Genomic DNA, 130,250 nt, shown 5'->3' on the forward strand with positions numbered 1-130,250 from the left:
AACTTTTGTGGCAAATTTGTCACAAAAGCAAACCGTTTAGAGATGCACTTCACAAGAGAAATATTCTTCCCTTTGATGTATGTCCACTTTGTGATACTTGCGTTGAAATAAGTAACTATCTTTTTCTTCAATGCCCATCTTTAAAGGAAGTTTGGGATTTAAATCTCATCAAGACTTGGTCCATCACTCAACAGAACTTCTTTGATACTATTCAGTATTTAAGAAAATACCTATAAATGCTTTGTAAATTTATGTTCACTATTTGGTCTCTTTGGAAGGAAATAAATGATTGCACTTTCAATAACGCATAATTCAATCCACACCGAGTGTTTTTTAAGGCTTTTATAGAACTGCTAATATTTTGTGTCCTGTCAACTGACCTACAGTTGTCAGTTGATAGCAATTGTGTTTGAAATGTTTGTTACAAGAAATGTTTGTTACAGATGTCATATTTCGAAATACAATTAGTTGTTATTTTTATGTGATTTGGGAGATCCTGTACATTAGTTCAAAAAAAAGAATTTTGTTACTTATTGCTCCTTGGAATTTAATACTGCATCAGATTGAGAAAAAAAAATGATTGCTCGTGTATATAGTTTTCTTCTATTATCATTGTCTTCTTAACGCTACTCTAAATCTCGAGCATTTAACCTGACCTTCTACGAGGGGCTCTATTGCTTTTGTGATTTGTATTGCTCGAATTCATATGTTAACCAAAGTTTGAAGAAATGACAGTTAGAGCATCTCCAATGGTTGCAGCTAGGGACTAACTTGACAACTAGCTCCCAAATATTGCCAATTAATTAATTGACAAGTGGGTCAAATGAGACCAATTTAAATAACAAGCTAGTTGCTAGCCATTGGAGCACAAATTAGCTAGACAATGAAATAGCTTGAAATCTTATTTGACATAACAAGCTAATTGTCAAATTATCTTACTATTGAAGATGCTCGTATAACAGTGTCAATTCAGTGACGGAATTATAGAGGGTCTCGGTGGGTCATGTGACCCAACAAAAATTTGAAAATAAAAAAAAATCCGTCCAACATGTGTGAAAGACTGAAAGCTTATTCATGAAAGGGTATGTGTGTGGAGAGGTAGAGGAAAATATCGATCATGTTCTCAGAAAGTGTCCAGTTGCCATACTAGTTTGGAGGCAATTTCCAGCATTGAACGATTATGAGCTATTTCATGAGCCAATAGCGAAATGGATTGGAAACAACATGCTTCCTGATGGTACAAGAGATGAAAATTGGCCCATTGTGTTTGTCACCACTCTTTGGTGGCTGTGGAAATGGCGGAATCGTCGAGCATTCGACGTGGAAGTGGAAATCCCGGTTTGGTTTCATTATGGCTCGGGTAAGTACAGTTACAAAAGCTATGGAGCAACAGGACACTATGGAAGGGACTAAGCATCCAAAACAGAACATATGGGTGAAGTGGGAATTCCCGAGTGAAGGATGGACTAAACTGAATACCATGAAATGGTGCGTAGAAAAGAATGGAAGGTGGTTGTCCAACACTGCTATAGAGAGGCGAATAGAGTAGCGGACTGGTTAGCAAACTATGGGGTTGACATCACCCCTAATCTGGTCTTAATGGAGGCGGCCCCGAAAGGTCTTTAACACATTTTATTGGAGGATTTGAGCGGGATAGCTTTGCTGAGAAAGGTGCCTGCCATAGCAGCCTAACCTTAGTCATCATAGCTGAATAAGTAGTCTAGCACTAGACTTGGGATGTAGCGAGTAGCGAGTAGTTATCGTGTGCTATTTTGTTCTTCTTTTGATTTCTTTCGTCCTTTTCTTTTAATTTAATGGAGTAATTCCTCTTTGACACCAAAAAATAAAAATAAAAATAAAAATGAAAGGGTCATTCACATTCACATAATCCGACCTATTTCGCGAAAAGCTCTTGATCTCCTCCCCATCTTACCACAGCGCCGCCCAGACCTCCGCCATCACCGACAGTCGACAGCCCAGGCCGGCCGGCCCATAGCAGACAGGTCCACTACGGCCCCACCGTCACCGTCACCGTGCCGCGTGCCCACTACGACAAGCTGAAAGGTCTGCCCCTCACCATTCACGAATCAGGAGTTGCTTAATTTCTTCTTGAGTATGAGTAATTGTGAAAGCTGAAATTAATTTCTTGTTCATGATTAATTGTGTGCTTAGTTTAACTGTTTTAATTCATGAGTTGTAATGTTGTATGAGTATGTTTTAATAATTCAATTTCTCTCTTGTTGAGTTATTGTTATTTGTTAACAGTGGATTAGTTCATGAGTGCTTACTAATCTATTCTTTAATTTTCTGTTCATGAGGGGAATCGGAACCAAACGAAAACCCTCACTGTTATTCGCATTTGATTCACTAAATTGTCTTTCAATGATGACATTATGTTACTACCCAACCCCACTAAATTGTCTTTCAATTATGACACTAAATTATCTCCAATTATGAAGGTACTGTAGGCTTGATCAATGTGCTAATTTCTTCTTGTGAGGTTGTTGAAAAATCCAGAGTTACATTGACATAATAATGTGCAATCTTTCCTTTTTTTCTGTTTTTCGAAATCGATTTTAGTGATCATTGACAAAAATGACTTAGCTTTGCAGTTTTAAGTTCAATTCTTGCTAGACGATTGATTGTCTAGCACTCGAATTCGACTGTTATACTGTCGGTTAAATCTGATCAGTTGGTGTAAGACAAATTTCTTATGCTTCTTTTGGCAATAATGTATTGGTAAGTTGAGCTAATTTCTTGAATTTCTTGCTGATATATTTAGTAATTGTGATGGACAGTTAAATGTGTATCCCCTCAGCACTCATTTGGTAAAATGTAACTATAGAAGTCTGTAAAGCATTGTATATTTGCTGGGCAATGAGTAAAAAAAACATAGTGAGTGTAGATCGTTAACAGGAGAATGGGGATTATTAGTAATTAGTTCCTGAGTTAATAGTGGATTGTTCATGAGTTGTTATTTGTTGTGGTTGACTTGTTGTTATTGGTGGATTGTTGTTTTAATTCACGAGTTAATGCATCAGTCGGTGTAACTGAGCAAGTATTGTTTGATTGTTCTTCTAATTTTTTTTTTTTTATCTTAGAGTATGTGTATCTGATTTGTTTTGACTAAGCAATTAATTGGATGGTACAATCAGTCTAAGAAAGTTAATTATATGTTACAATTATTGTGGCGCGTTGTCGATGGTGACCTAGGACCATAAATTCCTGGATACGCCACTGATTGTCATCACTAATTACTGATGTGGTTACTTTGGGGCTTGGGTGTGCAATGGAGTTTTGAAGTGTGAGGAATATAACCGTTTAGGCATATTTTGTTTGTTGGCTTATTATCTTTCCGTGTTACTAAGTTCATGTCTATTAAGTTGCTTAAATTTTAACATTAGCTTTGCTGATTTGTATTCTGAAGTTGCTCTATTGTTCTTGCTGCTGAACTTAGTTACTTTATCATGGGCAATTAGCTTTCAAAGTTTTTCAATCTTGGCTAGGTTTCGTGGTTTTGATTGAATGGTTTTGATATAGAGTTGAGGTCATTATAGTACTTCTGGTTGTTGGCTTGTTGCTAGGCATTGATTGTATCCGGAACATTTTTTTAGTTCTACACTTGGTTTGTTTAATGAACAAGTGAACGTTCTTATGCAGGCCACATCTTTGAGGGTGAGGCCGACTTAATTGATGACATGTTGCACCTTGGTGAAGTGAGAGTCACTTTCTTCATTTTCATTTAAGTAGAAGAATATTTTTGTTGCTTGTGAGGTTACCATCATTACTTATTTTCTAGATTGTTATACGATGGTAGGTTGTTTGCTGTAGTTTTAAAGTGGGGGTTTTAGTTGTATACAGAAAAGAACCGCTTTTTATCTCCTTGCGGAGGTGGTTTTGGTATGTTGTATGCAGCACCATCTTGTTCATATTTGCTTTTCTCAGTTTCTGCCTGGTTGCTTGTTGACGTCTATTGCTTACACGAAGCCTTCCTGATAGTGGTCATTGTGAAGTGTGCATATATCCCGTGTTGAGGTTCATGGAGAAATGTGAAATAGGATTTCCTTCCTGGGTAAGGGTATTTAACCTAGAATCCTCAGTCCCAAGCTTACTTTGTGGACTTTGAGTAGAATATAGTACTCCATATTATTTTAGGTTGCTTTCTGACTGTATGGTCGTGGTAATACTTTCTAAAATTTGTTTTAGTGGTTTAGTTCCTGTACCTTTACAATGTCAAGGATACCTCTCATATTGTCATATGCGCCTCTTGGTATGAGTTGTATGGAGTATGACACAATGGATAACTTTCTACAAACTTTGTTTTGCCTTATGTTTCTTATTGTCTTATGAGCAGATAATATTATGTTAGAAGGATTGCCATCTGTTACGTATAGGATTTTGGCCTATCTTCTCGTTGGTGTCGTGAGAATATATTCCAAGAAGGTATAGTATTTATTCCAGGACTGCCACGAAACTGTCTCGGACGTTAATAGATTCTCAGTTGGAAAAAAGGTTGTTCCCTCTAGAGATATTGTGCGATCTTCTCCTCCCATCACGCTGCCAGAGAGGTATGAACTTGATTCTGTCCAACTTGAGGTTGAGATGGTGCAAGCAAGTGAGTATAACTTGAACAAGATTTTATACCTATGTTCATTTACTCGTTCTTTCTGCAAATTATGATTTGTTTAATCAACTACGCAGGTGCAGTGATGAAGACATTAGTATTAAAGGTACCATTGTTCTCCCAAAGATGTAAGATTTTCAGTTTTCTTTGGTGGTGTTTTAAATTTCTAATTACATTGTTTTTTTATGAAGTTGATACAGGGAAAAATCTACTTCCTCAATCCTCTTTAGACAAGGTCAAGAAGTCAAAATCATTGAACCTAGTGGACTTTATTTTGTTCGTGAAATTCTTCGCAAATTTCTCAATGGAGACCAAAGTTTCTGCTTCGTCTTCCCCTGAATTAAGCCCCAACCACCGAATTAAGCTTAACATCGGCGGCAAAATCTTTGAAACCACCGTTTCAACCCTGCAATCCTCCGCCCTCCTTGCTTCTCTCTCCATATCCACTCCCACTCAACCACCAATCTTCATCGACCGCAACCCAGATATCTTCTCTCCCCTTCTCTCCCTCCTCCGCACTCACCGCCTTCACTCCACCGCCCTCCGCCACTTCTCCCTTCACCAACTCGTCAACGAATCCCAATTCTACGGCCTCCATTCTTGCCCCCTCTCCTCTTTCTCTCCTCCTCCCTTCTCCCCCTTCGACGCATCATTTGTCACCTCTATCTCTCCTCCTTCCTCCGCCATCGTCTCCGACTTCTCTGCCTCTTCCACCACCTCTCTCCTCCTCGCTCATTCCGGGAAAATATCGTACTATGATGCTACCACTCTTTCTCATTCCTCCACCCTCCGTACCCATCTGGATGGTATTTCCGCCATCGCTGCTATTACCCCAAATATCTCAGCCGTTGGATCAAACTCTTCCGCTGGCCTCCATTTCTACACTAGAGCAGATCACGTGGGTTCTCTGTACTGGGTAGATAATTCTGACACTAGGGTCCAGAAATCCCGAGTCACTTCCATCTCTGACTCGGTGGGGAACGGAGGCGAGTCGGTATTTTCCGCTGCGTTTGAGTGTAAACACGGGGAGAACGCCGTCCTTATTGTTGACAAATCAACGCTGAAAGTTGTGGTGGAGATTGGGAGACAGTCGGGTAACTCCGCCAAATCCTCCGCTATTAGGAAGCTGAGGTGGGTTCCGCAGTTGGGGTTGCTGGTGGGAAGCGCCGTTAATTGCGGAGCGTTTGGGTATTCAGGGTACGTTCGGTTATGGGACCCTAGGTCTGGGGAGATGATATGGGAGACAAATGAGCCAGGTGGGATGGTTCGGAATAGCAGGTTGGGGGATACAATGGGGGATATTGATGTTGATCCCGAGGGGCTGTATCTGGCAAAGGTGGGTTCAAAGACTGGAGACTTGGGTGTGGCTGATTTGAGAAAATTAGGGTCAGACCCTTGGGTGTATTTGAAGGATCCAAACCCGGGATTGAGTGCAAATTGGAAGGATGGGGGGAGTGTGGTGGTGCATTGTTTCAAAGGAAATGTGTTTGTTGGGAGAGATGGGGGTTTGGAAGCTTGGTCGAAGATGGAAGAACGAGAAGTTGTGGAGGGAGGAGGGGATGAGATGAAATGGAGTTTGTACAGGAGGAATTATGTAGATAAGGTGGAGGATTCGGAACGGGGGATAATAAGAAAGATTGAAGGAGGTGGGAATAGACTGTTTGTTAGTAGGGAAAATGTGGAAGGCATTGAAGTTTGGGAGACATCTCGATTATCTGGTGTTAAGGCGGTTTAACGCCCAATGAGGTATGCCATTTTGTAGCTACTCATGGTAATCATATATAGGCATGTTCTTCATTTGTTTTTGTTTCTGTGGTCTGATATTCATTCACAATTGTTGTCAATGATATGTATACTGTATACATTTGATGTGAACGATTGAAATTAGTATGAGATTATGGATTTTTATGTGTTTGACCTAATTCGTTAGTCCTTGAGTATTAAATTAGTAATTAATTAGCCTATGACTCTACTTTGGAATATTGTATTTAAAGGGAAATGTGTGGTGGTGCATTGTTTCAAGGGAAATGTGTTTGTTGGGAGAGATGGGGGTTTGGAAGCTTGGTCGAAGATGGAAGAGCGAGAAGTTTTGGAGGGAGGAGGGGATGAGATGAAATGGAGTGTTTACAGGAGGAATTTTGTAGATAAGTTGGAGGATTCAGAATGGGGGATAATAAGAAAGATTGAAGGAGGTGGGAATAGACTGTTTATTAGTAGGGAAAATGTCGAAGGCGTTGAAGTTTGGGAGACATCTCGGTTATCTGGTGTTAAGGCGGTTTAATCGACTTTGCTACACGCCCGCCCAATGAGGTATGCCATTTTTGTAGCTACTCATGGTAATCATATATAGGCATGTTCTGTTTCTGTTTCTGTTTCTGTTTCTGTTTCTGTTTCTGTTTCTGTTTCTGTTTCTGTTTCTGTTTCTGTTTCTGTTTCTGTTTCTGTGGTCTGATATTCATTTACAATTGTTGTCAATGATGCGTATACATTTGATGTGAACGATTGAAATTAGTATAATCATATATACTTATATAGGCATGTTCTTCATTTGTTTCTGTTTCTGTTTCTGTGGTCTGATATTCATTCACAATTGTTGTCAATGATACGTATACATTTGATGTGAACGATTGAAATTAGTATGAGATTAGGGATTTTTATGTGTTTGACCTGATTCGTTAGTCCTTGAGTATTAAATTAGTAATTAGTTAGTCTGTGATTCTACTTTGGAATATTGTATTTTAAGTCTGTTTGCGACATTTTACTAACATTTAATTCTTAGTTAAGATACTGAGATTGGTTATAGATATTTATGAAGTGGCAATTTGCCATGTAGCAAGTTTTACATTCTTGTTTTCTTGGTATAACCATTATTGACGACAAATTTCTGTATGGTCGGCTTTTGTTTCCTTTAAAAAGCAAGAGATCTTCTAAAATTTCCTTAACAATAGTGGGATGACATACACACCCTTGCATCCTTCCTTTGCCGTACCAGCTGGGTGGCTGGTATTGTAAAAGAGAAGTTGAAAGTGTCCCCAAATTACAAGCCCAAAGATATTGTAAATGATATTAAGCAGGAATATGGAATTCAATCGAATTATTTCCAGGCATGGTGTGGAAAAGAAATTGCCAAGGAACAACTGCAAGGTTCTTATAAAGAAGCTGCTATGAATTAACATAGATAACAGACCATAAATCAACGGACTAATAAAGATTTGATTAATAAACTGAAAATACAAGAAGTAACTGATATTCAAGCATTCGAGAGGCTTGATTTCTCTCCCAATGAGCTCTTAAAAGCTCAACCAAATTACTCCACAATATTCAACATGCCTTTCTCTCTCTAATTGTCCCTATATAGAAGTATAGTGTAATTTCCTTAGCAAAACTACCTAGCTTATTCCTCAAGCTACTAATTAAGACAATATCTAAATTACCCTCCCCCATAATATCAGTTCATAGCAGAAGCTTATAAGCAGCTACCACGTTTCTGTGAAAAGATAATGGAGTCAAATCCGGGTAGTTTAGCTACTTTTACAACCAAAGATGATTCAAGTTTTCAACGTCTCTTTGTCTCATTTCATGCCTCGTTATATGGATTTCAGCAAGGTTGTCGGCCTCTACTTTTTCTTGATAGCATAGCGTTGTAGCCTAAATACCAAGGAACACTTCTAGCTGTCAATGCTGCTGATGGGGATGATGGTGTCTTTCCAGTTGCTTTTGCTGTGGTTGATGCTGAAACTGATGATAACTGGCGATTGTTTTTATTGCAGCTGAAGTCAGGGATGCAGACACCTGGTTCAGGTTCAATAACATTTGTAGCAGATAGGCATAAGGGGTTGAAGGGAGTCAATTGCTGAAATATTTGAGGTCTCATTTTATGGTTACTGTTTAAGGTACTTGACTGAGAATCTTATTCGGGACTTAAAAGGGCAGTTTCTCATGAAGTAAGCCGCCTCTTGGTTGAGGATTTCTATGCTGCTGCTTATGCTTATGCTTCTAAGCTTGAAGGTTTTCAGAGATATGTTGACAACATAAAGAGTATTTCCACCGAAGCTTATGACTGGGTCAAAGTGAACCCGAATACTGAGAAAATACTTTCTTTAAGGGTGCAAGATATAATCATCTCTCATCAAACTTTGGTGATATGTTTTATAGCTGGGCATCAGAGGCACATGAGTTGCCCATAACCCAGATGGTTGATGTTATTAGATACTAGAGCTAATTTGCGCACGGAAATTGTAGTCAGCACAGTGGCTAACAAGGCTAACTCCATAAATGGAAGAAAAACTGGAGAAGGAAAACTTGAAAGTCCCTCCCCTTCAGTTGACGTTGATCAATGGGAATGTAAGTTGTGAAGGGTGGCAGTTGACTGGTCTACCTTGCTGCCATGCTGTAGCTGTTATTGGTTGCATGGGAAGAACTCTATGAATATTGTTCCCAATATTTTTCAGTTGAAAGCTATAGGTTGACATACTCTGAGACGGTAAATCCTGTCCCGAGCACTAACGGTCATTTCAGAATGATTCATTTCAGAAGCTTTTTGGTTCACAGGAGGTTGTCAAACGTCGGCTGCAGTGTAGTAGATGCAAGGGCATGGGACACAACAAATCAACATGTAAATAGATTTTAATGGAACAGTAATAATGGTAAGCTTCCTTTTAATACCTCTTAATAATTTGTTCTTTTGGCTGTGGGATGTAATAGACTAAATCAAAATGCCTCTTAATACCTCTTCGCTTCCTTTCCATGAAGTAGATGATGGTCGTCCCGTTGTCGTCCCGTTATCGCTTTTGGGTCAATTGGAAACAACCTCTCTGCAATTGTAGGGGTAAGGTTGTGTACGTCCGACCCCCCCCCCCCCCCCTTACCCCGCTTCTTGCGGGAGCCTCTTTGAGGCAATGGGGTAACGATGAGTAATAATGGTAAGCATATTGAGCTGACAACCAGCCGTGTATATAGAAGCCCATATTCACTAGTAGATTAATGATGCTATCTTTCTAATATGTGTCTGTTGCATTAGTTGTTGTTGTTTAATCATGCCGTATGAAGTTTTGCAGTAGCATACATACATACATTATGGAATTTGGATGATACATTTAACGCTGGATCTGATGTAGGGCTGCCTTGTAGAGTGTTGGATGAACTAGTAATTTCATCTGGCTAATGTGTTGTAGTAGTTTCAATGAGGCTTACTGATCTAGATTCTAATTTTGATTTTTGATTAACCTCTCTAGTATTGGATTTAGGGGGAAATGGCACGAGGTCTAAGGTCTCAGTTTTATTATAGGGTACATGGGTTAAAGTTTAGGGGGCTAAGCCTACAGCTGCTAGTATTGGATAGAAGTGCTATATCCTGCATTTTGATGATGGATATATACAATTTGCTAGAAATTGTTTTTCCTATCCCAGCTAAGGAGTTGGCGAGTTGCTTCTGAGTTCTGACAGAGAACTTGCATCTTCTTTTTGACTCCCTCTAGATTGAGATTGTTACTTTATCTCTGTCATTTTGAGTCAACTTTTGATTTTGAGTTCTTGGATGATATCTTTTCTGTACTGAACAGAGTCTAAGACAACTGAAATAGATATGGTTTCAAGAGATTAGCTTCGAGGGTTTATGTTAATGCAATAAACTAATTTCCCATGCTTATTCAAGGCTTTATCAATCCCGAAAAACAGGGTTAAATAGGAAAAAAATACAAAGGGCTTGTGGCATTTGTTGACTTGTTGTAGCATCTCATGTATTGGCCTTTGTTTCCCTTCAGTTTTTCTTTTGCCCTCCCTTTTCCCCGTCTACAGTCATAACAAGATCAGAGTGAGGCTTTAGTAGACCTGATCAAAATGCGGGTTGGGTTCGGGTTGGGACGAGGACATAGAATCTGCCCATTATGTCGGGCCGGGGACATAGAATTTGCCCGTTATGTCGGGCCGAGGACATAGAATCTGCCCGTTATGTCGGGCCGGGCCAAGCTTCGGGCCAATTTCGGGCCGAGTCAAATTTATAAACTAAAAAAGTTGTTTTATGTTGTCCAAAGCCTGTAAATTTTTAAAAAATTCGGTCCATGTTCGAAAATCGGGCAGAAATATTCTACCCAAAACCCGGATATTTCCGGGCCGGTTCCATGTTGATCAGCTCTGGGCTTTACTATGGTTTGGTGTTTCTTTTTTTATTGGTACTTCTTACGGAGTATTGTTTCCGCAACTTGTTGCTGCCATATTTTTATCCTTTTTCGGTTAATTTCCTGTCTGTAACCAAAATCTTCATGCATGCTTTCAGGGTGGATCCATAATATCGGAATTCAGAAACGAGACTTCACAAATTCAGGGACTTGAGAATGGAACAAACGGCAGGGAGACTCGCTCGTCTTCCAAAGAGAGATGCGGCGGTGGTGAAGAGACAATTATCTCACTTGCAAACATATTTGGGTGGGATCAAATATATGACAGGGTTACCGGATATTGTAATCATCGTTGATCAACAGGAAGAATATACGGCCCTTCGAGAATGTATTACTTTGGGAATTCCAACTATTTGTTTAATTGATACAAATTGTAACCCGGATCTCGCAGATATTTCGATTCCGGCAAATGATGACGCTATAGCTTCAATTCGATTAATTCTTACCAAATTAGTATTTGCAATTTGTGAAGGCCGCTCTAGCTATATAAGAAATCCTTGATTCATAATAAAATCAAAAATTGACTTCCTAAATTCTCTATCGGTTACTAGATTTTGAATCTCAAAAACTAGTTCAAAATAACAGGGGATATTATGTAATTAATCAGTATCCGAAATAGAAAATTTTAATTAAAGTAGACAAGTCGAGAAAGAGCTGATTGAATCAAAATAATTTTTTTAAGTTATATTTCTGTAAGAGGACAATATGAATGTTCTATCATATTCAATCAACCCGCTAAAGGGGTTATATGCTATATCGGGTGTGGAAGTAGGTCAACATTTTTATTGGCAAATAGGAGGTTTCCAAATCCATGGCCAGGTCCTTATAACTTCTTGGGTTGTAATTGCTATCTTATTAGGCATTTTCGATGCCGCTATTGCGACAGCCCTTCGGGCTATATTTTCGGCTACTCCGCTTATTTCATAAAGTATTCGACCTGGTTTGACAACAGCTACCCAATATTCGGGAGATCCTTTCCCCGAACCCATACGGGTTTCCGCGGGTCTTACTGTAACTGGTTTGTCTGGAAATATACGTACCCATATTTTTCCACCGCGACGCGCATTTCGTGTCATTGCTCGCCGCCCTGCTTCTATTTGCCTAGACGTGATCCAAGCAGGTTCAAGTGCCTGAAGAGCATATCTTCCGAAACAAATACGATTCCCTCGATAAGATATTCCCTTCATTCTTCCTCTATGTTGTTTACGGAATCTAGTTCTTTTTGGGTTATAGTTGATGGTTATTTTTTAAATTCCATCTCTACTACAGAATCGGACGTGAGAGTTTCTTCTCATCCGGCTCCTCGCGAATGAAAAAAAGTCCAATTTTATTTTTAGATAGTTATTAATATATTAATATAAATGTAATAATATACTGAATAAAAAAATTCTTTTGGATTCATCTAGTTTACTATATATTTTTATTTTGGTATATACTAAATATTTTTTTTTCTTTTTTATTTATTTTCAATTCATTGATATAAAAAAGAAAAAAATATATATTTTCGCGGGCGAATATTTACTCTTTCAATATCTATTTCAGTTGTATAGTTAGCTTTTCCTTTTTCATAATATATGAATTGGTCTCTGGTTCGTTCCGCCATCCTTCCCAATGAATCATCAGAATTCTTTTTCAATTGAATCTTATATATTCACGGATTCCATCGTTCCCATCGCTTCTTGATTAATGGTTAGGTCTGAATTCTACAATGGAGCTCGTAATGAAATTTGTTCTTGAGACAACCCTCTTAGTCGTTATTGGCTCGAAGCTCTTATTTCTACGAACAAATTATATATCATATAATTATGTGTCAATCTGTATTGATGCTTTATTACATTTATTTTATGAGATTTTTGAAAAACCTTACATATTGGAATCATATATCTTTTCTATTATATTCTTTTTTTCTTTCTCTCACCTTTCCATTTATCCGGATCTTTTTTTATTTTTTGTATTTTAATTTTGTTTGACAATAAATCGAATGAATTGTTTATGCCAAAAAAAATGCAGTTGCTATAATGATAGGACTAAAATTGCATATCTTGACTGCTTCTTTGGATCCAGATAATGTGATGCGATGAGTTGGTTATTAGTTCTATGAGTTATGAGTTTATATTTTGTACTATAGTGTTCGTTCTTTATTATTTAGTCTTAATTTTAACAAAAACCAACGAGTCACACACTAAGCATAACAATTCTATCAAAAGGTCAATCAAATTTTTATTAAACCTTATGGGATTAAAAATTAGAATTGATTGGATGGAAAAAAGAATGAGAAAGGTTGTCATTTTGTGTTTCATCATTAAATCAATACCAAAAAACAAGTTAAGTTAAGTAAAGGTTTTTTATTCCTCGCCCATAAATATCCAAATTTTTATCCCCAATACGCCATAGATAGTTCGAACTGTATAAGAGCAATAATCAATTTTAGCTCGAATCGTTTGTAGGGGAACCCTGCCTTCTCTGATCCATTCGACACGTGCAATTTCTTTTCCGTCGATACGCCCCGCAATTTGTATTTGAATTCCTTTTGTATCCGCTTGTTCTGTTAATTCAATAGCCTTTTTCATTGCTTTTCGAAATGATACCCTACTCTTTAGTTGTCCGGCTATAAATTCTGCAAGAATATTAGGGTCCCCGTAAGGTTTTGCAATTCTTGTAATAGCGATGTTGAGTTTTCGGTTCACGCAATTCAATTCTTTTTGTACATTTATTTTTAGGTCTTCGACCCCTTGTGGTCTATTTTCTATTAATAATTTTGGGAATCCCATATGGATTATCACCTGTATCAGATCGATTCTTTTTTGAATTTCAATACGTGCAATTCCTTCGACACCCGAGGATGTTTTTGTATTTTTTTGTACATAATTTTTTATACAATCCCTTATTTTTTGATCTTCTTGTAGACCTTCTGCATAGTTTTTTGGTTGTGAAAACCAAAGGGAATAATGACTTTGTGTTGTACCAAGTCGGAAACCAAGTGGATTTATTTTTCTTTACAGAAGAAACTTCCCAACATAAACAGCATTTCTCCTCTTCAGCATCAGATTCAATTATGCTAGGTCTACAACAACACGTAATTAAGTAAATTAACTCAATTCTAGGTGCTCATTTCGTTACTTTGCTTCAGAATTTCTTATCAGTGATGGAAATAACTTGTCTGATACTTCATATCTCATCACCAAATTAGTGAATAAAATCTGTATGTTTTCCAGTTTTCGGTTCATGTTCTCTAACCTCATTGTTTAATTCTTTAACAATGGGCTTAATTTTCCTTTGTAATGAACTTGACATTTCTCTCTGAAAATTCAGTACTGAACTACTGCTAGTACATCAGTATCCAAAGTAGAGCTGTCAAAAATTGACCCGACCCGAGAAACCGACCTGAACCGACCTGTATTTTTAAGGACCCGGACCCGACCCAAGACTCGGAATTTTGTTAAAATAGGAAACCCATAACCTGACCGTATCAAACCCGTTAAAACCGACGACCGATTTCGACCCGTTAATGCATAAACCGGACCCGAACCTGACATCCGATCGAAATATAACCGATAACAAAGCTGAGTCAGCTTACCCGACCGAAAAATGACCCGAACCCGATTCAACACCCGATCCGATGTCAACCCGAAACCGATTATAACCCGATGAAACTTGTTATTGACTCAATTCGTGACAAACCATTTCCTTAATTTACGCGACCTCTTGACAACCCGATTTGTCATTGACCTAACTAAATAATAACTTAAATCAAGTTAATATTATTTTTTATAATTACATAATCTAGAACAAGTGAAAAACGTTAAACCAAATTTAACCAAATTTATAAAAGTTAATTATAAGGTTAAAACTTGACTAGACCTGATAGCTATCGTACCCGGTCTTAACCCGTGTCCGATGGTGAACCTGACCTGAATTTTAACCGACGCGATAATTATCCGATCCGAACTTGACCCGACTCGTTAAGACCCGAACCTGTAATTGTACCCGACTAGAAAAAGACCCGACCCGAATCCGAACCGAACCCGACCTATACCGAAATGGAAAAATAACTCGACATGACCCGACAAACTTTCAACCTGACCGAACCCGACCTGCACCCGGTGATAAAATGACCCGGCACGACCCGACCAGATCTTGACCCGTGACCCGAGATGACCAGACCCGGACCCGACTCGAGTAACCGTTTTGACAGCAGGAACTATCACCATAAGATGGTACTTTGACTAGATCCAAAGTACCATCTTATGGTTGTACTGCAGGAACTTTCAGAAGTACTACATCTTTTGTTAAGTACTGCTAATTTAAGAAGGTTGTTTTTTTGTGTTTTAAGTTCCAGCATACACAAACTAGTCATTCTTGTGGTACTTCTGTTACGCCTCGTGTATATATAGAGCTTGGTTATTGCGGTAGGAAATGCAACAATAACTTCGGGTTACTCCACAGTTTCCAAAAATTCGGTTCATATTAGGTCATACAGAGTGGGATCCGATCCTATGTTTTAGTTACCGGTCTTAAAAATAATATTGTTGGTAAGATTATTACTCTGTATTTTTCTATGTGTTGTTCTTTTGATTATTTTGGGAGGGATAGAAGCTGGGGAAGAGGCAGAGCATGAGATGGATCAATCAACAATGTAGATTATTGATGTTGTTGCTCCTCCCATGCACTGTCTCTTCCCTGGCATCTCCTTCATAGTTTCTCTTCTCTTGAATTTTCCTTTCCAAATATAGTAAAAAAAAAAAAGACTACCTCCGTTCTCGAATGTTAGTCATATTTGTAATCTTAACATTGTTCACAATTGAAAACTATCTTCTAATTTCTTTCCCAATGTATGTTTGAAAACATATTCATGTTGGATCTTGCTTTTTTTTGTCCCAATGTGTTGTTTCACAATATTAAATTTTTACGACTTTTCAGCATAGGGTATTTGGAGATATTTACGTTCAAATATTGAGCTAAAACAGGTGGTAAAGTAAATCTAACTGTGGAAGGAGTAGTAACATTGGCGGTTCCGACAATGCATACCCTGGACCTGACGATTGGAAATTCAACTACTTTTGCCGCCTTTTCAGCAGCTTTCAGCGTTAAGTGTAGAATAAGTTCAACTTGTTTAGGTTTTTAGATGATAAAGGAAGAAGAAAGGGGAAAAAAGAGGAGGAAGATGTTTTAGGGTTCTACTTCAAATAAAAGTGGTTTGTGTTTCTTTTTTCTTTTTTTCTTTTTTATTTTTTACCAATAGTTGACCGAAGTTAAAATATAACGAAAAAGTTCATCGTAATAACATTATAAGTGTATTGTTGGCAAGTCAAGTTTTATTTAGTGTATCGTTGGTAGAAGTCAATAGTACAAGTGTACTAATGGGAAATTTCTAATATTTTATTTGACATATTTTAATTTTCTTTTTTCCTCCCGAAGTCCTCCAATTTTGGGAGGAAAAGAAAAACTCGGGAGGAAAAGAAACTGAACCTTTTATAAAGGGAGCTTTATTTACAATTTCTTTCCTTTCCTTCCACTTCTCATATAATTTTTGGAACCAAGCACACGAAACATTATTATTTCTTTCCTTTTTTTTTTCTTCCTTCTAATTCCTCCCAACCAAATGCTCCCTCTGTATTTTATTAGGGGTCAAATTTACCATTTTCGGAAGTATTTTATTTGGAGTCACACTTCCATTTTTAGTTATTTTTCTAACCTACACCGTCTAATTAAATAATATATCTAATTTTACCTTATGACCCACCACCGCATTAAACAATTAATTTTATAAACCCCTCACCCTCCTTCCTCCAAAATCTAATGGTTCCCACTCATTTTATTTGATTGAAATATTTAACACAACCCCATTTGATTTATTATTTTATTCATTTTTTCTTAATGGAAGTGGGGATAACTCAGTTGGTTAGAGCTTCCCTCCCGATTCTAGAATCGATTCTCATCCCCGCCATTATTGCTCATTTACACCAAAAAAAAAATACCGTTTTTTCTTAATACTCGTATCCTGCCATGTATAACTTCTATTTAAATACTGACGGAGTAAACCCTTAATGATACTCATCCAAGTAAATATGATTTGGTGAAACAAAAAAACCCCTTTCTCTACTTCTGTCGGATACCCATAATAAGGATAAATGATAAGAAACCAGGATAAGATGTGATTTCCATTTTACAGAAAACTCAAGCAAACAAGCACACAAGCACACAAACTAGTTTAACTCCAAAAAAAACCAATCAAAATTGTCATCATCAAAGGTATGAATTCTTGATTCTATCAACCCAAATTCTCAATTGATAATTCTCAATTCAAACAATTAAAAACTTTGGTTTATTAAATTTGTGGGATGCTCAATTTCAGGTATTGGTTTATGCAAGTGTTAGATCAGCAAAAATGGTAGTTCTGGCAAGCAGCTGTATAACCATGAGTAGTACGACCACCCTTCTTCTTCATTCTCAGCAGCCGTACAAACCCTTGCTTCTTTTGCCAAGCAGCTGTAGAACCACCGCCACCGCCACCGCCACCGCCGCCGCTTTCCGTTCTCTTTCTCTCTCCTCCTTATCAATTGGTGGTTCTTCCTCCTCTCTCAGAACTCCTGTTTCCGCCGTCGCCATGGACACCAGTCAGCCTAGCCCTTCTTCTGATCAGGTTTGCTTCTGCTACTTTGCAATTCGGGTTTTAGAGGTATATTTCATTGAAGTTTTTGACTTTGGTGTCCATAGTTTTGACATAATTCCACTTTGGTACAGTATTTTCGTTAAGGCTCAGTTTGTTGGGTGTAAAATATTTCCAGTGTAAAATGAATTTCATGGAAAACAATTTACAATGGAAAACACAATTCCAAAACTAGTTTCCCGTTAATTGACGTAATTTGGATTATACACCCGAATGAACATTCTTTGAAAATCTAATGAACATGGAGAATGATTTCAATGTACAGGTACAAGTGAAATATTTGAACGATATGTTCTTTGGATTTGAACTATATGATCATTTGTTATATGTTCTTTGAATATGAACAATATGTTCTTTGTATTTGAACGATATGTTCATTTAAAAATAGGGTGCACAGTGAGCATTGTACAGCCGGTGTAAAAACCATATTTTGGTTATTTGGTTCCATGCCGTGTGAGGAATGTACAAGAGAGATTAGGAAAAGGAAGGAAAACAGTTTTCCCTTCCTTTCCAACAATGAGAGTGTAATTTTACTCTTAGGGAAAATGGTTTTACACTACTTTGCAAATCAAACAATGTAAAATTGAAAATAGAGGGAAATAGTTTTTCACGAAAAAAATTACGCCCTACCCAACGGAGCCTAATACCTCAATGAATTTTGATTAGAGTTGTACAAATAACAAATTTTCAACTTTGGAGTCCGGAGGTTTGACATAATTCCACTTTGTTACCGTGTTTTCACTGATTTCTTACTAAATTGTAAAATTGATTTTTGATAAACTTAGTTTTAATTATGAATGAACAAAATTTGATTTATTGACCCTTAACCATCACAAATTAGTTCGTTTATGGAAAACAAGTTGAAGCCAAGTTGGTTATTTTTTTTGGAAATCGTCTTTTCAAAAACTCTCACGTACTCTTCACGTGGGTACCGAGTAGAAGGAGGTTTTGGTTAGTGTATGAGCGGACATCGCCTAGAGAATTTGTAATAAGTTTTCTTCGTAAATAGGAAAGTGAGGAGTTATTTAGCCGACAAAACATGGGAAGATAATTCCGCTTGGTATAAATTTCGTATTTTCTACTGTTAACCAAACAATCTTCTACCGTCAACTTAACAATTTTGTGTACATTTGAATAGAACTACGAATATAGTCGCTTAAGCGATTATATCACTGTTGCCTTTGGTCAAAAGCTTAGTTGAATAATTTCATCCATCAAAAAGATGCTTTAATAGCCAAATTGTATGAGATAAATGGAGAGGAACTAGCACACCAGGTATTCTAGTAAATCAGCATTTCTTATTGTCGATGTCCCCAAGTCAATCAGCATTTCTTGTTGTCGATGTCTCCGAGTCAATCAGCATTTCTTATTGTCGATGTCCCCGAGTCAATCAGCATTTCTTGTTGTCGATGTCACCAAAACGGCTACACAACTAATACAAAGACTCGTGGAATCAACGTTCTTTGAATGTTACAATTGATATCGTTGTCCGTATTCAGAAAATATTGAAGGCTTCTGATATTAGTCGGATCAACTTTAGGTCTATTTATTCACTTACCACTCAAAAAAGCAGATATAACTTATCTAAGGATGTGAATTTGCTGCTCGTCATTCTTCCTTTAGAATTAGCCCTTGACTTAATCAAATGAAATTTTTGAGCCCTTATGTTTGAAATTGTACATTGTGTTTGAATAGTCTGAAAGAGGTACATGGATAGCTGAATCGAAAGTCTGAATAGATAGATGAGCACATTAGTTTTTTTTTCCCTTTCTGATAAAGACCAAAGGATGAGTCAGTGGGGCAACAGAATGTGTAGTTTGCACACTCTAGCCATTTTGTGATGTCACATTTGGAAACTAAATATGTGACAATTGAAACTAACGTTGTAATTGTAATGCACAAAATTTGCATATCTTTAACTGTAACGAACATATTTTTATTATTGTATTTGAGTTATGTTTCTCAAAGCACTAAAGCAAGTTGAAAAGATAATCTGATCACTCAAAGTATCCTTATTGCTTAAGAACTATAATAAATTGTTGCCTTGATTTTCGTTCATGGTTCAAAATCAGTGCAATATATGATCATACCAACCAGGAGAAAACCCTCCCTCCGTCGCTGCTACAATCAAAACAACTAAATTGCCTCAGAGATACACAGAAGACGACGAGTCAGGTTGACCCCGATGATGATACAACTCCTTGGAGTGTGCATAGCTACAATGTAACGACACTCTTTAGTCATAGATTAGTGAATACATGAGCAATTTGTCGCTAGACTCACTTGTCACGCCTCGTGTATTAGTTACTACTCTTTAAGTGAAGAAGGAAGGTTGAGTTGGAAGAGAACACGAGTGTTTTAGGTTGTGATTTTTTGTATTAAACTCTCAACTTGAATGTACAAATGAGACTTTATGCCTATTTATAGGTCACCATCCCGTAAGTCTAGAATATTCACACCCTATAATATTCTATACAATTCCTACAAGGAAATGTATACAAGTTTCTAGACCGTTCCCACCTTCAAGGGAACTTCCTATACAAGGAGGTACCTAGATCCTTCTAGAACCTTCAAGCTTCATCCATGCTAGAATGCCCAAGAACACCCTAGAAGGCTAGAACATTCTTGAAGCTTCCAGGCCAAACTGCTATTGCATATCGGGCTTTTGTGAGCCTGATCTGGGAAATCCAGCACAACCATCATCTTCAGTGGGTCAAAACTGATGGGACCCCCAAGTAAACCGAGCATTTGGCCCATTATTATGTTAAAGAAATGTGGGTGTTTACTTGAAATTTATGCCTTATTCAAAATAAAGCTCTTTAGGGGGAGAGCTGCTCCTGCACTGCCCATGGGCGCCCCTTAGGCCACCTCATTACCCAGTGATGCCAAGTCACGCATACGCCAATGCAATGGTGACTGGTGAGAGAGACGACCCGTGACAATCTGCTCATATGTTTTGTTCCCACATTGCACGTTCAGCACTTTACGTATATAGTAATATATCAACAAAAACATCTTTTGCTGAAATGACACCCAAAAAAGATGTTCACGAGTCTCCACTTCCATATTGCAGAATAGGCACATTTGACTGCACAGATCTGGCCAGTATGATTTGGGCCATTTGGCAAGTCTGTATTTTCTGTAATCTACGATGAACTGCAAATGTGCAGTTCGAGCAATGCTGTTGCTTAGCATTGCTTGGAAGTTGTCCAAGTTGGAACTGAGAATTTATAAGCTCTGTTGCTTGAGTAGTTGCCAACTCAGCCAACAGTTTGACATTGGTGTAACTGGAATCCAGGGTGAAGCTCCTCTATGATTTTACCTAAACTCTTCCATACCTAGCTTGCTTTTTTGGGTAGAGAACTAGTTATTTGCCTATGCAATGCCCCAAATCATTACATGTAATAGGGAGTAATAATTTTTTTGCAGAATGCAAATGTTGAATATAGTTTCTTGGGGGCATAATAGGTTGATGAGTAATAAAAGTATAATTGATTGATTATGTTATAAGTATGATGGATAAATAATGCTAAACATGTATGCGTTGCTCAAATTTCCTTTACATGATATTGTTGGTTGGTGTGATTAAATAAACACTAAAATTACAAACATAAGTTAGTAATTTCTTTGCTTTTTAAGTGAGAGGTTGTGAGTTTGAGTCTTGATTGACCATTGTTTTTGCGAGGAGGATTGGATGAACATTTGAAATGACACATGTGATGTGACACCATGTAAACGCAAGGGGAAGGCGGTATCACGTGGTGGGATAGCTTATCTTCACCTTGGGCTTTAGGAATAGTATAGATAGATGTTCATTTGTTCCAATGTTTCTGTTCCCTTTATTCTTTGCTTCCTACCCTTTTTACCATTGCAGTTATATACTGTATATCTTGTAGTTTTTTGGTGCACAAATATGGAGATTTGGGTTTTTTTTACAACATGACACGTTTTAATGTTTTATTTTCTAGCACTGCTTAATGATCCTAACCTGCTTTAGCTTGCCTGATCCAATCGCGATTTTCTCTTCATATGCAGGATCAAACAACTAAAAAGTACTATTTTGTGGTCGCAAATGCAAAGTTCATGCTTGACGAAGAAGAGCATTTCAAAGAGCTTATGGAAGAAAGGCTTCGCATGTTTGGAGAGCGTAAAATGGAACAAGACTTTTGGCTTGTTATTGAACCAAAGTTCCTGGATAAATTCCCTAATGTCACCAAGAGATTAAAGAGACCTGCTGTGGCTTTGGTCTCAACAAATGGCCCATGGATCACGTAAGAGGCACTTCACTTATGTTTTTCATTTCCTTCAGAATAGTCAAAATTATAATTTTGGTACTTGTTCTTACTCTTAAGGCCCGTTTGGTAGCCGGTAATAAATGGTGGGAATGGGAATAAATTTAAGTGTTATTTGACAAAAAAATTAACACTCCCCATATGGTAATGGATGATAATGGAAATTTATAAAGAAAAAGAGATAATTTTGAGTAAACTAGCATTACCATGGGAATGAGTATTGATATTCCTTACAAATTTACATCAAATTTATTCCCTTTGACACCATTTATGGCCGGCTACGAAATGGGCCATTAGTTGATATGTTTGTCATGTTTGCGTGATTGGTATGCGTGATTTAATCGGCTATTTGATACATAGGTAGTGCCATACTGGCATGTACTCGTACTTGACATCAGTAGCATTAGCCTTTTGAATGGAGAATAAGCATGTTTTCATGACGAGTTCCCCTCTTCTTGTTATGTGACTTTATGTGTGATTTTAGTTGGATTATGACATTATGTTATACTTTTATGCGATGTTGTTAGATTTTAATGTGAGGAATTCCAATTATCTCAAGGAATATTTCATATTTTAATTTATCTACAAGTATTTCTTGTAAGCACATAAATTAGGATATTAGAAAGAAGGGGATTGCTCGAATGTGAAATTACATATTAGACGCACGAATTTTTGGGAAGAAACCATTTTAAATAATTGTGGATTTGCCTTTCCTCCTAGAATGCGTAGAATCCATGACTTTCTTCCAGTTAGCTTTTCGTTCTTGCTTGTGTTAAGTATAATGCCGTGTTACAGATTTGCGAGTTCGCATGCTTTATACTCAGTATGTTGGAGACTGGAATGAGTTGCTTCTGAACATGCTGTTATCCTGCTAGGGCAAAAATTAAGAGTTATCGTCTGCTTTCGCATTGCCTCCTCTCCTCTGTGGCTCTATTGTGCAGACTCAAAAATCAAAACTTCCTGTCGTGCTGAAATCCAATCCTTACCTCTCCGTTTAAAGTCTTTGACATTAATGCTTGAAACTAGGGGTGGCAATTCGGGTCAATGGGTTAGGTTCGGGTTTGGTTTCGGGTTGTGTAAAAAACTATCAGAAATATTGTAAAACTTAATATTACTACAAAATATGATAAATGGGTCAAATCGGGTCGATTTCAGGTGATTCGAGTTCGGTTCAGGTCAGGTTTCTCTCAGTAACTTCAGGTTGGGTTCTCGGGTCGGGTCAAGGATTGAAACACTACCAATTCCTAACTATAGTACTCTGATACTCATTTTTGTTGATATGTTTTTTGTTACTTTGTATTATTCAGAATTCGACCTCATTCCACAATATGTCTTGGCAGGTACATGAAACTGAGATTAGACCGTGTTTTAGCCGAAAGCTATGAAGCCGACAGCTTAGAAGAAGCATTGGCCTCAAATCCCACTAAAATAGAGTTTGAGAAGCCGGAAAAGTGGGTCGCCCCATATCAAAAATACGATTATGGCTGGTGGGAGGCCTTCTTGCCTCCTGCATCCCAAGCTTGAAGTACAATGCCAACAAAATTCTGAGAGTTCTACTTGAAAGAACGATAATATTTAGCACGTATTCACATATATGGTTGAGGTTCTTCGGGTACCAAACCCTTCATGGGTCGAACAAAAGACTTGTTACCGTCTGATCTGGAAAAAACGGGATGGGTTATGAACCGGGTGCAATACAGTAGCAGCAGCGTAAAGCTCGTCGTTTGAGTACTGTGTGTTGTGTTGTGTTGTGTTGTTAATTGGTAGATTGTAGGTGTTGTTGTTATGTTTAGGTGTTGTACTGATTGTTTGAGGTTTTGCCCTCCATTTCTTGTATGCAGAAGATGAGGATTTTTTCAAAATATTAGGTAAATAGTGGAGTAAGTTATTAAGGAGTACTTATTTAGTATATGAGAATGCGCTCTATTCATCTATTTTAAACTTATTTTCCTGAACTTATTTATCAAATATTAGGTAAATTAGTGGAGGACAAGTTATTGAGGGATCTAGGTTATTACGGAGTACTTATAGTATATCATGGTGCTTTTGATTCACCTGATTCACTTATTTTTCATGAACTTATCTTATCTGAACTTATTATGTACTTGTGGAGTAGAACTTATCAAAGCTTATTTTAGATATAAGTTGTACTTGGATAACCCTAATTTCTTCCAACCTTATTTTATCTGAGAATAAGGTGAGGTGAATAGAACAGAGCCTGAAGTGTCAAATAAAATAAATAAATATCAAATATCATCGGGAGTTAACGACCTTTTAAAGTCATAAATCATAATCCTCTTAAAATAAGATATTATTATAACATAATCCAATAATCCTTGGTCTTAACCCCTGGGCTAATACATCATTGGCAACAGAGCCTGAAGTGTGAAACAAATAAAATAAAATACACTCCGTAAATCCGTAATACATTATCTAATTTCACCAGTGGTTTACAATCACGTTACTGCTCGAGATTCGAGAAGACAAGAAAACGTATTGTTGTTATTTCAATCAGATTGCTTGAAGCCGTGAAATATACTAAAATAGATCGATCTTCTAGAGTCATAATCCTCCTAAAATAACAATATTACAAGGATACCTAAAATAACTCAAATTCTAAATTCACTCTTTACCATCCAATAAATTCCCAAAAAAACAACTCAAAAAATTGTGTGATGACCAAGTAAAAAGAAAAGGATTCGAATCACACACGTTCTAAAAACAGTTTGGTTGAAATTCAACCACAAAAATAACAAAATTTGTATAAACGCAAATCTCCCGTAACCGTAGAGTAGTAGTAGTACCAGGAAGAAAATCAGAATTCCAAAACAATGACAACATTAACAACAACAACAACAACAACAACAATGGGAAGTCGAATTAGGAAAACTAAAAAAACGAACTCAATAATAATTTTAATTAAAATAAAAAATAAATTCAAGGGCAAAAAAAAAAAAAAAAAAGGAAAGTGCATAAAACAGGGTTGATAAATTGATAACCCACAAACCCAAGATCAACCGTTCAATTCTCACGTCAATACGACCGACTACCTCCGTATACACTATAAACCCCTTCTTCTGCCTCCTCTCCATTATTCTAGACTTCGCGATTTGCATCAAGGAGAGAGAATCTCAAGTTGTGGTTTCGATTTCGCGAGTTCTTCTTCTTCTCTACGTTTTCTTCGAGGTATGTTTTCGGATCTGTGTCGCTTTTTTTTTCGACTTTTTGGTTTGGTTTTTGTGATTTTTTGATCCAAATTTGTTGATTTTTCACGATTTCGTTGGAATTTGAGGCGTTTTGGAGGTTGTTGCGATTCTGTTTGTTTATAATCATCCGATTTTTAAGTTATTTTGGTTTTAATTCATCTGTTTTTTTGTGATTTGAGAGGTGAATTTGTGATTTTTTTTTTAAATCCGAATTTGTCGATTTTTCACGATTTCGTTGAAATTTGAGGCGTTTTGGAGGTTGTTGCGATTTTGTTTGTTTTTAATCATCCGATTTGTAAGTTTTTTTGTGGTTTTATTTCATCTGATTTTAGTGATTTGAGAGGTGAATTTGTGATTTTTTATCCCGAATTTGTTGATTTTTCACGGTTTCGTTGGAATTTGAGGCGTTTTGGAGGTTGTTGCGATTTTGTTTGTTTATAATCATCCGATTTGTAAGTTTTTTTTGGTTTTAAATCATCTGATTTTTGTGATTTGAGAGGTCAGTTTGTGATTATTTTTTTATCCGAATTTGTTGATTTTTCACGATTTCGTTGAAATTTGAGGCGTTTTGGGAGGTTGTGATTTTGTTTTGTTTTGCGTAATCATCCGATTTTTAGGATTATAATGTGAATTTATACTTTTTAAATCGAAGTTTGTGAATCAATTGAAGTTTGGGGCTTTTTTGGTGTTGATTTGATGAACATAAGTTTGATCGAGTAAATTTGATGAGGATAGCTGGTTTCAATCCTTCTTTTACACTCTTAATTACTCGTATAAGTTTATTGAATCAATTCAAAGATTTGTGAATTTGTTTTTTGGTTTGGTTGAATTGATCGCGTTAGGCAATTTGTGAATGAAAATAAAATCACAAATTCATTGAAATTTGGGCTTTTTTGATGGTGATTTGATGAACATAAGTTTATTCGAGTAAATTTGATGAGGATAGCTGGTTTCCATCTATTTTTTTACACTCTTAATCAATAGTACAAACTGATTGAATCAATTGGAAATTTTGTTTTCTTTTGTTTTGGTTGAAATCGATTGTTTTATCCAATCTGTGTCAAATTAGGGTTTGCTGCTAATGTAATACAATAAATTGTTTTTTTTCAGGATTAGTTGATTTCAGAAAAGGTCCTTCAAGGTTCACCAAGTATGCAGCGATATAGGGTGAGTCTTGGATCTAGATAATAATTGTATTGTATTGTTATGGCATTGTATGCTCAATTAGTGGTGATTGTTGATTGTAAGTATATTTGAATTGTGTAATAGATGGACGAGGGTTTGGATGAGTATGAGGATGACCTAGAAGACCAATACGGAGATGGTGATGAAGACCAATACGAGGAGGATGAGGGGGAGGAGGAGGAGGAGCCTTTATCGGAAGAGGCAATTAAATACCTAGAAACTAGGGAAAGATTGAAAGCTAAACACAGGTCTAATTTAAGGAGGGAGAATGGCAAGAATGGTGTCAATGTTAACCACACAAAATTGATGAAGTACGTACCGTTCGGTGAACTTTTTGTTTCTGTTTTTGGTGCATTACGTTGATTGTGAGGCGAATTTTACTGAAAATGATTTGTGGTATTGTTCTGCTTCCCTAATCACATAACTGATGGTAGTACTTCTTTTCTTTTTACAGTTATGGATCCTTTTTTGGCCCTTCTAAGCCAGTGATTGCTGATCGAGTTATCCAAGAAAGAAAATCCTTGTTGGAGACTCGACATTTGACACCTAAAGTATCTACTTCTCAAAATGATGTACGTATTTTCAACGTAAGTTGCTGCTTTGTTATGTTACCTTGTAGTATGTGCATGAGCATCATTTTAATGTTACTCCTTAACACGCGGGAATAGACAGCTAGGACAAACCAACAGAAGTTCTGAAATGGTTTACTATGTGTTTCCGTATGTATGTGCTTTAGTTTTGGTGTGCCGTTTTCCCGTATGTCTGTCTTATTTAAACCTTGAATAAGGTTGTTTATGAGGTTTTGTTTGTGTGTTAGTGTTGCATTTTGTTTCTTTGAGAAGGAACTGGGCACAGTCAATACCAATTCCCAAAAGGGAACACTTGATATCATATTATCATTCTTAATGTAATACTCCCTCCGTATTTATTTAAGAGATACACTTGGCCGGGCACGGGTATTAAGAAAAACAATTAAATTAAATTAATAAATAAAACAAGTGGGGTTGGATAGATATTTTAATAAGTAAAACAAGTGGGACCATGTCATTTTAAGGGATGAGGGGGTGGGGAGGGGTGTAGATAGATTATTTAATTAGATGGTGGGATTGATAAGTTACTAAAAATGGCAAGTGTATCTCTTAAATAAATACGACCGGAAAAGGCAAGTGTATCCCTTAAATAAATACAGAGGGAGTAGATACTTGTTGAAGTTTTAGTTCCTAGTAGTGTTCTTACGTAGGGACTCTCTCTTGTGCTTGAGAAGTGCTTTGTTTTGATGAAGGAAACATAACGATTTTTACGTGCCCTTCCTGGAAATCTTCTTTTAATTGACGATCGTGACATTGCAGGTCAAACGGGTTAGCATTCAATCAAACACGACATCAAAAAATGGATTAAGCAACAACAAGCCTCGTCCAATACAGGTTGGAACTTGCTTGCTGAATGCATGTTTTATCCTGCGGCTTATATTAGTTGCATTATTTTTTGTTGCTGATGATTAGAACTTTAATTTGCCAGGTTAAATCAAAAGCACAGATACTCAAACAAACTAGAGATTATTCTTTTCTATTGTCAGATGAAGCGGAGATTCCTAAACCAGTGAAAGATCCTCCTGGTCCACAGAGGAGTTCAGCTCCAAAGCATGGTATATGTTCCTTCTTATTTCAGATATTATGCTTTCCATGTTAGCATAAGTTAATCTTATTATGTGTGTTACTCCTATTTAATTAAAAGATACACTTTCTATAATTGGCCGTATTTATTTAATTAAAAGATACACTTTCCTTTTTTGGCATTTCATGGTCCCCACTTCCAATTATATATTTCTTTCGTTTTTTTGGTCCCCCACGCTTACTTACATCCTCTTTTTACTACAATAAACAATTAACCCACTAATACCACTTCTATCTAATTTTAATAAATTCAACTCACTCTCCTAAAACTACGTGCCGATCAAAGTATATCTTTTACTTAAATACGGACGGAGTATATTTTGGTAGCATAAATTAATGTGGGATTTTTTTTGGCAGGTTCTGAAGATGCCAGATCTTCTCAGGTTCGTGCAAAGAGACCTGAACCTTCTTCTTCGCATTCTTATAAAAAAGGAAACGCGGTGTGCGAACAAAGGAAGCCTTCTTCTTCCGGAATCTCCCATGCCCATGATCCACGTAGAGCACCTCCTCAGAAGTCACCCTCGGGTAGTAACAGGGCAAGTCTTCCGAGTGATTCTAGAAGGCAACTAGATTTGAGAAAGCAGTCTGGCAGCAGTAGTGGAAGTGGGTCCACCAGACCTCCCGTGCAGAAAGTGTTGCCGCCAAAGAAACATTTATATTCAAGTGATAGGAAAGTTCCGGTTGGTTCTGTGGAGAGAAAATCTTCCGCTACTCCTATGGGGAATAATAAGGCGTCCGTTGTAGCAAAGAGTTCTACTACACTTGATAGGCAAAGACTGCCTATGGGAAAACCTCATTCATCTGGTGTAACTAACAACCGTGTGGAACAAAGAAGGGATGTTCAGCGAAGTACTGAAAACAGACCTTTGAGGAAGGAAAATGGTGTAACTTCAAAGTATCAGGTGAGTTCCACACTTCTGATTGGCATAACATAAATTTGTGGGAATTTCTTTTTATAATCTTTTATGTTTTAACTAACTAGATCTTCTTAAAAAAATTGCAGACGGTGAAGCCGCCACCGCCTCGGCAAGGCTCTCTTCAGTCCAATGTGGAAAGACGAAATGACATTAGGAAGCAAAATCCCGCTGGAGAGTTGCGGAATTCTTCTGCTGTGCATAAGATTAAAAAACGTAAAGCTCCCGATTCAGATGACGAGATGGACTATAGTTCTGTAATTAGGAAGATGTTTGGGTAAAGTTTCTCCCTCTTCTCTACCCTTCTTTAACTGTTTTAGGTTTTTCTAAATGAATCACTGCTAAAGTTTGCTTTGGTTTAAGCTCAAATTTGACTGATAACATGTTCTTCTCAATTTGGTCTTGACTCTTGAGAATGCTGGTCATGGGAATTGTCACTGAACCATTTTCTGTATAAAAGTTTTCTGTACTAATTAAGCTAACTTGAAAGTTAATGAAGCACATAAGTCCTGAAAAGTTGACACCTCTATCTTTGAACTGTTGTTTAGTCCTTTGGTGTTCGTTTTGCTTCTAAATAATACAAGTGTTTGTGAATATGCTTTCTTATCCAGAGTGATTATTGTGCAGGCGTCCCACAAAATATTATGACGACGATGATGACGATGACAGGGCTATGGAAGTGGGCTTCGACAGTATAATGGCGGAGGAAAGAAAAAGGTCAGTTTTAATTGATCCTCACTGTTTTTTCGATTAAGAAGGTTTTATGCTTCATTTTTTAGTTTAAACTTTTTGTTAGAATGCCATTGTACTTCCTTGTGTCGGTAATCCGGTATATGCTCCTCCCCGTAAAAGGGGTATGTATGCAAATACTTATTGGCTATGTTACATGGACTCTCCATTTTACCTCAAATACCCGTGTTGGATCCTTGACACTTTGACACTTCAGTTTGGACTTTTATCATGTGACTTTTTAATAAAATAGCCGTGTCATAAACTTGGACACGGTTCACGTACCCGTGTCCGGCATGGGTATCCGGGCCCGTGTAACATAGCTTATTGGTCTTTTGTGATTTGTGTTTGTCAATTGGAGTATGTTTACCTTCTAAGAGTAGAACTCCTTTTGGCACATGTTTCTCTTCATTTTTATTACACTTGCCAATTCTTGTTCTTATCTTTATCTTTTATTATGAATTTCCAGTGCAAGAATAGCTAAACAAGAAGATGATGAAGAATTTATAAAGATTCAGGAAGAAGAAAGACAAGAAATGTTGAGAAAAAAGGCCAAAATGCGCAAAATGAGCCACCGATGACCGGAATCTGGAAATCAAGCTGTATTTATTCAGTTATTTACGTTCATTCATTCGAATGTCGTCGATCGTGTTGTGTATGAGAGGGGTGTTATGATGATTGATCAAGTTTCTTCATTGTACCCATTGGTTTTTTTTTTTTAACAATAGATAGTTTTTTTTTTACCTTTTTTTTCGCGGATAGGCGCGTTGGTGGAGGGGGATTTTGGAGAAGTAATTGATAACATGTAAATCAAATAAGTAGGGTTAATTCAGTTGTTGGTTGGTTCTCTTTGAGATTTTCTTGTCAAATGCAACGCGTACAGATTAAATGAGATGTAACTTTAGATTTATAACATCGTCTGATATTTTCCTTGAACTTGAGAAGTTTAATTTGTGATGAGACTTTGGGAACTATTGTTTGCAGGTTTAAGATTTATGACGTTTAGGAAGATGATAGAAGTACACAAGGTGTGCAAGAGCATCTTGAACACCACCACTTATAATATGCCACCTCAATTTTAAAAGATTCATCTCTTTTGAAATTTTCAAAATGAAAATTTTGAAATGTGTTATGAAATTTTAATTTTGAATTTCAAATTTGTTTTGAGTTTCCAATAATCAGCAATTAATTATCTTTAATTCCCCATAAAAGCAATGAGTGTATTTCCCATAAAGGAAACGAATAACCAAAAAATCACTCAATATTTTGATCTTCATCAACCTTCGGTAAAGGTCCAACTTTTGCTTCCGTTCAAGCACAAAACATCAATATAGCTAGTTTTCTTCTACACCTTCTTCCAACCATCAATATAGCCAACTTTTGCAACTTAAACTAATTAAGAAAAGGTAGATTAAATTTATTATTTCAATTAAGCATTTTATCAAACACCTTATATGCATCACAAAGGGAGGTTTATGTAATACAAATTATGGCTATCTCATAGCCCAATTCAAAAGATATTAAGGGCAGCTCAAATTGCAATTGATAATAGGTTATATCTAGCACGAATGTCCAACTATCTTATAGTCAATTCGTAAAATTCAATACTTCGTAGCACGAATGAATATGGACAAAAAATGGCAGATATTTTTTATGAACAACAATGGCAGAAAGAGGAAAGAGAAGAAGGGAGATGAAGGACCTACAGTAATTTCATTTGGCGCTCTTCAGGATGGCGCAAATTGGACAAATAAATCCGGCCCAATTCTCATCAGTTGTCGCAATTTGTGAAAATACATCCCGCCCAAAATCCAGTTTTTCATTTGTGTTTTCCCTCCCCTTTTTTAGTGGGATTGATGAGTTGTCAACATATTATAGGTGGTGTACAAGATGCTCTTGTACACTAGGTGTATATGTAGCATTTTCCTGACGTTTATGTTAAAATTCTGAAGTGGCTAAATGACGCTTATTGTTTCAGGCGTCTTGTGTAAATGAACTCAAATGATTCTTATTGGAATCCATTAATTTGGTATTGACATATTCTGTGTGAGTACTAAAATTTGTTGTGTTTTGGCCATTGGGGTGACTTGTAGGTTTGCCCAATTGGTTACATATCACTTGACGTTCAATGAACACTGTGCTTTTTTTTTTTCTTTTTCTTTTTGTAGTTTTGCACACCCTATTCACCGATTTTAGCTTCGACTACATTCGGATCCGCCCCGGGTCGCACACCTTGTTTATGGTGGGTGAGTCTCCCAGTAAGAGTTTCTGCATACGGCGAGGCTTGAACCCGATACCTCCCTTAAGCGGCATCAAGCTGCTTACCACTTGAGCCAACTATATGTTGGTATTGTGCTTTTACATCATTGCTAGTGTTGGTACTTGGTAGCACATTACACGGGATTGGGCATGGCCTGATTTGATTGTGTAATTTTCTCAATTTGCGAAACACTACCCTATTGAATGCACAGTTAAATTCCAAACTTATACAGTCTATGTTATTAAATATACAGTCAACAAGTCGGGTAGAAGTTTTCGGTATTGTTCTATCACGCTAAAGTGTTGGTCGACCAAAAACCTTAGGGGCATGTTTGGTTGCAAGTAAATAAAGGAGGAGGTGTGAGTTCATATGAAGTGCAATATGTTAAGTTGTTTGGTTGGCATGAATTGAGATTTGGGTATAATGGAGGAATTGTTAAAATTTCATGGAACATGGGAAATGACTTACCTACCATCGACTTGGTGAGTCAATTCTCATATCAATTCCCAATACGACAAAATGCCAAAGTTCAACCAAACGAGCCATACCAATGGAAAAAAATGTTCCAAAAAAACCATGTGTGCAGTATTTTGGACTTCAAATTTTATGAACTGAACTAAACTTGACTTATTGAGTCTGGATTTAACTTATAAAACGTGAACTAAACTAAAATGAACTAAACTTATAAAAAATTTCAAAGAACAAGGCCGAATTCTCGTTCTATGGATTCGCAATTTTTTTTTTGCCTAACTTAAAACTTAATGATAATAGTTAACTGGCCAATTGAAATTCCAAGTTTTGAATTTGTTAGACAATTTTATTTCGGAGTACCATGATTAGCAAAACAATCGATGGAATAGTAAGTATGTCTCTTATGAGATCATCATATGTGTAAAATCGACATCGCGATGTGTGCATTTAAAAACATAACTATTTAACTGGAAAGTACAACTATTTGATTAACAATTGTATCTATTTAATTAGAGAGTATATAAATAATACTCTGTGTAATTATTTGATAAGAAATTGGTCTTATATATAAAATCGTCTTTACGTACCGAGTAGGAAAGTTTTACTAGAAATATGGGCAATTTAGGCATACCATACAAGGGTATAACCGTCACTTCCAAGGACAATCAATATTGTGCACCCAACAAAAACAAAAAAAAAGTTGAAAAAACCCTAAAACGTGTTAGTTAGAATTCGTCAACCAACAAGTAAACCCCATCAATCCGTAACAAAACCAAGCATTACATCTTAGCCGTTCACTGTAATAGAGAAAACACAACCAACGTTATTTTACACCGTTAGATCTCCAACAGTAAAAGCACACGGATCGTCATTATCAGCCGTCGATTCCCTCATCATTTGTTAACCCGCCCACCCATCTTATATAAACCACTTCACCTCCTTCAATTACAAATTTCTGCTAATCGTCTTCAAATTCTACAGAGAGAAAAAGAGAGGAGAGAGAAAGAGAGAACCGACTTTTCGAAAAAGCGTAAGGAGTTTTGTCGAGGTAACCTTCTTCTTCTTCCGATCTCTTCAATTTCCTTTTTGATTTTTTTGACGCTTTGTATTCTTTGATTTTAAGGTTAGCTTTCCGTAGTTTATGAATCTGTTTGTTTGATGATTCCGTTAATGTTTGAAATTTATTGCTCTTTTGTTGAATGAATTTGTGGCGGACATCGAAATTAAGGTTTTCATTGATTCTTGTTGTTAATTTTACTAGGTTAAATTACCTTATTCATAATTTCTACAGCGCTTTTCTATTTATTGTATTATTTGACTTTTATTAGGTTAGCTTTCGTAGTTTTTGAATCTGATTGTTTCATGATTTCGTCTATGTTGGAAATTTATTGCTGTTTGTTGAGTGAATTTGTCGCCGACGTCAAAATTAGGGTTTTAATTGATTTTATAGAATGCAGTTGAAAATATCTTAAACAATTTCGTCTGTGGTTTAGCTGGATCTTTGAAAATTGTTAACTTCCCCTAAACGTTTTCCTGATTAATTCGGGAAGTGATTTTTTGAATTTTCCCCCAAAATTGATGTGGATTTAATCCAAATTAGTAATTTAGTATTTATCTTGAAGTTGTTTAGGGTTTTAGTTTGATATTATATCTAATCGTGGATTTATGTTTCTTATAGATGGCCCGTACCAAGCAAACTGCTCGTAAAAGTACGGGAGGAAAGGCTCCCAGGAAGCAACTTGCCACCAAGGTATTAATCTTATCCTCGCATTGTTCTTTTGATTGTGAATTGTTCTTGAACATTGCTATCTGTATTTCGAAGCTTGTATTGTTCTTGAATGTTGCTATCTGTATTTTGAAGCTTGTATAATTCTTGAATGTTGGTGTTTGTATAGTTCTTGAATCTTGGCGCTTTTGTATTGTTCTTATAGGCTGCTCGTAAGTCTGCCCCAACTACCGGAGGAGTGAAGAAGCCTCACCGTTACCGTCCCGGAACCGTTGCACTCCGTGAAATCAGGAAGTACCAGAAGAGCACAGAGCTGTTGATCAGGAAGCTGCCATTCCAGAGGCTTGTCCGTGAAATTGCACAAGACTTCAAGACTGATCTCCGTTTCCAGAGCCACGCTGTTTTGGCCCTTCAGGAGGCTGCTGAGGCTTACCTTGTTGGTCTGTTCGAGGACACCAACCTGTGCGCCATCCACGCCAAGCGTGTTACCATCATGCCTAAGGACATCCAGCTTGCTCGCAGGATCAGGGGTGAACGTGCTTAATCGGGTTAAGCTCCTCCTCGGTTGGTTTGTTTGTTTTTGCTATAATAGTATTAGTTGATGTTATTGTTTAGGCTTAATGCAGGACTTAAATAGGGTTTGTTATTGTTGGGGATGATGGGGTTTGATGATGAATGCTGTATTCGTAGTGAAAAGTAATGATGGTGGTGTTTTGAGAGCAAAGGAACTCAAGTTTCTGGTATATTTGGTGCAAGTATTTTGATTTCTGTTATGTGGTCTCACACTGATTGTGTGTGGAAACACTCATCTAATGTAGTTCATATATATGAGACTTAATTCGTTTATGTTCATTCTTGATTGAGTTCCTTGGCTACATTAATTGATCTAATTTCAGCTCCTCGGTTGTTTGTTTTTTTGTTTTTGCTATAATTGTATTAGTTTGATGTTATTGTTAGGGTTAATTGCAGGACTTGAAATAGATGTTGTTATTGTTAGGGTTAATTGCAGATTGTTAGGGTTATTATTCTTGTTTCATGATGAATGCTGTATTGAAGTGAAAAGATATGATGGTGTTTTGAGAGTAAGGAAGTTTCTCTGGTATATTTGGTGCAAGTATTTTGATTTCTGTTCTTGTGGTCTCATACTGATTTTGTGGGGAAACACACTCATCTAATGTGGAGTAGTTCATATATATTCAGACTTGATTCATTTATGTTTTATTTGTATGTTCATTCTCGATTGAGATCCTTAGCTTCACCAATTGATCTGATTTTTGCACCGGATGTGAAAATTACTCGAATTTTTGATGGGCAAATTGGTAGGGTGCCAAACTGTGTAACTCTGTGCACATATTTTAGCACCGGCTATGAAAGTTACTAGCATTTGTAGTTTTTGACATTATCAGATTCATAGAAGAAGTGAATCAGTGATGCATTTGTTGCCTACGCTGTTTACGCTCTTCCTATACCCCAAGATTTCTTGTAGTTGTGATTTTGTTTCTGCTAGAAATTCCCCAAGTTTTCTTTTGGTTTGTGATTTTGTTTCTACTAGAAATTCCCAAAACTTCTCTGGAGGTGTGATTTCTGCTACATAGAATATTGAGATTCTGTTTTTGATACTAGTATAACGAAGCGAAATTAGATGCATCAACATCTAATAGGTAGTTGCACATGAAGCGAATTTAGATCCTCCCTGCAGTGCTTTTGTGAAAAGATGTCGGTTTAAGTGACGATACGGTGGAAACACTTGAACAAATCTTGTTGACTGTGAATCTACCAATGAGGTAGGTATTGGCCTAAAAAATTCAAAATGGAGGACTGTGAATAAATTCAAGTCCCTTAAACTCTGTGCCGGTCAAACCGGGTCGAGTATTCCGGGACGGAGGGAGTAGATTATATATTCGAATCATTTTCTCATTTGTACTCTCAAGTATATAATATATTGTTGACTTTATCTTAAAATATTAATATTTTTATAAGTTTTATAATACGGAGTAGTTAAAGATATTGATGGTCAAAGTTGTGTGTCTGATCGAAACGGTGCGATTATTAAGGGACGGAGGGAGTAGTTGGTATTTTATATATGGTTCATTCATTTTACACCATCATTTATGATCTGATCCACGTAGGTATGTATTAGAGAGGAATATCGAGGTCTTAGATGATTGTACTCAACGTTGACTTTTTTTTTTTACAACATTCACTTAGAATAAAGAAATCTATGTTGTATTTAGGTGTTTTTAAGGCAAACTATGTGGAATAAGAAAGTAGGGTAATTTACGGAACTTGTTGTGCTGTGTTAATCAAATAATTGAGATTCGTGCAATCGAGGTGCAAGTATTTACTGTTATTTTTTAAGGTTTACTCTACTTTAATGTCACACTTGGGTGTGAGATAAAGTCACTAGAACTTATACCGAAAAGAGAGAAAAGAAGAGGAGAGAAAGAGATCACAATTGTATACCAACAAAGTTAGAAAAGAAGAGTATGTATAAGTGGAGTAATCAAAACAGTTCAGGGAAGTCGAGATACTCTAATCCAATAACCATGACCAAAGGCAATTAATCGTTGATAATGAAGTGTTAGTAATCTCTTTAATCAAGAGGAACATAAACCACCTTAACTTACCATAATTTGAATGATTAAAATCTTTTAATAAGTCTCTTACAAAAGGACTTCCAAAGAAGCATAGTAAAACTGTACAAACGTGATTTTTGGCCTTCGTTCAATCAAACCGAGTGAACCCACCTGATCGAGCGCTAGTGTAGCTCTACAAAATTTCACTTATTCGCCCGACCGAACGCAAGTGCGATAAAAACCACTGGGTGTATTTACATGATTTTTGGCCTTCACTCAATCAAACCGAGTGAACCCACCTGATCGAGCGCTAATGTAACTCTACAAAAATTCACTCATTCACCGACCGAACGCAAGTGCGATAAAAATCACTGGGTGTATTTACATGATTTTTGGCTTTCGCTCAATCAGACCGAGTGAACGTACCTGATCGAGCGCTAGTGTAACTCTACAAAATTTCACTTATTAACCCGACCGAACGCAAGTGCGATAAAAACCACTGGGTGTATTTACATGATTTTTGGCCTCCACTCAATCAAATAGAGTGAACCTTCCTGATCGAACACTAGTTTAACTCTACAAAACTTTACTTAATTCGCCCGATCGGACGCAAGTGCGATAAAAATCACTGGGTATATTTTATCGATCGGACGAATTAACCTCTCAGTTTTTCCGCATTCGCGCTCGATCGGGCGCCTCCGCCAGGATCCACTGGATGATCTCTTTTTCCAACTTCACTACTTACAATCCAAGTTTGTTTTTTTTTTTTTTTTTTTTTTTTTTTTGTGTGGTGTTAGCACCCAGTTCACATTTAGGACTAATTCGGATTCAAGATAAATTCTGGATGGATATGTTATAATCCCACCCAATTATTGTTGCGAATATCGAACAATACCAAGTTCAGCCCTAATTACCATAAACCAACAGACAGTTGGTACATACAATCCATAGTCCAGTCGTCGTAGGTTCGATCGTAAGACTATGGTAATACTTTACTCCGTAAACCAAGTAGGCAATTATCGATCTATCAAGCATCCAAAGTTCCAAACCCACAAAAGATTAGTAACACAAACTCAGCCAACCCCTAATTGAACATGAACGCAGCGATTGACACACAACTGTAGCTTTTCTGCTAGTTCAGTTCAACCCAATCTTTCTTCCTACCAAATGTTATGAAATGTTCGCTTTCGGCCATTTGTGGACAAACTCGCGTAACCCTTGTGCATTACTTACTAATTCAGTTGATCTTCTCTACTCTCGCCATTTTCTCCAACAATTTAGGCTCTTCTCAACTCAAAATGTCTCTCACTGCAATGCCCAAATCTCTACTCTCTCACGAGCAGGAAACGTCAAAGCTGCTCGCCAACTGTTCGACAAAATGCCTAACAGAGATGTTATCACCTGGAATGCTCTCCTTACTGGGTATTGGAAAAACGGGGCTTTTGATCAATCTAAGAAGCTTTTTATGTCAATGCCAGAGAGAAATGTTGTATCTTGGAATTCAATGATAGCAGGTTGCATTGAGAATGACTTGATTGATGAAGGGTTTCAGTATTTTCACATGATGCCTAGAAAAAACGTTTCTTCTTGGAATGCAATGATATCAGGTTTTGTGAAGAATGGAAGAATTGAGGAGGCGATTCGGCTTTTTAAGGAAATGCCGTGTAGGAATATCATCTCTTGTACTGCTATGATTGATGGGTATTTACAGAAAGGGATGGTTGGGGAAGCAAAGGCTTTGTTTGATCAAATTCCTCAGAAGAATAGCATAACTTGGACTGTGATGATTAGTGGGTATGTCCAGAATGGAATGTTTGAGGGAGCTAGGGAGTTGTTTGAGCAGATGCCAAATAAGACTGTTGTTGCAGCTACTGCTATGATAACTGGTTACTGTAAAGAGGGGAAGATGGAGGATGCTAGGAATTTGTTTGATCGGCTTTCGCAGAAGGATCATGTTGCTTGGAATGCTATGATCACAGGTATAATATTGATATGATCTTTGTAGTTTGTTTATTTTGTCATATAGGATTGGTTTCACCTAAATGATTAGTGTGCCCTGTTTACAGATTAATTTGAACCACCTTACCTAACTCTATATTTATAATGTGATAAAATTATATATTTGTAAACTTATAATCTTAAAAATAATTATATAGTTGTAGCCTTATACAGTTTGTAAATATCGTTTGATAACCATATAGTTATACAATTATGTAGTTATATATCTTGTATAGTTATAGTCTTACAAAGTTTTAGTTTGAACTGGTTATCATCACCAATCCATAAGTTATTATTAGTTTATTAAAGTAATCACATGTGGACGTTATACATTTTAATTCGTTCTTGTGTCTAGAATGGACGCAAGTGATTCTTATTGGTACTCATTAGTTTGGTATTGGTATGATTAATATTGGTTTAGCAATACACTACTAAGTAGTACCAATAACGCAAGTCATTTCCGTTAAAAGAGGTTGTATTGGGTGACTTGCGACTACGTCCAGTTTGATCACAGGCCACTTAAAGAGGCTGGTACTTGAATAATGATCTTTTGGTAAAGTGAAGTGATTTTTTTGGCATGTTAAGGTACTGTCCTTAAACTGATGATTTTCTGCACGTACAGGTTATACTCAAAATGATAGTGGAGAGGAAGCTCTGAAATTGTTTTCAGAGATGCTTAGATTGAGTATTCAACCAGATAAGGCAACTTTTGTTTCAGTTCTGACTGCTTGCTCATCTCTGACATCTGTAAAAGAAGGTGGGCAAACTCACTCACTTGTTGTTAAGTTTGGTTATGGAACAAATCTATCTGTTTGCAATGCCTTATTGTCAATGTACAGCAAGTGTGGTAGTGTTGTAGATTCAGAATTGGCTTTTACAGAAATTCACAACCCCGATGTTGTTTCATGGAACACAATTCTTGCTGGCTACGCACAACATGGGTTATACGAGAAAGCCCGTGCACTCTTCAATGAGATGTGTGCAAAGGGGTTTGATCCTAATGGAATAACTTTTCTTAGTATGTTGTCTACTTGTGGTCACACTGGAAAGGTGAATGATAGTTTGGTTTGGTTTGATACAATGGTAAAAGACTATAAACTCCCCCCAAACCCCGAACACTATGCTTGTTTGGTTGATATATTATGTAGAAAAGGCCAATTAGAGAAAGCCTACAAAATTATTCAAGAGATGCCATTTGAAATAAGTTGTGGTGTATGGGGATCTCTTCTTGCAGCTTGCCATGTTTACTTGAATGCAGAACTCGGGGAATTATCTGCAACCAAAATATTGGAAATGGACCCGAACAATTCTGGGGCTTATGTTATGTTATCGAATATATATGCGAGACGTGGTATGTGGAAGGAGGTTAGTAGGGTAAGGCGTTTAATGGAAGAACAGGGTGTTAAGAAGTTGAGTGCGTATAGCTGGACAGAGGTTGGTAATAAAGTGCACATTTTTATTGGCGGGGGTGTTACTCATCCTGAGATTGGTAAAATATGTTTAATTTTAAAGCAAATTAGGTTGCATTTTAAGTGTTCCGGAGATGCTGCAGACTTGGTATCAGAAGTGGCCTGTTGTGGCTCATAAGGTGTTTTGATGAATGGTTTTTTAATCTATGGTGGGGTTTTCGTGTGACTTCTGGAATACATTTATAGATAGCTCAAATGCAGATTGCAAAAGAGAGTGAGGGATTTCCAGAGCTTCTGCAATCAGCAGCTGGAACTGGAATCTGCTGCACCTATCGGACAAGTTTTGGGAAAATATTATGTTTGATATACAGAAATCATTGCGGACCTGATCATCATGACCCCGGCCCGAAAAATAACGGGGTTGGGCAGATTTTTGGGCCAGGTATTCGGGCCCGGCCCAGTCCGATTGTTTTATTTTTTGAGTGGGTTTTAGGCAACTCAAAGTTGCAATCTTAGTTATAAATTTGGCCCGAAATAACGGGTTTTGGGCAGAAAATTTCGACTCAACAGCAGAAATTTTAAGCCATGGCCGAGCCGAACCCCGGCCCACACTTTGATCAGGTCTAGTTGCATCCATGGGGGATTGTTTTGATGTTAGCTAGTGCTCTGTTACTGGAATCTGCAACTAACTCAACAATGTCGGTCAACCAATTGAACAGGTTGTGCAGGAAATCTGTGATATTTTTAAGTTTGCCAACAATTTAAGGATCATACCCATGTATCTACATTTGTTTCAGGATTTAGGTATGTGTTGAACATGAGTATGGGAAGGTTAATGGTTTATTGGAGTAACAAAGCATGGATGGAGTTTTGTGTCCTTAAATTTGAGCCTTTTTTCCAGGTCACAAGCTGAATAATATATAGGAATCTGGCTCATGAATGGTTTGAAGTGATTGCAACCCAGAGGTCCAGGTACTTCTGTGACCAGTAGGGAAAGAAACACAGAACAAATTTCCTACCAAGCTAAGTATTTCCTGCCCAACTCTTCATAGTTTTGAGTTTTGACTATGATATTAGAGACTGCAAAAGTAGGGAACGCGATACAGAGCCATTGTGGATATATTACTGCTTCCTCACAGGCATCTATATGACAGTAATTTGATTCATCAAATGCTTGATCGGCACAAAGATTATATTTACAGATCATAAAATGGGTGATAGCATGAAGGAGAAATTTATACAATCAGCCATATTCTGAGAATCTGTGAATGACAACCATTTTCAGCAAGGTGACTGCCAAACAAAATCTGTTACATCTGGCTCCATTTCCATGCCTTTCACGGGCTGTAAAGATTGACATGGGCCGAGCCGAGGCCCGACCGACCCGACATGAATAAATCCCGGTCCGACACGGGCACGGAAAAAGCATGACCCAGCACGAAGTCGTGGGCCGGGCTTGTGTCACTTTTTTTCGGGAAAAGCACAAGGCAAGGCACGAAAAAACACGCTAAATTTAGTAAATTAGCCATGAGCACGGCGGACAGGACCGACCCGGCACGTGGACTTGGGCTCATTTTGAACTTTGCGGCCCGGCCAGTCACGATGCAGAGTGGTTTGGCATGGGCCAGACCCGTTAGGCCCACGGCTCGGCCCAAAGCCTGACACAACCCGGCACACAACCATCTTAAAGGGCTGTAGAAGATCTCTATAGGCTATAAAGTTGAGTCTCATGATTTGTTATCAGGTAAGCACTAATTTGGTATTCCCTAGTCACGATTCTTCTTCCCGGACAAATCTGAAGTGTCTTTGAAATTAATAATGCATGAGTGGCATTTTTTTAACAGTTCCATGAAGATCCTGTATTAAACAAATACTCTTAGAAGAATTTGCTATTTGCTCATAAACATATTCAATGACTTGTGTTTTTTTTGTTAAATGTGGAGTGCAAATACAAGTAAAATGGGACAAAGCAGCTCATGACATCACAGTCGGCAAACAAACTGATCTTTACTTTTCTTAATTGCCAATTGATCACTGATTTGACCCTGTCAAATTGTGTGATTTTCTTTATTTGAGTAATATTCTAATTCAGTAATTTGCATGGGTTTCGAATCTGACGTCTGTTAATACAATCTGATATCCTGATTATCTTTATTCTCATCTGTCAATGGCTACGGGACTCACCATTCAGGGCATTCACCAAAATCATGGTAATCCCATCTTAACATTTTAGTCCCTTTTATCTTTTATTATTGTCTGATATTATGTTATTATCTTTTTTGCCTGATATAATTTCCATGTGTAGATCTCTCACTCGTTTTGTAAAGATTTTTTTGGAAAGGAAAGCCACCAAGTTTGGAAACTATTTTTTGAATGGCTATAAGTGGGAGATCTTCTTGGTTTAGCAGTGTTCTTCTCTCTGCCCTATCACTTTGTTTACTAAATATAGATGATGATTCACATTAACCATATACTTTGCCTAAATTTAGGATGGTTAGCTTGTTAAATACAATTCCTATTTTTCTCTATCCTCCTCTTTTGACCAATCTGATTCTCCTCTGAACGAGGACTAAAAACAAAAAAACAAAAAAAACACAAAAACAAAAAAAAAACATCAAAAAACAAATCTGGGTGGGGCTGGAGTTTTGTTCATACCTCAGGCTCTAACTCATTTTTAATTACAACTATTGGGGTTATTGATTTTGTGTTTTCATTTACATTTCCCCCATTGTTTTTTTTTAATACGTCAAGATCATTTAAATTGACTTTTCAAATAAATTTTGCAATAAAAAAGGGGAAAACAATAAAAAATAAAAATCAGAACCCTTTTATTGTTGGAACTTTCTCCTGAACTTTGCCAGGATATCTCAAAGGTGGTGGTCAATCTTCTCAGGTATTGGGTAATAATAATCTGCATGGTGTATTAGTTTATTTTCTTTCTTTTTTTAATTTTGTTTTTGGGTTATTAATGCTGATTTTCTCATGCAATTCCTTTCAAAGTTTTTTTTTGTCAGAGGTTCAGAAATGCAGGAACAAATGATGATGCACGAAGACACCCAAGAGGAGCTTAATGAGGTGAAGGAAGCCCTTAAGGATGCAAACAGGGAACTACAGATCAAGGAAAAGACAATTGAGTCCCTGAAATCTGAGGTTGATAAGCTGAAACAATTGGAGTTTAAGTTGAATGAAAAAGAAGTTTCACTACAGAAGAAGGTGGAAGAAGAGGCGAAGGTGGAACTTGTTTCTAATTTGTTTTGGCATGTTTATAAGGATTTTTATGAAAAAAATATATCAAATTGGTGTCGTTGATACATGTTGTGTTTGAATAATGTGATTTTAAGTCACAATTCACTTTTAAAAAAACATAGGGTTACTATGATTCAAAAAATGGTTACTGTCTCTACGAAATTTGGTGTTTAAATGTGCGTAAAAATTGTGGTAGAATTATTGGTTTTTGGGTCCACACTAATGTTTTTATTGTGTACCAGGTCCACGCAAGAAGAATCCAGGAGTTGGAGGTTGAACTTGGCAGAAGAAAAGCGTCAGAAACAAAGCTTTCTGAGTCATTTGCTGCCCAAACTAGCCAGGTTAAGGAGTCTTCAATCTTGCTAGAGAAATCAAGGATTCAGGTAACTTTGCTTGAAGAGAAAATGCAAGATAAAGAAAATGCCACTCGTGCAGTTGAGGCACGTGAACCTGCGTTCTTAGATAAGACAAACTTGTTGGATGAGATTTATATTCTAAAGAATGAGCTGAATATGGCCATGGAAGCAGAGCACAAGAGTAAAAAAGCCATGGACGAACTCGCAGTAGTTTTAAAAGAAGTAGCCATTGAAGCCAACCAGGCAAAGGGAAAGCTCACATCAACAGAACAGCAACTTGAAGCAATGAAAGAGGAAGCAGCGAATTTAAAACAAATGGTGAAAAGTGCCGAAGAGTCATATGAAGCGCTCTTGATATCATCAAAGAAAGAGAATGATCGGTTAAAAAATACAGTTGACAGGTTAAGACTAGAGGCAGAGGATTCTCTTTTGGCATGGAATGACAGAGAAATTCAGTTTGTTAAGTGTATAAAGATAACTGATGATGAGAAAAGTGCTGTTCAGAAAGAATGCAGTAATCTGACAAAGTTGTTGAAAGAGGCTGAAGTTATGAGTGAAAAGGCAAAAGAAGAGAACAAGAATTTGAGGGATATATTAAAACAAGCTTTGAATGAAGCTAATGTGGCTAAAGAAGCTTCTAGTCTTGCTCGAGCTGAGAATTCTCATCTAAAAGATGCAATTACTGAGAAGGATAAAGCCCTTATTACCCTTGCTCTTGAAACTGAGCGGCTTAGGATTAATGAGGCCGAAGCAAACGAGACTGTCAAGGAACTGAAGAGGGTAATGGTTTCAGGGTCGTCTAAAAAGGAAAACAAAGATCAGAAAAGGGATAAAGAGAACTTAAAAGAGCAGAAAAAGGTGGCAAAGAAAGAAACAGCTTCATCAGCAGAAAACAGCACAGAGTTTAGTAATAATAATAATAAAGAAGTCAAAGAATCGAGGAGATTCAGTTTTGATCTGAACCAGCTCTGGCTTCCTAGTATGGCATGTAAGCCATCGAACAAGGGTGTTGATAGTGACGAAGAAGGTGGTGAAGATGACGCACTTGGTGGTTCTATATTCGACCTGATAGAAACATCCCCGGTAAAGGACGATAATCATCTTCAAAGAACAGGATCAACTTGCAGTAGTGGTGATGATAATAATAATAATAATAATAACAATAATCTGAATTTTGATAATTTTGATGAAGATGCAAATTTTGATGATATGGAGATTGATAGGTCTTCACAGGGGAAGAGGAAAGCATTGTTGAGGAGATTTGGTGACCTTTTGAGGAGGAAAAACTCTCACCCTCCAAAGGATTTACCTCACCCATCAAAAGATGTACCACATTCACCAAAGGAGATACCAGCTTAATTACCAGCTTAATTAGGTAGTAATTAAGGTGGATTTTTCTTTTACTGTTTTTAAACATCCCATATTTTTTTTCTAGTAGCTTTAATTAGTGTCTGTTTGTTCATGTTAGATTTCTCATTCTGTTGATCCTTGATTCGACGGTGATGGAAGTAAATAAAAGCACATACTTTAGATTTCAAAATAACATAACATTTTCAATGCCCCTTTATATTCTATGCAAATGCATAAGGCTATTACTTCTTATAAGTTTTGTTTGTGTTAATTGTGTAAAACATATTCTTACAGTCCGTTTGGTAGCCAGCCATAAATGGTGTTAATAGGAATGAATTTGTATGCAAATTTGTCGGGAAAATCAATATTCATTCCCCATGGTAATGTTAGTTTACTCAATATTATCTCTTTTTCTTTATAAATTTTCATTATCATCCATTACTATTTAGGAAGTGGTATTAGCCTATTAGGTGGGAGTGCAAATTTATGAAGAAAACCACTCCGTTTAAGGCAAAATTTAATTACCATGGATATCAATATATCATGATGTTATTTTCTTGCCAAAACACACTTAGATTTATTTTCATTCCCACCGTTTGTTACCGGCTACCAAACAGGTCGTTAATCCACTTTGAACAACGACTTAGACTTCTGCCTAATCAAGGGATGCAAACGAGTCGAGCAAAGCCGAGTTTTAGTCTGTTCGAGATGATAAAGATTATTAGTGTTCGAGCTCACTCGAGCTTGAACGAGCTTAGAAATTTTCTTTTTCGAGTTTAGATCGTTCAGAATTTGGTTAGTTCGAGCTTTGTTCACAAACAGGCTTGTTTGCATTTCGAGTTTGAGCTCGAACTTGAACAAGCTTAAATCGAGCTTGATAAAATAAACGAGCCCTAAACCATCTTTAAAACAATATGCATCCATTTAATTTTATTAAGTTTTTCAAATCTTTCTACAATAAAAATATTATAAGATATAATAAAAAATTTATTACAAATTTTAAAAGTAATGAAAATTTTGATTTCGTTTAAAAGATATAGAAGGAGATACCAACTCAATTACCTAGTAAGCTGGATTTTGCCTATTTTATTTTCCACACCTTTTCCCTCAAAAGTGACGGAAAAAACTGTGGAAATTTGTGGAAAACAAAATTAAACAAGTGAAAAATATATAATATTCTATTTTCCACAGTTTTACATAATAATTAGCCAAACAAATTAAAAATTTAGAGATTACACATATATGTTCAGATTTACTTTTCTATAGATTTTCACAGTTTACTTTTCCTCAAATTTCAACATTAATTTGGTTTTCAAACACACTGTTAGTGACTAATTTGGTTTTCAAACACACTGTTAGTGACTGTTTATTGGGTTGATCCCTGATTCGGCGGTGATGGAAGTAAATAAAAGCACATACTTTAGATTTCAGAAGAACGTAACATTCCATTACCCTTTTTATTCTATGCAAATGCACAAGGCTAGTACTTCTTATAAGTTTTGTTTGTGTTAATTGTGTAAAATATACTTCCACTAAACTACTATGTATTAGACCGAACCCATTTTTGTCCCGACCGATTGAAAATTAATGTGTTCATAATTAACAAATTAGATTATAAGGATTTAAAGCATTAATTTGAATTATACGCAATTTTATGGTTAAACTTGACAAAATACAAACTTGGGTAGGAAAAGAAAAGAAAAGAAAATTAAAAAAAGAAAATTGAATACGCAATTTTATGGTTAAACTTGACAAAATACAAACTTGGGTAGGAAAAGAAAAGAAAAGAAAATTAAAAAAAGAAAATTGAATATGCGGTGAGCGTGGATCGAACACGCGACCTTCAGATCTTCAGTCTGACGCTCTCCCAACTGAGCTATCCCCGCTTATTGATTTCGTTTTATTAAATATAATATAAATAAAGAAGTATAGGCGGCTGCTACCTATCAATTCGAGGATCGTCTCCACCAGAAGAAGCATCAGAATTGCAACGTGAATGCAGATTTATCCTCATTACTTCTGTAATACTCAGTCGCAATCAATTTCTTTCCCAGACACAAAGTTTTGTCTGTGTTAATTGTGTAAAACTTAGGGGATGCAAACGAGCTGAGTCGGAGCGAAACGAGTCGAGTACTACCCTGTTCATGTTCATGTTCATTTAATTTAGGCGATCTCGAGCTCTAGCCCGAACCCGAGCTTTCAACCGAGCTCAAAAATATGTTCGAGCACGGTTCGTTTAATAGACAAGTTCGGTTCGTTTAAGAGACTTTGTGTTCGTGAACGGTTCATGAATGTCTCGTTTATTAATCGAAGCGAGTTCATATTGGAGCTTTTTTCTTAAACGAGGTTTTTACAAATGAACTCTGCGCTACAATTTAACCATTTGAAAACATAATTTGGAATGTGCACAGATTTAGAAATTTAAATTCAATTTTTAAAATATTTTTGTTCATAATAAATATTTTTAGATGTTAAAAGCCAAAATATATTTTTTGTCTAAATAAAACAATTATGTATGACAAATTTGATTATGAAAATAAATAGACGAGCTTATGCATGAACATAAATAAACGAGTTGTTCATGAACTTAAATTAATGATCATACATACGTTCATGTTCAAGCTCATTTGTTAAACGGTCTTCAAAAGTTGTTCAAGTTTGACTCGTCTATTAAATAAACGAACATGAACAAACTTTAACCGAGCCCTGGTAGTTTATTGATACCTTCTTTTTTTTAAGCATTTGTTCTTTTTTTGCATAATTTTTTTTCTAGTAGCTTTGGTGTCTGTTTATTCATGTTAGATTTGTCATTCTGTTGATCCCTGATTCGACGGTGATGGAAGTAAATAAATGCACATACTTTAGATTTCAGAAGAACGTAACGTTTTCAATACCCTTTTATATTATATGCAAATGCATAAGGCTAGTATTTCATTTAAGTTTTATTTGTGTTAATTGTGTAAAAGTAGGGTTGCAAACGAGACGAGCCTAGCCGAGTACTACCCTATTCCTGTTAATGTTAATGTTCATGTTCGTTATTTACCCGAGAACTACCCGATCTCGAGCTTTCAACCGAGCTCAAAAATATGTTCAACCTTTGTTCGTTTAAAAAACTTTGTGTTCGTGAGTGGTTCATGAACGTTTCGTTTATTAATCAACCCGAGATCATATAAGAGTTTTTTTTTTTTGTTAAATGACCTTCCCAAAAATGCTTGAATTATATTATACGTTATTTTATGGTTGAATTTGACTAAATATAAACTTGTGTAGGATTTTTTTTAATTTGTTCCCATATTTTGTATATATATTAAATAAATTAAGAAAAAGATAGGTGAGAATATGAGATGCAAAAAATAAATAATAAATTAACCTTTTTTTTATTAAAAAAAATAAAAATTTGCGGTGAGCGTGGATCGAACACGCGACCTTCAGATCTTCAGTCTGACGCTCTCCCAACTGAGCTATCCCCGCTTATTGATTCCTTTTTCATACGTTTATTTATTATCTTAATAAAACAACTGAAGGAGTTGTAGGACGTAGGCGGCTGCTTATCAATTTGAGGATCGCCTCCAACAGAAAGAAGCATCAGAATTGGAACGTGAATAATTTGTGGATAGGTTTGGTTGTTCAAGATTGAATTTTTGGAACTGTACCAACATTTTTTATTTTTATTTTTGAATGTTACCAACATTTGTTCTTTTTGCATAAATTTATAACCATCTTAATGTCTAGATCAGCTTTTTTACTTTGAATCTCATTCTAATACTAGTATATCAAGCATAAAAGGAACACAAACACTCAATATGATTCTCAAATAAATCATATCTTGAATTCCTTAAACACCAAAAGAATAGAAGCCAAGTGAAAGAGTTTAAAAAGATAACTAAAGAACAAGGACATTTTGTCACTAAAGGGAAGTTGCATTTAAAACAAAAAACTGTCCACTCCACGCCATCACTAGTACGAAGTATTAAGTTTATTGAGAAATGATATATGTAACTGTATCATTAGTTTATCGAAAAATGATGTATGTAACCCTAAAGGATGAGTACGTACTCCTAAACATTCAAATGAAAGAGGCTCAATGATCCTAAACCCTAAACCCTAAACCCTAAATGCCCCAACCAAACGACCCCTTAGTAAATCCGAGAAGATGTACTCCTAAACCCTAATCAAATGAAAGAGGCTCATGGTGTTGTAGCTACTAGGATCATTCACCAGAGTCATCAAATAAAATCGTTATTCAACGTTTTTGATTCATGTCAAATATATATATTGGCGTATTAGTTTTAGCTACGAGATTTGCCTTAAAAAAAATCATCCCACAATACTGTTCATTGTAAACGGGTCAAATTAACATCAATCCGTTTATAGCCAGGTTGAGTTGGGTTGAGAATCTCAACCCGTTTAAGTAAACAGGTCGGATTGGGTTGGGAAAATTCCAAGCCATTTATAAACGAATTGACCTAATTCCGACACAACCAAACCCACTGCCAGCTTATGATGTCTCTGGTGCCCTGAAAAAACCACCAACCCAGTAGAACCAATTGACCTGTAAGGCTCTAACCAGCATATTTCTTGCAACTACTTAGCCTGTAATTTAATGTGTTATTCAAAATTTAACTCAGAACCCATTCACACCCCAGAACTGGTTAAAACAAGATAATATTGTTCAATATAACTCAGAAATAAGAATCAAATATAACAGCTAGGAACTGTCAAATATTCAGGCAGCACCTTCAATTTTGTTTTTCTTAAAAATAAAAATAAAAACCATCGCAAAATCAAAAGGCAAATCCTAATTCTAAATAACGAGGTTTTCACTTTTCTTCGTCCTGCTTGTTGGATGCGGCCTCTTTGATCTCATCAGCTCCGTCCTCCTGCATGTCGGAAGTCCACAAAGTCAGGTTATCGCGGAGAAGCTGCATTATCAGAGTGCTGTCTTTGTAGGAATCTTCCCCGAGTGTGTCCAACTCGGCTATCGCTTCATCAAAGGCCTTGTAGAAAAAGAAAGGTCATAGTGTTAGATGATAAACACAGCTCCAAAATGTATTTATAGTTCCTAAACAACAATGATCTTGCAGACATTTTATCGAAACTGCAGATACTCGATTAACACACTTAACAGCATGTCACAAAGATAACAACTATATACTATTCTATCATACAATTCTATAATGTCACATATACTCGTAGTGAAATATTACTTCAGTTGATTAACGCAGGCAAACAGAGTTGCTGAATTTTTAGCAACAATTTGCTGGAATTGTTTTTGCTGAGGCTTCCCCTGTTCTTATTTATTTACATGACAGCACTTTTTACCCTGTTCCCTTGTTTTTATTTACATGACACAATTATTTAGTCATGTGCGTCAATACACGATTTCAAACATTGATATCTTCAACTATGGATAATTTTTTTTATAAAAAGTTCATCAGAAACAGAAGATCTGAGTAATAAAGTATTAGATATTCAAAAATATTTATTGAGACGAATCTAACAAGACCACACACAACTATTGTTTGTGTGAATGGTGTCCAAAATCCAATAAGAATGGAGGAAGTATTATTTTGGAGGACAGACTTCCCTACCTTTGTTGTAAAACTTTTAAACTTATAATTTCATGTTCCTAGCTTGCATATAAAAAAAAAGATTAATGCAAGATGCAACTAACTGGTGTAATTGATGAGTATCCTATATATATATATATATATATATATATATATATATATATATATATATATATATATATATATATATATATATATATATATATATATATATATATTATATATATATATATATATATATAAAAGAAGCAATGATTAGCACATAGTTAAATAGTTGATCATTTACAATGAACGGTTAAATGGTGTTCAGAGCATGATTATCTAATACAAGAAATGAGTGTTAGATTTGCTAATTGAAATTCCAAAGATCCCTTTATGCATCGTAAACTTAGTGAGATGTTTAACTAAAACACAATCATCATATCCAATTGATCATCTAATACAAGAAATGAATGTTAGACTTGCTAATTAAAATTCAGAAGATCCCTTTATGCATATAGTAAACTTAATGAGAAGTTTAACTCAAACACAAACATCATATCCAATTGATCATCTAATACTAGAAATGAATGTTAGACTTGCTAATTGAAATTCAGAAGATCCCTTTATGCATGGTAAACTTAGTGAAATGTTTAACTAAAAACACAATCATACAAGCAAGAAGAAAGAATCTCTTTCCCAGCTAAGATTCTCACCTGTTTAGCCAAGTTGCAGGCACGGTCAGGGGAGTTGAGAATCTCGTAGTAGAAGACTGAGAAGTTAAGCGCAAGACCAAGACGAATGGGGTGTGTTGGAGGCAAGTCAGCATTTGCAATGTCCTGCCAAATGAAAAAGGAACAGATTATTACTTAATTAGTTAGCTTATATCACCAACATATCATCCTCGATTCATGCCAGTCAACAACGTAATAATCGACAAACAGAACAATCAACAAAAAAAAACATTCAAAAGACCGAATCTTTCAAATAGCAACCGGACAACTGCTCTTTATTAGAAAGACGTCCAACGAAAAACAAAAGCCATGAGCCCATAACCAAATAACCAATCCTGGAATAATGATCAATCATGCATTTTCCCAAGTAACTGGTCAAAAACAAATTCCAACCTTATAATTCACTTTTAGGGGTCAATCATTCATTTCCCCATTGAACAACATTGGATTCCCTTTTCAAAAGACCGAATCTTTAAAATAGCAACCGGCCAACAAGACGTCCAACGAAGAACAAATCAAAGCCACCACCAATTATGGAAGATTGATCAATCACACATTTCCCCAAGTAAATTGGTCAAAAGCACATTCCAACCTTATAATTCACTTTTAGGGGGTCAATCATACATGTCTCCATTGAACAACATTGAGTTCTCTTTTCTTTTCTAATTCCTGTGTATTTTGTCTACACCTCTATGCAATGACAAATTTCGATTACAAAGAGAAATAAAATCCGCATATATTATCTAAATTCCCAATCATTTTAGGACTAAGGCTTCATTATTGTTGTTGGTGTATCTTTTAGGGATCAATCATACATTTCTCCATTGAACAACATTGGATTCTTTTTCTTTCCTAATTCCGGTGTTTCTTTTTCTACTCCTCTATGCAAGTGACAAATAGAAATAAAATCAGCATATATTATCTAAACTCACAATTATTTTGGGACTAAGGCTTGGTTGTTGTTGTGTATATATTATCTTAAAAAACTGGTAAAGATAACTACAATTTGCATCTTACAACCGAACAAATAGACAAAGTTCTAACACAAATATCAAAGTCACTATCATCAAAGGTCCCCAAAACAACACAAAACAAAAGTTTCCAATCACTTTCACAATCAACAAATTGGATCATCTCCTGGGCCTTATCTAATACCAGTAAACAACCTCATACTAACAGAATATCATGCCAAATCACAAATTATACGAACACAATTAAAATCAACAATTAGGTCAATATAAAAAATTCAAAATAATTCGTCATTATCACAATGTCGATGCAATCATCAAGAATCTAAACAAGAAAAACAATAAATCCACGCATCCGATTCACTTTTTCAATCAAATCACGAAAAAACAAAAGAAAATTACCTGAGCAGCTTTGTAAGCAGAGAGAGTATTCTCAGCAGCCTCCTTCCTCTCAGATCCAGTCTTAAACTCAGCCAAATAACGATAATAATCACCTTTCATTTTGAGATAAAACACCTTCGAATCGGCATTTGTAGCAACAGGAACAAGCTTAGATTCAAGAAGCTTCAAAATACCTTCACAGATATTCGAAAGCTCAGATTCAATCTTAGATCTGTAACCTCTAATGGTGGAAACATGATCTTCGTTTCCACGGCTCTCCTCCTTCTGTTCGATCGACGATACGATCCTCCATGAAGCACGGCGAGCTCCGATAACGTTTTTGTAGGCGACGGAGAGGAGGTTTCGTTCCTCGATTGTGAGTTCTTCGCCTTCGCAAGCGGCTGAAACGACCTTCTCCATGAACTCTACCATCTCTTCGTAGCGCTCGGCTTGTTCGGCGAGTTTCGCCATGTATACGTTCTCGTCTCTTGCTGTTGTTGCTGCCATTGTTGTTGTTGTTTGGAGCTTTTTTTTCTTTTTCTTTTTTTTTTTAGGGATTTTGGAATTTGAAAATTTTGAGTCTTTGGATTCGGAAAGACGAAGTATTAGAGGAGGAGGTTAATGGTGGAGCCAAGCTGCCAGCTATATAATGACCGTATCACGCGGTCTAAAGGTTTTTTTTAGTCCTTTTTTAGGTTTTCTTTTTCTCCTAACCTTTTTAGATTTCGATTTTAATTACAAAAACTTTTATTTATTTATTATTTATTTTATTAATTCGAAATCTAAAAAGGTTAGGAGAAAAGAAAAACCTCTAAACTTCTAATTAAGGTAGGTACATGATAAAGCGAATGTAAAATTAACTTAAAATTCTTACCCCAACGCAATATAAAAATTATTTATTTATTAATCATTAATTTTTTTTCTCATTATTAAAACTTGTAATTTCATATAAATACTAACGTTATAATTCGGTATACAAAAAATAGTTCTGGAAACGGAATGAAAATAGAAATACCGGTTTATTTCCTTTTTGACTTGTTTGGCATGACAAATGTGGTAGCTAACTTCTTTACTTTGGTAGTTTGGTGTAACGCTTATCCCGTGTAATAAGGATGTTACCCTTCACCCAAAACAAAAAGGCATCCATCTCTCTTCTCTTCTCTTCCTCGATCTCTCATCTCTTTTTTTTTTTTTTTTTTTTTTTTTACTACAGTTCATTTCTCTTAATTGCGTTGCAAATTTTTTAGGTAACAAATTTGATAAGACAAACTCTTTTTTGTAATTACCAAACAATAAATTTGGAAACTTTTGACACAAAGTGAGTCCATGCCAAACAACTAATAATGATAAGACTTAGCATTATCATTTTCTGTTCTTATTTTGTTTCCATTCCATTTCATCTTTTAGATTTATACCAAACATGATCTCATAATGTATAAAGGTAACATGTAATTCTTTAAATAGTTTACACATTCTTATTTAAATGTAGTGTATAATAATTGTACATCGGAGTAAAATTTAAATTAAAATGTTTATACGTTATCCAGTATAATGTAAAAGTTATCTGCGTATTTGTTAGTGATAATTTTTTATCTTTAATAGAAATTATCTCTTTAAAATCACTAATAATATATAAAAACAATTATTTAATCATTTAAATATTTATCCATGAAAAAAATACATTACTCCGTATATAAGTTAATCAAAAAATGATAAAAGTTATCAAAGTGGGTAAGAATCATCTTGATATACAATAAATTATTAGATACCTAGTGCGTGCATGACCTTTTATAGAAATTATCAATGAGAAATTATTTCATAATATGAAATATTCAACACCTTAATAAGAGCTAGAGACTTATACCTGCTCATGAACTGGACCGAGCTTTAACAAAAAGGCCTGACTCTGGATGGACATGGGCCCACGTTTGGGTCTGAAAGTTTGTGCTCAAAACCTGTTATTATGGACCAAAAATAGAAGTTTTCCAGGCCATTATCAAACCAAGCCTAATTCAATCTCGAGCTGCGTAAAGCCCAAAAAACTGAAAATTTGTACCTTCTGAACCTTTAATTCATCCCCATCCCCGCCCCAACGGGTACAAACTAAAATCCACCCCCGCCCCACCTCCCGCCTGGGTATCCATCCCCCTCTCATCCCCGCCCCCATATCCGCGTCAATACCCACCTTGTTTTTCTTATTTCGCCAACATTATGGAAAAAAGTAACTTCCATAACCAAAAAAATTCAAACACATAAAATGAAAAGTCTTGCCTTAATTCATAATATCACATACTACAAACCAATTCAAACGCATAAAAAAAATTGTTCAACATTTTTATGTTCTTTAAATTTTTCAATTCACGTAGGGAATGATATTAGGATAGGGTTGACGAGTATCAACCGGGGCGGGTGGGGATGGGGCGGGGGCGGGTCCAACACAAAATCCACACCCGCCCCATCACCCATGGCGGGTATGATTTTTATACCCATCCCCGCCCCATCACCCGTCAAATCTCCCTCCATCCCCGCCTATTTGGGGCGGATGCGGGGCGGATCTCCTATAAAACCCGCCCCACTGACATCCCTAATGAGAAAATACATAATATTGATTGTCAATGGCCCATTTGGTATCGTTTTTTGTTTTCAGAACACAACAAAAGGCGATTTCCGGTTATTTTGTTGTTGCGAGTTTACAAAATAAATACGATTACTATAAGTATGTTTATTTTTTAGTTCATGATTCAATCTAAATTATATGAGTTTTTAAAGCAAAAACCAAAAATTAGATACTAACAATGATACCGAACGAACCCTAGATAAGGAGTTTTAGTTGTGTATCGAAAAATCTCATGTATTCGTGTCTTTACTTTGTAGATAATATCAGAGTAGAGTTGGGCATGGGCTGATCCACAAGCGAGCTGCACGAGACTGTTGGGAAATTGGTTTGGCACATATCCCTAATTGCTATACCCAGGTACAGCCAAGATGGTTGTACCCCCTGCCCAAAACGACGCGCAGCGTCGTTTGGGTAAAATACCCAGGTACAGCCAACTTGGCTGTACCCCCTGCCATTGTTAGGCGCGTGGAACCCACGCGCGGGTAAGCAAATATTGTGGCACGTGATGGGAATAAATTTCGTGCAAGAATCGCCTATAAATACAAAAAAAAAAAGGAAAATCATTTCGAAAACCTTTCAAATTCTCAGCACGCAAAAAATTTTCTCTCTCCTCTGCCCACTCTTCTACTTCGTTGTTTTCTCTCTCTTAAAACCGCCATTAAACTTCCTGCAACCACCTCAATCAACTTTCTCTCTCTTCAAACCGCTACTAATCTTCATTATTAAAGCTGAATTTCCACAAAATATCAAGAGAAGAAATCTGTGACTTCTTTTTACTGAAAAAAAAGAGAAAAATGGATGTTCGTAACGAAATTGACATGAACAAGCTTCAAAATCCACCGAAAAGCAAAAAGTAAGTAATTACAATTGATTCTGATGTTTCGATTTTATTTTCGAACTAAAATGAAATCTAATTTTGCTTATTTTCGTTCTATTTCAGAAAAACGAAGATGCCGAAAGAAAAAAAGGAAACGTATGTAATTTAATTTCAGATTTCGAACATGCAACTGTTTTATTACTTAAATATTTGTTTAATTCAGTTATTTTCAGTATTTTTCTTTATAATGTTCAAATAATTTCATTATAATGGTCAATTTTTTGGTTTATGATGTTAGCAAACCCTAACTTCTGATTTTTTGGCTATAGGACTGGAAGATCTAGTAAAGAGCAAAAAATCGGGAATGCAAAGCAACCAGACATGAAGGAGTAAGTTATTTTAAGTTTTCGTAGATAAATTCATTTTAATTTACATATGTTCAATCAATTTTATGTTAATGTTCAATCGTTTTTAATTTAATGTTCATTTTCGTTGCGTGATGATTTAACCAAACCCTAACTATTGGTTTTTTTATCACATAACTGGAAAATACGAAATTGAGAAGGAAATTGAAGCTGAAAAGCAAATAGACACATTCCAGTAAGTAATTTTTATGTTTTTGAATATCTATTTCTATTTAATTTGCGAATGTGCCGTTTTTGACATTTGATACAATACAAATACTAATTAATGATACATTGTTCATATTCATAGAGATTTAACAATAATCTTATTGATGATTAAAATTTGGATTGGGAATGTCAATTAATTTAAATATTATTATAATAATGTAAATGTGATGAACTTTTGTTGAGTTTTTCTAATCTTATGTTAGATGTTCAATTTATGTGTAAAATGTTCATATTGTTTAAGCTAGATATTCATTTTGGTCCACTGAGTTTTGTTCATTCCTCTGTAAAATAAATTAAGTCTTGAGAACTCTGAAGGAAATAATGCCCTTGGTCCAAGTATGCATTCTATGTTAAGTCTAATAAATGCGGTTCAGTATTAATTAAACAAGTTAATAATTCAGTGAGATCAAGTGAGCTGAATGCCTAGCTAGAGGCCGCTTCAGTTCAAGTGGAATTAATGATATTAATCCACAGCTTACTCTTGACTGAACCCGTAGGGTCACACAAATAGTACGTAAACGGATCAAGTATTTAATGGCATTAAATACTCCATCTATGAATATTCGGAACCGACGGATCTTGGTTTCAGTGGGAGCTAAGATCGTCACAGGCAAGAAATGAATACTCCGGAAACGATGATATTGCCGGAAACGGAAATATGGATCGTATCGGAAATATGAATATTATCCAAGTCGTAGATGTTGCCGGAAACGGAAACATGGTACGTATCGGAAAATATTATTGGAAATGGAAATATTACCAGAATCGGAAATATTGCCGGAAACGGAAATATTGTCAGAATCGGAAATATTACCGGAATCGGAAAATAATTCCGGAAACGGAAATATTAAATATTTGTTCGAAACGGAAATTAATTCCGGAATCGGAAATATTAAATATTGTTCGTATCGGAAATAGATTCCGGAAATGGAAATTTAATCGGAAGCGTATCGTACGAATTAGCATCGGACGAGGCCTGCCGGACGAAGGCCCAGCACGAAGCCAGGCCATCGCCCAGCAAGCACGCACGCCACAGCCCAGCGCGCACAAGGCCGCGCATGCGTGGGGCCGTGCTGCGCGGGCTGCTGCTCGCACGCGCATGGGCAGCCCTTGTGGCTGCCGTGTGTGTGTGAGTTTGAGCTCATGCGAGATTCCTGAATCTGCAAGAGTCAGTGTATGATTAAATGTCTATTCCTATTGGATAAATTGATTAAGTAGAATTCATGTAGAATTCTAATTCCAATTAATTCGCATCCTACTAGGATTACGATTCCTTTTCCATAACTCTATAAATAAAGGCCTAGGGGTCATAATTTATACACAAGTTTTAAAGTATTCAAAAGTGAGATTTTTGAGAGAAAATTCAAACACCCATCTTGCCCCAAAAGTGCCGAATTTTCTGAGTACCTTAAGGGCGATTCTAGTTGGTCAATCTTAAGGCGGATCCGGACGTGCTGTGGACTTTCTACGGAGGGACGACACTTGGAGTCCTAAAAGACTTGTTCTTGTTCGGTTCGGGCGCAGCTAGGGAAGGCACGCAACAAAGAGTATGCATCTAATTATGCTATATGATTATGTGTAAATAATATGTTTCCTGGGTTAATGGTTGTTTCCGCATGATTTATGTAAATGTCATATGTATCATAACCTAACAGTGGTATCACGAGCCCCTTATTATTTTCATAATCTAAATTGCATGAACATGGTTAAATATTACAAATTTGCAAGAATTAAAAGGGTGATTAATTTTCGTAATTGTTAATTAATTGCAAATTGCGTTTATTTAATTATATGTACGCAGTTTTTCGGCAGTTTCTTCATTACTCATCCGAATTGAGTGATTTTTGTGTCAATTCCGCATGTAAAAGGCATTCTAAAATTTTGACAAAAATAGTATTTTTCTGCCGAACCCAGAATTCTCAAATTCGAAGCCTAACTATGACTTTTCGAAGGTTTTAGTTTTTCGGATGCAAAATTTCGTAAATTTAAGATGTTAAATTAAATATTTGCGATTCCTGTTGATAAATCTTGAATTTTTGATTGACCTACTGCATATGTTTAACAAGTTTGAATGCCTAGTCTTGTTAATTATGCAATCTAATTTGTAATTATGATTAATTTGTTGAAAATTAGAATAATTTAGAATTAATTTGATTTTCATAATTAATTGTAATTTAATTAGAAACCTATGATTAAAAACCACCATAAAAATTGTAAATTTACGATAAATTTTAAATTTTTATGACCTAGACTTGAATCCATATCAATCGGAAATCAATTGGATAATAAATTTTCGATTTTTCGCCCTAAAATTATGAAATTAATATTATTTATTAATTTGTCATTAATTTTAAATATAAATTTTAAATTTTTATGCGATTCGTTCAAATAACTTGCACGCACGAAGCAATGGACGCTTCGCGTAACCCTTAAGGGGTGTTGTATAACGCGGGCATGCGACGACGAGCAAGGGAGCTCGTCGCCCGTGCGGCACGAATGCAATGAGCAAGGGCGTAGTGCACGAGCACAAGGCAGCAGCCCTGCCTTGTGTCGTGTGCCACGAGCAATGAACGGATGGGCATGGGCGAGGGGCGAGCCAAGGCAGTCGCGTGTGGGCAGCAAGCGAGCTGCGCCACAGCGCGCGCTGCCTCGCATAACAGCGCGCAGCCTCGTGCGCAGCGAGCGCAAGCTCGCGTGCCACGAGCGCTGCGCACAGCATCACTCGCGCGCACCAGCGAGCGATCTCGCGCGCCAGCGAGCGATTGCTCGCGCGCACCAGCGAGCGATCTCGCGCGCCAGCGAGCGATGGCTCGCGCGCACCAGCGCGCGATCTCGCGCGCCAGCGAGCGATTGCTCGCGCGCACCAGCGAGCGATCTCGCGCGCCAGCGAGCGATGGCTCGCGCGCACCAGCGCGAGATCTCGCGCGCCAGCGAGCGATGGCTCGCGCGCACCAGCGCGCGATCTCGCGCGCCAGCGAGCGATGGCTCGCGCGCACCAGCGAGCGATGCAGCGCCCCAGCGAGCGATGGCTCGCGCGCACCAGCGAGCGATCTCGCGCACCAGCGAGCGCGGTAACGCGCGCGCGCTGCGAGCGATAGCTCGCGTGCGGTGGGCGCTGTGCGGAGGCTTGCGTATGGGACAGCAGCAGCTATGCGACGAGCGCATGGGCTGCGCGCACATGGCCAGCAATGGCTGTGTGCGTACAGCCCATGGGCGTGCAACGCGTAGGGTGTTTGCGTTTCGATTAGATCGTTTTGAATGTTTAATTTGAAAATTTCAGTTCACGTAATTTTAATTAATTTTAAAATTAATAATTTGAATTAATTTCTTGGATTTTAATTTTGAATATTATAATTATAATAAATGGAATTTATTCTAATTATTTTACTAAAATTAAAATCATGAATTAATTTAAATGCGACTGAAATTAAATTAAAATTTTGGATTCAATTATAAATTTATATGAGCTTTAAATTTTAATTAAATTTGTATGTTTCCGGTTAGACTAGAAATACAATTTTATGTTTAAAATTTGTAAAGCATATGAATTTATTGGTTTGAGTGGGAGCACTTTTAGTCATAAACTCTTGATTAGGTCTACAAATCCTTAAGGTTAAAACAACTCGATTAGAATTAATAAGGACTGAATAATTGGTAGATTATTGGTGCCCTTGATTAATTGCTGCAAATGTTTACGTGATGCATAATGTGTTTGACTAACCAGCTATGTGGGCCATTCATGATAATGAATGGGTGAATGGTATATATAGTATATGTACTGTTTTGCAGGTTATGAAGTGACTAGTATGGCCCAAATAGGATAGAAAATATGGTCTGCGTACCATTAATTTGAATGTAATTGGTCTAAAGTACCAAAGTTGTTTTTCAATTCAAATATGGTCTGCGTACCATCAAATAGTTGTAATTAGTTATAACTTATCCTATTTGAAGAAAATGGTGCCTCCCACGGAGATTTTCAAGACGGACTTTGAAGTCAAAGCTTCAAGATGAAGTCGGGCCATACTAGATCACAAATATCTTATGCATGTTTTAAGTTATTTATTGCTTTAAATATGTCTTAAAATGCATGAGATCAAAAGCTTGATTATGTTGCATGATTAAGGATTTTAGTTCACTTAAAATCTAACCAACATAGTAAGAGCCTTAAGTTCCAAACTTAAAAAAATTGAGTTAAAAGGTGCCATGCCAAAATATACACTTGCTTGGATATCCTTTACATCAATCTAGTAATAGTTTTCGCTCAGCGAGGTGTTACTTATTGGTCCTAAAGGGGCAAGGTACACAAATAATTGTGAGTACATGTTAGTTTTGGTGAAACTCAACGATATAAGTAAGGAGTCCTTTTATGTCGTGGCAAATTCGATAGGTTTACCTAATAAGTTCTTAGACGTACCTATCAACCAAGAATAGTTTCTAGACTATTAGCAAAAGGCTTTTGCTTACCTAAGATGTTCTAGGATTAAGTCGACAAACTGTGCTTAGTTCTTCAATGATTTTAGGATCTTGGAATCATTTTATTCACACCTGCCGGAACACATAACTTGAATAAAATGCTTAATAAACATTGAATTATGCATGAATGCTAGAATTTAAGTTTATTAAGAGAAACTGTGAATGGTTATTTATTTGTTTATTCTTTTCAATTGTAGTTTTTAATATGGCAAACAACAATTCATTCAACATTCGATCAATTCTCGAAAAGGAGAAGTTGAACGGGAAAAACTTCCTTGACTGGCAAAGGAACTTGCAAATAGTTCTTATGCAGGAAGAAAAGGAGTATGTCCTAGATGAGGCGATGCCCGAAGCTCCAGGCGACGGGATCACTCAGGCAGCCCTCAATCGTTGGATTGATGCCAACAAGGATGTGAAATGTCTAATGCTCGCCACCATGAGTGCAGATCTGCAGAAAACGTTCATCAACTCAGATGCTTTCACAATCATCAGTGAGTTGAAGAACATGTTCCAAGATCTGGCTCGAGTCGAAAGATTCGAGACTCATAGGCAAATTCTTGAGACCAAGCTTAAGAAAGGCGAGCCCGTAAGTCCACATGTTCTCAAAATGATTGGACTCATTGAGAATATGAGTCGGCTGGATCAGCAATTTTCTCAGGAAATGGCTATAGACACCATCCTCCATTCTCTTCATAGCGGGTATGATCAGTTCAAACTGAACTACAGTATGAATAGTCTGGACAAAACGCTCACTGAGCTTCACGGTATGCTGAAGACCGCTGAAAAGACGCTCAAAAGTGATAAGCAGGATGTGCTTATGGTGCGTGGGGGCAAGTTCAAGAAATCTGGAAAGAAGAGGAATGCTAAGAAAGGTGGCAACAAGGCCAGCCCAACTAAGCAAACTGGCGCCAAATCTGCAAAGAGGAAGGTCAGTCAACCCACTTCTGAATCCGAATGCTTCTACTGCAAGAAGAAGGGGCATTGGAAGAGAGATTGCTTGAAGCTAAAGGAAGATCAGAAGAACGGAACAGTCGTTCCATCTTCAGGTATTTTCGTTATAGACTGTATACTTGCTAATTCAACTTCTTGGGTATTAGATACAGGTTGTGGCTCACACTTATGTTCCAATCCACAGGGACTAAGAAGAAGTAGAAAGTTAAGCAAGGGAGAAGTCGACCTACGAGTGGGAAATGGAGCACGGATTGCTGCATTAGCCGTAGGAACTTACTATTTGTCGTTGCCCTCCGGGCTAGTTTTGGAACTGGAAGAATGTTTCCATGTTCCAAGTCTTACTAAAAACATCATTTCAGTTTCTTGCTTAGATGCTAAGGGATTTTCCTTTATAATAAAAGACAATAGTTGTTCGTTTTATTTTAAAGAGATGTTTTATGGATCTGCTAGATTAGTCAATGGACTTTATTTATTAGATCACGACAAACAAGTATATAACATAAATACCAAAAAGGCCAAAAAGGATGATTCAGATCTCACCTATCTGTGGCATTGTCGATTAGGCCATATAAACTTGAAACGCTTAGAAAGACTTCAAAGGGAAGGAATTCTAGAACCATTTGACTTAGAGGATTATGGTAAATGCGAATCATGTTTACTTGGCAAAATGACAAAGCAACCTTTCTCTAAAGTTGGAGAAAGAGCAAATGAACTATTGGGTTTAATCCATACAGATGTATGTGGACCAATGAGTACAAATGCTAGAGGTGGTTTCAGCTACTTTATCACTTTCACTGATGACTTCAGTAGGTATGGTTATGTCTACCTAATGAAGCATAAGTCTGAATCCTTTGACAAATTCAAGGATTTTCAGAGTGAAGTAGAGAATCAATTAGGCAAGAAGATCAAGGCACTGCGGTCTGATAGAGGCGGTGAATATCTGAGCTATGAATTTGATGACCATCTGAAAGAATGTGGAATTCTATCAGAATTGACTCCTCCTGGAACACCACAATGGAACGGTGTGTCAGAACGGAGGAACAGAACCTTGCTAGACATGGTCAGGTCAATGATGGGTCAGGCCGAACTTCCATTAGAATTTTGGGGACATGCACTAAATACAGCTGCACTCACTATAAATAGAGCTCCGTCTAAAGCTGTCGAAAAGACTCCATACGAATTATGGTTTGGAAAGCCTCCAAATGTGTCTTTTCTTAAGATTTGGGGATGTGAAGTATACGTCAAACGATTAATTTCAGACAAACTTCATCCAAAATCTGACAAATGTATCCTTGTGGGCTATCCAAAGGAAACAAAGGGGTATTACTTCTACAATACATCTGAGAACAAAGTGTTTGTTGCTCGAGATGGTGTCTTTTTGGAGAAAGATCACATTTCCAAAATGACAAGTGGGAGAAAAGTAGACCTCGAAGAAATTCGAGTCGAACAACAAACTCTAGAGAATGCTCAAGATGACATTCAGGATGAAACTCAGAGATCTTTAGAAGAATCTGGTGAGAATCATGGTCAATCTAGAAATGTTACCCCGCGTAGATCGCAAAGATATAGATCTCAACCGGAAAGGTACTTAGGTATTTTGACGAACGAGAGCTATGACGTTCTATTACTTGAAAGTGATGAACCTGCGACTTACAAGCAAGCTATGACGAGCCCTAGCTCCAAGCAATGGCAAGAAGCCATGCAATCTGAATTAGACTCCATGTCTGAAAACCAAGTATGGGATTTGGTCGATTTGCCAGATGGCTACCAAGCCATTGGAAGCAAATGGGTTTTCAAACTGAAAAAGGACAAGGATGGGAAACTTGAAGTTTTCAAAGCTAGATTGGTTGCGAAAGGTTACAGGCAAGTCCACGGTGTGGATTACGATGAAACCTTTTCACCAGTTGCAATGCTAAAGTCTATTCGAATAATGTTAGCAATCGCTGCATATTACGATTACGAAATATGGCAGATGGATGTCAAAACTGCTTTCTTAAACGGCGTTTTAACAGAAACTGTGTTTATGACACAGCCTGAAGGTTTTGAGGATCCAAAGAATGCTAAAAAGGTATGCAAGCTAAAGAAATCAATCTACGGATTGAAGCAGGCATCCAGGAGCTGGAATATACGTTTTGATGAAGCAGTCAGTGACTTTGGTTTCATCAAGAACGCGGACGAATCTTGTGTATACAAGAAGGTCAGTGGGAGCAAAATTGCTTTCCTAGTATTATATGTCGACGACATATTGCTTATCGGAAATGACATTCCTATGTTGAACTCTGTCAAGATTTGGCTTGGGAAATGTTTTTCGATGAAGGATCTAGGAGAAGCACAGTACATATTGGGCATCAAGATTTACAGAGATAGATCTAAAAAGATGATTGGACTTAGTCAAAGCACTTATATCAATAAGGTGCTTGATAGGTTCAAGATGGCGGACTCCAAGCGAGGCTACCTACCCATGTCTCATGGAATGACTCTAAGCAAGACTCAGTGCCCAAAAACACTTGATGAGCGTAGACGAATGAATGGGATTCCATATGCATCATTGATTGGTTCAATAATGTATGCTATGATATGTACACGCCCGGATGTTGCGTACGCACTCAGTGCTACGAGCAGATACCAGTCAGACCCAGGAGAGGCACATTGGACTGCTGCCAAGAACATTCTGAAGTACCTGAAAAGGCACAAAGATGACTTCCTGGTCTATGGTGGAGATGATGAATTAATTGTTAAAGGCTATACGGACGCAAGTTTCCAAACCGACAAAGATGATTTCAGATCACAGTCTGGGTTTGTCTTCTGCCTCAACGGAGGAGCAGTAAGCTGGAAAAGTGCTAAGCAAAGCACCATTGCGGATTCTACAACTGAAGCGGAGTACATTGCTGCACATGAAGCAGCAAAGGAAGCTATATGGCTAAGGAAGTTCATAGGAGAACTTGGTGTAGTCCCCTCCATTAAAGGACCAATAGCCCTGTATTGTGATAATAACGGAGCTATTGCACAGGCAAAAGAGCCTAGACACCACCAGAGAGTCAAGCATGTACTTCGTAGATTTCACCTTCTACGAGAGTTCGTTGAAAGAAAAGAAGTCGAGATAAGCAAAATTGGAACTGATGACAACATATCAGATCCATTAACTAAACCTCTGCCGCAAGCGAAGCACAACTCGCACACTGCAGCTATGGGAATCAAGCATATTGGAGAATGGCTTTGATGTCTCTGTTTAATGTTTTAAAGTTTTAGAGTTTAAATCTTTGTAAAACATTATTGGTTAATCATTCACAATAAATGAAAGGAATTCATTTTTCCATTTAATTTGTGGTTTATTAAATGATGAGTCCCTTCAACTTGACGATATATTCAAGATAGACTGTCAGGACCAGTCCTGTGACTAAGAAATGTCTATCAAGTGAACTTGAATGTCAAAGGTTGAAAATGGTCCCTAGTCGGAGTTTTCTATAAAATTGGACGCATAGAAAACGTTAGACGATTAGAATGCAAGATGACTAGTAGTTCTGTTTCTTGAACTATGTGGACATGGCAATGTCATAATCATTTGCATAGATACTTACTTTGGGAAGACTAGTATCGGACAAGACCTATGAAACTTTACTGTAAGAGATGAAAGTCTGTCATAAGTAAATTTCATTAAATTATTAGACACTAAATCCTCAATACCTGAGTGATTTGAGATTACTTGTTTGAGAACTGGTTGCTTTGACGTTGACCAACCGTCGCACCGTAAAAGGAGGCTATAAAGGCAACGCTCAGGTAATCACCTATCAAACGAAGTCTAATCTCAAGATCGCAAGATTGGGATTGTCCTCCCATAAATCGGGATGAGATGCTTAAAAGTTGTACAAGGCCACTCGGAGAGCTAGAAACTGTGAAATGCATGGCCGTGCTCGGATGAATCATAGGCTATGATTATCTGTTTATTTGATCAGTTGAACTCTGAAACCGAGGAACACCTCTGGACATAATAAGGATGACAACTCTTACCTTATGTTCAAGAGCAAGCATCGAGCGACAAAGGAATTAGGAAATGCACACTTGTCCCTAAGGACAAGTGGGAGACTGAAGGAAATAATGCCCTTGGTCCAAGTATGCATTCTATGTTAAGTCTAATAAATGCGGTTCAGTATTAATTAAACAAGTTAATAATTCAGTGAGATCAAGTGAGCTGAATGCCTAGCTAGAGGCCGCTTCAGTTCAAGTGGAATTAATGATATTAATCCACAGCTTACTCTTGACTGAACCCGTAGGGTCACACAAATAGTACGTAAACGGATCAAGTATTTAATGGCATTAAATACTCCATCTATGAATATTCGGAACCGACGGATCTTGGTTTCAGTGGGAGCTAAGATCGTCACAGGCAAGAAATGAATACTCCGGAAACGATGATATTGCCGGAAACGGAAATATGGATCGTATCGGAAATATGAATATTATCCAAGTCGTAGATGTTGCCGGAAACGGAAACATGGTACGTATCGGAAAATATTATTGGAAATGGAAATATTACCAGAATCGGAAATATTGCCGGAAACGGAAATATTGTCAGAATCGGAAATATTACCGGAATCGGAAAATAATTCCGGAAACGGAAATATTAAATATTTGTTCGAAACGGAAATTAATTCCGGAATCGGAAATATTAAATATTGTTCGTATCGGAAATAGATTCCGGAAATGGAAATTTAATCGGAAGCGTATCGTACGAATTAGCATCGGACGAGGCCTGCCGGACGAAGGCCCAGCACGAAGCCAGGCCATCGCCCAGCAAGCACGCACGCCACAGCCCAGCGCGCACAAGGCCGCGCATGCGTGGGGCCGTGCTGCGCGGGCTGCTGCTCGCACGCGCATGGGCAGCCCTTGTGGCTGCCGTGTGTGTGTGAGTTTGAGCTCATGCGAGATTCCTGAATCTGCAAGAGTCAGTGTATGATTAAATGTCTATTCCTATTGGATAAATTGATTAAGTAGAATTCATGTAGAATTCTAATTCCAATTAATTCGCATCCTACTAGGATTACGATTCCTTTTCCATAACTCTATAAATAAAGGCCTAGGGGTCATAATTTATACACAAGTTTTAAAGTATTCAAAAGTGAGATTTTTGAGAGAAAATTCAAACACCCATCTTGCCCCAAAAGTGCCGAATTTTCTGAGTACCTTAAGGGCGATTCTAGTTGGTCAATCTTAAGGCGGATCCGGACGTGCTGTGGACTTTCTACGGAGGGACGACACTTGGAGTCCTAAAAGACTTGTTCTTGTTCGGTTCGGGCGCAGCTAGGGAAGGCACGCAACAAAGAGTATGCATCTAATTATGCTATATGATTATGTGTAAATAATATGTTTCCTGGGTTAATGGTTGTTTCCGCATGATTTATGTAAATGTCATATGTATCATAACCTAACAAACTCATGATAACTATCTTATGCAAAATGTTCAATTGATTATAGCAGAATATTCAATATCTTTTTGGAAAATGATCATATATTCCAAACTGGATATCCTTTTTGGTCTACTGAGATTTTCTTTAGGAATACTGAATTATTTCGAATGTTATATATATAATTAAAATGATTTGAACATTTGTTCATTCATATGTCCAAAAACTAAATCCAGAAATCATGGTAACTGTCTGTCTCCAAAATGTTCAATATATTTTGATAAAATATTCATTTTCTTTTTATAAAATATTCAATATATTTTGATAGTTCATTTTCTTTTTATAAAATGTTCAATTTTTTTTCTGGAATATATTTTGTTACAGAGTTTTGTTTTGGAATATACTATGAATTATTTCTAGTATTATATTCATAATGGAAATGTTCTTTGTACTAATATTCAATTTTTCTACAGTAAAATTTTAAATCTACACTCATCTGCGAAAAATGTTCAATTTATTTTGCTAAAATATTTAATTCTTTTTAATAAAATGTTCGTTTACTCTGATATACTAAGTTTGGTTTAGAAATCTTCAATTATTTCAACTACTATATTCATAATTTAGAGGAACCATAGCATGATTATGAATCATATTATGATTCACAACCGTCCATACACCATCTTTACCAATAGAAAACTGAACAAAAGCAGTACACCCAGTACGCGTATCCAATCTAGCATAAGACCTTGTTCTCTTCCTTTTTTCATCTTTAACCCCTTCGCAGCTACACAAGAACCGTTTCATAGTATAAAATTCACTGTTTTGACGCTTCCGACCTTTCCCAACCCTAATACCAAAACCTTTACTAAAAGCATATTCATTATACAAATCATAAGCTTCGTCTTCATTTTTAACTTCCTTCATCATTAACATAGATTCTGACCCTTCAACAAAAAGACTTACTTCCTTATTCACTGCGAAAGGAAGAAATGTTCAATGTTAAACTAGTGATTGTTCAATGTTAAAATAGTGAATGATCAATTTCAATAATAACTAACAATGGAAAATTGAAATGTTCAATATCCTTAAATAAAATATTCAATATTAAAATAGTAATGTTAAAAATAGAATGTCCATTGCTTAATTAGGTGTTGTTCAATGTACTTAAATAAAATGGTAATTACGAACATAGGTGTTCCGGTGTTGTAAATATGGAAACAATGGGCTTCGAATGAAGGCCCTTTCGTATGTGTTGAAGATCTTGCTTGTTTGAATGAGTAGAGTCCGAATTCACCTGCACAAGAGCAAAATCACTAGCCTCGGGGGTGTTTCCGAGGAAAGCCCCTCCGATGCCTAAGTAAGAACGATGCTCGGATTCTAGAGAGAAGTTCTCTAGAAGAGTAGTCTTAAGGCGATAAATTGGACGTACCTTGAGGTGTGAGCCTTGGCGGCCTATTTATAGTGTTTGCATAATAAATGCCCATAGGTCATTTATTGCTTTTGGGCCTTGGGCCTTGATGGATGGCTGGCTAGCCATTGGTAGGTTTGATGCTGTTTTTTTGGAGCCATTGGGCTTTGGACTTAGTGGCCCAATTGAGAATCAATTGGGAGCCCAAACAACATGCCCCCCAGACCAGGTCCATTTAGAATTAAATGGGTGGGTTTCCAGCTGTCAGAAGTCCGAAAGTTCCCTCTCTTTTTTGAAAAGGGATGATTTGCATTGATGACAAGTGTTGGGAGTTGTATTGTGTCGTGGAGATCGTGGGTTGAGGAAGTTGATGCGCCTCCCTTTCTTTTCTATAAATACTGGGTGCTTTGCTCCTTTCGAATTTTTTACTCCTTCTTTCAAACTTATTCTCTCTCTAAATTTCGGCGATCGCAGTTTTCAAATTTCTTCAGATCTACGAATTTCGGCCAGCTTTAGACTTCGGGAACTTGGGTTATTCGTTTTATCGGCGAATTCCGCTTCGGAAAAAGGTAATTTGTTTCTGAATTTTCTTTTCCTCTTCGTTTTTCCTTCTACCCCTCAATCTAAACCCTAGGCCGAGAATTCGCGACCATGGCAAAGAATAGGGGCAAAAGCAAGTTCGTCGTTGGGTCCTCTAGTGAGAGGGAGAACGTGCCTTCGGGCAGGTTACATAAAACTTCGAGGGGTCGCCCTTCGGAGAGGCCGGCGGAGAGGCGTTCGACTGGTTGGGATGCTTCTAAAGATGATGTTGTTGGCGGGTCTAGCGTGTCTGAACGCGCAACTTCTGGTAAGAAAGCTGGTTCTTCGGGTGTGCGCCGTCCTTACCCTGAGTTTCCAGTTCATTGGACTGAAGCTGATCCGCAGGGCAAGTATGCCCCGATCCTGCATGAGACCACTAAGATCGATGGTCCTTTGGAAAAATCGGTCAGTGGTGACTGGTTGGTGGAGGCGAAGCTGGGGAACTACCATCGGAGGGCCGAAGAGTTATACGGAATCCAGCACGCCTTGGGGTACTGGTGCGAGCTTCCCGATCAGGAGCGTCCTCGGGTGACTCATCCGCCGAGGGGGTTCATCTCTGTGTATACTCATCACTTGGAGAACGGTCTCCGCTTTCCCTTGGATCCCTTCATTTCCGAGCTTCTGGTGTCGTACAACATCAGCTTGGCCCAACTTACCCCCAAATCTATGAGGCACATCATCGGATTTAGATGGGTGTGCGATTTTATTAACTTTCCCTGTTCCGTTGCCGTGTTTCGGGATCTCCACGATCTGTCTTTCAATCACGCTTCCAAGGGGAATGGGTATGGTTGGTGGACCATCATCAACAAAAGGTCCCGAAGGAAGGGGGAGCCGAACTACATTACGGCCTACCCTTACCTCAGCTCTGACCATAATTGGAAGACGGAGTGGTTGTTCGTTCGTGTGCCGACAGATCCGAAGCATCCGCATTTTTACCGCCCTCCGAAGTGGTTTGTGACTCCTGATCCTGATATGCGAAGCGTGGCTGCTCCGGATCGGAACCATCACCACTACGTGGATCTCCTCCAGTGGTTTTTGGCTCGGGAGGACAACTACAAACTGCCGTCCAACTGGCTCCCGAACCTCAACTATATCTTGCGGGAGGACATTCTTGCTGTTGCCGGTCTCAGCAGGATTTTTGACAGGGGTAGGTGTCTTTCGGCTGGGACCGTGCTTTAGTAAGTTTGTCCTCCTCCTTTTTGTCTCGTTTTATTGACTTTGTTTTGTGCTTTGTTTCTGCAGAGTACGGCTTTAGCTGCGTTGATCCTGTGGTTTTGGGCATTTCTTTGGATCTGAAGACCATTCACGACTCGGCTCCTGATTACAAGTTCGGGAAAGAGAATCCTCGTAATCCTCGCTTGAAGGATTACGTGCTGTCTCCGTCGGGTGTCGCTCGGATATCTGAAGTTCGAGCTGATCCGTGGGATTCTGCCTCTTCTCCCGAAGCTGTTCCAGTGACGGTCGTGCTCCCTGATTTGAGGACAACCTCGGATCCGGTGAGTGTTTCTATATCTCGAAGTCTTTTGTTTGTCTTTCTTTCTGGTTGGCCGTCGGCTAACGTCTTGGTCCTGGACCATCTTTTTAGGGTCCTGGGACTGACGCTGTGCCGCGTGCCGTTCCTTCGGTTTCATCTCCGGCTCGGATAGATATCTCTTTATCTAGGAACCGGGTACTTCACGGTTTTTTCTTTATTCCTTCCTTTGTCTTCTTTTACATTTATTGACCCTTGGTCTCCTCTGTTTAGGATCAGCGCAAAAGGAAGGGTAGCACTCTTTTGAGGCCTTCCGCGCATCCGAAGAAAGTGAAGGCTTCTCAGTCCTCGGAGAAGGTATTTGTTCTGACTTGGAGCTTTTTGTAGTCCGTTCTCTCTTTTTCCGAAACTGACCTTTGAGCGTTTGCCCTGTAGGAAGCGGTTTCGGAAGTCATGCCTCCTCCCAAGAATCTCCTTCACTTCATGCCCTTGCCAGGGCAGAAGTTGAAGAGTGTGGTGGTTGCGGAACCGCCGCCCGTGGACCAACCGTTGGCTGAGGAAGATACCATCCCCTCTCCGCTGAAGCCGTCTGCTGCTTTAGGGATCGAGATCCAGGATATAACCAAGGTGATGGAGGCGATTGAAGCCGACCTTGTTCCTGGCTCGGATGTCCCTATTGTGGCCGAGCAGAAGGAGGAATCTGCTGACGTTTCTCTCGAAAGGGAGAAAAGTCCAGATAAGGAGATGGTGGATCTCACCGAAGCTCACATAGAGGTTCCCGAAGCTGAGAAGGAGGTCCCTTCTGCTGAGGAGGAGCAACCCGAACAGGGTCTGGCGAGGAAGAGGCGCCACTCGACCTTGGGCTCTACTTCGACCTCGACCCTGGATAGACTGATCCACGCTGACCCTTGCTCGGATGTTCCGCTGAAACGGATCCCCGAGGAGGTAAGGGAGGCGATGGCTCGCTATGCTAGAGCTCCGGTTTTGGGGGAGAACCCCATGGCTCACGTGGGATCTTTGGTGGGTCCCGAAACTGCACGGGAGAATCTTCTTCGGGCCAACCCGCAGTGGAGGGTTCCTGGAGCTGAGGAGAGGAACCCAGCTATGATGGCCCAATACTATCTGAGTGAGGTAAGTGTTGGAAATTCTCTTTTGAGTTCCGTTTTTGGTTTGTTGTTTTCTTCTTTCCTCATCTTTTCTCATCTTTTCTTCTTTCCCAGGCTGTTTTCTGGTCCTCGTTCGCTTCCGAGTGTAGCTCGGTTGAGGAGAGACAACTGAGGAGATATCAGGAGGCTTATGCTCGTGATATCCCTATCTTGGACCAGAAGGCTGGGCAGCTCTTCGCCGAGCTGGTGGAGGTCAAGCAACTGTACCTTCAGTACAGTCGTGAGGCTAGGGAGTCGGCTGAGCAGATCGGGGCCGAAGTTGGGAAGCTCACTTTCCAAGTCGAGGAGGATGCTGAAAAGATAGCTTCCTTCGACAAGGAGAGGAAAGAAATGGCCGCCAAGTTTGCGAGCGAACTTGAAGAAAAAGACAGTCTTCTCAAGGAGATGACGTCTAAATTTGAGGCGGCCATTAAGCAGAGCCAGGAAGCGGAGGCGAGGCTTCAGCAGTTTGTCAAGCATCGGGAGATTATTCAGAATCAAGCTGACAAGGTGCCCGTTCTCCAGCTGAAGATCCGAGAGAAGGATGCGGCCATTCGGAAGTTGGAGCAAGAGAGAGTTGACCTCTACACTGCTGATCAGTGTAGAGAGCAATACTGGAATGGCATCCTGGGTGCTCGGCGCATGTTTGCGAAGCACATGCCTCATTTCCCTTGGAATGAGAAGGTTCCGCTCTGGATGAGGGCCCAGGATCACTTGGTGGAGTGCCAGGCCGACCGAGACGAAGCTGAAGCTGAACGTCAAGCTTCTCTTGCAGAGGCTCGGGCCCAGAAGGCGTCTTCCGAAGGTGACACTACTGCTGGGGGTTCTTCGAAGGATGCTCCCCTAGGGGTTGCTCCTGAGACTCCCAAGAGTTAGGGATTCGGGCAGTCGTCTTCTTCAGAGTCGGTCGGTTCCAGTTGAGGACTTCCGAACATGTGCTTGCCTTTCCCCCTTTTGCCTCGGCGCTGCGTTGTACTCATTTCTTTTTGTTTTCTTTAGTACTTCGGTAGGCCGGTATTGTCTGTTGATGGCTGCCGATTTTAACTGTTTCATTTTGTTTTCAATTTTTGAGGTTTTCAATGTATTTGTACTCCCCCCAAATATTGAATAAAAAATGAATGTTTGTTACTTGGCTGCTTCTTTTCAACTTTGTACTTTCGCAATTTTAGGTCTTTGAATCCGTAGATTTTTCGAGCTCCTCTTTCTGTAGACTTGCTAAAAACCTTTTGATCTTGCGAGCTCTTTAAATCCGTAGATCTGTTAAGAGACTTTTTAACTTTGCGAGTTCTTCAAATCCGTAGATCTGCTAAGAGACTCTTTAATTTTGTGAGTTCTTCAAATCCGTAGATCTGCTAAGAGACTCTTTAATTTTGCGAGTTCTTCAAATCCGTAGATCTGCTAAGAGACTCTTTAGTTTTGCGAGTTCTTCAAATCCGTAGATCTGCTAAGAGACTCTTTAGTTTCCAGACTCTTCAAATCCGTCGATCTGCTCAGAGGTTTGGATTGTTCTTCCGATCTCTTGTGGTTCGGAAACCTGGGCAAGAGATCGCTAGTCTGCCTCTTAGTTATGCCTTCGGCGATCCGTGGATCTGAGCCGGAGTTTTATAACTTGATTCGAGCGACTGTTTGTGGCGAACAAGTTTTATTTGGTTATCGCGAATCCGAGGATTCTGGACGATTCCCTGAAGTGTATGATTTGGTCATTTCTTGCATTTTATCAAGGAATGGGCAAAGTCAACCTGTTTTTAGTCTCGGATTGATCAGATCCGAGGCTGCATATATATAAGGGGACAATAAATATAGAGATAAGTTTAATGAAACACATGGTGCCAATGGCTTTCCTCTTCTCATTAAACAACTTACTTGGTTTACAGACAGAGATCATACAAAATATTTCTTGAGAACATCGGTATTCCAATGGTTCTTCAAAATTGTTCCATCTAACTGTTTCAGCATAAACGTGCCTGGCCTTTTTTCGGAATGGATGATGTATGGTCCTTCCCAAGTGGCTGAGAGTTTGCCATGGATCCGTCCTTTCTGAACCGAGGCGGCGTTTCTGAGCACTAGATCACCGACTTTTAGGGGTCTGGCGTTGACTCTTCGGTTATAATGCTTGTTGACCCTCTGCAAATAGGCTGCGTTGAGTGTCCTTGCATCGTTTCGAGCTTCGTCCAGTAGATCGAGAGCTTCAGACAGAAGTTGGTTGTTGCTTTCTCCTTGGAGCCCATCATACCTGTTGTATGCCTGGATCCTCAGGCTTTCTGTTCCGATTTCCACAGGGATTACAGCTTCGGATCCATATACAAGGTGGAACGGTGTTTGCCCGGTAGCTTCTTTCTCAGTGGTCCCCACAGACGGCGCCAAATTGTTCCGGTGTTATAAATATGGAAACAATGGGCTTCGAATGAAGGCCCTTTCGTATGTGTTGAAGATCTTGCTTGTTTGAATGAGTAGAGTCCGAATTCACCTGCACAAGAGCAAAATCACTAGCCTCGGGGGTGTTTCCGAGGAAAGCCCCTCCGATGCCTAAGTAAGAACGATGCTCGGATTCTAGAGAGAAGTTCTCTAGAAGAGTAGTCTTAAGGCGATAAATTGGACGTACCTTGAGGTGTGAGCCTTGGCGGCCTATTTATAGTGTTTGCATAATAAATGCCCATAGGTCATTTATTGCTTTTGGGCCTTGGGCCTTGATGGATGGCTGGCTAGCCATTGGTAGGTTTGATGCTGTTTGTTTGGAGCCATTGGGCTTTGGACTTAGTGGCCCAATTGAGAATCAATTGGGAGCCCAAACAATAGGTAATATTCAAAATCATTAAATAAAATGTTCATTATGAATTATAAATAATGATAAAATACTTGAATTAAATGTTCATTGTAACATAGGTAATGATCAATAACTCTTAATAGAAAGTTCAATATAATACAATACAATGTTCATTATCTAAATAAAAAATATTCAATATATTTCAATGCAATGTTCATTACTAATATACGTAACATTCAAAGTCATTCAATAAAATGTTCATTATTGTTGTAGACAATGTTCAATTTCCTTGAACTGAATATTCATATATTTGTTAAGAATGTTATAAGTAAACAATGAACAATATTTTCTTTTGGGACAGAACAATTCAAAAATTCATAACATAATATGTATTTTATCAAAATATATAATGTTCATAAGATCTGAGCTAAAAATTCATTAACATTATATACATTGATAATAAATAAAATTATGAATAAAAATCGAACAAAAAATAACGTACAATTGCAAAAAAATAAGAAAATCTACAGAAAACAAAAACAAAGAAACAAATCAAAATCGAAATATCCAGCGAAAACACGAAAAATAACAAAATTCTAAACACATTTTATCCAAAATCAAAATATAAAATCGAAAACAATCAAAACCAAAAACATTGAAATCAAAACAAATAAATGAAAATAATAAAAATATAAACTTACGTTCTGACATCAATGTACTTAAAATTCCAGAATTAGATTCGAAAAGAGCTTCAGAATTTTCCATAACTGCGAGCTCCATGGAAACAGAGGAGAGAGAAAATAGGAGAGAAAAAATCGAAATAAACCCTAAGAACAAGATATATCGCAACTTGAAGAAGAAGAAACAAAAAAAAAAGAGTTAGAAAACTTAGGAAACTCAGGAAGGGGATAAAAATACGCTGAACGACGTCGTTTTCGGGGGGGGGGGGGGGTACAGCCAGCGCTGGCTGTACCCGCATCACACGACGTCGTTTGATTAGGGGTACAGCCAGCTTGGCTGTACCCGAGGGCAGCCAAAAAATTGCGGTTTGGCACGACACAAACTCGTTATGAACCTGACATGAAACGAGAGACGTGATGATAGGCTATGGGCTGGGCATGGAAATCATTTTTGAAATTTGAAACGAGCTCAGCGGACCGACCCGCACGTCGATGCGCTTATGTTTAAATAGTACTTCCTCCGTATTTATTTAAGAGATTTACTTGGTCGAGCACGTGTATTAAGAAAAAAATAAAATAATAAAGCAAGTGGGGTTAGGTAGATATTTTAATAAGTAAACAAGTGGGGACCATGTCATTTGGGGGGAGGTAGGGTGAGTTTATGAAATTATTTGTTTAATATGATGGTGGGTCATAGGGTAAATTAGATGTATTATTTAATTAAATGATGGGGTTGATAAATTACTAAAAATGGCAAGTGTATCTCTTAAATAAATACGGCCGGAAAAAGCAAGTGTATCTCTTAAATAAATACGGAGGGAGTACAAAAAAGTATAAGGTTTCGTAAAAGAATCCGCTAACACGATAAGATCCAACCCGTCAAAGTACATGGAACGGGTTATGCATGAGCCTTATTTACAAAAGAGAAACAAAAGCCTAGTCAAGCCCAGTCTAACACAATTTCCTTTATCCCTTTTAAACACGACCCATTATAACACAAGTAGGGGTGTGCGAAAATTGATCCGGACAAAAAAAATGGACCGGACCGAACCGACTCGAAGGCAATCGGTCCGGTCTTTAGGTCGAGAAATATCAATTTTTGGTTTTCGGTCCGGCCCAGTCCGGTCCGGTGCAAAAAACGATTATGGACCAGACCGATTTTTCCTTAATAAAATATATTATAAACTATTTAAAAATTTGATTCTCTCCTTTAATATGTTGTAATATTACTATATTGTGATATATTTTATTTAGCTACCAAAAAAGCCTTAAATAATTTGTTTTTTTTTATAATATTTTTTTCTTTTTTACCATAATTTTTATAAAAAATAAAAAATATATAGAAATAAGTCTACGATCGGTCCAAACCGGTCCAGTCCGAATTTTGTACCGATTTTTCCGGTCCGATTCAAATTCGGTCCAAACATATTCAGTCCGATTTAATCTTAAATTATCAAAATTTCGATTTTCTGTCCAATCCGAATCGATACAGGTTTGAATCGATGAGCACCCCTACAAGTACAAGAAACCAACACGTGGACCTACGCGACTAGACAAATTCCCATCTTTAAAGTAGAGTTACTTGAGAGCCACAGGATGGACTCTGAATTACTCGGTGCAATCCAACGGCCAAAAACGTAAGTCCTTGACACTACACACTAACATAAAAAGCCAAGTGTCTATTTCCAATTTATGTACATTTTTGCCCCTCCCTTACCCTTTTTATCCACATTTCCCCCGTCATATATAAACTTGCCAATTTCACAATCGTACTACAGCTTCAGTAATAAGCTACAATTTTCATTTCAAATTTGAGAGAGAGAGAAATTGCGCAGGAAAAAATCAAAATGTCAGCATCAATAATTGAGCGTGTATCTGATGATGGCGATCGACGGCAACGTGAAGATCAGAGGAAAGATCAATGGATGAATTCCTTCGTTGATGATAATGATCAGACGGTTATGGAGCTATCTGATCACTCCTCCATGTTTATTCCTGATGATCAGACCTTCTTTAGAGCTGCTGTTTCACTTAAAAATCAGGTAGTTTGATTGTTTTTAAGCTAATTTCGAATCGATTTTGGTTGATTAATGTGATTGTTGTTCAGAATTCGGACTGTTTGGGATTGAATTGTGTAGTATTACTGTATTAGGATTTAGGAGGCTAGCTAATCACTGAATTTTTCTGATTAGTGTCATATTTTGGTAAAATTTTGTATGATTTCCATTGTTTGATACAGAGTATGAGCTTTTTGAGTTTGTTATTTGCATTATTTAGTTGATAACTGGCCTTCGTTCTTCGCAATTTGCTAGTATACAATTTTCTAGTATTAATTTAGAATTTCTGATTATTTTGGGATTGAATGACACTGTTTACTTCTGGCTTGTGCTAGTAATTGTGCGTATCTTCCGTCAAAGGAATTGTGTACGTAGTATTAGGAATTTAGGAGGCTAATCACTGAATTTTCTGATTAGTGTCGTATTTTGGTAACATTTTGTATGATTTCCATTGTTTGATACAGAGTATGAACTTTTTGAGTTAGTTATTTGCATTATTTAGTTGAGAACTGGCCTTCGTTCTTCGCAATTTTCTAGTATACACAATTTCCAATTGATTTTAGTTGATTAATGTCATTGTGGTTTAGAATGTTTGATTATTTTGGGATTAAATGACACTGTTTATTAATCTTCTGCCTTGTGCTAGTAATTATGCGTATCTTCCGTCAAAAGAATTGTGCAGTATTAGGAATTTAGGAGGCTAATCACTGACTTTTATGATTAGTGTCATATTTTGGTAACGTTTTGTATAATTTCCATTGTTTGATACAGAGTATGAACTTTTTGAGTTAGGTATTTGCATTATTTAGTTGATAACTGGCCTTCATCCTTTGCAATTATCTAGAATATAGATATATGGTGGATAAAACTACAACAGTGTACGGTGAAAGTAGCACGATGCTTTAGGTCAAGTAGTTAATATGATAATTCGGGTACAATAAGTCTCATTTTCGAATTTCGGTGCCAATTTGTAATTTGTATTAACCCTATTACTCGTTCGCAAACAACAGTAGTAATAGTGTACGGTAATAGTGAAAATTGTGCACCAAATAACACAAATAAAGAATATACCACGTATATACTTGTGTATTAAATCCGTCTCATTTAGTCATTTTACTTGTCTTTTGCGAGATTTTTTTTTTCAAATTGGAGCAAATAAGATGAGATAGAGGGAGTATTTTGTTACACTAATAACAAAATGTAGGTTGTCACTTTCATATTTTTTTACCGTCCATCCACATTTTCATACTTCTGTCTTATCATATTCTCGTGCTCGTATATTTTTCCTCATCTACCCCGTAAGAGACTAACTTAAGTCGGCGAAGTGAATGTAAAGTGAAAATTGTGCACTAAATAACATGAGTGTTTTTGTGTGTGTGTCAGTACCCTGTTCACTCTTAGGGCTAATCTGGATTCGGGGTAAGTTCTGGTTGGTTAGGATCCAGTCCCTTTCCAATTGTTGTTACGGGGATCGAACACGGGTTCTTCCTATCAAGTTCAGCCCTAATCACCACATGAGTGTTTGTGTACGTTGTGTATTCCATCTGTCTTATTTTACGTGTCTTTTGCGAGATTTTTGGGTCATAGTGGGTAAATAAAATGGGATGGAGAAAGTATTTTGTTTACAATGAACAAAATGTAGGTTTTAACTTCTTTGTGTTGCCTTATCCATATATTTTTACGTTCATTCACTAATTCACCTTTTCGTACTTCTCACTTACTATATAATTTTACTCGTATATTTTTCCTTATCCACCTCAAAAAAAGTCTAACATAAGTTGGCAAAATTAGTGTCCAACTCTCCTTATTACTTAGAAGTCACTTGCATCGAGCCTAATAACTTTAAAATATCACATATTTGGAAATGTTCAAGCAAAGATCTTCATAGTTAGATTGCTTAACTTGTGATTAAATAGAACATTTATCGCAAATAAACAAATAAAAAAAGTCTACTACACACGTAACGGTGACTAATATAACAAGTCCTCACGCAAAGGGTACCGTCAAGCCCTGAATTTGGCTAAGCAAGAACTTGTTTATCTGATTTTTTATGTTCTTTTATTTATTATTTTTAGCGGTCAGATATAGATTGCAAAAGGGTTTAATTGTAAATTGCTATAAACCGATTAATTAGGTGGTGGAGATGACGTGGAAAGACAAGGGGAAAACGGAGAGCCAGGAAATAAATCCCACGATATACACGGGTCTGATGGGGACAGCTTTCACCTGCTTCCGCTCATTCCAGGCCACCGCTTGTCACCTGGACTTGCTTTTGTCCGCTGATATTGTCCGCGCGTGTGCCACCGTCGCACATTCCTCCAGGTTAGTAGTTTTTGTTTCTTAAAGTTTAACTTGGGAGTTGGGATTTATCTAGATATCGTACTTGGGAAGTATCAAAACCAAATGTTATCCATATGCCGTGGGCCAGCCCGGCCCGAGGTCCGACCCGGCATGAAAAAGTCTGGCACGACATCAACACAAAGTCGTGGGCCGGGCCTGGGCCGTATTTATTTTTGAAAAAGCATGAAAAGGGATGACATGCACGACTCGACCCGACACGACAAAGCACACTAAATTTAGTAGAATTAGACTTAGGTACGAATGCTCGACAGCTAATGGGCATGGCCATGTTTTGACTTTTCAGCCCGGCCCGACACAATGCAAAGTGGGCCTGGCGTGGGACGGTCCGTTTAGGCCACGACCAATGGTCTCGGCTGCAGCCCGACCCGACCCGACCCACGACCATCTTTAGTCGCACATGATAGAAAACAACTAAGCTAGTGGAGTTACTCTCACACTGTCAATTAGATTTAGGAGGAAACTTCTTGTTGGGGCTTGGATTGAACTCTTCTCCTCCTTATTGTGTTACTATGGTAGTATGGTGTCCAGGCCCATAAATGGTTGAAAGGGGCAGAGTCATGAGTTACTTTTAAAATCAAGGTAGAGGGAAAAAGATTAATAAGAGTACAAGTAGACAATTTTTATCATACAATTGGGTTTTATTGGACAAAGAGATAACAATATAAGCATGTTCAATTTGAAACTGTTTTTTCAAAAGGTCTTGCGCGCACAAGGTGTACAATAAATTTATTGTACACCAAGATAACTTTTATGCAGTTTTTCGTAACTTTAACCTATTTTTCTGTAACTTTTATATTATAAAATTAAAAAGTTGATAGATAAACATTTTAAAGGGTTAAATGATTAATTTATACATTATTAGTGATTTTGAAGAAATAATTTTTATTCAAATGAAAAAATTTATCATTAAAAAATAGATAACTTTTACATATATAAATGTAACTTTAAAGCATTTTAAGTCAACTTTTACTTCGATGTACAATATTTATTGTACACCCATTGTAAATAAGAATTTGTGCTGTTTTTTAGCCCGAAAATGAAAAGGATGAACACGATGTTGGGTGTAAAACATTAGTCTAGTTGTTAGGGCTAATACTTAAGAGTCCACATTGCAAAATAAGAGCTCGTTTGTTATCACTAATTTTGATATTGGATTGGATCATGAACTAAAATACAGTTTCAGATCCCAGATTCGGCATATTGTCGGTCTAAGGTTCCTAGCCAATACGATAATACTTCGTGTCTCCAAGTAAACAATATGCACATGTTGCACAGGGCCCGCTTTCCCCCCACACATATAGAGAGAGTGAGAGACACAACCTTGAGATATTTTATACGCTATTATTTATTTCCTACGTGAGAAACCATTGAAAATTTCAGGATATCAACTTAAAGAAAAAATCAACTTATTTTTGGTTGGAGTGTAGCCGTATAGGGCTACCACAATTACCATTTACAAACCAATAATTTGGTGATCATGTGAATATTGCAGTGGACATCCAAATTATGAACCAGATTATTAGTTGGTTAAAGTTTTTTTGGTGTACCAATCAAATCATGTCTACATTATTTGCCTTTTGTGACACTCTCTACACACAGCGACACAATGGATCATGTGAATATGTGTGTATATGTATTTGAATGGAAGTTGATTAATAAGTGGGATACTGGTATAAACGGATTCTTCTATGCAGGGGCGGAACCAGAAATCATATATAGGGGGGCCAAAACTTAACTTATAATTTTAATAACAATGAGAATCAAAAATAAAATACAAAAAACAAGTATATAAGTGAGGGAATTAAGATTTGAACCTTGTACCTCCAACAACCTAAAATAAGCACTTGAACTATATTTGACATGGGATTTAATATTACATATTTAATTGTTAAACATATCGGGGGGCCATGCCCCCCTAATTCCGCCCCTACTTCTATGTCTTGGTTTGGTGATTGTGAATGGAATAGAAGACTAATTAATGAATTGTATGTGTATGTGATATGGCAATGACGGTGACATAGCCCACGCGGCCTAATCTATACTAATATATTAAAAGGCGTTTAGGAAAATGTATACGTGTCACGTATACTCTCTCCTTATACGCCACATTGCCACTAATAAGTATCATGGCATGTTATTGACAATTAAAAAGGCATGTAGCAAGGATCGAACATCAAACCTCATGGATTAAAGTTTCATTTCCTACCATCTCAACTAGCCACAATATTTGTTATATTTTCCAATATAAATGTAAAATACAGTCGTTTAACAATGGGCACATTTTTACAAAAAGTAAAACCCAAAGCCCGGGCCACACACTAGTTGATAGTTATAAAGTGGCCTAATTGATAATTATAAAGTGGCCTAATTGATAATGATAATTGGTAGACAACATATGAGTATGTAATTTCGGTTTTTTTCCAATTATACCTACTTGCTAACTTGTTTTTATTTATCGCATATACTTGATTTAGTTAAAAATGTACGTACTATATTGAATTATTGATAGCTTAAACGTGACTTGTCTACGTACCATTGTGTTGTGCAGAAATGTAACGTTTTTGAGTGGTAGAGGAGGAGTTTATGCTCTAGGCGCTGTCATCATGAACTATATGGGGGACCATCTAAGTCGTGACCGTTTCCTTGACATGTTTATTGAGGTTTTAACTCTATATTCTTGAGCATGATTCACATTTCTTTTGTTATCATGCATCCTATGTATTTGTCTTTGTCAATAACTTAATGCCAACTACTAATTCATAGTATCTTGTTTGAAAATTCATCCACTTGAGGAACTCAAATGAGAGTTGACACAACTGGAAATGTTGTGTACTGAATCTACTGATAGTTGATTATGCATAGTTTCTAACTAGAAAGACCAAAATTCCACTGAAAGTTGAAAGCATTATGTTCTCCGTGTAATATCCTAAAATGACTACCACTTCTGACTTTTTAGTGGAATGTAAAATATGGTATACGAAGTACAAAACTACTTTGTCTTTTGCATAAGTGGTACATTGAAAAAGCTAATAGCCTAATACAACATGGTAATGTTCTTCTATGTATAACTAGGTACTGTTCACCTGAACTTATCTTATCTGAACTTATTGACTCTGAACTTATCTTATATATTATCTTATTACACTTATCTTATCTTATCTTATTGGCCTGTTATATAGTCCTTCTAAGCTGCTTGATCAGTCTGCTATAGATTAAACTTGGTTCTGATTGCAACCATTATATTCACAATTACTCATGCCAAGTCACAACTTTCAGGTGGCACAAGAAAAAGCCCTTCCAGTTGGACCCGAAGAAGGAGGTTTCGGAATGTCTTACAATCTTCTATGTGGGAGAGCAGGGTTTTTATATGCAGCTCTATTCATCAAGAGCCACCTCGGAGAAGAGGCGGTATCAAATGATTTACTCATGCCGGTGGTTGATGCTATCTTAGCCGGGGGTAGAGCCGGAGCCTCCGATAATCCGTCCTGCCCTTTGATGTACAGATGGCATGGAACGAGGTTTTTTGGGGCCGCTCATGGCCTTGCTGGGATTTTACATGTGTTGCTTCACTTCCCTTTGTTGGAAGATGATGCCGAGGATGTAAAGAACACTTTGAGGTACGTGATGAGTAAAAGATTCCCGAAGAGCGGGAACTATCCATCGAGTGACGGGAACGGTAGGGATAATTTGGTTCAGTGGTCTCATGGTGCAACCAGCATGGCTATCACTTTGTGTAAAGCCTCACAGGTTTGTAGCTTTAGCTTCCTTTTTTTTAGTATGTGTTGCCATCTAAATTGTTGAGATTACGAGGTTCAGGAACAAAGAGGGTTACCGGGCAGTTCAAAACTTGTTTTGTTCACCTTATTTCCACTTATTTCATAAAAAAATAAGTTCAAATAAGATAACTTTAGGGAAATTTAAGGATTATCCAAGTACGTAATACTCCGTACAATTTATACGTAAAATAAGTTTTTATAAGTTCAGATGAGTTCGGTCAATGGCAGATCTTTCCTTTGGCTTAGGTGGGCCCAGTCCCCCCGGCCCGGACGGAAAATTCGTTAGTTATTTTTAGTTACAGCTCCCTAAAAATGTGTGTATAATGATATAAGTTCTATAGTATATTACTTAATTCTTCTATTGGCCCACCTCGTAAAACTGTTTAAGATCCGCCACTAAGATTAGATAAGATAAGTTTAGATATGATAAGTTAGCATCAGGTGACTAAAATACACCTTTAATCGTGTTTGTTATATGCAAAGACATTTGTTTTTGGGGATGTTTGGATGATAGTAATGGCTTCTTATAAATGGTTGTTGTTTACAGGTTTTCCCCGGGGAAAGAGAATTCCGCGATGGAGCCATCGAAGCAGGGGAAGTGGTATGGAAAAGCGGTCTAGTTAAGAAGGTGGGACTTGACGACGGGGTTGCCGGAAACGCGTACGCTTTCCTTTCCCTCTATAAATTAACAGGAGAGGCCGTATACATGGAGAGATCAAAGGCGTTTGCGAGCTTCTTGTATCATAAAGGAAGTAAGCTTGTAAATGCAAAACATTCCGGTGAGACGGATCATGCTTATTCTCTTTTCTTAGGGCTTGGAGGGGTTGCTTGTTTCTTCTTCGATCTTCTTCAACCGGAAAACTCGAAGTTTCCGGGGTACGAACTTTGAAATCAAATGTTTAGGGGTAGTGATTTCTGATTTCAGTAGACTCCCTCAGTCTCTTTATTGTGTTGTAAGGTAAAGACATGGGATAGGGAACTATTGGAACAAACTTTGTATGGTTATGTTGGTATAACTCTTTAAGGTAGGATTTCAACTTTCAAGGGTTATTTACGTAAAGAAAAGTTTGCATTTACGTAGTAGTAAATAAGCATTCAGATTTAAAAGAAACAAGTATAACATCCGTGCAATGATGATATTATCAATAGTATAACAAAAGTTTGGTGCCCACCCCTCTTTTTTTTTTTTTTTTTTTTTTTTTTATAAACAAATTAATTCATTGATAAAATGTCATACGACTCTACATAAAGATTAAAATCTAACAAATACATGACAATTGAATCAAATAAAAATTTGCTTTCACCTACCCCTCTTCTCATTCACTAAAAAAAAAGTATCTCATTAACTTTTACATTATTTATATTTTCAATAAAATAAGTAATGACTAATGAGGTACGGAGAGAATAATAATAAAAAATAAAAATAAATGACAAAAAAACTAAGGAAAATTATCTCTTACAACATTACCAACAAGGCAACAATCATGCAATTAACATCTTAGATATTTCTGTTAAATGACAAATATGAAATATCCCGTAATACTGAATTTTCGACGAGGTCTTAGAGTCTTGACAAGTGGTTAAGATTAACGTCTATATATGATACTCCCTCCGTCTCTTTTTATTCTTTATGTTTGATACATTGCACGCGTTTTAACGACTAATTAATGTACGTTGAGATTCCTCGTTTTATTTATTTATACACGATAAATTACGTTTATTTATATTATTATCACTTTTATCAAAATTCTTATATTGTAAAAATGAGAAAACGGTTTAATATATAAGGGAAGTGTAAATGAGCCAATGAATTTAATTGGTTAAAATAAATACTCCATTAGACACAAATTTTAATACACTATGAGGTTATTTATGTGATACTGACAGAATTAGGGATTAAGATCAAGAAAATTTAAGTTGTTATTGTATTAATTATAATCAGCAATGTACAAGCTATATATAAGCATAAAAGGAAGGAGTCTAGATCCTTCTATAGGTTGTTGCATCAGCTAACAAACAACAAAGAGTTTGTTACAATAATGCCATGTTGGCAAGGCTGACTCAGCAGTTAGTTACTGAAGTACAGCAAACAATCAGCATACATCATCAACTAATATTCTAACAGCCCCCCTCAAGATGGAAGGGGATGAGAATCATGCACACCCATCTTGGACAGAAGAAACTGAAATTGACTAGATGCCAATAGCTTAGTAAACACATCAGCTAACTGTTCTTGTGTAGGCAAATAGGAGAGTTGTAGCAGCCCTTCTAATACTTTGTCACGAGTAAAGTGACAATCAATCTCAATGTGTTTTGTTCTTTCATGAAACACTGGGTTCTTGGCTATATGTAAAGCTGATTGGTTATCACAATTGAGAGTAATTGGCTTGAGATTAGAAAGTCCCAAGTCTGTGAGCAAATTGACTATCCAAGTTACTTCTGAAGCTGTAGCAGCCATGGCTCTATACTCAGCTTCTGCTGAAATTTTGGAGATTGTGTTTTGTTTCTTTGACTTCCAGGATATAGGTGACCCTCCTAACAGCAATATATATCCTGTTACAGATCTTCTAGAATCAGGGCAAGCTGCCCAGTCAGAATCTGAAAAAGCTTGTAGAGAAATGTTATCTGTAGCCTTTCGCAGTATGCCTTGACCCTCAGTGTGAGCAAGATACCTCAAAGTGTGATGCAAAGCTGTAACATGAGGTTGTCTTGGGTCTTGTAAGAATTGGCTAAGATACTGAACTGCATAAGACAGATCAGGTCTGGTATGTGTGAGAAAGTTAAGTTTTCCAACAATTGATCTGTATTGTTCTGTATCTGCATAAGAGTCACCATCAGATTTAGATAATTTAAGATTCAGAGGTAGGGGAGTGATAGTTCTTTTGGATACATCAAAACCACATCCAGTAAGGAGCTCCTTAGTAAACTTCTTTTGAGTGAGAATTATGAAGGAAATAATGCCCTTGGTCCAAGTATGCATTCTATGTTAAGTCTAATAAATGCGGTTCAGTATTAATTAACAAGTTAATAATTCAGTGAGATCAAGTGAGCTGAATGCCTAGCTAGAGGCCGCTTCAGTTCAAGTGGAATTAATGATATTAATCCACAGCTTACTCTTGACTGAACCCGTAGGGTCACACAAATAGTACGTAAACGGATCAAGTATTTAATGGCATTAAATACTCCATCTATGAATATTCGGAACCGACGGATCTTGGTTTCAGTGGGAGCTAAGATCGTCACAGGCAAGAAATGAATACTCCGGAAACGATGATATTGCCGGAAACGGAAATATGGATCGTATCGGAAATATGAATATTATCCAAGTCGTAGATGTTGCCGGAAACGGAAACATGGTACGTATCGGAAAATATTATTGGAAATGGAAATATTACCAGAATCGGAAATATTGCCGGAAACGGAAATATTGTCAGAATCGGAAATATTACCGGAATCGGAAAATAATTCCGGAAACGGAAATATTAAATATTTGTTCGAAACGGAAATTAATTCCGGAATCGGAAATATTAAATATTGTTCGTATCGGAAATAGATTCCGGAAATGGAAATTTAATCGGAAGCGTATCGTACGAATTAGCATCGGACGAGGCCTGCCGGACGAAGGCCCAGCACGAAGCCGGGCCATCGCCCAACAAGCACGCACGCCACAAGCCCAGCGCGCGCCAAGGGCCACGGATGCGTGGGCCGTGCTGCGTGGGCTGCTGCTCGCACGCGCATGGGCAGCCCTTGTGGCTGCCGTGTGTGTGTGAGTTTGTGCTCATGCGTGATTCCTGAATCTGCAAGAGTCAGTGTATGATTAAATTTCTATTCCTAATTGGATAATTTAATTAAATAGAATTCATGTAGGATTCTAATTTCAATTAATTCGTATCCTACTAGGATTACGATTCCTTTTCCATAACTCTATAAATAAAGGCCTAGGGGTCATAATTTATACATAAGTTTCAAAGTATTCAAAAGTGAGTTTTTTGAGAGAAAATTAAAACACACATCTTGCTCATAAAGTGCCGAAATTTTCTAGTACCTTAAGGGCGATTCTAGTTGGTCAATCTTAAGGCGGATCCGGACGTGCTGTGGACTATCTACGGAGGGACGACACTTGGAGTCCTAAAAGACTTGTTCTTGTTCGGTTCGGGCGCAGCTAGGGAGGGCACGCAACAAAGAGTATGCATCTAAATTATGCTATATGATTATGTGTAAATAATATGTTGTCCTGGGTTAATGGTTGTTTCCGCATGATCTATGTAGTGTCATATGTATCATAACCTAACAGTGGTATCAGAGCCCCTTATTATTTTCATAATCTAAATTGCATGAACATGGTTAAATATTACAAATTTGCAAGAATTAAAAGGGGTGATTAATTTTCGTAATTGTTAATTAATTGCAAATTGCGTTTATTTAATTATATGTACGCAGTTTTTCGGCAGTTTCTTCATTACTCATCCGAATTGAGTGATTTTTGTGTCAATTCCGCATGTAAAAGGCATTCTAAAATTTTTCTGCCGAACCCAGAATTCTCAAATTCGAAGCCTAACTATGACTTTTCGAAGGTTTTAGTTTTTCGAATGCAAAATTTCGTAAATTTAAGATGTTAAATTAAATATTTGCGATTCTTGTTGATAAATCTTGAATTTTTGATTGACCTACTGCATATGTTTAACAAGTTTGAATGCCTAGTCTTGTTAATTATGCAATCTAATTTGTAATTATGATTAATTTGTTGAAAATTAGAATAATTTAGAATTAATTTGATTTTCATAATTAATTGTAATTTAATTAGAAACCTATGATTAAAAACCACCATAAAAATTGTAAATTTACGATAAATTTTAAATTTTTATGACCTAAACTTGAATCCATATCAATCGGAAATCAATTGGATAATAAATTTTCGATTTTTCGCCCTAAAATTATGAAATTAATAATATTTATTAATTTGTCATTAATTTTAAATATAAATTTTAAATTTTATGCGATTCGTTCAAATAACTTGCACGCACGAAGCAATGGACGCTTCGTGTTACCCTTAAGGGGTGTTGTATAATGCGGGCATGCGACGACGAGCAAGGGAGCTCGTCGCCCGTGCGGCACGAATGCAATGAGCAAGGGCGTAGTGCACGAGCACAAGGCAGCAGCCCTGCCTTGTGTCGTGTGCCACGAGCAATGAACGAATGGGCATGGGCGAAGGGCGAGCCAAGGCAGTCGCGTGTGGGCAGCAAGCGAGCTGCGCCACAACGCGCGCTGCCTCGCACAAGTACGCGCAGCCTCGCGCGCAGCGAGCGCAAGCTCGCGTGCCACGAGCGCTGCGCCCAGCACAACTCGCGCGCACAGCGCGCGATGTCGCTCGCCCAGCGAGCGATGTCGCGCCCCAGCGAGCGATGGCTCGCGCGCACAGCGCGCGATGTCGCTCGCCCAGCGAGCGATGTCGCGCCCCAGCGAGCGATGGCTCGCGCGCACAGCGAGCGAGCCAGCGCGCCCAGCGAGCGATCTCGCGCGCGCGCACTGCGAGCGATAGCTCGCGTGCGATGGGGCGCTGTGCGGAGGCTTGCGATAGGACAGCAGCAGCTATGCGACGAGCGCATGGGCTGCGCGCACATGGCCAGCAATGGCTGTGTGCGTACGGCCCATGGGCGTGCAACGCGTAGGGTGTTTGCGTTACGATTAGATCGTTTTGAATGTTTAAATTGAAAATTTCAGTTCACGTAATTTTAATTAATTTTAAAATTAATAATTTGAATTAATTTCTTGGATTTTAATTTTGAATATTATAATTATAATAAATGTTATTTATTCTAATTATTTTACTAAAATTAAAATCATGAATTAATTTAAATGCGACTGAAATTAAATTAAACTTTTTGGATTCAATTATAAATTTATATGAGCTTTAAATTTTAATTAAATTTGTATGTTTCCGGTTAGACTAGAAATACAATTTTATGTTTAAAATTAGTAAAGCATATGAATTTATTGGTTTGAGTGGGAGCGCCTTTTAGTCATAAACTCTTGATTAGGTCTACAAATCCTTAAGGTTAAAACAACTCGATTAGAATTAATAAGGACTGAATAATTGGTAGATTATTGGTGCCCTTGATTAATTGCTGCAAATGTTTACGTGATGCATAATGTGTTTTACTAACCAGCTATGTGGGCCATTCATGATAATGAATGGGTGAATGGTATATATTGTATATGTACTGTTTTGCAGGTTATGAAGTGACTAGTATGGCCCAAATAGGATAGAAAATATGGTCTGCGTACCATTAATTTGAATGTAATTGGTCTAAAGTACCAAAGTTATTTTTCAATTCAAATATGGTCTGCGAACCATCAAATAGTTGTAATTAGTTATAGCTTATCCTATTTGAAGAAAATGGTGCCTCCCACGGAGATTTTCAAGACGGACTTTGAAGTCAAAGCTTCAAGATGAAGTCGGGCCATACTAGATCACAAATATCTTATGCATGTTTTAAGTTATTTATTGTTTTAAATATGTCTTAAAATGCATGAGATCATAAGCTTGATTATGTTGCATGATTAAGGATTTTAGTTCACTTAAAATCTAACCAACATAGTAAGAGCCTTAAGTTCCAAACTTAAAAAATTGAGTTAAAAGGTGCCATGCCAAAATATACACTTGCTTGGATATCCTTTACATCAATCTAGTAATAGTTTTCGCTCAGCGAGGTGTTACTTATTGGTCCTAAAGGGGCAAGGTACACAAATAATTGTGAGTACATGTTAGTTTTGGTGAAACTCAACGATATAAGTAAGGAGTCCTTTTATGTCGTGGCAAATTCGATAGGTTTACCTAATAAGTTCTTAGACGTACCTATCAACCAAGAATAGTTTCTAGACTATTAGCAAAAGGCTTTTGCTTACCTAAGATGTTCTAGGATTAAGTCGACAAACTGTGCTTAGTTCTTCAATGATTTTAGGATCTTGGAATCATTTTATTCACACCTGCCGGAACACATAACTTGAATAAAATGCTTAATAAACATTGAATTATGCATGTATGCTAGAATTTAAGTTTATTAAGAGAAACTGTGAATGGTTATTTATTTGTTTATTCTTTTCAATTGTAGTTTTTAATATGGCAAACAACAATTCATTCAACATTCGATCAATTCTCGAAAAGGAGAAGTTGAACGGGAAAAACTTCCTTGACTGGCAAAGGAACTTGCAAATAGTTCTTATGCAGGAAGAAAAGGAGTATGTCCTGGATGAGGCGATGCCCGAAGCTCCTGGCGACGGGGTCACTCAGGCTGCCCTCAATCGTTGGATTGATGCCAACAAGGATGTGAAATGTCTAATGCTCGCCACCATGAGTGCGGATCTGCAGAAAACGTTCATCAACTCAGATGCTTTCACAATCATCAGTGAGTTGAAGAACATGTTCCAAGATCTGGCTCGAGTCGAAAGATTCGAGACTCATAGGCAAATTCTTGAGACCAAGCTTAAGAAAGGCGAGCCCGTAAATCCACATGTTCTCAAAATGATTGGACTCATTGAGAATATGAGTCGGCTGGATCAGCAATTTTCTCAGGAAATGGCTATAGACACCATCCTCCATTCTCTTCATAGCGGGTATGATCAGTTCAAACTGAACTACAGTATGAATAGTCTGGACAAAACGCTCACTGAGCTTCACGGTATGCTGAAGACCGCTGAAAAGACGCTCAAAAGTGATAAGCAGGATGTGCTTATGGTGCGTGGGGGCAAGTTCAAGAAATCTGGAAAGAAGAGGAATGCTAAGAAAGGTGGCAACAAGGCCAGCCCAACTAAGCAAACTGGCGCCAAATCTGTAAAGAGGAAGGTCAGTCAACCCACTTCTGAATCCGAATGCTTCTACTGCAAGAAGAAGGGGCATTGGAAGAGAGATTGCTTGAAGCTAAAGGAAGATCAGAAGAACGGAACAGTCGTTCCATCTTCAGGTATTTTCGTTATAGACTGTATACTTGCTAATTCAACTTCTTGGGTATTAGATACAGGTTGTGGCTCACACTTATGTTCCAATCCACAGGGACTAAGAAGAAGTAGAAAGTTAAGCAAGGGTGAAGTCGACCTACGAGTGGGAAATGGAGCACGGATTGCTGCATTAGCTGTAGGAACTTACTATTTGTCGTTGCCCTCCGGGCTAGTTTTGGAACTGGAAGAATGTTTCCATGTTCCAAGTCTTACTAAAAACATCATTTCAGTTTCTTGCTTAGATGCTAAGGGATTTTCCTTTATAATAAAAGACAATAGTTGTTCGTTTTATTTTAAAGAGATGTTTTATGGATCTGCTAGATTAGTCAATGGACTTTATTTATTAGATCACGACAAACAAGTATATAACATAAATACCAAAAAGGCCAAAAAGGATGATTCAGATCTCACCTATCTGTGGCATTGTCGATTAGGCCATATAAACTTGAAACGCTTAGAAAGACTTCAAAGGGAAGGAATTCTAGAACCATTTGACTTAGAGGATTATGGTAAATGCGAATCATGTTTACTTAGCAAAATGACAAAGCAACCTTTCTCTAAAGTTGGAGAAAGAGCAAATGAACTATTGGGTTTAATCCATACAGATGTATGTGGACCAATGAGTACAAATGCTAGAGGTGGTTTCAGCTACTTTATCACTTTCACTGATGACTTCAGTAGGTATGGTTATGTCTACCTAATGAAGCATAAGTCTGAATCCTTTGACAAATTCAAGGAATTTCAGAGTGAAGTAGAGAATCAATTAGGCAAGAAGATTAAGGCACTGCGGTCTGATAGAGGCGGTGAATATCTGAGCTATGAATTTGATGACCATCTGAAAGAATGTGGAATTCTATCAGAATTGACTCCTCCTGGAACACCACAATGGAACGGTGTGTCAGAACGGAGGAACAGAACGTTGCTAGACATGGTCAGGTCAATGATGGGTCAGGCCGAACTTCCATTAGAATTTTGGGGACATGCACTAAATACAGCTGCACTCACTATAAATAGAGCTCCGTCTAAAGCTGTCGAAAAGACTCCATACGAATTATGGTTTGGAAAGCCTCCAAATGTGTCTTTTCTTAAGATTTGGGGATGTGAAGTATACGTCAAACGATTAATTTCAGACAAACTTCATCCAAAATCTGACAAATGTATCCTTGTGGGCTATCCAAAGGAAACAAAGGGGTATTACTTCTACAATACATCTGAGAACAAAGTGTTTGTTGCTCGAGATGGTGTCTTTTTGGAGAAGGATCACATTTCCAAAATGACAAGTGGGAGAAAAGTAGACCTCGAAGAAATTCGAGTCGAACAACAAACTCTAGAGAATGCTCAAGATGACATTCAGGATGAAACTCAGAGATCTTTAGAAGAATCTGGTGAGAATCATGGTCAATCTAGAAATGTTACCCCGCGTAGATCGCAAAGATATAGATCTCAACCGGAAAGGTACTTAGGTATTTTGACGAACGAGAGCTATGACGTTCTATTACTTGAAAGTGATGAACCTGCGACTTACAAGCAAGCTATGACGAGCCCTAGCTCCAAGCAGTGGCAAGAAGCCATGCAATCTGAATTAGACTCCATGTCTGAAAACCAAGTATGGGATTTGGTCGATTTGCCAGATGGCTACCAAGCCATTGGAAGCAAATGGGTTTTCAAACTGAAAAAGGACAAGGATGGGAAACTTGAAGTTTTCAAAGCTAGATTGGTTGCAAAAGGTTACAGGCAAGTCCACGGTGTGGATTATGATGAAACCTTTTCACCAGTTGCAATGCTAAAGTCTATTCGAATAATGTTAGCAATCGCTGCATATTACGATTACGAAATATGGCAGATGGATGTCAAAACTGCTTTCTTAAACGGCGTTTTAACAGAAACTGTGTTTATGACACAGCCTGAAGGTTTTGAGGATCCAAAGAATGCTAAAAAGGTATGCAAGCTAAAGAAGTCAATCTACGGATTGAAGCAGGCATCCAGGAGCTGGAATATACGTTTTGATGAAGCAGTCAGTGACTTTGGTTTCATCAAGAACGCGGACGAATCTTGTGTATACAAGAAGGTCAGTGGGAGCAAAATTGCTTTCCTAGTATTATATGTCGACGACATATTGCTTATCGGAAATGACATTCCTATGTTGAACTCTGTCAAGATTTGGCTTGGGAAATGTTTTTCGATGAAGGATCTAGGAGAAGCACAGTACATATTGGGCATCAAGATTTACAGAGATAGATCTAAAAAGATGATTGGACTTAGTCAAAGCACTTATATCAATAAGGTGCTTGATAGGTTCAAGATGGCGGACTCCAAGCGAGGCTACCTACCCATGTCTCATGGAATGACTCTAAGCAAGACTCAGTGCCCAAAAAACACTTGATGAGCGTAGACGAATGAATGGGATTCCATATGCATCATTGATTGGTTCAATAATGTATGCTATGATATGTACACGCCCGGATGTTGCGTACGCACTCAGTGCTACGAGCAGATACCAGTCAGACCCAGGAGAGGCGCATTGGACTGCTGCCAAGAACATTCTGAAGTACCTGAAAAGGCACAAAGATGACTTCCTGGTCTATGGTGGAGATGATGAATTAATTGTTAAAGGCTATACGGACGCAAGTTTCCAAACCGACAAAGATGATTTCAGATCACAGTCTGGGTTTGTCTTCTGCCTCAACGGAGGAGCAGTAAGCTGGAAAAGTGCTAAGCAAAGCACCATTGCGGATTCTACAACTGAAGCGGAGTACATTGCTGCACATGAAGCAGCAAAGGAAGCTATATGGCTAAGGAAGTTCATAGGAGAACTTGGTGTAGTCCCCTCCATTAAAGGACCAATAGCCCTGTATTGTGATAATAACGGAGCTATTGCACAGGCAAAAGAGCCTAGACACCACCAGAGAGTCAAGCATGTACTTCGTAGATTTCACCTTCTACGAGAGTTCGTTGAAAGAAAAGAAGTCGAGATAAGCAAAATTGGAACTGATGACAACATATCAGATCCATTAACTAAACCTCTGCCGCAAGCGAAGCACAACTCGCACACTGCAGCTATGGGAATCAAGCATATTGGAGAATGGCTTTGATGTCTCTGTTTAATGTTTTAAAGTTTTAGAGTTTAAATCTTTGTAAAACATTATTGGTTAATCATTCACAATAAATGAAAGAAATTCATTTTTCCATTTAATTTGTGGTTTATTAAATGATGAGTCCCTTCAACTTGACGATATATTCAAGATAGACTGTCAGGACCAGTCCTGTGACTAAGAAATGTCTATCAAGTGAACTTGAATGTCAAAGGTTGAAAATGGTCCCTAATCGGAGTTTTCTATAAAATTGGACGCATAGAAAACGTTAGACGATTAGAGTGCAAGATGACTAGTAGTTCTGTTTCTTGAACTATGTGGACATGGCAATGTCATAATCATTTGCATAGATACTTACTTTGGGAAGACTAGTATCGGACAAGACCTATGAAACTTTACTGTAAGAGATGAAAGTCTGTCATAAGTAAATTTCATTAAATTATTAGACACTAAATCCTCAATACCTGAGTGATTTGAGATTACTTGTTTGAGAACTGGTTGCTTTGACGTTGACCAACCGTCGCACCGTAAAAGGAGGCTATAAAGGCAACGCTCAGGTAATCACCTATCAAACGAAGTCTAATCTCAAGATCGCAAGATTGGGATTGTCCTCCCATAAATCGGGATGAGATGCTTAAAAGTTGTACAAGGCCACTCTGAGAGCTAGAAACTGTGAAATGCATGGCCGTGCTCGGATGAATCATAGGCTATGATTATCTGTTTATTTGATCAGTTGAACTCTGAAACCGAGGAACACCTCTGGACATAATAAGGATGACAACTCTTACCTTATGTTCAAGAGCAAGCATCGAGCGACAAAGGAATTAGGAAATGCACACTTGTCCCTAAGGACAAGTGGGAGACTGAAGGAAATAATGCCCTTGGTCCAAGTATGCATTCTATGTTAAGTCTAATAAATGCGGTTCAGTATTAATTAACAAGTTAATAATTCAGTGAGATCAAGTGAGCTGAATGCCTAGCTAGAGGCCGCTTCAGTTCAAGTGGAATTAATGATATTAATCCACAGCTTACTCTTGACTGAACCCGTAGGGTCACACAAATAGTACGTAAACGGATCAAGTATTTAATGGCATTAAATACTCCATCTATGAATATTCGGAACCGACGGATCTTGGTTTCAGTGGGAGCTAAGATCGTCACAGGCAAGAAATGAATACTCCGGAAACGATGATATTGCCGGAAACGGAAATATGGATCGTATCGGAAATATGAATATTATCCAAGTCGTAGATGTTGCCGGAAACGGAAACATGGTACGTATCGGAAAATATTATTGGAAATGGAAATATTACCAGAATCGGAAATATTGCCGGAAACGGAAATATTGTCAGAATCGGAAATATTACCGGAATCGGAAAATAATTCCGGAAACGGAAATATTAAATATTTGTTCGAAACGGAAATTAATTCCGGAATCGGAAATATTAAATATTGTTCGTATCGGAAATAGATTCCGGAAATGGAAATTTAATCGGAAGCGTATCGTACGAATTAGCATCGGACGAGGCCTGCCGGACGAAGGCCCAGCACGAAGCCGGGCCATCGCCCAACAAGCACGCACGCCACAAGCCCAGCGCGCGCCAAGGGCCACGGATGCGTGGGCCGTGCTGCGTGGGCTGCTGCTCGCACGCGCATGGGCAGCCCTTGTGGCTGCCGTGTGTGTGTGAGTTTGTGCTCATGCGTGATTCCTGAATCTGCAAGAGTCAGTGTATGATTAAATTTCTATTCCTAATTGGATAATTTAATTAAATAGAATTCATGTAGGATTCTAATTTCAATTAATTCGTATCCTACTAGGATTACGATTCCTTTTCCATAACTCTATAAATAAAGGCCTAGGGGTCATAATTTATACATAAGTTTCAAAGTATTCAAAAGTGAGTTTTTTGAGAGAAAATTAAAACACACATCTTGCTCATAAAGTGCCGAAATTTTCTAGTACCTTAAGGGCGATTCTAGTTGGTCAATCTTAAGGCGGATCCGGACGTGCTGTGGACTATCTACGGAGGGACGACACTTGGAGTCCTAAAAGACTTGTTCTTGTTCGGTTCGGGCGCAGCTAGGGAGGGCACGCAACAAAGAGTATGCATCTAAATTATGCTATATGATTATGTGTAAATAATATGTTGTCCTGGGTTAATGGTTGTTTCCGCATGATCTATGTAGTGTCATATGTATCATAACCTAACAAATTATCCCATCTGCAGTATATCCCACTTCAATTCCCAGAAAAGAATTTAGATATCCCAAATCCTTTATGCTAAACTCTTTGTGAAGGTATGCTTTGAGCTCATCAAGTTTAGCAATGTTGGTCCCAGTCAAGATGATGTCATCTACATATACAGCAGCTATGTTGATATCTGTATCTGTCCTGTGAATGAACAAACTGTAATCATATTTTGATTGCACAAAACCTTGAGATTCCAGTGCATTTAGGAGCTTCTCATGCCACTGTCTAGATGCTTGTTTCAGCCCATAAATAGACTTGATTAGCCTGCACACTTTGTTGTTGGGGTTAGGTACCCCTTCTGGCATCTGCATATAAACTTCTTCTTTGAGATCACCATGCAGAAATGCATTGTTCACATCTAGTTGAAAAAGAGGCCAATGTTTGCTTGCTACTACTGCAATTAAACACCTGATTGTACTCATTTTAACTACAGGACTGAAAGTTTCCTCATAATCAATCCCATATTTTTTATTGAAACCCTTGGCTACTAATCTTGCTTTGCATCTTTCTAGAGCCCCAGTGGATTTAAGCTTTACTTTAAAAACCCATTTGCACCCAATTGCCCTTTTTCCTTTAGGTAATTCTACCAATTCCCAGGTTAAATTCTGGTCTAGAGCTTCCAATTCTTTCTGCATTGCTTCAACCCAAATTTGATGTTTTGCTGCTTCCTGATAGGAGTGTGGTTCTGAAATGTCACACACTTGAGACAGAAAAGCTTGAAAGTCTTCAGGAAAGGTAACATAAGCTACCATGTTGCACCAGTGACTTGTAACACATTTGGAAGCAGAATGACATACATAATCTTCTAAATAATTGGGTGGTTTGTGAGTTCTAGAAGACTGTCTGATGATTGGATAAGGAAGACTTGCAGTATCTGAAGAACTAGATGTAGTTGAATAGCTATGATCAGTAGTGTTTTCAGAAGAACTTAATGGATGTGTTTGATCAACTGAGGTGGTGTTATGAGAAGAATTTGGTGAGTTTGTGTGTTGAGAAGGTGTTTGAGTGGTAGTAGATGTTGGTGAGGAGTTTGGTGAGGATGTATGTGAGGGAAAAATTGATTCTGGTGTTGAGTAATCTGGTTCATCAAATGTGTTTGGAGAAGCAAAGGCTGGTAAGAAGATAGCATTAGTGTAGTTAGAAACTGGTGTATTGGTTTTGTGATAAAGGTGGAATGGGAAGTGTTTTTCATGAAATGTTATGTCTCTTGAAACAAAGAATCTGTTAGTGTCAATTTCTAAGACCTTATAGCCTTTATGGGATGCAGAATATCCCATAAGAACACAAGGAGTAGCTCTGCTATCCAATTTAGTTCTCCCAACTTTTGTAGTAGAAACATAACAGAGACAACCAAATGTTCTGAGATGAGTAAGATCAGGTTGTTTTTCATACAATCTGTAAAAAGGTGAATCCAATCCAATGGATTTCAGTGGCATCCTGTTAATCAAATATGCTGCACACATCACACACTCACCCCAGAACCTAGCAGGAACCTTTGATTGAAAATACAATGCCCTTGCTGTCTCTAAAAGATGTTTATGTTTCCTTTCTACCACCCCATTCTGCTGGGGAGTGTGACTACAACTAGTTTGATTCAATATACCTAGTGTCACACATAGCTTTTTGAAATCTCCTTCACATAATTCCTTTGCATTGTCTGATCTTACACATTTAACAGTCACACCAAACTGAGTTTTCACCATATTCAAGAAATCAGTTAACACAGTAACACAGTCTTTCTTATTTCTCAACATGTGAATCCAAGTGAATCTACTGTAATCATCTACAATAGTCAAAAACTGATTACAACCAGTAGGAGTTTTCACAGAATGTGGGCCCCAAACATCAATGTGTATTAGCTCAAATGGACAAGTTGTCTTAATGCTACTATGTGGAAAGCTAAGCCTGGTTTGTTTTGCAATGGGACACACTTGACAAATTGTGTCTTGAATACAAGAATTGACTTCGCAACTAGGGTTAATCAACTTAAGTTGACTAAAAGGGATATGACCTAGTCTTAGGTGCCATAGTTTGGCATTATTGACAGCAGTAGAACAGGCTGTGTTGCACTCATGTGGCTGGTTTGTAGATGTAGCTGCTATATTGTGTTCTCCAACATTGTACAGACCAGAACTCACATCACCAAGAGGAATCAATTTCCCTTTCTGACAGCAAATAAAGCACTTGTCATGAGTAAAATGCAGCTCACAATTCAAATCTTTGCATATCTTGTGGACAGAGATTAGATTATATTTGAAATCAGGCACATGCAGCACATTGTGAAGTGTAATTCCTTCATTTAAGACTACTGAACCAACATGTTTCACAGGTATTTTACTGCCATCAGGTATGGTTATATATGTAGATTGATTATCAACCCTTTTATATGCAGAAAACTGACTCAAATCATGACAGAAATGATCTGAAGCACCACTGTCAAGCAACCATTTAGAATTAGTATGAGATATTAAACAGATATTACCTGCCATTAAGGCCAAGTTAGGTTGATGACTAGAGCCAGAACTTTGTTGTTGCTTGCTCAAAAGATTCATCAGCTGATTATACTGCTCCACTGAGATATTAGTATTTGCTTCAGTTTTTGGATTGTTGGATGTGTCAGCATCACCATCTCCAGCAGTTGACATTGTTGCTGTCTTGTTTTTGAAATGCTTAAAACCTGGTGGATAACCATTGATCTTGAAGCACCTCTCAATACTGTGTCCAGGAATTTGACAATGTGTACAGAAATACTGTGAGTTGCTCCTATTAGGATTATTAGCTTTCTGAAATTGTTGAGAACCAGTTGCTTGAGATTTGAAGTTCCTGTTGTTCCAATGATCACCACCAAATCTTCTTTTCTCAGCTGCAAATGCAACAGGCTCTGTAGGATAGACAGTTTTAGAGATCTCTTGATGCCTTTCTTCTTGAGCAAAGAGTCTGTATGCTTCAGACACCTTAGGTAGAACTGGAACCATTAGCACATTTCCCCTAATTGTGGCAAACTGGTCTGTTAACTTCATCATAAACTGCATCACCATTTTTTCTTGTTGTCTCTGAAAGAACTTTTTAGTAACATTGCAGGTACAATTGTTATAAGTACAGTAAGGCATAGGATGAGCCTCTTCAATTGCATCCCAGATTGACTTGATTTCAGTAAAAAACTCAGAAACTGATTTTTCTCCTTGATTTACCTCAGCTAGTTTCTGTTCTAAAGAGTAGACCTGTGCCATAGAAGCAAAGCCAAATCTCTCTTCAAGATCACACCAAACTTCTCTGGCAGACTTCAAAAACATTACACTCTTAGCAATTATCTCACTCAGATTCCCTAGGATCAGAGAACACACCAAATCATTGCATCTCTCCCATGCTCTATACTCAACAGTTCCAACAGCAGGTTTGCTGATACTTCCATCAACAAAACCTATTTTGTTTTTAGCTGACAATGCCAGCAGCATTGATCTCTTCCAACCTGTGAAACCTTCACCATCAAACTTGAAAGAAACAAGTTGCACAGAATTTGCATCAGAAGGATGTATGTAATACAAGCTAGCAGGATCCTGATTAGGAGGCAAATTTGCATTTCTCCTAGAATCTTCGAGGTGTTCATCATTAAACGCCATTATCAATCTTCAATCAGTAGAAATCAAACAAACTGAAGTTTAATCACACAAACTGTAGTTAATTTCTTCAGAACAATTAGCAGATTTCGATCAGAAACAGTAAAATGCAAGGTTCAATTGAACTTTTTAGAGAGAATTTTGTACGAGAATTTTGCGGAATTTCAGAGAAGATGAGTCAGGTTTCTTGAACCTGCTCTGATACCATGACAGAATTAGGGATTAAGATCAAGAAAATTTAAGTTGTTATTGTATTAATTATAATCAGCAATGTACAAGCTATATATAAGCATAAAAGGAAGGAGTCTAGATCCTTCTATAGGTTGTTGCATCAGCTAACAAACAACAAAGAGTTTGTTACAATAATGCCATGTTGGCAAGGCTGACTCAGCAGTTAGTTACTGAAGTACAGCAAACAATCAGCATACATCATCAACTAATATTCTAACAGATACTCCAATATAAAATAAAGGTAAAGAACATTTCGGACAATGTAAAGAATAAAAAGTGATGAGAGAAAGTGTTAGGTTTGAATTTCGAACAATTGTAATTCGTATTGTTCTCGTGGTTCATTGGCGCAAAAAAAATGTATAAACCAAATAATTTCAAAAAAAAATTGACGGGTAAAATAAGTCCGAATTAAACCCCAGGTTTAAAAGTAAAAATACAGAGATTAGGAAGAAGCATAAATTCCAGAATTTATTTATTTGAGTAGCGTATTCATCACTATTTCTCAACACCTTTGTTCTTCTTCAACCTCATTCCTCATTTCCCAGGTACCTAATTCTTGTTCTACAAGTTCAAATCACTTCCTTTTTTCTTTTTTTTTTGGTTGATTTAATTTAATTACTGCCTTTGCTTAATTTTATTGTCGATTTACGAGTTAAATTAATGAGCATTTTATCTCTTGAATTCGATTATTACCTGGAATTGGTTGATCATTATATTTGTTGCTTGATTTAGCTGATTTTTTATTTCATTTTTTGAAATTTTAGCTATTGAATTACTCTCTGGTTTTGGATTGATTAGTTATTAACTGGCATTATTTGATCGAATTTCGGATAAATTCAGCATTGTTTGGGATAAATTGATAGAATTTCGGATAAATTCAGCATTAGGTCATTAGAAGTTCATTGAAAATGTTGTGTCACTTGGAACTTTTGTAATTGGAATCGCTAGAAACTTTGGAGCTCCAACCAGTCAATCCCCTTGATTGGCAAGGAAACATATCAAGGGGTATTTTCGTAAATAAAATTATCAAAATATACAATCTACATATTTAAGTGTACAATATTTTTTTATATAAAATTATTTTCTTTTATTTTTAATTTTTTTAAATATCAAATATGTTGTACATTGTAATTTCTAGATTGTATACTTGCTTATTGTAATTACAAAAATGCCACTTGATATGTCAATCAAGGGGATTGTTTTAAAATTTCTCAGAAACTTTGTGGTTCTGATAAATGTTTCGGTTTTGGATTACATAGATTATAAGTGCAATGTGGCCAATGTCTTTCTATACTTGCGGTTTGCGAAATAGGGTATCAATGTCCCTTTAGATCACAATTCGTAAGGAGAAGTAGCAGACATTTGGTCTCCGTTTGGTTTGTCGGAAAATATTTTCAATGAAAAATGATTTCCACGTAAAACATTTTACAAGGAAAAACACAATTCCAAATTATTCCTTTCAAATGTATTTTTAACATTGACAAAGTTATTGGAAAATGTTTTTCACTGCCTTGTCATACCAAACAACATAAAATGAGTGAAAAAGATGTTTTTTCATGACAACGTTTTACACCAAACAACATAAAATGAGTGAAAACGTTGTTTTTTCATGAAAACGTTTTACACCAAACCAAACACTTTCTTGGTTTTTTAGCTGTCCTTAGGCAGAAGGAAGGGTCGAGAGAGGAATTCGGTTAGCGGTATAATATAGTATGGTTTGGTGATTAAAGGATTGGTGTTGGAGAAAAGCATCACTTCTATAGAATGCCTTACTCAGTTTACGAAGACCCCTTTTAAGTAATGTTAACTCTCCACAAAGTACTAGATTGATACAAGAAATAAGCTCATTTGATTCATCATTGAAAGTGATCGGTATTGACGATTGAGTCAATCCAATTGCACCACAGTTTTCTTAATTAATCTACAATTTGTATAGTGCACCGGTTTTTGTTGCAGATTTGAGATTTTGATTCTTAATTATGCTGTTTTGTTTGTTGGGCCTTGCTACTTATTAACTTTTAATAAAGATCTTTGTGCTGTTGTGATTGCAGACTTCCATTTGGTGAAATGAATGTACAGATTCTAAACCTAAGTAGTCATCTGAAGTCTACATAACAGTCAATGTGTTTCAATTTTCAGGAAAACCAATGAATTGAACATCTAAAGTGGTCAATTTTTTCCGGTTCAGATTGTAGTTTATCCGGTTCTTTCTCACTCAAAGTTTTCTTCAACTGATGAAATAAAACATGATGTGATGTTGCCCCGTGTACATTTCATTGAGGTAGATCATCATACATAGTCTTATCAACTTTTCATTTTGGTGCATCTATTCAGATTCTTTGTTTTCATACCGTCTTTTGCAAAATTCTTATAGGTTCCTCATGTCATTCAGTTATCCGATTGGGATTGTGGTCTTGCCTGTGTTTTAATGGTTTTGCAACCAATTGGTGGCATTTGACAAGGGGTCCAGACTTTTAAAGTTAGAAACAGAACATATATGAAGACCTTGGTTTTCAGTCTAGTAAAAGAATAAAACAAAGATAAAGTGTATGGATTATTTATGATTACTATTAAAGTCATTATATGGACTCATTTCACAAGGGGAGAATAAAGCAAATATAGTAAAACAAGGCTAGAATAAAACCATCAAAACATGCCAACAAATCAACGTTCAAAACTTCATATGCAGGAGTAAGTTCTAACTCACAAATATAAACCCAAGAAAAGACACACTAGAAACAAGATGGCGGAAGGAGTTGTGTTTAATATTGCAGAGAGACTGTTAGAGTCCTTAGGGGAACATGCACTTCAAGAGATTGCATCATGTTGGGGTGCAAGAGGTGACTTGAGAAAACTCGGAAACTCTGTGAGGATGATAAAAGCTCGTGTTCGTGATGCTGAGAAGCGCGGTGAAGAGGAGGACAATGACGCGATCAAAGAGTGGCTCAAGAGGCTAAGGCTGGTGCTCCATCAAGCTGAGGTCCTTACTATTGATCTGCAGAATAAGCGGGTGGAAGGAAATAACAAGCTTGTGAAGAAGGTACGCGTCTTATTCTCAAGGTCAGGACCACTTTATCTTAACATCAAAATCAAATCAAGTCGATTAGGGAAGAACTTAACGACATTAAGTCGGATATGGAGGGCTTGAATTTGAGGGTGTATGATCATAGGGAAGAATCACATCTTTCATTTACCAATTTGGTAAAGAAAAGGGAAACGGCTTCTTTTGTGAAAGTAGATGATGTTATTGGTAGAGAGAATGACAAAAACATAATAATCGGCATGCTTTTCGATCCAAAGTACAATGGGGAAAGGGTGAGTGTCATCCCGATTGTTGGGTTTGGGGGTCTAGGAAAAACTACTCTTGCTCAATTGATTTTTAATGATGCTAGTCTTGTGGAGCATTTTGATCTTGTTAAATGGGCTTGTGTACCGGAGATAGATAACCAGAAGGTTGTATTGGGGAAAGTTTACAAGTCGTTGACGAATAACGACTCGCATGATCTCTCGATTGATCAAATGAAATCGGGGATCCGAGGTTGTATAAGTAACAAGAAGTACCTTCTTGTCCTAGACGACATATGGGATGAAAGTCGGGATAGGTGGTTGGATATCATGAGCTTGCTTGAATGTGGTCAAATTGGGAGTAAAGTACTTGTAACTACACGTTCTAACATCGTTGCAAAAGTTGTAGGCACAGTTCCAAGTGCCTACAATCTAGGACTTTTAACAGACACAGAGTCCTGGAATCTTTTTGAAAGACTAGCTTTTAAACCAGGCACGGAAGAGAGCAATCGTACTACTTGGACTCAGATTGGAAAGGAAATTGTTAATAGTTGTGGAAATGTTCCCCTTGCTGTTAGGGCTGTTGGAAGCCTCCTCTACACTAAAGACAGTGAGCAAGAGTGGCGGCTTTTCAGAGAAACTCAACGATCAAAGGCAAAGTTAATAACGGAGGGTGATTATGGTAATATCATGCCTGTGCTGAAGTTAAGTTATGATTATCTACCACCTCCATTAAAGCAGTGCTTTGCCTACTGTTCATTGTTCCCAAAAGATTATGAGATTAGTAAGGCTGAATTAGTGCATTTATGGATGGCTCAAGGATATTTTGACCCGTCTAACAAAGACATTGGGGATTACTATTTTACAGAGTTGTTAGGGAGGAACTTTTTTCAAGACCCTGAAGAAGATGAACTAGGGAATGTCAAAACGATAAAAATGCACGACTTAATGCACGACTTGGCACAACATGTAGCCGGTGATGAGAGCATGCTATTGAGTGAGTCGCCATTTATGTTGTCTGATGGAGTTGTACACGTAAGTATAAACTTGCGTGATGTAGACAATAGATGGGAAGCTCCACCATCATTGCTTGCGTCGGCTAAGAGAACTCGATCATTGCTAATTAAGAGTAGTACTATAAAAGTATCATCTCTTGAAAGTTTGATTTCTGGATTCAAGTCTTTGCGTGCCCTGAGTTTGAGGTATGTGGGGTTTAAAACGGTCCCAAATTCTATAGGGAGGTTGACACATCTAAGATACCTCGATCTTGGAAGGGATTGCAGTATTGAATGTCTTCCCGATGCCATAACAAGGTTAGAGAACCTGCAAACACTGTACCTTGATGGTTGCAGAAGGCTTAAAAGGTTACCAAGAGATTTCACAAGGTTGGCCAAACTCAGACACTTGCTGATGTGTAGGGAGATATTGACTGATTTGCCCTCAAGATTTGGGAAAATGACATCGCTCCAAGAATTGAGCGGATTTATAGTAGGGGAAAGCACTGGCATTGACTCTTTGCCAGCCTTGAATCTTAAAGGAATTCTGGACATCAAATTTCGCAAGTGGCGCAGTGATGCTGTTTCAGAAGCGCAGAAGGCAAGTTTGAAGGAAAATCAACAGTTAACTTTTCTTTATCTAGATTTGAGCTTCAGTGACGAAATCATCTAACCTTGTTGATTTTACTGAGACGGATAGGATGTTAACATGCTTGGAATTACCAACAAGTCTCAAAGTGCTACACATTATGTGTTACATTGGAGGTGAATTGCCCTGTATGTGGTTAGATAAATTGTCTAGCCTTGTTTCCGTTACTCTCACGCAGTGCAAAAATTGCAGGGTTCTCCCTCATTTGAGTCAGTTACCATATCTCAAATCTCTTACTGTATATAGTCTTGAAGCTTTGGAGTACATTGAAGATGATGTTGGGGATGGCGGTACCCATAGCTATAGGTGCTACTTCCTAGCCTTAGAGTCTTTGGACTTGATGTGGTCTGAGCAACTCAAGGTGTGGACAAGGTCATCTGTGATTCAGACAGGGTCCTTGTACTTCTCTCGTCTTTCGCGCATCAATATTGACAAATGCCCCAAGTTTATGTCAATGCCTCTAGCACCAAGGATGGAGTCATTGAAGGTTAACAGAGGACATAGTGAGCTGCTGAAATCACTTCTGACATCACACAACGAAGCATTATCATCATCAACAACTCTTTTCACATCATTGAAGGAGCTGGAAATAATTGGAATTGATCATGGTCTGATTTCCTTGACCATTAGAAGCAGTTGGTGTAATCTAGAGAGGTTAAGCATAGGTCGGTGCAACCAACTGAGCAGTTTGATATTCGAATCTCCAAACTCCATTCGAGATCTTGATGTTGGTTAGTGTTTATTTTTGTTGTTTTTATGTACCATTTGGCAGGATTTATTTTATTCTGTTCTATCAACTTTTGCAAGTTTACGCAATACCCAATTGCACATTTTGTTTGAATTTTTACTTCCAATTGCATTTTGTTTGAAATTCCAACTTTTTTATGGGTTAGCTTTTTGTTTGTAATGGGCTAAATTAAAATGACTCTTAAAACCTCTTCGCTTCTTTTCCATGAAGTAGAAGATGGTCGTCCTGTTTTCCCGTTATTGCTTTTGGGTCAATTGGAAACATCTCTGCAATTGCAGGGGTAAGGTTGCGTACGTCCGACCCTCCCCTACCCTGCTTGTTGCGGGAGCCTCTTTGAGGCGATGGGGTAATTAAAATGATAATGATAATGTTAGCTTTTTGTTTGTTTGTTCTTTTGAATATTTGACAAGTTTAAGCAATATCCAACTCATCATTTTGATGAAATGTCAGGTTTGAACAGAAGCTTGAGAAACATTTCTGGGGGGTTACAGCATCTCATTGCCCTAGAGAAATTGCGTATAATTTGTTGGATGTGTGGAATGAAGAAGAGAATGCTGACATCATCAGATCAGCTTGGCAAGGTTTGAGGAGCCTGCGTTCGTTGGAATTACAGGGCATCCATAAACTGAAGGCACTCCCTCGAGGTATTACTAGCCTAACAACGCTTCAGTCGCTCACTCTTTCTTACTTCAAGAATTTGACAATGTTTCCAGAAGAGATTGGTCAACTGACCCGTCTTCAACGGCTTTCTATAAAACATTGCCCGAAATTGGCATCACTTCCACAGTCATTACTAGGCCTTACTTCTTTGCAACAACTTCACGCGTATCATTGTCAAATTCTGGAAGAAAGATACAAGGGCCAAGATCGCCACCTTATTCAACATATCCCTGATGTTCGCTTTGTGAGTTTTCTTATGAACTTCCCACCTTTACTTTACTTTTATCCTGTTGTGTTTCTGCAATTTTAGTCCCATAATTTATTCACATTATTATTATTATTCTTATTCCTTCTGTTTAATTTAGAGTTCCGCACCTGAGACGGGTATCTCAGCCTTAATATCTTCCGTTATGATGTGAGCTTGAAGCCCTAGAGTGCATAGAAGATGACGGTGTCGTGAGTTGGTGGTTCTTCAATCAGCCAACAGCTACAAGTAACACTTCCCAGCAGCACAGTCCCTGACTCCCTGAATGGTTGCCGCTAATAAATAGGTGGAAACGATCATCATTATATTACCTGAGGCATGCAGCGTCAGAGGATGATGGTCAGCAGTGGCAGATCAAGCATATTGACAAAGAAACTTCTATGTTCTCAATCTGGTAATTCTGCAAACATCTATATACTATACTAAAAGAGGGGAAATCAATGTGAAACTGACAAATCACAAATGTCACTCTCTGATTATTGAAGTTAATGATGGATGGAAATAACTTTATTGACACGGGTGATAAACAGGGGTGAAAGTAATTTTCTATATGTATCCTCAGTGGGTTTTTTGTTTTTTTTTAAAATAAAAAGTAAAAGAAGACACTGAAAGGGGCAATAACATATCTATCCATCATTAATTTTAATTAGAAGAATATCCATGAACTCTATTGATGATAATTGTCAATAACTATAGTTTAGTTTTCATTCAAAACTAATATTTAGATTATAACCGTGCGAGGTACTATACTAGTTACTTCTCTAAAATACAGAACATGGAACCTTTGATCATCAAGTCCATAAAATACTCTGGGGTTCGATGTGAGTATTTTCAAGCTCAAATTTCACAGTGTCTATTTTATATCCCCTGAAAGCTTTGAGAAACTACGATAATCAAGGGTGATAAAAGAATTTGACAATACCTTTTGGTGGGTTAGCTTTATTTTTGTTGTTCTTTGATTCTGTTTGCTAGTTTTATCATTTCCCAATTGCACATTTTGTTTTGTAATTTCAGTTTTTTTTATTCTTTTTTTGGGTTGGTTAATTTTTGTTGTTTTTTTGTACCATTTGGCAGGATTTATTTATTCTGTTCTATCAACTTTTGCAAGTTTACGCAATACCCAATTGCACATTTTGTTTGAATTTTTTGCGTGTCTGAATTTTTCCAAGTGTAAGTAATACCCCAATTGCATTTTGTTTGAAATTCCAATTTTTATTTTATTTTATGGGTTAGCTTTATTGTTTGTTTGTTCTTTTAAATATTTGACAAGTTTAAGCAATATCCAATTCTTCATTTTGATGAATTGTCAGGTTTTGGTTGAAGGAATATTGAACTCAAGGGCAATAATTCTCAACAGACCTTCTTCACTCAATACCATTTCGATCCATTTCTATGGTTTTTTCCTTTTAATTTCCCATTTTATAAAATTAAGTAAACCCTTTGAATGTGTATGTTAACTGGTGAAAATTCGTTTTTAGCTAGGCGGCTAGGCTTAAGAGATTGTATTAATCATGGAAGAAAACTCTGATCTTAGATTTATCATAATTGTTAGAATATGTATATAATCCTTAATGATGAACATAATCATAGTGATTGATTGTGTAAAAACAGCAGCATGCACTTTCCATCTCGCCCTTGCTGTCAACAGCGTAAAGAACTTCATACCTATTACGTTGGAATTGGAGAATGCTCAATACACATTGTGGGCGGAGCTATTCAAGATTCATGCTACGGCATAAATCACTACGTATGTTCATAATTGAGGATTATACATATTCCTTAACAATAATGAAGGATTGAAGGTAATTAATTGAAATATTTGTAATATTTTGTTGCCCTTGATTAAATTTTGTTTCCTTGAATGATGTTGTACTTTATTTGATTGTGTGCAGGGAAAGTTGAAGAATGTAAGAATGTTCAGATTTGTATACCTCAATGGGAACTTATGTGAAGGCGCACCATGTAAGTATCAAATATCTTTCTTTTTTTCTTGACGGGTATCAAGTATCAAGTATCAAGTATCAAATATCAATTCTACATGGAATTGTAGATTACATTTGAATTTTGTCATGATCATTTGGTTAATATATGCTTTCTGATGATGAAGATTCAAGAGGTTGATATTATCTCTTCTTTAAATTATTTGGTTTTTCATATTTTTTTTGGGGGGTTAAAAAGGAACTACTAGATTAATAATTAGTCACAAAATGTGAGATCAGATGGTTGTTCTCCCTTTCAGCAGAACGGAGGAATAACAGACATACTAGAGTTTTTCCTCTTCAACATAAATTTTCATACAAAATAAGGGGGGATTAGAATATCTGTTTGGTTTAAAAAGTTATTCTTCTTCCTTGCTTCCTTTTGCCAAGCTGTCTGCTAATTTGTTCCCTTCTCTTGGTTCAAATATCACCTCTTGATCTTTCAAGCATGACAGAAGCTGCCTGCAATCTTGCAGTCTGTTGCCAGTGTGCAGTTTTGCCAATCTTTTATTCAACAACCAGTGAAGGGTTAAATTGATAGCCTTCAGCTCTGCTTCTAGTGGTGTGTATTGCAGTAGCCTCTACCTGATCAAAAGGCGGGCCACAGCCATAAAAATATACCCATTAAGTCGGGCCGGGGGGGCAAGCTTCGGGCCAAATTTGTGTGCCCAAACCCCGATATTTTGGGCCAAAATAGCGGGCTTTTAGGGCCGGGCCAAATTTATAAATAAAATTGTTGTTTTGTGTTGCCCAAAGCCCGAATTTTTTTAAAAAGTTCGGGCCGGGCCGGGCCCATATTGATCAGCTCTGCAGTAGCCCTTCCAAGAGAAAGCTTCCTTCCATGTACCTGAATGATCCCTACATACAGCAGCACAACCAGTTTCTTTTGACATGTAGTCAAAAGATGCATCACAGTTTACTTTGCAAGAGTTTGGATCTCTGGTTTAATCCAAGAGAGAAGAGAGGTACTTTAAGTTAACTGAGTAAAAGTTTTTGTGTGAAAACCACTCAGTAGCAGCCCAGGAACATTGTTTGGTTATAAGTTGGATTGGTTTGTTAACTTTGGAGAAAATCCAAGGAGTTCCTTCTTTTCCATAATTCACAAATGATAAAGATGAAAAGCACATTCCAAGGGAGATGATTTGCAGTAGGATCTTTGTGTTTTAGATTGGAGTTGATCCATTGATTAAATCTAGGTTATGAGAAGGAGAAAACAGGTTCCAAAGCTCTAAGGTTCTAGAACATTTCCTAAACAAGTGTTGTTTTTCACTCCCTGACTCTTCATTTTACCTCAAATACCCATGTCGGATCCTCGACACTTGGACATGGGTATTGACACTTCGACGCTTCATTTTGGACCAAAATCATGCAATTTTTTCAAAAAGTAGCTGTGTCGGACACTTGGACACATACATGTGTTTGATGTGGGTATTTGAGTCCGGGTAACATAGGTTTTCCACCTTCCCAGGGCAAAACCCATAGTTTGGATTTGCAGTTATGATTCTTCTGGCCAGGTTTGAGTTTGTGGGTTATCCCTACTTAATTGCCAACTAAACATTTTTATCTTGAGGTGACCAGGGGCAATGGGTCAGCCATAGAAGATGGAAGAGAGTTTATGACTAAGTGTTAAAATCCTATGTTGTCCACACGTGAATAAAGATGGTCGTGGGCCGGGCCGGTCCGTTCTTCGGGTCGGGCCCAAGCCATGTCACTATGTATCGGTCTGGGCGGCTCGAAAAGTTCAAAACGGGGACCAAGCCCACGGGTTTTTGTGTCGGGCTGGGTCGGGCCGTCGTGCCTAAGCCGAACGTTACTAAATTTAGCGTGTTTTGTCGTGTCGCGTCTCGTTGTGCTTTTTCCAAAAAATCCGGCCCACGACTTCATTCTCGTGCCGGGCCGTGTTTTTTTCGTGCCCGTGTCGGGTCGGCCCATGACCATCTTTACATGTGAGTTATGTTAGGTTATGATACATATGACATTTACATAGATCATGCGGAAACAACCATTAACCCAGGAAACATATTATTTACACATAATCATATAGCATAATTAGATGCATACTCTTTGTTGCGTGCCTTCCCTAGCTGCGCCCGAACCGAACAAGAACAAGTCTTTTAGGACTCCAAGTGTCGTCCCTCCGTAGAAAGTCCACAGCACGTCCGGATCCGCCTTAAGATTGACCAACTAGAATCGCCCTTAAGGTACTTAGAAAATTCGGCACTTTTGGGGCAAGATGGGTGTTTGAATTTTCTCTCAAAAAACTCACTTTTGAATACTTTGAAACTTATGTATAAATTATGACCCCTAGGCCTTTATTTATAGAGTTATGGAAAAGGAATCGTAATCCTAGTAGGATGCGAATTAATTGGAATTAGAATTCTACATGAATTCTACTTAATCAATTTATCCAATAGGAATAGACATTTAATCATACACTGACTCTTGCAGATTCAGGAATCTCGCATGAGCTCAAACTCACACACACACGGCAGCCACAAGGGCTGCCCACGCATGCGAGCAGCAGCCCACGCAGCGCGGCCCACGCATGCGCGCTGGGCTGTGGCGTGCGTGCTTGCTGGGCGATGGCCTGGCTTCGTGCTGGGCCTTCGTCCGGCAGGCCTCGTCCGATGCTAATTCGTACGATATGCTTCCGATTAAATTTCCATTTCCGGAATCTATTTCCGATACGAACAATATTTAATATTTCCGATTCCGGAATTAATTTCCGTTTCGAACAAATATTTAATATTTCCGTTTCCGGAATTATTTTCCGATTCCGGTAATATTTCCGATTCTGACAATATTTCCGTTTCCGGCAATATTTCCGATTCTTGGTAATATTTCCATTTCCAATAATATTTTCCGATACGTACCATGTTTCCGTTTCCGGCAACATCTACGACTTGGATAATATTCATATTTCCGATACGATCCATATTTCCGTTTCCGGCAATATCATCGTTTCCGGAGTATTCATTTCTTGCCTGTGACGATCTTAGCTCCCACTGAAACCAAGATCCGTCGGTTCCGAATATTCATAGATGGAGTATTTAATGCCATTAAATACTTGATCCGTTTACGTACTATTTGTGTGACCCTACGGGTTCAGTCAAGAGTAAGCTGTGGATTAATATCATTAATTCCACTTGAACTGAAGCGGCCTCTAGCTAGGCATTCAGCTCACTTGATCTCACTGAATTATTAACTTGTTAATTAATACTGAACCGCATTTATTAGACTTAACATAGAATGCATACTTGGACCAAGGGCATTATTTCCTTCAGTCTCCCACTTGTCCTTAGGGACAAGTGTGCATTTCCTAATTCCTTTGTCGCTCGATGCTTGCTCTTGAACATAAGGTAAGAGTTGTCATCCTTATTATGTCCAGAGGTGTTCCTCGGTTTCAGAGTTCAACTGATCAAATAAACAGATAATCATAGCCTATGATTCATCCGAGCACGGCCATGCATTTCACAGTTTCTAGCTCTCCGAGTGGCCTTGTACAACTTTTAAGCATCTCATCCCGATTTATGGGAGGACAATCCCAATCTTGCGATCTTGAGATTAGACTTCGTTTGATAGGTGATTACCTGAGCGTTGCCTTTATAGCCTCCTTTTACGGTGCGACGGTTGGTCAACGTCAAAGCAACCAGTTCTCAAACAAGTAATCTCAAATCACTCAGGTATTGAGGATTTAGTGTCTAATAATTTAATGAAATTTACTTATGACAGACTTTCATCTCTTACAGTAAAGTTTCATAGGTCTTGTCCGATACTAGTCTTCCCAAAGTAAGTATCTATGCAAATGATTATGACATTGCCATGTCCACATAGTTCAAGAAACAGAACTACTAGTCATCTTGCATTCTAATCGTCTAACGTTTTCTATGCGTCCAATTTTATAGAAAACTCCGATTAGGGACCATTTTCAACCTTTGACATTCAAGTTCACTTGATAGACATTTCTTAGTCACAGGACTGGTCCTGACAGTCTATCTTGAATATATCGTCAAGTTGAAGGGACTCATCATTTAATAAACCACAAATTAAATGGAAAAATGAATTCCTTTCATTTATTGTGAATGATTAACCAATAATGTTTTACAAAGATTTAAACTCTAAAACTTTAAAACATTAAACAGAGACATCAAAGCCATTCTCCAATATGCTTGATTCCCATAGCTGCAGTGTGCGAGTTGTGCTTCGCTTGCGGCAGAGGTTTAGTTAATGGATCTGATATGTTGTCATCAGTTCCAATTTTGCTTATCTCGACTTCTTTTCTTTCAACGAACTCTCGTAGAAGGTGAAATCTACGAAGTACATGCTTGACTCTCTGGTGGTGTCTAGGCTCTTTTGCCTGTGCAATAGCTCCGTTATTATCACAATACAGGGCTATTGGTCCTTTAATGGAGGGGACTACACCAAGTTCTCCTATGAACTTCCTTAGCCATATAGCTTCCTTTGCTGCTTCATGTGCAGCAATGTACTCCGCTTCAGTTGTAGAATCCGCAATGGTGCTTTGCTTAGCACTTTTCCAGCTTACTGCTCCTCCGTTGAGGCAGAAGACAAACCCAGACTGTGATCTGAAATCATCTTTGTCGGTTTGGAAACTTGCGTCCGTATAGCCTTTAACAATTAATTCATCATCTCCACCATAGACCAGGAAGTCATCTTTGTGCCTTTTCAGGTACTTCAGAATGTTCTTGGCAGCAGTCCAATGCGCCTCTCCTGGGTCTGACTGGTATCTGCTCGTAGCACTGAGTGCGTACGCAACATCCGGGCGTGTACATATCATAGCATACATTATTGAACCAATCAATGATGCATATGGAATCCCATTCATTCGTCTACGCTCATCAAGTGTTTTTGGGCACTGAGTCTTGCTTAGAGTCATTCCATGAGACATGGGTAGGTAGCCTCGCTTGGAGTCCGCCATCTTGAACCTATCAAGCACCTTATTGATATAAGTGCTTTGACTAAGTCCAATCATCTTTTTAGATCTATCTCTGTAAATCTTGATGCCCAATATGTACTGTGCTTCTCCTAGATCCTTCATCGAAAAACATTTCCCAAGCCAAATCTTGACAGAGTTCAACATAGGAATGTCATTTCCGATAAGCAATATGTCGTCGACATATAATACTAGGAAAGCAATTTTGCTCCCACTGACCTTCTTGTATACACAAGATTCGTCCGCGTTCTTGATGAAACCAAAGTCACTGACTGCTTCATCAAAACGTATATTCCAGCTCCTGGATGCCTGCTTCAATCCGTAGATTGACTTCTTTAGCTTGCATACCTTTTTAGCATTCTTTGGATCCTCAAAACCTCCAGGCTGTGTCATAAACACAGTTTCTGTTAAAACGCCGTTTTAAGAAAGCAGTTTTGACATCCATCTGCCATATTTCGTAATCGTAATATGCAGCGATTGCTAACATTATTCGAATAGACTTTAGCATTGCAACTGGTGAAAAGGTTTCATCGTAATCCACACCGTGGACTTGCCTGTAACCTTTTGCAACCAATCTAGCTTTGAAAACTTCAAGTTTCCCATCCTTGTCCTTTTTCAGTTTGAAAACCCATTTGCTTCCAATGGCTTGGTAGCCATCTGGCAAATCGACCAAATCCCATACTTGGTTTTCAGACATGGAGTCTAATTCAGATTGCATGGCTTCTTGCCACTGCTTGGAGCTAGGGCTCGTCATAGCTTGCTTGTAAGTCGCAGGTTCATCACTTTCAAGTAATAGAACGTCATAGCTCTCGTTCGTCAAAATACCTAAGTACCTTTCCGGTTGAGATCTATATCTTTGCGATCTACGCGGGGTAACATTTCTAGATTGACCATGATTCTCACCAGATTCTTCTAAAGATCTCTGAGTTTCATCCTGAATGTCATCTTGAGCATTCTCTAGAGTTTGTTGTTCGACTCGAATTTCTTCGAGGTCTACTTTTCTCCCACTTGTCATTTTGGAAATGTGATCTTTCTCCAAAAAGACACCATCTCGAGCAACAAACACTTTGTTCTCAGATGTATTGTAGAAGTAATACCCCTTTGTTTCCTTTGGATAGCCCACAAGGATACATTTGTCAGATTTTGGATGAAGTTTGTCTGAAATTAATCGTTTGACGTATACTTCACATCCCCAAATCTTAAGAAAAGACACATTTGGAGGCTTTCCAAACCATAATTCGTATGGAGTCTTTTCGACAGCTTTAGACGGAGCTCTATTTATAGTGAGTGCAGCTGTATTTAGTGCATGTCCCCAAAATTCTAATGGAAGTTCGGCCTGACCCATCATTGACCTGACCATGTCTAGCAAGGTTCTGTTCCTCCGTTCTGACACACCGTTCCATTGTGGTGTTCCAGGAGGAGTCAATTCTGATAGAATTCCACATTCTTTCAGATGGTCATCAAATTCATAGCTCAGATATTCACCGCCTCTATCAGACCGCAGTGCCTTGATCTTCTTGCCTAATTGATTCTCTACTTCACTCTGAAATTCCTTGAATTTGTCAAAGGATTCAGACTTATGCTTCATTAGGTAGACATAACCATACCTACTGAAGTCATCAGTGAAAGTGATAAAGTAGCTGAAACCACCTCTAGCATTTGTACTCATTGGTCCATATACATCTGTATGGATTAAACCCAATAGTTCATTTGCTCTTTCTCCAACTTTAGAGAAAGGTTGCTTTGTCATTTCGCCAAGTAAACATGATTCGCATTTACCATAATCCTCTAAGTCAAATGGTTCTAGAATTCCTTCCCTTTGAAGTCTTTCTAAGCGTTTCAAGTTTATATGGCCTAATCGACAATGCCACAGATAGGTGAGATCTGAATCATCCTTTTTGGCCTTTTTGGTATTTATGTTATATACTTGTTTGTCGTGATCTAATAAATAAAGTCCATTGACTAATCTAGCAGATCCATAAAACATCTCTTTAAAATAAAACGAACAACTATTGTCTTTTATTATAAAGGAAAATCCCTTAGCATCTAAGCAAGAAACTGAAATGATGTTTTTAGTAAGACTTGGAACATGGAAACATTCTTCCAGTTCCAAAACTAGCCCGGAGGGCAACGACAAATAGTAAGTTCCTACGGCTAATGCAGCAATCCGTGCTCCATTTCCCACTCGTAGGTCGACTTCTCCCTTGCTTAACTTTCTACTTCTTCTTAGTCCCTGTGGATTGGAACATAAGTGTGAGCCACAACCTGTATCTAATACCCAAGAAGTTGAATTAGCAAGTATACAGTCTATAACGAAAATACCTGAAGATGGAACGACTGTTCCGTTCTTCTGATCTTCCTTTAGCTTTGGACATTCTCTTTTGTAATGGTCTATTCCATCACAATAAAGACAGCTTGATGTGGACTTGTCCTGCTTTGATTTAGCATTGCCCTTGGACTTTCCACCTTTCTTGAATGGTCTCTTTCTAGCCTTGAGTAAATCTTTGGCTTCACAGTCCAGTACTATTTCAGCCTTTCTGACAAGGTGAATAAATTCTGCAACTGTTTCTTCTCTTGGTTCACTTAGGTATTGTTGCTTGAAGCGACCAAACCCACTGTGTAGTGAATTGAGCAAGACAGAGACTGCCATCCTTTCGCTTATTGGTGTTCCTAGTAGACTTAGGCGATCAAAATATGAACACATAAGATCCACATGGAACCTCAGTGGGACGCCTACCCTCTGTTTAGTGCGAAGGAGCTGAACATGTGTTTCTTGGACCTCCATCCTATAACACCTGTTGGGAGAACTAACCTTTAGCCCAGACATTGATTCAATCAACTCATGGACGTTCAGGTCCCTGTCCTCCGTACTTCCACGACAGATATCCCTCAGATTCTTGATGAGCGTAAAAGGTTCATAGGCTACAAACCTTCTAGCCCAATCATCAGGGATATTGTTCAGCATGAGACTCATAACCTTTTTGAGATCCGCATCCCAGGCGTAAAATCTCTCAGGGGTCATGTCTCTGGCATAGTAGCTTGGCATGGGATGTGATAGTACATACTCAAGTCCATTGAGTTTGACTATTTCAACTAGCTTAGCTTCCCATTCAAGAAAATTTGTCAGGTTCAGCTTGACCATAAGCTCAGAACCCATGATGATGTTTTGATTGTTGTTTGCCATATTAAAACTACAATTGAAAAGAATAAACAAATAAATAACCATTCACAGTTTCTCTTAATAAACTTAAATTCTAGCATACATGCATAATTCAATGTTTATTAAGCATTTTATTCAAGTTATGTGTTCCGGCAGGTGTGAATAAAATGATTCCAAGATCCTAAAATCATTGAAGAACTAAGCACAGTTTGTCGACTTAATCCTAGAACATCTTAGGTAAGCAAAAGCCTTTTGCTAATAGTCTAGAAACTATTCTTGGTTGATAGGTACGTCTAAGAACTTATTAGGTAAACCTATCGAATTTGCCACGACATAAAAGGACTCCTTACTTATATCGTTGAGTTTCACCAAAACTAACATGTACTCACAATTATTTGTGTACCTTGCCCCTTTAGGACCAATAAGTAACACCTCGCTGAGCGAAAACTATTACTAGATTGATGTAAAGGATATCCAAGCAAGTGTATATTTTGGCATGGCACCTTTTAACTCAATTTTTAAGTTTGGAACTTAAGGCTCTTACTATGTTGGTTAGATTTTAAGTGAACTAAAATCCTTAATCATGCAACATAATCAAGCTTTTGATCTCATGCATTTTAAGACATATTTAAAGCAATAAATAACTTAAAACATGCATAAGATATTTGTGATCTAGTATGGCCCGACTTCATCTTGAAGCTTTGACTTCAAAGTCCGTCTTGAAAATCTCCGTGGGAGGCACCATTTTCTTCAAATAGGATAAGTTATAACTAATTACAACTATTTGATGGTACGCAGACCATATTTGAATTGAAAAACAACTTTGGTACTTTAGACCAATTACATTCAAATTAATGGTACGCAGACCATATTTTCTATCCTATTTGGGCCATACTAGTCACTTCATAACCTGCAAAACAGTACATATACAATATATACCATTCACCCATTCATTATCATGAATGGCCCACTTAGCTGGTTAGTTAAAACACATTATGCATCACGTAAACATTTGCAGCAATTAATCAAGGGCATCAATAATCTACCAATTATTCAGTCCTTATTAATTCTAATCGAGTTGTTTTAACCTTAAGGATTTGTAGACCTAATCAAGAGTTTATGACTAAAAAGTGCTCCCACTTAAACCAATAAATTCATATGCTTTACTAATTTTAAACATAAAATTGTATTTCTAGTCTAACCGGAAACATACAAATTTAATTAAAATTTAAAGCTCATATAAATTTATAATTGAATCCAAAATTTAATTTAATTTCAGTCGCATTTAAATTAATTCATGATTTTAATTTTAGTAAAATAATTAGAATAAATTCCATTTATTATAATTATAATATTCAAAATTAAAATCCAAGAAATTAATTTAAATTATTAATTTTAAAAATTAATTAAAATTACGTGAACTGAAATTTTCAAATTAAACATTCAAAACGATCTAATCGAAACGCAAACACCCTACGCGTTGCACGCCCATGGGCCGTACGCACACAGCCATTGCTGGCCATGTGCGCGCAGCCCATGCGCTCGTCGCATAGCTGCTGCTGTCCTATCCGCAAGCCTCCGCACAGCGCCCACCGCACGCGAGCTATCGCTCGCAGCGCGCGCGCGTTACCGCGCTCGCTGGTGCGCGAGATCGCTCGCTGGTGCGCGCGAGCCATCGCTCGCTGGGGCGCTGCATCGCTCGCTGGTGCGCGCGAGCCATCGCTCGCTGGCGCGCGAGATCGCTCGCTGCGCGCGCGCGAGCCATCGCTCGCTGGTGCGCGACATCGCTCGCTGGGCGGGCGACGTCGCGCGCTGTGCGCGCGAGTGATGCTGTGCGCAGCGCTCGTGGCACGCGAGCTTGCGCTCGCTGCGCACGAGGCTGCGCGCTGTTGTGCGAGGCAGCGCGCGCTGTGGCGCAGCTCGCTTGCTGCCCACACGCGACTGCCTTGGCTCGCCCCTCGCCCATGCCCATCCGTTCATTGCTCGTGGCACACGTCACAAGGCAGGGCTTCTGCCTTGTGCTCGTGCACTACGCCCTTGCTCATTGCATTCGTGCCGCACGGGCGACGAGCTCCCTTGCTCGTCGTCGCATGCCCGCATTATACAACACCCCTTAAGGGTAACACGAAGCGTCCATTGCTTCGTGCGTGCAAGTTATTTGAACGAATCGCATAAAAATTTAAAATTTATATTTAAAATTAATGACAAATTAATAAATAATATTAATTTCATAATTTTAGGGCGAAAAATCGAAAATTTATTATCCAATTGATTTCCGATTTATATGGATTCAAGTCTAGGTCATAAAAATTTAAAATTTATCGTAAATTTACAATTTTTATGGTGGTTTTTAATCATAGGTTTCTAATTAAATTACAATTAATTATGAAAATCAAATTAATTCTAAATTATTCTAATTTTCAACAAATTAATCATAATTACAAATTAGATTGCATAATTAACAAGACTAGGCATTCAAACTTGTTAAACATATGCAGTAGGTCAATCAAAAATTCAAGATTTATCAACAGGAATCGCAAATATTTAATTTAACATCTTAAATTTACGAAATTTTGCATCCGAAAAACTAAAACCTTCGAAAAGTCATAGTTAGGCTTCGAATTTGAGAATTCTGGGTTCGGCAGAAAAATACTATTTTTGTCAAAATTTTAGAATGCCTTTTACATGCGGAATTGACACAAAAATCACTCAATTCGGATGAGTAATGAAGAAACTGCCGAAAAACTGCGTACATATAATTAAATAAACGCAATTTGCAATTAATTAACAATTACGAAAATTAATCACCCCTTTTAATTCTTGCAAATTTGTAATATTTAACCATGTTCATGCAATTTAGATTATGAAAATAATAAGGGGCTCGTGATACCACTGTTAGGTTATGATACATATGACATTTACATAGATCATGCGGAAACAACCATTAACCCAGGAAACATATTATTTACACATAATCATATAGCATAATTAGATGCATACTCTTTGTTGCGTGCCTTCCCTAGCTGCGCCCGAACCGAACAAGAACAAGTCTTTTAGGACTCCAAGTGTCGTCCCTCCGTAGAAAGTCCACAGCACGTCCGGATCCGCCTTAAGATTGACCAACTAGAATCGCCCTTAAGGTACTTAGAAAATTCGGCACTTTTGGGGCAAGATGGGTGTTTGAATTTTCTCTCAAAAAAACTCACTTTTGAATACTTTGAAACTTATGTATAAATTATGACCCCTAGGCCTTTATTTATAGAGTTATGGAAAAGGAATCGTAATCCTAGTAGGATGCGAATTAATTGGAATTAGAATTCTACATGAATTCTACTTAATCAATTTATCCAATAGGAATAGACATTTAATCATACACTGACTCTTGCAGATTCAGGAATCTCGCATGAGCTCAAACTCACACACACACGGCAGCCACAAGGGCTGCCCACGCATGCGAGCAGCAGCCCACGCAGCGCGGCCCACGCATGCGCGCTGGGCTGTGGCGTGCGTGCTTGCTGGGCGATGGCCTGGCTTCGTGCTGGGCCTTCGTCCGGCAGGCCTCGTCCGATGCTAATTCGTACGATATGCTTCCGATTAAATTTCCATTTCCGGAATCTATTTCCGATACGAACAATATTTAATATTTCCGATTCCGGAATTAATTTCCGTTTCGAACAAATATTTAATATTTCCGTTTCCGGAATTATTTTCCGATTCCGGTAATATTTCCGATTCTGACAATATTTCCGTTTCCGGCAATATTTCCGATTCTTGGTAATATTTCCATTTCCAATAATATTTTCCGATACGTACCATGTTTCCGTTTCCGGCAACATCTACGACTTGGATAATATTCATATTTCCGATACGATCCATATTTCCGTTTCCGGCAATATCATCGTTTCCGGAGTATTCATTTCTTGCCTGTGACGATCTTAGCTCCCACTGAAACCAAGATCCGTCGGTTCCGAATATTCATAGATGGAGTATTTAATGCCATTAAATACTTGATCCGTTTACGTACTATTTGTGTGACCCTACGGGTTCAGTCAAGAGTAAGCTGTGGATTAATATCATTAATTCCACTTGAACTGAAGCGGCCTCTAGCTAGGCATTCAGCTCACTTGATCTCACTGAATTATTAACTTGTTAATTAATACTGAACCGCATTTATTAGACTTAACATAGAATGCATACTTGGACCAAGGGCATTATTTCCTTCAAGTTATCCCACATTGGGAGAACTAAGAGATAAAATACCAAGCTTGAGGAGTTACTCTCACTATTGCCAATTGGTTTTAGTGTGGAACCTCCATTAGACTTTTAAGTAGATCGAACTCTCCTCCTCTTTATTGGGTTGCCCAGATCCATTTTCCTATTTCTCTAAAATTTAACATAAGTGATGTTTAGCTCGTTTAGAGTCAAATTTACCTTTTGCATATCAAGCAGACATAATCTTGTCAGGTTTGTTTGAGGTTGATGTGTATCTAATTCTATGTTCTTAAGTTTTGGTCCACTGAAAAACCTAGTGTGTTCTCTAAATTTGAACCTTTGTAAATTTAAGTGCTAAAAGCTCTTTATGGTTACTATTTGCACAAATATTAAGATAAAAATGAAAGAGTTGGTTGAATATAATAAAATATGGATAATGTAAGAAAAAAATGTGTAAAAAGATGGTGATGTAAGAAAAAAATGAATAAATTAAGAGAAAGTGAGTGGACATACAGAGAGAGTAAGATTTACATCAGAAAACTGAAACACCAAAATACATAGGTTGAACGTCTATCAACACAACCAAAAACAACAGGCTAAGCCGTAGTCTGTTGTTCTTGGTTGAGCCGAAGAGCTATAGCCTATGGCTCAATCGCATTTGTTCCCCATTAACGAAGCGGGTTACCCGGGGGGCTACCCTTGGCCCGCGGGTGCCTGTCTTCGCTCCTCTTGAGTGACCATGAGCTTAGGTGTATTAAATATTTCGATGTCAATGGACCAGTACCTTGAGGGTGTGTGCGCGCAAGACACGTGGGTGGCCCGTATGGGCCTTACTGTGGGCTGGACAAATGAGGGACCCGATGATTCACCTGATCCAAAAAACGGGTCGGCATACAAAAGTGTAAATTGGGCCACTTTCCACAAATTTCGTCGACATAATTTAGGAATCTTACACCTACTTGCCAAATTGAATTTGGTTTTAGGTAGCTATCTTCATCAATGCAATATCATCTTTTGGGTAACAAGCTTTTCACCGACTCTTCCGCCATTTGCAAATTAATCACAACAAAAGTAGTTCGGTAACAAATACTCCCTCCGTCCCGGAATACTTGACCTGTTTTCCTTATCGGTCCGTCCCTTAATACTTGACCTGTTTCTAAAAATGGAAATATTCTAACAATATTATATTATTTCTCACTCCACCCATATTAACCCACCTACCCCTACTCCATACAAAAAATAATTAAAAATTCAACCCTTACTCTCCTCCAACCCCACCCCTTTACACATTTCCCACTAACTACATGAAAATAATACCCCACTATCAACTACTACCTATTAAATTAAATAAGTCAATTCAAGTCCATTAAACTCTGTGCCGGTCAAACCGGGTCGAGTATTCCGGGACGGAGGGAGTATTCACAACAAAAGTAGTTCGATAACAAATATTCACATGAATTCATGTTTACAAATCACAATAGATAATTTGGTTATTGCCAAAATTAACCAAACAACATATGAATACACCACCTAGCTAGTAAACAATAAACATTTATTTTTACAGAGTAATTCGAATTGTTCATGTACCTCATTCCGTCATTCGCATAGGCCACATAACATAGCATAAAGCATAGCAAATTGCATAATACTTCTGTTTCAAAAAAATTGCAACACTTTGACTAGCATGTTTGCCAAGATACAATTTTGACCATAATTTTCTCTAATTATCATTGTCTAATAAATCTTATATTTTAATATTATGAAAGTATATAATGAAATCAATTCAATGATATTTTACTTGATAACATTTTTAATAAATTAGTAAAAATACACGGCCAAGGTTGGTGTATGAATAGTGGCAAAACTAAATGTGTTGCAATTTTTGTAAAACGGAGGAAGTAGCAAAGTGATGTGCAAGTGCATGTAACAACCAAAAAGTGCACACCTTAATGTCGTCAATACGCCACCAAAGAAAGGGTTGCCCTAGTGGTAAAATCTTGGCCTCATAATTTTAAGTTATTGAGATCATAATTTTGCTAAATAAGTCTGACTTGTAAAACTGAATGGATAAATCTGCAAAAGATGTGACTTCAATATGATTCTTCTTCTTATTTGTCTAAAAATACATGTTATTATACTATTTTATTTAAAATTTCTTGTGATGCAATTGTTTTTTTTATTATAAACGAGCATAAACTTTTACAATAATATTCATGATCATGAGCATTGCTATGAAACTTTGTTTACAATTCACAAGAAAACTAAATAATACATTTTCATCATGATATATTGTACTCCATGTCAATCTGACCTCCTATTTCCTTTGGAATTTCTTCTTTCTATCATTCTTTTCTGCGTATCATTTAAATTAGTGTTTTAACGTTTTACAATTATACTACGATAGTTTTTACCGATATGCGAAAAATAATTATCATTTTAAAATGGTTTTATAAGGACCACCTCAACCAAAATCTTAAGCTGATGGTTGAAACCTCGATATTTGTTTTATACTCTATCACGCCCCCTCACATGAAAGCCCTTTGGGCTTGAAGTGTGGATGCAACATAGGATGCCTCATACAAAATGCGAAATATTCCACTTTGAAATGAGGGGTAGATGAGATTTGAATCCGTGACCTTTGCGTCACGCTGACTCTGATACCATGTCAAAGGACAAACTCAACCAAAGTTTAAGCTGATAGTTGAAGCTCGAAGATTAGTTTTATACTCTATCAGTATTTCTTTCTTTTACCATTTATGTTCCACAAATTAGTACAAATTAAACTAAAACTATTTTAACCTTTTTTATATGATGATAGCGAAATGTAAAGCTTAGAGAGTAAAATCGCATACTTCCTCCGTTCATAAATACTCGCAACGTTTGTCACTTTTACGCATGCCAATGAACAATTTAGATCGTCAATCTCTTAAATTCTCTCCAAGCAAAAATTATAAAAAGTTGATATTTGAAAATACGTATTGAGACGAATCTAACAAGATTCCACATTATTTGACATATAAATCACCAACAATAGTCAAAGTGGAAATGTGAATAGTGTAAAAATATCAAACGTTGCGAATATTTATAAACAGAGGAAGTACTTCATAGTTAAGAAAATAAAAAAAGAGAAGACACTTGTCAACTACACTTTACACTTTTATCATCAAAAAAAACAAAAAAAAACTGCACTGTACACTTGTCTACCATTCCGTACTCCATAATTCCAAGACTGTTGGACATTGTACCTATTCACTTTTGCCACTTAGTCTTAAATTGAATGTAACTACACAATATTTGTACACAACTCCAATAGATACTTTATCGAGTAACATTAGTCTTACAATATTGAATGTCATTACACAAGTTTGATGGAGACTTTTTCGATGATCATTTAGTCATAAAATTGAATGTGATTACACAAAAGCTTATAGTCAAGTTTGATGGATGCTTTATCGATTGTCGTTTAGGCTTAAAATTGAATGTCATTGCACATAAATCTTGTAGGTCGTTAGTTAGACTTTAATTCCTCCATTGCAAATTATGTCGGATTTTTGTAAAAGAAATTCTTACTCCCTTCTTTTCTTATTGATCTTGCTGATTTGGCCGTGTGCATTTTTCATGCAGATCTTTGACCATTAATATTTTTAATTTTGTATTAGTATAAAGCCCTTCAATGAGAATAAGAAAACAAAATCTAACATGATTATGTTTTTTTTCTTATATGTTGATAATACGGAGTACATTATTAGGTTGTTTCAAATTCTTAGTAATTGCAAGATTACAAACATAATGAAGAACGTTAAGAAATAGACGTAATACTCTGCTCTCCTCCTTCCCCGTAATGTTTTTGTAATTTTCTTTTACGGTTCCCAAAATAATCTTCCTATTTTATTTTTTTCCTTTTTAAGTTAATGTTGTTTCCCCTAAAATACCCTTATAATTAACTTTTAAATGACACATATATCCCAATTTTTATAGAAAAATTGTGAACGTATTGTATAAAATATATTGCATACATGGGGACGATATTTTATTTTAATTTTTAGTTCAAGAATGACTTGTATACAACAAGGCATTATTCCCTCTGTCCCAATTTAGTTGCAACATTTTCATATTTAAAGTGGACCCTACATAAATATTACATACATATTCTTGGCAATTAAGTCATAGGTCTCAACTACATATTTTCATCAGCAATAAAGTTCCAAAGAAGTTGTCTTTTACCTCTCTTTTTTGTTCCTAAAAATCCGTGCCAAAAATTGTTGCATTTAAAACGAGACGGATGGAGTAATTATTTTATTTTCTTCCAACCTTGAATTGTGTACTTTCCTATAAAATACAAATACGAATGTATAATAATAATTGCAAATCATAAAATGTTCCAAGTTTCTTAATTTACGTAAAAAGTATCAAACGAAAAAAATATTAATTATGAAACAAAAAGTGAAAATCATTAGGTGATCCGAGTGGATTATAGATGCAAGGATATTTTATGCATATTAGTGGTCTCTCTCGTATTTTCTCTCACATGAAAATGAGAGAGGGTGCACTTTATATGTTCTTTCCCCCGTTCCATAATGATATTCCAATTCAGGTTTTTGATGCTATTCACAGTCGAAGAGAATCTTCTAAATAATTTCTAACATATATATGAAAAAAAAACATATTCATGTGGGGTTTTGTTTGATTCGTCTCAATGATTGATTTGACAATATCAAATTTTATAGTTTTTAATATTGCGTATTTGTAGATAAAATGGTATAAAACATGCGTTGACAAACGTGGAAAAAGACTGGAACATCCTTATGAAACGGAAATAGTAAGAGCAACTTCAATGGTTACAAAAGGAACTTGCTCACAAAAAAATGAACATGTGAGCAGGTAGCCCACCATTGGTACAACAATGACATAAGCAGCTGTTAAAACCTTGTAGTTATTTTGGACTACGTAGCTCAAAAAAAATATAGCTCAAAAAAATATATTATTTAAACGGTTTTTTCATGAAATGCCCCTGAGGTTTGCAATAATGCACCAAATACCCCTGCGCGTTTCAAAATTCATAGAATACCCCTATTTTTTCCAAACTGTTAACCAAATACCCCTATTATGACTTTCCGTTAGTACTCCGTTAAGTCATGTTTATAATTCATAAAATACACCTACATATAAAGTTATTGCATAATATACACCTATTTATAAAGTTCTTTGCATCAAATACCCAAAATTCCTTTAAAACTGCAGAATTTGAATCCAACGGCTAGTTTGAATTTCTAATTTTCCTAGCAATGAAGTAGAGCAGTTTGTAACAAATTTCCAGCAATAAATAGGAATTATATTCCATAAAAAGCCGATTAATTTGCAGAGTAGCTTTACAAAAACTCTGATTATATTGCCATTGCCATATACATTTGAAAGTCTATAAAAGCTCTTGAAAATTCAAAGTAAGCCGGTAATAATACCCTTGCAATGAACATTTACAATCACTCTTGTACTACAATGCATCACATTCTTGGTTACCTTGCTTGAGCCATTTCCACCCTTAAGAAAGAACTACACCAATAGAACGCAAATTAGTTTTGCAGTCCCAATTCCAACAGCAAACCAAAGTAATAACTTCAAATATTCCGCCTTTAACCTTCGTTTGATAATCTCTTTGCAGCTGAATCATGTTTATGTCACTAGCTTTACAATAGAGCTTTAACTGATGACTGATCTTCAGAGTGTTGTTCAGAGACATGATATAATGATGTTCAGGAATTTGAGATGCAATGTGCCATAAAAGTAAGGTTCTTGGTAGCATAATTGGGTTAGAAACAAAGTCAACAATGCCTGCCCTGTATTGTTGTTTTCACACTTTCCCAGTCCATTTGTGGAACCCCCGCTAATTCTGACTATTCACCTAAACCCTTGCCTTCAGATCTCGTACTTCACAGTCTTAGATCTCTAATGTTCAAAACTTGATAGTTCCATACTTGATACTTAATTTGTTGTTTTAGAATTTAGATAACTATCAACTCTTCCCATTATTTCAATACCTTTCAACCCAAATGTAGTTACTCCATCATCACACAGTGCCTCACAAAAATTGAGCGGCTTTCAAGCATATTTCACTCTTCTCCCACCTCCCATGGCTTCCGATTCTCTCCCCTCCCCTGAAAATGGCGCCCATACCCCCAAGAAACCCAAGCTCAATCTGTCAATCACCTCCCCCTCCACCAACAACAACCACAAGAAGATCGAACAAGATCAAACCGCTCTCAAAACCCTAATTTCTCCCACCGAAATCGCCGCCGAATTCACCCACCATGACCACGCCAACAACAAACGTTTCTGGTGTTGTCCCTCCTCCGTCATCTCCGCCCAACGATGGTGGCAGCTCCTCTTCCTCCGCCAACCCGATTTTTTGTAATTCTCTCTCCTCCGCTCTGGGATCAACTCCTCCCGCCGTCTTTTCCTCCCGTTAATCAATGCCTCTCACCTTGATGAAATCTCACTCGTCGACAACGCCAATGGAGGAGATAGAGAGTTGACCGGGTCACCGATGCCATCGACGGTGCAACAGAGAAAGTCAAACCCTGGCCGAGGTTGGCGACGGTAGCGGGGGCGAAGACTGTGACGGGGTGAGGAGTGGTGTTGGTTCAGTGGGAGGAGAGAGAAAGTTTGGGTGGGTTGAGTGGGAGAGAGAAAGTATGCAGATGAATGGGATTTAAGTCACATAAGGGTAAAAACGTAAATTCCTACTAACGGAGGACTAACGGACGTTAAGTCCAAGTGTATTTTATGAACAGTTGGAAAAAATAGGGGTATTCTATGAATTTTGAAACGCGCAGGGGTATTTGGTGCATTATTGCAAACCTCAGGGGCATTTCATGAAAAAACCGTTATTTAAATTAAATATTATAGGGGGCTACAAAGTATTGTAGGCCACCAATGTAATAATGTAGTTTTAATCAATTGTAGTTAGAAATTTGATGTTGCAAACTTAGCCACAACATCTTGTAGCTCACTATTGGAGTTGATCTAAGAAAAGAAAGAGTACTCCCTCCGTCCCCTAATAATCGCACCGCTTTTCTTTTCTGGTCATCCCTTAATAATTGCACCGCTTCTATAAATGAAAATCTTTACAATATTATATTATTTCTCACACTTACCTACTAACTCACTCACACCCCTACTTTCTACAAAAAAACTATTTAAAAATTCACACCCTCACTCACCACTCCCCACCCCTCAGTCCCTCACACATTTTCCACTAATTATATTAAAAAAATACCACACAATTAACTAATTCCCATTAAATTAACAAGTCAATTCAAATGTTTTAAACTCTGCACCGGTTAAACCGGTGCGAGTATTTAGGGACGGAGGGAGTATAATTTAAGGCACGAGAGTCGAGGAATATAAATATGTGTGGAATCCACGACCGGTATTTAAATAGGAGAAGTCATAATCAACACCATACACAAACGCAAGTTGCCACCTGTTGGTGATAATCTACACCCTCCAATCATTGCCCAAAACTTTATTTAAGTTAACCACACAACAGCGAGTACACGCCACCGCTACAGTATGGTGCGTAAGGTGGGCGGCAACAGACATTGTCACCCTCACCTATTCTTTCCGCCACTCACCTTTCGCCACGTGGCAGACTACGATAAAAGAACAATAAACATTCTTTCTTTCTCCTTTTTCATCACTTTTTCAACGTTTCCAAAAATACCCTTGTTGCAATCCACTAATATTTGTTCTTTTCCGGTCTCTTCTAATTTAAAAACTTTTATATGGGCGGTCTATATACAGATCATGTTCGTGTCGTATAACTTAAGTAATGAAACCAATTAATCAAGCAATGGAGCCAATTAGTTAAGTGTTGAAACCCATTAGTTAAGCATCGAAACTAATTAGTTAAGCGGTGAAACTAATTAGTTAATCTTTGTAACCAATTAATTAAGCAATAAAACCGATTAATTAAGCCATTAAAGTGGTCTTTTCAGTAAAACGATCTTACATAAACTTGCCCCTTCTAATTGCAACTTTTATATTTTGAGTCGTTTCTTTTTAGTTATAACTTTTTTTTATTTTTGATAAGTTACCCACCTGATGTTATCAAATACCATCATTCATACTCTAACCCACCTTTCTTCCTAATTATATCTAAAAATGGGTCACAATGTAATTTATTGTCTATCCACTTGCATTGCAAAAGTTGGGGGTGAACAGTAAAGGTTGCAACTAAAACAGGACAGAGAAAATATGACATTTCCAAACATCAAGTGGCATGTGATCAAATTGAATACAAGTCACCCAATACAATCTCTTTTAATACCAAAAAAAAGTATATCATTTCCAATAATGTAAGTGACTCTTATTGATACTAATCAGTAATAATGTATTGATAGACCAGGAACACAACAATCAGTACTAGCAATAACCAATTAACCAGTATCCATTTATTTTAGACGCAAACCACTTTTAACGTATAACTAGTGTGTGGCCCGGGCGTTGCTCCGGGTTTTACTTTTAGTACGGTTTAC

At 37.6% G+C, this 130,250-nt stretch overlaps 10 protein-coding genes, 1 long non-coding RNA gene and 2 other non-coding genes across 44 annotated transcripts; 9 read left to right on the forward strand and 4 right to left on the reverse strand.

The window, feature by feature from the left end:
• Positions 1–1,739: 1,739 nt before the first annotated feature.
• Positions 1,740–11,333, forward strand: LOC110791865 (protein ENDOPLASMIC RETICULUM-ARRESTED PEN3). Of its 11 annotated transcripts, XM_056841039.1 has the most exons (8): positions 1,741–2,064; positions 4,355–4,615; positions 4,702–4,730; positions 4,816–6,934; positions 8,395–9,107; positions 9,176–9,270; positions 9,380–9,546; positions 10,899–11,333. In XM_056841039.1, the coding sequence occupies exon 4, from the start codon at positions 4,929–4,931 to the stop codon at positions 6,357–6,359; it is 1,431 nt and encodes a 476-aa protein (XP_056697017.1). In that variant the 5' UTR covers positions 1,741–2,064; positions 4,355–4,615; positions 4,702–4,730; positions 4,816–4,928; the 3' UTR covers positions 6,360–6,934; positions 8,395–9,107; positions 9,176–9,270; positions 9,380–9,546; positions 10,899–11,333. The 11 variants fall into 11 exon arrangements, with proteins under 11 accessions (XP_056697011.1, XP_056697013.1, XP_056697019.1 ...); XM_056841033.1 differs by lacking the exon at positions 9,380–9,546 and having other exon boundaries at positions 1,740–2,064; positions 4,816–6,370; positions 6,619–6,934; positions 8,395–9,270; XM_056841035.1 differs by lacking the exon at positions 9,380–9,546 and having other exon boundaries at positions 1,740–2,064; positions 4,816–6,370; positions 6,648–6,934; positions 8,395–9,270.
• Positions 11,334–16,891: 5,558 nt separating this feature from the next.
• Positions 16,892–23,696, forward strand: LOC110791864 (uncharacterized). Its single transcript, XM_021996631.2, has 4 exons — positions 16,892–17,052; positions 17,156–17,443; positions 21,506–21,741; positions 23,103–23,696. Exons 2-4 carry the CDS (start codon positions 17,189–17,191, stop codon positions 23,284–23,286), a joined length of 675 nt encoding a protein of 224 aa, XP_021852323.1. The 5' UTR covers positions 16,892–17,052; positions 17,156–17,188; the 3' UTR covers positions 23,287–23,696.
• An 848-nt stretch (positions 23,697–24,544) lies between these two features.
• Positions 24,545–30,405, forward strand: LOC110791863 (uncharacterized). Of its 2 annotated transcripts, none has more exons than XM_021996629.2 (10): positions 24,545–24,948; positions 26,079–26,135; positions 26,238–26,464; positions 26,608–26,740; positions 27,503–27,577; positions 27,672–27,798; positions 28,184–28,728; positions 28,830–29,017; positions 29,368–29,457; positions 29,939–30,405. In XM_021996629.2, exons 2-10 carry the CDS (start codon positions 26,121–26,123, stop codon positions 30,048–30,050), a joined length of 1,512 nt encoding a protein of 503 aa, XP_021852321.1. In that variant the 5' UTR covers positions 24,545–24,948; positions 26,079–26,120; the 3' UTR covers positions 30,051–30,405. The 2 variants fall into 2 exon arrangements, with proteins under 2 accessions (XP_021852321.1, XP_021852322.1); XM_021996630.2 differs by having other exon boundaries at positions 24,605–24,948; positions 26,608–26,725.
• Positions 30,406–33,094: 2,689 nt separating this feature from the next.
• Positions 33,095–34,778, forward strand: LOC110791862 (histone H3.3). The gene is made up of 3 exons (XM_021996628.2): positions 33,095–33,248; positions 33,879–33,950; positions 34,132–34,778. The coding sequence occupies exons 2-3, from the start codon at positions 33,879–33,881 to the stop codon at positions 34,468–34,470; spliced, it is 411 nt and encodes a 136-aa protein (XP_021852320.1). The 5' UTR covers positions 33,095–33,248; the 3' UTR covers positions 34,471–34,778.
• Positions 34,779–37,319: 2,541 nt separating this feature from the next.
• Positions 37,320–41,752, forward strand: LOC110791859 (pentatricopeptide repeat-containing protein At4g02750). Of its 2 annotated transcripts, XR_008931306.1 has the most exons (3): positions 37,320–38,481; positions 39,123–40,713; positions 40,811–41,752. XR_008931306.1 is itself a non-coding variant. In XM_021996624.2 (2 exons), the coding sequence occupies exons 1-2, from the start codon at positions 37,680–37,682 to the stop codon at positions 40,085–40,087; spliced, it is 1,767 nt and encodes a 588-aa protein (XP_021852316.1). In that variant the 5' UTR covers positions 37,320–37,679; the 3' UTR covers positions 40,088–41,752. The 2 variants fall into 2 exon arrangements, 1 of the variants encoding a protein (XP_021852316.1); XM_021996624.2 differs by having other exon boundaries at positions 39,123–41,752.
• On the forward strand, positions 40,137–45,078 carry LOC110791860 (putative WEB family protein At1g65010, chloroplastic). Of its 3 annotated transcripts, none has more exons than XM_056841044.1 (3): positions 40,137–42,802; positions 42,924–43,140; positions 43,398–45,078. In XM_056841044.1, exons 2-3 carry the CDS (start codon positions 42,934–42,936, stop codon positions 44,868–44,870), a joined length of 1,680 nt encoding a protein of 559 aa, XP_056697022.1. In that variant the 5' UTR covers positions 40,137–42,802; positions 42,924–42,933; the 3' UTR covers positions 44,871–45,078. The 3 variants fall into 3 exon arrangements, with proteins under 3 accessions (XP_056697022.1, XP_056697020.1, XP_056697021.1); XM_056841043.1 differs by having other exon boundaries at positions 40,138–42,802; positions 42,910–43,140; XM_056841042.1 differs by having other exon boundaries at positions 40,137–43,140.
• A 1,596-nt stretch (positions 45,079–46,674) lies between these two features.
• On the reverse strand, positions 46,675–46,747 carry TRNAF-GAA (transfer RNA phenylalanine (anticodon GAA)). The gene has a single exon. It is a non-coding gene; the product is annotated as a tRNA-Phe (tRNA).
• A 1,512-nt stretch (positions 46,748–48,259) lies between these two features.
• TRNAF-GAA (transfer RNA phenylalanine (anticodon GAA)) lies at positions 48,260–48,332 on the reverse strand. Its single transcript has one exon. It is a non-coding gene; the product is annotated as a tRNA-Phe (tRNA).
• A 1,178-nt stretch (positions 48,333–49,510) lies between these two features.
• Positions 49,511–53,149, reverse strand: LOC110791861 (14-3-3-like protein). Its single transcript, XM_021996627.2, has 3 exons — positions 52,515–53,149; positions 51,127–51,249; positions 49,511–49,858 (listed from the first exon to the last, which is right to left on the reverse strand). The coding sequence occupies exons 1-3, from the start codon at positions 52,998–53,000 to the stop codon at positions 49,682–49,684; spliced, it is 786 nt and encodes a 261-aa protein (XP_021852319.1). The 5' UTR covers positions 53,001–53,149; the 3' UTR covers positions 49,511–49,681.
• Positions 53,054–53,400, forward strand: LOC130470598 (uncharacterized). The gene is made up of 2 exons (XR_008931307.1): positions 53,054–53,188; positions 53,289–53,400. It is a non-coding gene; the product is annotated as an uncharacterized lncRNA (long non-coding RNA).
• Positions 53,401–67,985: 14,585 nt separating this feature from the next.
• Positions 67,986–75,532, reverse strand: LOC130470206 (protein FAR1-RELATED SEQUENCE 8-like). Its single transcript, XM_056839850.1, has 2 exons — positions 75,454–75,532; positions 67,986–68,359 (listed from the first exon to the last, which is right to left on the reverse strand). Exons 1-2 carry the CDS (start codon positions 75,530–75,532, stop codon positions 67,986–67,988), a joined length of 453 nt encoding a protein of 150 aa, XP_056695828.1.
• A 1,653-nt stretch (positions 75,533–77,185) lies between these two features.
• Positions 77,186–84,717, forward strand: LOC110791858 (lanC-like protein GCL1). Its single transcript, XM_021996623.2, has 5 exons — positions 77,186–77,474; positions 79,624–79,811; positions 82,399–82,510; positions 83,127–83,597; positions 84,174–84,717. The coding sequence occupies exons 1-5, from the start codon at positions 77,280–77,282 to the stop codon at positions 84,513–84,515; spliced, it is 1,308 nt and encodes a 435-aa protein (XP_021852315.2). The 5' UTR covers positions 77,186–77,279; the 3' UTR covers positions 84,516–84,717.
• Positions 84,718–101,199: 16,482 nt separating this feature from the next.
• LOC110791857 (putative disease resistance protein RGA3) lies at positions 101,200–110,425 on the forward strand. 18 transcript variants are annotated; one of them, XM_056841056.1, is made up of 9 exons: positions 101,200–101,357; positions 102,864–106,472; positions 106,940–107,393; positions 107,515–107,808; positions 108,489–108,584; positions 108,725–108,809; positions 109,026–109,216; positions 109,307–109,376; positions 109,841–110,424. In XM_056841056.1, the coding sequence occupies exon 2, from the start codon at positions 103,948–103,950 to the stop codon at positions 105,763–105,765; it is 1,818 nt and encodes a 605-aa protein (XP_056697034.1). In that variant the 5' UTR covers positions 101,200–101,357; positions 102,864–103,947; the 3' UTR covers positions 105,766–106,472; positions 106,940–107,393; positions 107,515–107,808; positions 108,489–108,584; positions 108,725–108,809; positions 109,026–109,216; positions 109,307–109,376; positions 109,841–110,424. The 18 variants fall into 18 exon arrangements, with proteins under 18 accessions (XP_056697034.1, XP_056697026.1, XP_056697032.1 ...); XM_056841048.1 differs by lacking the exon at positions 109,841–110,424 and adding an exon at positions 108,140–108,342 and having other exon boundaries at positions 109,307–109,540; XM_056841054.1 differs by lacking the exon at positions 109,841–110,424 and adding an exon at positions 108,140–108,235 and having other exon boundaries at positions 109,307–109,540.
• The last annotated feature ends 19,825 nt before the right edge of the window (positions 110,426–130,250 follow it).

The sequence above is a fragment of the Spinacia oleracea genome, chromosome 3 (genome assembly GCF_020520425.1).
Source record: "Spinacia oleracea cultivar Varoflay chromosome 3, BTI_SOV_V1, whole genome shotgun sequence".
NCBI lineage: Eukaryota > Viridiplantae > Streptophyta > Magnoliopsida > Caryophyllales > Amaranthaceae > Spinacia > Spinacia oleracea.

Coding starts and splice junctions, on each gene's coding strand:
- LOC110791862 (XM_021996628.2), top strand. CDS start 33,879: ATGGCCCGTACCAAGCAAACTGCTCGTAAAAGTACGGGAGGAAAGGCT. Junction 33,951..34,131: donor GGAAGCAACTTGCCACCAAG/GTATTAATCTTA, acceptor TTGTTCTTATAG/GCTGCTCGTAAGTCTGCCCC.
- LOC110791865 (XM_056841033.1), top strand. CDS start 4,929: ATGGAGACCAAAGTTTCTGCTTCGTCTTCCCCTGAATTAAGCCCCAAC.
- LOC110791857 (XM_056841060.1), top strand. CDS start 103,948: ATGGAGGGCTTGAATTTGAGGGTGTATGATCATAGGGAAGAATCACAT.
- LOC110791861 (XM_021996627.2), bottom strand. CDS start 53,000: ATGGCAGCAACAACAGCAAGAGACGAGAACGTATACATGGCGAAACTC. Junction 51,250..52,514: donor CTGCTTACAAAGCTGCTCAG/GTAATTTTCTTT, acceptor TTCATTTGGCAG/GACATTGCAAATGCTGACTT. Junction 49,859..51,126: donor CCTGCAACTTGGCTAAACAG/GTGAGAATCTTA, acceptor TTTTTCTACAAG/GCCTTTGATGAAGCGATAGC.
- LOC110791863 (XM_021996629.2), top strand. Junction 27,578..27,671: donor ACAAGCCTCGTCCAATACAG/GTTGGAACTTGC, acceptor TTAATTTGCCAG/GTTAAATCAAAAGCACAGAT. Junction 27,799..28,183: donor GAGTTCAGCTCCAAAGCATG/GTATATGTTCCT, acceptor TTTTTTTGGCAG/GTTCTGAAGATGCCAGATCT.
- LOC110791864 (XM_021996631.2), top strand. CDS start 17,189: ATGGTAGTTCTGGCAAGCAGCTGTATAACCATGAGTAGTACGACCACC. Junction 17,444..21,505: donor CTAGCCCTTCTTCTGATCAG/GTTTGCTTCTGC, acceptor CTTCATATGCAG/GATCAAACAACTAAAAAGTA. Junction 21,742..23,102: donor ACAAATGGCCCATGGATCAC/GTAAGAGGCACT, acceptor ATGTCTTGGCAG/GTACATGAAACTGAGATTAG.
- LOC130470206 (XM_056839850.1), bottom strand. CDS start 75,532: ATGGAGCTCGCAGTTATGGAAAATTCTGAAGCTCTTTTCGAATCTAAT. Junction 68,360..75,453: donor AAGTACATTGATGTCAGAAC/GTAAGTTTATAT, acceptor TTCCTTTCGCAG/TGAATAAGGAAGTAAGTCTT.
- LOC110791859 (XM_021996624.2), top strand. CDS start 37,680: ATGTTCGCTTTCGGCCATTTGTGGACAAACTCGCGTAACCCTTGTGCA. Junction 38,482..39,122: donor TTGGAATGCTATGATCACAG/GTATAATATTGA, acceptor CTGCACGTACAG/GTTATACTCAAAATGATAGT.
- LOC110791858 (XM_021996623.2), top strand. CDS start 77,280: ATGTCAGCATCAATAATTGAGCGTGTATCTGATGATGGCGATCGACGG. Junction 77,475..79,623: donor CTGTTTCACTTAAAAATCAG/GTAGTTTGATTG, acceptor CCGATTAATTAG/GTGGTGGAGATGACGTGGAA. Junction 79,812..82,398: donor ACCGTCGCACATTCCTCCAG/GTTAGTAGTTTT, acceptor TGTGTTGTGCAG/AAATGTAACGTTTTTGAGTG.
- LOC110791860 (XM_056841042.1), top strand. CDS start 42,892: ATGCAATTCCTTTCAAAGTTTTTTTTTGTCAGAGGTTCAGAAATGCAG. Junction 43,141..43,397: donor AGGTGGAAGAAGAGGCGAAG/GTGGAACTTGTT, acceptor ATTGTGTACCAG/GTCCACGCAAGAAGAATCCA.